This window comes from Juglans regia, chromosome 13 (assembly GCF_001411555.2).
Source record: "Juglans regia cultivar Chandler chromosome 13, Walnut 2.0, whole genome shotgun sequence".
NCBI lineage: Eukaryota > Viridiplantae > Streptophyta > Magnoliopsida > Fagales > Juglandaceae > Juglans > Juglans regia.
Window position 1 is genome coordinate 8,242,030 of NC_049913.1, and position 140,111 is coordinate 8,382,140.

Sequence of the window (140,111 nt, forward strand, 5' to 3'; positions counted from 1 at the left end):
TGTCGTGAATTCAAAATATTATAACTGTGAATTGGTTAATTCTAAATTCTAATCATATAACTTATAAGTTGATATCAAAACATTTTACATCTTTTTCCGTATACCCAAGTGAAATTTCTTTAGATTATTTTTGTGTATCGAGATGATCCAACAAATAATATCTTAATTACAACTTAGAATATTAATGGTTCTATTGGCTAAGGCCTTTTAATTATAAAATAAAATAAAAAACCGAATCACTTCCAATGTTCATCCCGTAATCATCGTCGAAGGTCAGAATTTTGCCCCGCGGTGGTTTCCTTCAAGGCAAAAACCTAAACTTTGTACACCTGTACGTGTTTGTAATTACCGTGAAAACTACCTAATTCATTATTTTGTAGTTTTAGATTTCGTTTGGTTACGTAATTTAGATGAGATGATATATTTTGTTAAAAGTTAAATAAAATATTATTATAATATAAAATTATAATATTATTTTTATTTTAATATTTAAAAAATTGAATTATTTATTATATTTTATGTATTAATTTAAAAAAATTATAATAATTATATAAAATAAAATGAAATTAGATTAGATAGTTTAATTTTGTATAACCAAACCAATTCTTATAGTTCTTACAGGTTAGTTTATATATATATAGAAAAATATTAAGAAAAATTACTGGCATCATCCAGTCCCAACGCACACCCCACACCCTACGTGGGGGACCGGGTTCACTACGCCTCAAACCCATGAGTTGTGGTCACGGGTTGCGACAGAGAGGGGAAGCACATTTCCTCATTTTCCTTCAGTTCCACAACGCCTCAAACCCATCACCGAGAAACCCATTCCCTGCCATCCCTACCTCCCCCCTTCTTCAATTCCATCCAAGGACAATGTCGACCAAAAGCAATGGTGATGGTGCAGGTCGTGTGAAGCTAAGCTTCACATTTGGATGGTTGTGATCACGGTTTATGCAATGGTGCAACATTCACAGTGGAACGTGGGAGACATGACTAAAGGGTGGTGCAAGGTGCAGATGAAAGGTTCATTATGGAGACGGGATGGTTGCTGGAGAGGCTTCGGTTTTAAGTGTTGCCTATGTTGTATGCACGGTGGATTGCGTTTAGTGGCCTGGGCTGGCGCTAGCTTCAGTAGTGGCGGTTTCCAAGACATTTGTTAGTCCTTCAACGTGGTGCAGAGAGCCTTACGCCATTGTAGTGGTTGCCCTTTCGGGTTGCTAAAACAGAGGCTGTTTGACTGCTTGTGTGGTGCTGGTACGTCGTTTCATGGGGAGCGTGTTACGGTGGTTTTGTCGGTTGGTTTCCCAAGGTGTGCTTTGACATCGTGCAGGACGTTGGTGGAAGTTGGTGGTTTATTTGGAGGAGGCGTTGTGGTTCACAGCCGATAAGGCAGTCTGTGCATGTTCTTGGCTGCGGCAAAACAAAGCTCCACCGGAGAAGTGTCGCTGTCCGTTAAATCAGCTTGCAGGAGAGGCGGCGCTGGCCAGATGGATGAGCGTCTTGGGGTGGTGCTGAACAGATGGACGATGAAGCGGGGTGGTGCTGGGCAGAGGGAGGCGGCGAGGTTGAAAAAAATTTACCTACACTAAAAATCACAAAAAATTAAAAAAATAATTTAAATATATAACCGATCAAAATGAAGAGATAAATTCAAGTGACATATTAATATGAGTTGTGCTCAACATCAGTCGGAAGCTGCAGCATACCACACAAGTTAGTTTTTTTTTTCTTTTTTTTTTTCGCTCAATTCATCGAGTGTGTGGCCGCTTCAACAAACAGTAAGCTGTAATATATATTTTCTATTTTCATATATACGGGTGAGTCGAAGAAAGGTGTTGATCTGGACTGGCCTAAAAGAAAAGCGTGTGAAATAAAAATGATTGTATTGAGTGTAGAAAATGTGGTGGCTCCGAACAGTCGTGGAAGAGCGTCTCGACTAGCAATAAATGCATTATGCGGCTAATTCATTGCGTTATTACTTTGTTTTACAGTGCTTCCAACCAAAATTAAGGACTTTTGGTCTTTTTTGGTGCAATAGTCATTGTTATTTGGCAAGGGTTAAGGATTATTAGAACTTACAGCTAAACATAATTTCTATGAAAATTACTACATTTATAAAGAGATTCTTTAAAGATAAACTTATAAATTCTATAATTTTATATGATATATTAGATTTATTTTATAATAAAATTAATTTAATAATTTAATAAATCATATCAAATTACGTCAGTTTGTGAATTTACTTAAGTAAGATCTATTTCTTAATTTTTATTACAATTATGTATCAAACATAATAAGGTTACCTAAAATTGGAAATTTAATTAATAATATTTTAATATCTTTTAAAAAGTTATACTATAATATTAGTTAATTATAAAATAATTGTAGAATATCATTATTTCCGATCTATATCTTCTGGATGAAATTACAGAGTATACAAACTCGTTAAATCTTTTTAAAATAAGTTATAAGTAGATAAATTATTGCCCTAGAGCTGACTATTCTTTAACCGAATCCATCTTACCTCTACCATGAAGTTGGTGTTTTAAAATAATGTTAGATGTAATTGTAGATGTAAAAATTTCAAATAATTTTTTAAAAAATAATAAAAATTATTATTAAAAAAATATTTTTTTTATAAGAATTTGATATTTATTCATTATTTTTAAAAAATTATATGACGCTTACATTACACCACTGCAAATGTCATGTCATCCTCCTTCGTATTATTGGTATGTACTTTGCCATTTGAAAATCCGACTAGGGTTCCGTATATAGAGAGGACAAGGATAACTTTCAAAGCTGCCATGCGTGGTAGGTAGCTTTCTTTTGCGTTGTTATTCTTTAATTTTGATAGATAAATTAAAATAATTAAACTTGTGAAAGACAGTGCATGCTTTGCGTGTATTTGTGACTGAGTTAAATAATATAGAATTCATCTCAATTGAATTTAAAATGTATTTAGATGTTAAAATAAATTTAATATATTTTTATAAAAAATTAAAAAATATTATAAATCTCACGTATAAAAATATTTTAAATTAAAAAATATTACAGATATTATATATAAGAAAGTTTTAAATTGAAATGAATTTAATAATTTTAGAATTAAGTGTTTAAATATTAAATTTAATTTAAAATTAGATTAAATTCAATTGAGCTCAACCAAATTTGAGAACCAAACCCAAGCTAAAACTTGAGAGTACATGTGTCTTGTAGTCTTTAATAAAATTTATGTCGAATCCGATTAATAAGATCTCAATTTTACATTTAAAAAATAGTGAAAAAAAAAGTAAAATTTTCCATCAATCTTTAACAGAATGTAAGTCAAACTCTTTTTTAAAATATTAAACGCAATAATTTATTTTTGTAGTCCAGGGATATTTTTTTACTAGTGAGAATTTAATGGAATGTTTTGTACTTAATTTTCCATTTTCTTGGTGAGAAATGCTTGGAGTCCCATTTTGGGTCCCAAGTATTTCTAACGATGCTTTTTTTTTTTCTAATTAGTGATTAAGTAAATATTTTTTAATAATATTATGATTTTTTTATTAAATACTTAAATATATTAAAAAAATACATAAAAAAAGAAAGTAAAATAGCCTTCTCGAATGGGTAGTGTCGGGAGCCAGTCTCGGTGGCTCTAGCAGTGCTCTTTCTCAATACTCTAGCAATCCAATAGATTATACCAATGAATATAAGTTTAAGAGAAAATATCTACTATATCATAAATCTAATTAGCATAACTTCATGATTATTATTTCTAAATTAAGTATTTTACATTAATGATCTTAATACATTCAACACAAATTAGAAGCTGACTAATTAATAAAAATATTTTTAAAAAGTAATAAATGGAATGAGCGGAGGGAGGCCTACAAAGTCCCAAATTGAGGCTTTTGAATTTGAACCATTATATGTTTTCCATTTTTTTCCAAAAAAAAAACAAAGTGAATGGCTGAGTTGGCGCACTTGAATTGGAAAAAGAATCATTTCCTATCTAATTAATGGGGCCCGCTATCTATCATCCAAGACAATATCTTAAACAAAACTTTTATTGGGAAGGAAGATTTCTATTGGATAATCACCAAAATGTTCTAAGAGATTACGTCTGCCTAAATCCCTAATTTCTTATTACTTGAAAAAGTCACCCACAAAAGTGAAAAATCCTTTTTATGCAAATTAGATAGCAAATGATCTGATCTGACGTGTTACCAAATTTCTATTAATGTCTGTTTGAATATTAAAAAATAATTTTATTTCATCTTATCGTTATAATTTTTTAAAATTTTTATATAAAATATAATAAATAATTAAATATTTTAAAATTTTAAAATAATAATAATATTTTATTCAACTTTTAACTTTTATCTAAAATCATCTCATCTCACAATCCAAAACGGGACTAAGTCACTGAAATTTTGTTTGCTTTTTAATCTTTTAGATGCTATGTGATATCATTTATCTCCACGTATTTGACCTTCTTAAATTATAGAACATTTAGTAAAATAGAGACAAATACATGAAATAGATCTTAAATGCACAACCAAGTTTCTAAGACCACTTCACACGTCTTTATATACTTCACTTTATACTCTACATTTTTGTATGAAAAATATAAAAGATAAAAATGAATGACCCTTTTAAAACATTATACTTGTACGGTTTTAATGAATTTTTTCATTTATTTGGTGCATGATCAGTTTTTTTTTCCCTGTAGCTAATATGTACTAAATAAATGTTAGTTGAAATGATAGTGTTATGTCCATCAGAAGTTGTCACTTTGCCAAGGGACAACTATTCAAAACTCATCCATAACTTAGAAGCATTGCACATATAATTTCAGATCACATCTTTATACAATAGATACCGTGGAAATACATTTTGCACATTCAGTTTTTCGCTTTATACTCTAAACCATCAAAGTTGACATATTATACCTTTAAACAGTTAAGATTTGACAGGTGCAATATGTTAATTTGTGCTTTGATATTTGATAGGCGAGTAGTGGTAGGCTACCGTCCAGCAACGATAGATGGGCGTATTGACCAATACATTAAAAATCACTTTCTTAATCATTAAATAAAATAAAAATTAAAAATAAAATAAAATATATGAGCAGTCAAAGTGAGAAGATAAACTCAAGCGGCATACTAACATTTCTCTTTGTTAAGTGCGATACGCTAGTTTGGGATGTAAAGCGTAAATATTTTGATATTTGAGAGAGTAAAATGTAACTTTATGATGAAATTAATTCAATTATAAATAAAGATTATAACATATATTTTAATCAAAACTCATAAAGTATAAAATATTTAGACAAAGGGTAGAGTCGATGGATCCAAGTAGACATAGGTAGCCCCTCCACATATATAGAATTGAAGACTAAATAAGATTTGGAAATGACAGGAAAATATGGCATCGATTTCGGTCCCCACTGGATCACAAGGAGAATGTGACCCACTACTAACCCCTCAAAGTCACAAACTCCTCATCACACATGCTCTTCCAAACCCCTTTCGATTATGATAACACTTAAAACGTTGGGCAAATTATTAGTAAGAAATTAAGAGAGAGAGAGAGAGAGAGAGAGAGAGAGAAGAATAAAAGGAAAAACAAGGGAATTGTGGCTTTTGGGGGAGGGGGGGGATGTTGATGTTTAATAAGAAAGGGGGAAGCAGCAGCGGCACCCTTATTCAATAATTTGGCCAAAGTCCAAACAAGAAGAAAAGAAAAGTGGCTTTAATGGAAAGGGCCAGCCATGAGCATTAGCCATTAAGTAAAGATTAGAGCAAATGATTCAATGGGATAAGACTTAACAGAGGTTGAGAAGGAAAGCAGAGGTGGAGAAATTTTTACTTAGTGGTAGGGTAGGATGCCCTTATCAACTTGTTCACTCACTCACTCACTCTACACCATCACCATGGTTTCATATCACTAACCACAATTTGGCTCAGTTTATTGCAATTATTTAATCTCTCTCTCTCTCTCTCTCCCCTTTTTCTTCTAAAACCATATTTTTTTTAAAGAAAAAAAAAACCCAAAATTAAAAAAAAAAAAAAAACCCAAAATAGTGGCACTTGAACGTTTCAAAATTCGAATATATATATATTTAAAATAAAAGGTAGCTTAAAATGTGCTTAAATCCATGTTATACACAAAAGAAAATGACCTTATTGGTTTGGGGCTTAAGAAACGTATTAATTATAATATTTAAGGATTTTTGCTTGAATATTTATCATCTCCGAAAGGAGGAAGTAAATCAGTAACCTTTATTTTATGGGGGGTAAAATAAAGAAAATCCCAATTAAATTGAGGATTAAAGATAATGACCCGAATAAATAATAGAAAAAGAAATATTAATATGGGGTTAAGGGTCAATAGCTGAATAGTAATAGGCCTGTAAAAATAAATAAATAAAAACAAAATCCCCTCAAGAACCTTAAAAAGTCCCACACCACACCACGCCTCCGTCTCTCTCTGTGTCTCTCTCTCTCTCTCTCCCTTCTTCCCTCCCTTTCTCTCTTTACTTCCTTAATCCTTCCTCTCTCCCTCCGTAATAGATGATGAACTCACCCCCTCCCTTTAAACGCCGTAACGTACTCCTACCATAAACGGCGTTATTTCCAACAAGGTCGTCTATTTAAGCCACGTGTCTTCAAAAAATCGAATTTTCTTTTTCATTTTTTTTGGGTGGGTTTTTGTGAATCTGCAATGGCTTTGGAGCGGCAATTAATAAGCCTCGCTCAAAATGGCGCTGACGGCGAGGTAGACGGCGTTAGTAACGGCGTTGAGACCAGGCCAGCGTCCGTTGACGGCGACAAAACGCCGAGACTCCCCCGTTGGACGAGGCAGGAGATTTTGGTGCTTATACAGGGAAAACGGGTCGCGGAGACCCGGGCAAGGAGGGGTAGGACTGCCGGATTGCCTTTCGGGTCGGGCCAGGTGGAGCCGAAGTGGGCCTCGGTCTCTTCTTACTGTAAGCGGCATGGGGTGAACCGGGGACCGGTCCAGTGCCGAAAAAGGTGGAGTAACCTGGCCGGAGACTACAAGAAGATCAAAGAATGGGAGTCTCAGGTGAAGGAAGAAACGGAGTCGTTTTGGGTGATGAGGAATGATTTGAGGAGGGAGAGGAAGCTGCCAGGGTTTTTTGACAAAGAGGTTTATGACATATTGGACTCCGGGTCGGGTGTGGTTCCGGAAAATCCGGGTCTAGCTTTGGCTCTTGCTCCTGCTCCGGCCCCAGGCCCTACGGAGGACGTGGATGAGGGAGGCGGCTTGTTTGATAGTCGGCGAAGCGCCGTGGCGGATGAAGGGTTGTTCTCGGATTTCGAGCATGAGGAGGATTCGGGTCAGAGCCCCGAGAAGGTGAAGGAGGTTCCGGTTCCTGCTCCTATGCCAATTTCTGGTAATTTGGAGTTTAATTTTATTGGGGTGGTCTGAAATTCTGAACTTCTATTGGGGTTGCGGAACCAATCTTTTTTTTTTTTTTTCAAAAAACGTAATCTTTCTGTGCCTTTTTTTCCCTGTTGTCAACGGTTCATTTTATTTAGTTTCTAAGTATCTTATTTTTGTTACGTTTTGAGGAAAGTTTGTAAATTGGGATTAGTTCTTGGAAATAATGATGGGGTTCAACAAGTGCTTAATTGTCTTGGAAAAATTTTTGCTGGAATTTTCACGTGTTTTTCATTTCCTTTTTGTTTCACAGAGAAGCAGTACCAACCAGTACTACCAGGCTCTCAAGGTCAAGGTAAACAATAATAATAAAATAATTCTCCAAGTGGTTTTCATAAAATAGATGACAATTTTGACTTTGTGGGGAAAACTGCTGTCCAACTCTAATTCACACACAGTTTGGGCTTCACTTGTTCAGATGTTAGCTTTAAAGTGCACCGACTCAATCATAGGATTATGTTTTCAGCAATATGTCTTATTGACTAATGAACAGATTTTTTTTTTCAATAACATTGATATAGCCTGCTGACAATTTGTCCCTCTCGCTTATAAGGGAATTGATAACATAATGATCAGCTGAGTGAAGTGAAAACTGAAAATTGTGAAATCACGTGGATATTTGGTTCTGATGTGTGAGCCTGATGACAAGGTCGCAGTCTAGAATTTTGTATACTATTTTGTCTCTTTTTTTTGGTTTCCAGTTTATCCTTTTGTCCTGCTTGGCATGATGAACTCGTTAAATACTTGAGCTTTGCACAAACTGTCGTGCTCATATCGAATTTATATCCTGTAATTGAAGGCCTGCTTGAATTAAGTTTTGATTGTGTCTCGAAGTTGCAGCCTTTCAGAAGTAGCTGAAACCCGTAACTCCCCAAGTAGTCCCCATTTATACCGAGTACTATTATCATAGATTCAGTTCATTGAAACAGATACATAGCCCCTTCTTGCTTTCCGATCTTCCTTTGTGCTTGTGACTGAAAATCTGTTAAATTTTGTTGAGATAAATATATTATGTACTCTCAAATTGTCAAAAATTTGCCACTTTGCACCCGAAACCGCTAAGATTGACTCATTATATTCTTGGACTACTAAAAATTGATACTTTGCACCATTCCTTAAGATCTGACTGTCAAAACTGTGTCATCTCACCTATTTTTCATTCATCTTAATAGTTAGAATTAAAAAATGGTGTAAAGTGTCAGTTTTTGTAGCTTTAGAGTGCAATATGTGACTTTTGATAGTTTGGGTTCAAAACCCTTCTTGTTGAGGGTGGAAAGCATATTTTTCCCAAATTAAGTACTAAACAATTTTGTGGATCATATTTAAGGAAATATAATAAAGCAATGTTGCAACATAATTGAGAACCGCTTTGAGGTTCATATATTATGCAGAATTCAGGTATCAAAGAGAAATTCTATTTGCAGTCCCCAAATGGGAACTGCATGTGCAAGCCCTTCATTAAATGGAAAAAAGTATCATTTTGATAAGGATATTATTGTAATTTTGAAAAAATTTAAAGACAAGATTAACTAGGCTTGCAATACAGTCCAAAATGGGGACTGTACATAGCATTGCTCGGTATCAAATGTTTAATGCCATCCATCTGATCTGTCAGTCCTTTCTTTCATGACTTACTGGTTGCCTTCTGGTTTATTAGACCACACGATTGCATTTTTTTTGTCATGTTTGAGACTAAAAATGTCTGTTTTGGCGTTGTTCTTCTTGTTTGTATATTCTAGTGTTACCTATCTGTGACAGCTCCGAATTTGTGATGCTAAGAAAACCTTTCTATGGAAGTAGAGCTATATGTTGTTCAGACACACGTTGTTTGGCTGCAGGAACCACCACAAATGAGAAACAGCCTGCCTCGAATCCTGAGATAGGTTCTACTTCTCAAGAGGGACGGAAGCGGAAAAGGTTTGCAACAGAAGAAGATGAGGAAACAATTAGTCTGCATAATCAGCTGGTTGACATACTGGAGAGGAATGGAAAAATGCTGGCTTCTCAACTTGAAGCTCAGAATGCAAATTTCCAACTGGATCGGGAACAGCGGAAAGGTGATGTTAATAGCTTGGTTGGTGTTCTCAGTAAGCTTGCAGATGCTTTAGCAAGAATTGCAGACAAGTTGTAGCGAAAGGAGAACCTGTAAACGCTGTGTACATAATGATAGTTACTCTCCAACACACCCATAGATAATAGCGGAGGCAGATCGAAGAGACCGATCCTAAGATTTCTAGATGACATTCAAATATATTTTTCTTGATTCTTCTTTTCTTTCTTTATAAATCTTTTCTTATGTGCCACTTTTTGTGGGCTATTACTGCATTACAGATCCTTCCATTCAAAGGCATTGATTAGAGAAAACTTCCGAGTTCACCCACCACATTTCTGCTTCGTTTCTGTAATATAGCTCCAGTTTTATATGGATATAGAGTTTATTGATCTTTCAGTGGTTGTAGAGTTTATCGTGTTACTTCATTTCATCTTTTGTCATCTCCTTGTTATGTGCGTTAATGGTAATTGCTGAGCATGCATGCAATCATGCCTCGCATGTCTGAATCTGGAAATTTCATCACGTTGTATTGACGTTAATTGTTGACACTCAAACGCATGTTATTACGCAAAGGAAAATGCTAGAGCTCCCGCTGAAGGCAGCTCCAGTGTGTTTTATCATGTGTATTTTTTAGTTTTTTTTTAAATATAGATTTTTTTAATATTTTTTAATAATTTTTAAAAATATTAAAAAAATCTATATAAAAAACAATTAAAAAAAACACATGTAAACACATGCTGTAGCATCATCCTTACGCAAAAACAAAAAGGAAAAAGTTCCAATTTAATAGAAAATTTTAGAACAATAAATAAAAAAAGACAGCCATCACAAATGTCTGGTTACCTTATCCCTAGCTTATAACCAACGTATACTATCGATCTAATTATTATAAATTTTTAAATAAAATATAATAAAAATTTAACATTTTCAAATCACAAAATAAAAATTATATTCTAATAATATTTTATTCAACTTTCAACTTACATCTCATCTCGACTCAACTAGACTCGTTATCCAGACCTTCCTTAATTGATCTCAACAGTTTTATTTCCTCTATTATTTTCATATTGGTGACATGGTAGCACCGACATAAAATAATATTTTCATATTGGTAACTCATTGTGCCAAGTATCATTCAGAATCTCATTTATCTCGTATTGCTTGTCCATTAAAAAAAGTAAAATATATTTTAACAAAAAATAATAATTTTTATGATAATTCATATTTTTTTTTATAGGAAATTTGTATGTCCAAAATTTTTATCTAATATTACTCGTGAAGGAAAAGCTCATGGATTAAAATTTTTGTTTCCAAGGTGAACCCATCAAGGGCAACCATAGCGCGCAGCAGAGCTCACATGCAACCTAAGGTGACACATTATAGATACATATGCGACTTTGGGAAGATATGCTAAGAACTAAGTAGATATGGCAATCATATCAGACAACACTGAATGCATAAATGTGGCTCTTGGGTACAACCATTGCTGTCTGAAGCATAAAGATAACTTAATTGCTCAGTTTGTCAAATCCAAACTCCATTACTATATATATAATCTATAGTTTGTGGGTTGAATAGATAATTCATTTGCTTTTTTTTGGGTTGAAATCTGAAATGTGGTGTTTACTCCCACCAAAATGAGAGTATTGCAATCATGAATCACAGTACCTGTTTGATTATAGAGCAGTTACCAAGTTCAAGTGATAAAACAGATTCCAAAAGATACGAGATTTATGAATGAAATCTGACGTGTACCATCATCACTTAAGCCCGTCCGAACTCCGAAACGTTAGATTGACCTCGAGAAAGAATCATGGTCGACATCCGACCGGGATTTTAGGAAACCGACGGCGTCTCTCTATCTGCTGCATTTTTGTTTCTGATTGATCCTCGTCCACATTCCATTGCATAAACTTCATGTCGTCGAGCGGAACCAGATCAAATGCAATTCCTTCAGGTAGCATTTCATAAAAATTAATATTCTCGAAACTTATGACGAGGAAGTGAGAGACCCGAAGACCTTCTCCACTCGGATTCAGAAAGCTGTCCTCTATGGATTCTGAGGAAGTCATTTTAATTTTTTTTTTTTAAACAACGCCATTGACTCGTTGTAATTTTGAGGCTCTACCGTTTGCGTACGATCCTTTAAACGAGCCAAGACGGCACTGCACACCTTGCGGGTATTCTATGGTTTCCTCGGGGTGTTGTGGTATTTTGCATTCTTGGGCCCAGCAAGGCCTTTGTTTAGAATCAGATCGGACCCAAGTGTTTAGGAAACCCACTAATCGGTTCAACATAACTCAATTCTTCTAAAATCAATTATGGATAGAACCGTTACTTTTTAAATTTTCTATAAAATATATATATATATATATCAACTTACTTTATATATTTTAATATAAAAAGTTAAACTCATTTTAATATAAAAATTTAAACTCATCTAAAAGAGATCCACAAAATACTATTATTTATAACTCAACTCAACTTAACATCTAAATAATGATTAGAACCTTATAATTTTTTATTTGCCTCAAAACTTTACTTTAATAAATTAAAATTTTATGAAATTTGCATACAGAACCTCTAATCTTATATTATGATTAATTCATTCCGAATATTTTAAATTTTAAATATAATTCATTGAGAATTGTCAATGATCAAGCTAACTCATTGAGATAAATAATCAGGAGAAGTCATCAATCCTGGAGCCTAAAGTTTAGCTGTTTTTAAATTTGAAATTTGTAACTCATAAGCACAACTCACGGCATCTATTAGGCATAATTCAAGGCATCTGTTATGCATCAGTTTTCCTTTAAATAACATGTACATGATAAACGTTAATGACATTGAAAATATACTTTCAAACACCTTCCTCATTCTAAATTCTACAATTAACTAAGTGAATGAAAAATTATCCCTTATCTATATAGACAAATGATTTATACAATCTTAGAGTGCGTAAATTTTACATACTCTCTTTAAAAAAAATTAAGTAAAAATGATAAGAAATAGAATATACAAAATTTACATACTCTAGAAATGAACTCAATATTATCCTTTGACCTTTGTATTACTCCTCCCAACCCTTCTAATCCTAAGAATTATACCCCCTTAAATTCAACTTTAATAAAAACAAGATTAAAAAAATTAATAAAAAAAACAAACAAACAATCAAAACACCAACCAACAGTTTGACAAACTTGTTTTTTTCTCCTATGATACAGCAATGAATTTTTGCTCATCGAACGAAACATCAACATCAATCAAACTCTCAATTCGCAATCGAATTTTAATTCAAGGGAAGAAAGCCAATCTCTCTCTCTCTATTTTTTTCGAAAATAATTATTTATTCCCTGTAGCCTTTGCCTCGATAGGTAAGTGTACTGTCCGAATAAGCAAGCATCTCACATTGCCGGCATAAGCGGGAAGTATGAGATTAATAAACTAAAAGCAACTTCTTCGCTCCTAAGAGGAAAAGCAAGACAAAATGTTTTGCTTTAGCTCCTCGTTCATATGAGGTGTCTCTGTCTGTCGGTCCTTTATAATTTCTTCCTTTCTTTTTTAACTTTTCCTATTTTCCTCCTCTGTTTTTTTCTTTGTTTCCTTCAGTTCTCATACTGAATAGTTTATTCTAATTTGCTCATCTACTTATTTTTTTGGTCTACACTGAATCTTTGGGTCTTGGTTGTCGGTTAATGCTCCACACGTGTTGTCGTGTTCCTTGTGCATATGCTTGATACATTAAAAAAAACAAATGCTATGAAAATATACAATCTCATTATTCTCGAAAGATTTAAGGATTATTAATAAAATTAGATTCGTCTTCTAAAAAAATATAATCTCTTATGTCAAGTATACGTGTGTAAAAAAAAAAAAAAAGTATACGTGTGTAAAAATTGTAAGAGGAATACTTTAATTACAAAGTGATTATTAAAAAGTAATCTCAGAAGCTGACGTAACTTAATATAATTTATCAAATTATAAAATTATTTTTATTATAAAATAAATCTGACAAATCATATGAAATCACATTAATTTATAAAATTATTTTGATATAATCACTTCATAACTGTATACCTCAAATTGTAATATAGTGGATGAAATTCATTGGTCAGAGAAAAAAAAAAAAAAAGTAAAGTTGCATGCTTAGAGCATTGACAATGGACTAGTCAAATATCAATACAAATCTAAACTTTAGCTAGATATGAGAAAAAGCCTCTACATTGGACTAGCCAATGGTCCAAAGCTTAAGACTTAATGAATAGTAAATCTTAAGTCATCTCCAAATATGACTAGCTACTATTTACAATGAAAATCAATATTTAATTATTTCATAACTTCCCCCTCTCTTTGAATGGTAAAACATACATGGCATGCACATTATTTCTACTGATTAATAGAGTAGACACGTTATTTATACAAAATATAAAGATCTAAGAAATATATAAATTGTATTTGTAAAAAAAAAAATAATAATATAATATTATATTATTATTTTAACTTTATAATGGCTAGTCCAATATGGACTCACCTAGTCAAAAATTGATATTATAGTCAAAAATTAAGATTCTAATTAAATTTTAGACTTGATAATGACTAGACCATTGTCATTGCTCTTTAGTAGTTGGGGGGACTCTTGACAAAAGAGTGGTGCATGATTGAATCCAACATCGTGTGCACAGTGGATACTTGGACCACTGGGCTGATACAGAGCGTCATAAGTATAGTTCAACTTTCATCGAAGCCACTATCCACAATTGCAGCCCTGTGGAACTGGCTGCCGTACCAAAGATTCCAAAAGTATTTCGTGTGCTACAAGGGAGCTCTTGTGTCCCGGTTTGCTGGAGATTTTCGATTTTTTTTATCAACTTATCTTGTACAACTTTTATGATAAATCTAGCTGTATAAAAACTCAAACCGATTTAATTAAAAACTCGATTTCACAAATATTTATATGTGTATACTTAAATTTTACATCGAAATATGTTCTAACCAAAAAAAAAAAAAAAATTAAATTGTTTTAGATTGCGTTTGAATATTAGGGTGATCTAGATACTCTTAGTCGATATGTGAAATAGTAGTAATTTTGTGAGTCTCATTAATATATATTTCAATTTAAATAGATTGAAATATGTGTATGAATGTTTTATTTTTTTTTCCTTCCAAACTGATAAAACTTCCATTATTTAAAAGATTCATAGTACAAGAAGAAACATACAAACTAAAATTTAATTAAAAGCAATAATCTAACTAATATACAAAGAAATTGGGTGGCTCCTTCCCACTGTGGAAATTCAATAGACATTGTGGTATTTTGATTATAGGTATATCTCCAAATATTGAGTTTGAGGATGCCTATTGAGCAATGGAATGCGCACATCGGTTCTGAGTTTGATGAATTTTAACTGCTTTTCAACTTTCAAAGTTACTAAGCAGTGTTCTTGAATCTCTTATCAAACCTTCTATGATCTAGTCTAAATTTTGGCATGAAATTTTCAGGGCTGAAATCACCACACCTGGGAGTCACCTTCAATAACAATGTTATTCTATTCTTTCCCTGCTGCCAAACGAATTCCTATGAAGGCTACTAGTGCCTCTCCATAATTTAAGTTGCAATTTCTTGTAAATTCAGCTACACATCCAACGATTTTTCTTGAATGATCCTTACACAATACAATTGTCGTACTGCCTAACTGTCAAATTGCTACATCAAAAGAAACTAAGACCTAACCTTTGGGAAGGAGATTCCACATGAGACTTTCAATATTGTTTTTCATTTCCCAAACCTTGCTATATTCTTGGTAAAGCCTAAGGACCTTTCCCACAAATTGATTTATAGGAATTGATTGAAATTTATGTGTAATCTGATTTCTATAGAACCAAGACTATCCATTGCTAGAATAGCAAAAAATTGAAAATTTCGGGATTCATGAGAAGGACTATGTAACTTTGTGACTAGTTTCAAAATAGCCAAGATCAAATTAGAGATGTCCTACCCTACAATGGTTTCAATGTCTAAGGGTCACGACAATTGCCTCTAGAGTATTATTGAGTATGGACAAGTCAGAAAGAGATGGGAGATTGTTTCCTTAGAAGAATGACAAATTGGATAAAGGATTTCGTTCTCACTATATGAGATGCACTGTTTTAACGAGCACCGAGTGAGAATAATATTGTTTAGTACCTTACAGGTAAAGAGCTCAAGACAATCTTGAATGTGCAGGGACTACAAATTCTTTCAAGTTTGAGAAGATTGATCATTGTCTTGATTATAGATTTGAAGAGTTAGAGTAGCATAGGCAAGCTTAACAAAGAAATTTCCACTTGAGTGATGGAGCCACTTTACACTATCTCTCGGATTATGAAAATTATAATGGGCAAGGGGGATATTTTCAATTTCTCTAGTCATTTCCTCATAGAAGAGGGCCTGAAGCATAAGAGTATTCTATTTTCTAGACTCTTTGAGTGTTAACTCAGAGACTCTTAGGGTAGAGTCTTTGTAAATAGTTGGAGAAAATGGAATAGGGATGTGTGGAGATAGAAAGGGGATCCAAGAGTCATTCCATAGAAGAGTACTTGCTCCACTGTTAATCTGATGGCATAGGCTAAAGGCAAAGAACTCTCTTTGTTTTGCCAGTCCTTTCCAAACTTTGGAGTCATTCAATTTGATTTGAGCATCTAACTAAAAGTTATTATTCAGATATTTGTTAGAGATAACTATTTCCAAAAGGCCTGTGTCATTGTATGAATGTATAAATTAAATTGAGATAAGGTTAACTTTTTTTATGAATAGATGAAAAAATAGTAAATTCTATTAATGATTGAGTTAAGACGAGTTCAACAATCAAAGACAACTAAAAATCAAATAAAATAACACCTTGACTATTGTGTAGATGATCAAATCCTTTAAAAAACAAATGAAAAACAAATAAAAAGTTAGAAAAATAATAAATATCATTAATGATGGGTTGGGATGGATTAAGCTCACTCTAACAACCAAACATAGCTGTACTTTATCGCGCGTTAATAGTCAGATGAGTGTCTCTTCCACACCCAACTAAATAGATAAATAAAAGATAATTTAATTGCAATTTTGATGGTTTTCTCTTTGGACAGTGCTAGCGGGCGGTACCGTTAGTCTAATTTTTTTTTCAACAATTTTTTAATATTTTTAATCATTAAAAAAATATATATATATACAATTTCATTAATATTCTCTTCCTTAATCATTAAATAACAAATTTAAAAATAAAAAATTAAAATATTTGAGCTAATTTTGAGAGACTCCACTAATATTTTCCTTTTCTCTTAATACAAAGCAGACTTTGTAATGTTATAAAAAAATATCCTATTTTTTAGGTAGTTGTATTATTCATTCTCCTAGTAATCACACCCATGCATCCTGTGTCCACTTATTATCCCTTGAATACAAATTGAAAAATTGCCATTTTTTCCTCCGACAACTAGACGTCAATACCAAAGAGTCGAAGTGGCAATAGTTGTAGAATATACCAATTTTAGCTCAATGATTCCTTACTTTAGAAATAACAACGCATGCCCTAAAAGGCGAAGGCTTGGGTTGCAGAGAAAAAGAAATCACAATTGCAAACAGTCAAAAAGTAAACGACATTGGATTTGGCCATCCGCCATAGCATTAGTCGTCGTCATAAAGTTAAAGTGCCTTCTCTCTTCGTTTATTTCCTTTTCCACTTTTTCATCTAATCCCCAGAGCCCTTTCATTTTCTTCCTGATCATCTACATTGATCTACGTACGTGCCTCCACTCTTTAGTCTTTCCTTTATCTCTTGTCCAAGGAATTTGCTAGCCGGTGTGAAAAGCATGGATACGCTATACATACATGCATACGTGGCTATTGCTTCATGTCCATATTAATTTATTTATGTATGTCGACGTCGAATGCCAGCTTCTACCTCAATAAATATACTTATAAATAGATATGAAGTATTCATGAGAAACTAGAATATGCGTTTTTATGCCTTTTTGGGAACGACCGGAGATTGATGCGTGAATAATCAAAAGATATCCATAATACCGAATGGGTAGTGATAGGCTTACTACCTATCTACTACCCATCTACTATTTGTAGTGTTTTTATTTTTTATTATTTTATTTTAAGTATTTTTTTAACATCCTTAATTATTAAGAAAAAATTAAAAAAATATATAAATTTACTAATTATCACTTCCTTAACTATTAAGTAAAATAAAAAATTATAAAAAAATCAAATATAAAAAAAGTAGTAAATGAATAGTAAGAGAATAGTAATCCTATTATTTTCCATACCGAAAAGAAAAAATGAAAATGAGAGAATGAAAGACTACCAAGGGGAATGAGAGTTCCTCCCTCACCCTTTCCCCCCTCACAGCTTGTAAAAGTGGTGAACAGGTTAATCCATTAGATAAGTAATTTTAAAATCAAAATAATAATATAATATAAAATAATATTTTATATTTTTATTTATTTTTTATATTTTATAAAGACATTTTATATATTAATTAATAATTTAATTTTTACTATCTAAATAAATTATTTAACATGAAGAATAAAAGAATATAAATGAAGAAGAAATGAAGAGAAATAGAATACTTTTTAATAAAATATTATTTTGGTTGGTGAATAGTAACTCACCAAATATGACTTAAGTTTTCTATTTATTATAGCTTATAACTTGACTTGAAATGATTTGGCTAATCCAATGCAGCTGATTTTGGAAAAATTTAGTCAAAATTTAGATTTGGCTAGTCCAATAGAGCACTGGCATTAGACTCATCAAATGAGTCCAATTTTCAAAATTTAATGATTTTAACTTTAAAATCTTGGTATTGGATTCACCATATGCTCAAATGTTAATCTTTTAGTTACAGTACATTTCTCTTCATCTTTAAATTTGAAGACTCACTATTCACACTCTATAATCATTATTTTATTTACTTAAATTATTGTTTCCCAATTTTGAGCCACAATATATTTAAGTTGGAAAATAACAATTTAAGTATCAAATTAAATTATTAATTAATATATAGTTAGTGTAATTCTAAAATATGAAAAAAATAAATTAAAAATCTTATTATTAACAAAATAATATTATATTATTATTTTGATGAATCCAATAGTTAATCCAATGTGAAGTTATGGATAGAGAAGTTTTTGATTTATGAAAAATATGTACTTTTCATCAAATTTTAAAGATGAAAATGGTGAATTCAATGCTAAATGCTTAATAAGAGCACCAGCATTGGTCTTATCAAAAGGGAGTTTTCATCAAATTTTGATGATTTGGGGGTTAAAATACTGGCATTGGATTTGGTATAATATCAAAGCTCAAGCTTTGAGCTACAGTGCCTTCATCTTCATCTCTATATTTGAAGACCCACTATTCATTATTTATTTATATTATTTTATTATAAAATGTATTTCTTACATTTCCTATAATTTGTGTAATGTAATTCTTTCATCTTTTCTTTTGAATGTCTTTTTTACTAACACTATTGCATGGTGAGTGTTGATGCATTTTCTGGCCTTAATAATATAATTGACCCTCTAGTTAGTATCAATAATTTAAATATCAAATTAAATTATGAATGTATATATGGTTAGTGTAATTGTTAAATATGAAAAAAAAATTAAAAATATTGTTATTAAAAAATAATATTATATTATTATTTTGATGAATCTAATGGCTAATCCAATATGGAATTATGGATAAGGAAGTTTTGAATTTATAAAAAACATGTACTTTTCATTAAATTTTAAAAATAAATTTGATGAAACTAATGCTAATGCTCTAAAAGGAAAAATGGTAAAGCTCTTGAAAGGGATACCCATTTCACTAGATTGCTTTCGTTTTCATACGATATATAAATGTGAGTACTTGGGTTAAGTCTGTATATTATTATTTGTTATTCAAATCTATTTATGGTTAAATTATTAGTGCTTTAAATGTTAGTTTATCTCCCACCATTAAAACAAAATTTCACCTTTAGTAGAAAATGTAAACAAATAACGAATATCTAAGTTATCTCTCAATTGGATAATAATTCTATCATGACTTGATAATATAGAGGAGCATACCTACTACCAAAACAAGTTATCGAACTATAAAATTTTTTTATAAAATTTTTTTTATAAAATGATATAATTTCATATAATTTGATAAATAATTTTATAATTTCATGTGATGTATCACACCGAGACATATTAATTTATAAACTTATTCTTACGAAATTGTTTGATTACTAAAATATTTTTCACTATAAATTATCCAATATACATAGATAGAGGGTCCACTGCAACATGAATCCAGTTGACTCTGGGTGGAGGAGAATCCTTTGAGTTGTTGTTGCTGCAACGTTAATGTTTAATACAGCCATAAATTGTATAAATACGGTATAATTAATTTTAAAAAATCTATTTATTATTAAAAATTATTTATTTATTTTTTAAACCATTTCACGGCTTACTCAGAACTATCATTTCTATTTGCGGCAAATGACATGACCAAGACGACACATGAACCATGATTGTACTCAGACCCAGGTGCTCAGGAGCATCCTCAAGGACCTGGGCTGCGTGTGACGCGCATCCACTAGAAAGACTTCAGTTTCCAGGTCCCACCCTCGATTTTTGTTTTCTCTTGCAGTAACATTCATGAAAATTATGGACTTTTTTTTAAAGATATATATCATATTTTTATTTTACTAATTTTGTTTATCACCTTTAAATTATTTATTAATTTTTTAAAAAAATAATTCAAAGATTAATGGGTAGTGCAACCTCAATAAGAATGGAATGATGATGTAATATATATAATTTTCTATTTTTTTAAACGGTAAAGAGGTCATAAAACAAAACCTTAAAAGTGATATAATTTTATTATAATTCTCTTTAATTGTAAAATAATCTGACATATGAGAATTTATAAATTTCTTGGGTAAGCTATATCTAAAACATCTTTAATTAATAAAACTTATAATGTTTTTCTTTATATGTTTTTACTGCAAGATGGTACACTACAGTCTACGGGGCGAGTTTCCTCCTTGTCTAGTGGTGGGGTATGGAAAATGGAGGGAAATTTTAGTTTGGGCCCACTACAGAAGGTGCTTAGTAGGCGTGACAGAAGCATCTCTCGGATTGATTTACAATGTCGTCCACGCGCTGGAGCAGCGTCTTTTCTTATCCGCTATGCTTTTATTATTGCGAATTGGTCGTATTGGAGGATAAATATTGAGATATTTATGAGCAGAAATCGGATCTCACCTAATAGAGGTGAGATGAAACAATATTATTTTATTTAATTATAATTAATAATTTTATTATTATTTATAAATTATCTTAATTTATCTTAATTTATTTTATTATCCGATTTTTAAACATTTAGGTTAATAAAAAAAGTTTAAAATATTTAAATTATCAAAAGAACCCATAAATGATACGCTGTATTATATAATAGATTTCACTTTCTCAAGTGATTATGATTTATTTAGATATAGAAACAGTTTTATTTTATCTAATGTTATTATTATAATTTTTTAAATTTATATATAAAATATAAATAATAATTTATTTTTTTCAAATTTTATAATATTAATAATATTAAAAAATAATATTTTAATTATAATTTATTTAATTTTCAAACATTATTCTAGAAAAAAAGAAAATCTTGATGTCATCTCGTTATCCAAACGTCCTATGTATTAATTGATCTCTATGATTGATATTTTTGCAGGCGCGCCGAATAGCGCGGTGGCAAGACCGGTCTTCCTTGCTTCTCAACATCCTCTCCAACAGGCAACGACTGTTATAGAGACTCCAAAAGAGTGGGTTTCTGTACTAAAATAAGAGTCTTTGTCTCTATTGACATCCGTGCCAAGTAACTGAAACGACACCGTTCCGCATAGATAGCTCCGTTCCCTAGTCCGTCCAAAATCAAGTACATCAGACGACGTCGTTTCTCCGTGGTTCCACCTCAGATTTCTGTTACAGTGACTCCCTCCCGTACACAAAAGCAAGTAAGGTAAGGAGAAAACTTTGAAAAAAAAAATCATAAAAAAGAGAAAAAAGAAAAGTAAAGAAAAGAAAAAGAAAAGTGTTGGGTGCGGGGGTGGAGGATACAGGAAAAGGCTCTCTCTCTCTGCGTTTCACTTTTATCTATGTCTGTGCCCGTCTCTCACACACATGGCTTCGACATTTTCATGTTAATGAGAAATTTCCTACTCGATTTCCCCATTCAAGTCCCAATAAACACTACCTACTAATGTGCAGCTAATCCAAGCTCCATGTTTTTTGCCCTTTCCTAGGGTTTCTTATTCTGGTCATTTTTATCTCCTCTTCTAGGGTTCCAAAACCAACAAACTGGAACGATTTTAAAAAAAGAAGAAAAAAAAAAGGGATTTGGCGCTCCCGAAGCTTCTTTTCTCGTTGGCTTCAGTGGCCGTGAAATTCATGCGAATCGAAACTCATATATGTCTCAGGGCTGCGTTTCGAGCGTTGGAGGTGATTTGTTTTATTTACTATTCTTTTTGTTTGTTTCTGGTTTGGATGGCGAATAAGATGGGAGTAAAATGCGAGATCTCGCTCGGATTCGCGACGCTTCGTGTTGGTTATATGATTTGACAAGCGAAGATCAAACTTTGGATTTCACGGTAAATATATAATTTGCGCCGAGAATAGCAAGAATCGTGGTCTCAAAAATGCATTTCGCAAAGCTCGATGACTCTCCTATGTTTCGCAAGCAGGTCCTTTATCTCTATTCCCCGTCCGTCTCTCGTTGCATGTTCAGCTGAATATATTGAATTCTTTAATTGAGAAGAGACCATCCCAATCTCTGTTTGGTTGCTAGGAAGATTCAGGAAAAAAAAAAAAAAGAAACTTTGGAATCTTCTCTTAATTGAAGGGTAGCCGTATACCTATGGTTTAAGAATTCAAAAGTTTTTTAGGAATGTTTTATCAATTCAACGGATATGACTAATGTGAGAATTATGGCTGAAGGGTTTTTAGTTTCTTGATATTAACTATGGGTAGTTGCCAACTTGTTTAGCAATTTAAGAAAATTTGATTTTCATTTATTCGTTTGTGAAGTCTATAATTATATTTTATAGAAATATTAAATGCTAACGATTTTAGGTTGAATTATATTTTACTTCTTTGAAGCTTCAAATACTATGCAATTTGATTTCGAGTTGGTTAATTTCCTTATACATTTTTGTATACTGGTAACTTGGTCTGAGTATTGTGGCTGACCCCTGTGGCTAATATTAACGTTTAGCTGTGGAGTCGAGTCCACTGTGTCGAGGAAACACTTTTGATTGTGAGAGAACGAAGCAAAAGACATATGACCTTTGTGCCATCTTTCCTGTTTGTATTGCTCCACACTTGAAGCAAATTGTTAATGATTACTGTGGCTCATCTGTGAATTCTTTGTAAACAGATACAAAGCTTGGAGGAAAGTGCTGAATCATTAAGGGAGAGAAGTTTGAAGTTTTACAAAGGATGTCGAAAATACACGTATGTCTACATTTACATATGTGTTTCTATAGTTACTTATCATTTATTTTGGCATGAAATCTGTCCATGTTATCCTATGGACCTTTAGTTTGTGAGGAGTTTCAATTGTCTTTTTTTTCCTCTCAGTGAAGGGCTCGGGGAGGGATATGATGGGGATATTGCTTTTGCAAGTGCACTAGAAAATTTTGGTGGTGGGCATAATGATCCCATTAGTTTGGCTTTTGGAGGTATGTGAATTTGTTCATGCTGGAAGTTATTCTATCTTTCTTTGGTTGCAAAATGGTGATTAACTTTTGTGGGTGCCAATTATCTCTTGTTTCTTTTGATGACGTTTAGAAATTATGCTTGATGACTGGAGTATGCAGGGAATTCATGGCTCTCAAAATGCAGATTGTGGTGTTTACTAATTTTTAATGAATTTCTTTCTGCTTCTACAGGCCCTGTTATGACCAAATTTACTATTGCATTGAGAGAAATTGGGACATACAAAGAAGTTCTTCGGTCCCAGGTAAAAATTCTGAAGGATTTGTTGCTCTATAATAATTGGTTTCCTGTTAGATCAAGTCATCGTTGCTTTGTCTGCCATCGCCAGAGTAAAAGTTGACTGATGTTTCTAAAGAACTAATCCTAGCTCCTTTGTTTCCTACTTGTCTGGCCCACAGGGCATTGACCAAAAAATGCTACCTCATCTCCACCTCTTGTTCTATCTATTTTTGTAGTTTTGACTTTGGGAGAGCTAACTGAACTCCAAAGGGTGTATGACTACAGTCCATACCCATTGGCTTATATTGTCTACTATTTTCTTATGCTCCTCTTTGACTTTCATTAAGTCAGTGGAAAGAGAGGAAAATATTCATGATTTTGCAGCAGCACTTCAACATCAACGGGTCTTGTATCGAACACCTCTAGCTTTCTTTGTTGCATATGATTCTTGCACCCTTTATTGTTATATCATAATATAGGAACTATTTGAGAGGTTTGGTTCAACCATTCTTTCTACTTATTATTTTTGTTGGTCAAATCATGCTTAACTGCAAATGCCAAGTCCAAAAAGCTTCACAGCTATTTCCCCCCACTTCAATCTTATTTGAAGATTGTTTATGTCTAAAATAGAAATAGAAATTCTTTATGTTCCCTCCAAGGTCTAAGGTTCGAATCCTCTTGGGTGCAAACACTCTCTAGGGTTTCTAAAATGTATTTAGGTGTTCTTTTGTATACTCCTCGTGTACACGGGCTATGCCTATTTCATTTGTATCAATGAAACTTACTTTTTACCTATAAAAAAAAAATCTCTAGGGGCCATTGGACTAGGGGATTTTGCCCTTGAATTACTTGAGGTACACTTGCGGGAAAATCCTTGCTGAGGGCCTGTGCACCTCTAGGATTAGTCGGGACGCTGTTCTTGGACCCCCCGTCCCAATAAAAAAAAAAACTAAAATAGAAATAGAAATTCTTTTATTTGATCTATTGCCAATAGATTCCCTTATTCAGTAATTTTTGTTATTCTAGTCAATTAACTTACCAAAAGCAAAACACATTTACAAAAGTTTACACTAAGCAGGCTTAAAAGCGCAAAAACAAACTTTTGCAAGTCTTGAGACTTGACCTTTAAATATAGAAAAAGATAAAGGAGTAAAAGTTTGGTGGTTCTACCAAGTTCAAAATATTTGTGACCACTCTGATATCGGCCTTATATATTAATGAGCTATCTTCTTGTATTTTTTTAATGAGTAAATAGTTATAAGCTATCTAGGAGATTCTCCCTCCCGCCCTCTGTATGTGTGTGTGTGTGTTTTCTCTCCAATAGGTCAGTGAGCAGTTCTTATCTTCCTTTTTCTTTTCTTTTTTCAATCAGTAACAAGTAGTTGGTGACATATCTTCCTTCTCAGGTTGAGCATATGCTGAATGAAAGATTACTGCAGTTTGCCAATATTGATTTGCATGAGGTCAAGGTATTGTGAATCACTCAAATTTACTTATAAAATAAAGATAAATGTTACTGTAACTTTTTTGAGCTATTGATTGGATATGATATATTACTTAAGGTCAAGAATATAAATTTCACGTCAAAATGGAAATTGATATTAATTAGTCAGACCTTTTTAGCTGTTTATTATAAGGACCTCAATCTTATTTCTTTCACCACTTATGGCCTGCCTGTGTAGTAATATTATCACATCTGCATCACTGTTGATTATTTGGACTGCAATTTACCTCCTTTGGGAGGTGGGGGTGGGTATATGATGGTTAATATTTTTCAATTTTCCTTATAATCTTCTATGCTAAAAGGGTGGAGAAGAGTCTCATGAATACTGGCTTGAAACTTTTAAAGTTTGTACTATTCTTTTATTAATAAGTTTGAATGCAAGGGCAGCTGTTTTGTCAGCTTGTGCACTTCATTTGTAGATTCTGACATGCATATATTCAACTTGCCTGTTGAAATGAAATTCTTTGGGTCTTACTTCATTTGAGAAGCCCTAGGTCCATGCAGAGAATGCCTCCTGTTAAGCTGTGACAACCATTTTTTCCATATGGTATTGTTTCTTTATACCCAAAAAAGTGATTTATGCAATGAGTTTCAACTCCCCTTCTAAGCATGTCACTTATCATCTTAAGATGTCCTTCCAAGTGTTAGAGCTGTGTCAAACAGAATGTCTGTAGTAATCTTTAGTATTTGTTGGGGAAAAGTTGGTTCTAAGCGGTCTTCTCTTAGTGCAGGAAGCACGGAAGCGTTTTGACAAGGCCAGTATTGTTTATGACCAGGTGCTTCCCTTGTCTTAATATTTTTTTTGTTCTCGTTGATGCCATATTGAATCTATTGATGCATCCAGGAAAAGCTCCCTAGGTATTATTTGTTTAATAAAATAAGTATATATGTTTATATGGCTTAAGGTTTGCCTAAACATGACTTGTAACTCTAGTGTCAAATTGTCACCCACAAGCCTTGAGTATTGATTTTTCATTATGCTAATACTCAAGTAAAGAATGAGGTTTCTAAGTAGGGGCGGGCAGGGCCCAACCCCGCCCCCCCACTTATATATTTATATATATAAATATAAATATAAATATATATATATTATAATTTGTTAGACTTGTTCACAAGATTGTACATGTATTGCATTGGCGAGGTGTGGGGAAGGGGTGACCCCGCCCCCGCATATGCGGGTATCACCCATATTTCTAAGTTCTGCTTGGGGTTGTGCTTTTTCCTACTTTATATTTGCATCTTGGATTAAAAGTAGAATGTCTAAACTTATTAGGTACTGATGAATATATATGGATCATGCATATTGATAAAGCAACAAATGTCTAAAACTGCAATTTTCTTTCAATAGTTTGACCATAGTTCTGAATTTTGATGTTTTTAGATGAATGATCCATGTAATATTGGTATCTGGAATGACGCTTACTTTGTTATACTGCTCAAAATGCCACAGGCTCGTGAAAAGTTTCTGTCACTGAGGAAAGGCACAAAGAGCGATGTAGCAACTGTTTTAGAGGAGGTACCATGCAATATTAGTTAGTTTATGCACCACTTCTTATCTGAAGAGCTGTCATGGTACTGGAAAGCCTCCGTCTTTAAATTCTAATATGGTTTTGAGAAATTTCAGGAGCTTCATAATGCAAGATCTACATTTGAGCAAGCTCGCTTCAATTTGGTAAGTTAGTTCCTTGGTCTTCTCTGTTCTAACAAAAACTGACTGTTTCTATGACTGCTGAAGCTCAACTACTGATCTTGTGATTGTGATGCCTAGCCTTTTATGATTTTGGTCACTTTGTCCAGGTAACTGCACTTTCAAATGTTGAATCAAAAAAGAGGTTCGAATTTTTGGAAGCAGTCAGTGGGACAATGGATGCACATCTTCGTTACTTTAAACAGGTAGATTATTTGGCTGGAACTTTCTGCCCTTTTCACAAGCTTTTTCATATCTATGCTCATCTTGAATTTGTCACATGTAGGGATATGAGTTGTTGCATCAAATGGAACCGTACATTAATCAGGTTTGTTGCCTACATTTGCAATCTATTGGAAGAAAATATATTAACATATTAACATTTATTATAGTCTATTAAACTAATTGTGAACTGATTATTTTTCCTTCTGAAAGACCTACTTATCAAAAAAACTTTCCATCTGAAATACCTGCTTTGGTGATGAGTCCTTCAATGTTTTGAAGGTTAACGGAAAACAAATCATTGACATATGGGCAGTGCTGTCTTAACAAATTGATATAAGCATCTCTTGGGATTGCCCCATCAAAAATAAAAGAAAAACTTGTGCTGTAGATGGTGGGATTGCTAACGTATCAAGGTCACGTGAATCTGCCTTTAGGAGCAAATTCACAAGAAAATTTGAACGTGGCCAAACCATATAGTGGGGAATTGGGCTGTGGTTGATATGCTGAGAGAATTCATACATTTCACATGTTAAGTGTTGTCTTGGTGTAGTTTATTATTGAAATTCAAGATAATTGTTGTTTTCCATTGAAGTACCTTGGCCTTCCATTGGGGGCATCTTTCAAGGCGAAGCCTATTTGGGATGGGGTTGTGGAGAAGATTGAGAAAAAGGTTGGCAGGTTGGAAGTGGCTTTATTTAACAAAAGAGGGTAGAATCACTCTCATTAAAAATACCCTTTATGATCTTCAAACTTACTATCTTTCTTTATTTCCATTGCTAGTAGAGGTGGGAAAACGGATGGAAAAAAGTGCATTCTTGTGGGGTGATATGGGTGAGGAGATGAAGATTCATCTTGTTGGTTGGAAAAAAGTTTGCTCTCCTATTTCAAATGGAGGTTTGGGGATTCGGAATTTGAGTAGTTTGAACAAGGCTTTGTTGGGAATATGGTTGTGGAGGTATCAAGTGGAAGGGGTGTCGTTGTGGAGGGAGGTTTTAGATCGGAAATATGGGTGTGAGGGGGGGGGGGGAGGTTAGGGGGACCTATGGAGTGAGTCTTTGGAAATTTATTAGAAAGGGATGGGAGAACTTTGTCAAACATACAAATTTTGTTGTTGGTGAGGGTACAAGGGTCCGATTTTGGCTTGATACTTGTTGTGGTGATAGGGCTCTTTGTAGTGTGTTCCCTGCTATGTTTCATATAGCATCTAACCGGCTTGCATCTGTTGCTGATCTGTCAGTAATTTCGAATGGAATGTTGCAGTGGGATGTTGGTTTTACAAGAGCTGTCCAGGATTGGGAACTTGATGAGGTGTCTGATTTTTTCTGCTTCCTTTATTCACTGTGGGTTGGGGGTGATGAGAGGGATAAAATGATATGGAAGCATACGGGCAGCAAAAAGTTCTCGGTTCGGTCTTACTATAAGGTATTGACTGTTCAGCAGTGTGATTTCTTTCCTTGGAAGTGCATTTGGAGGTCTCATGTGCCTTCCAAAGTTGCATTCTTCATTTGGACAGTTTCACTTGGAAATATTTTGACGATTGATAATTTGAGAAAGGGGTTTTGTTATTATGGAATGGTGTTTTATGTGTAAGAAGCATGGGGAATCGGTGGATCATTTACTTTTGCATTGTGAGGTGGCTAAGGCATTATGGGATGGAGTTTTTAGTAGAGTTGGACTGGTTTGGGTGATGCCGAGGACAGTAGTGGACTTGATTGCGTGTTGGATGGGGCTTCACAGTTCTAAACAAGTGGTTGCGGCATGGAAGATGGTTCCTTTGTGTCTCATGTGGTGTATTTAGTGGGAAAGGAACGAGCGATGCTTCGATGATAAGGAGCGCACCTTGGAGGAAATCTGGAAATTCTTTGTATTTACTTTATTACAATGGTTTCCTGCTATAGGTCTTGATGGAGCTTCTGCTCAAGATTTTCTGTTTTCTTTTTCTTCTGCTTTATAGAATGTAACTAGGTGTTTCTTTTGTCTACTTCCTGTGTACATGGGCTTCGTCTATTACATTCGTTCAATAAAATTTCATTTTACTTATCAAAATTGTTGTTTTCCAGGTCTTGACCTATGCACAACAGTCAAGAGAAAGGTCTAACTATGAGCAGGCTGCTCTGTCTGAAAGGATGCAAGATTACAAAAGGCAGGTGGATCGAGAGAGTAGGTGGTCTTCCAATGGTACGAATGGATCTCCCAACGGAGATGGTATACAAGCTATTGGCAGAAGTTCGCACAAAATGATAGAGGCAGTTATGCAGTCTGCTGCAAAGGGAAAGGTCAATATTTTGTAATTTGTCAAGAAACTCTATTTTAAGACTATCTTTGTATTAGAAATTACATTTTCTCATCTTTCTAGTTGTCTGTATTTCTATAATGTTGGTAGAATTCTCAGGTTCAAACCATTCGACAAGGTTATCTCTCAAAGCGTTCCTCAAACTTAAGGGGTGACTGGAAAAGAAGGTTCTTTGTTCTTGATAGTCGAGGAATGTTGTATTACTATCGCAAACAGTGCAGCAAACCATCTGTAAGTATTTTGTTTATGGTATATATAAATCATTCTGTATATGGATTCAAGTCTCTGCCTACCATCAATTCTTACCTTTTATGTTCGTGTTTGGTTATATCTTTTAGGGCTCTAGCAGTCAACTTTCTGGTCAGAGGAATAGTTCTGAGCTTGGTTCTGGACTGCTGAGTCGGTGGCTTTCTTCTCATTATCATGGTGGTGGAGTACATGACGAGAAATCTGTCGCTCATCACACTGTGAACCTGCTTACATCAACTATCAAAGTTGATGCTGACCAGTCAGATCTTAGGTTTTGCTTCAGGATCATTTCACCAACAAAGAACTACACTCTGCAGGTTTGAATTGAGGAGTAGCATGTCCTCTTGGCTTTAGGTTCCTTTGTGTACTTTTTTTCCCTGGTTAAATTAAGATAATTTTAATCAAAGCGGAAAAGGGGCACAACCCAAGTACACGAAGAATACAATCTTTTATGAACTCTAGGATTACAAAAAACCAACTTCTGTCTTGATGATTCTGACAAGAAGATGTACTGTTGAGGGTTAACGTTTGGTAAAAGATCCTCAATAACATTTATTTATGCTTGTCAGTGCAGGCAGAGAGTGCCCTGGATCAAATGGATTGGATTGAAAAGATCACGGGGGTCATAGCTTCATTACTTAGTTCTCAAGCTCCTGAGAGGGTAATTTTTTTCATGATTGTAGCCAATTATATTCATTGTTCTTTGGATGACTGAAGGTTTTACCATATTACAGTGTCTGCCTGCTAGTCCGATGGGAAGCGGTCATCATCGGTCTGCCAGTGAGAGTAGTTCATTTGAAAGTTCTGACTTTGACCACTGCACAGTTGAAGAATATACATCTGAGAGGGGCCTTGCTACTGCACATCATGAGCGCCCAATAAGAAGTATGCAAGCACAACGATCTTGTGTCAAAAGTGAGAAGCCAATCGATGTATTGCGAAAAGTTTGTGGAAATGATAAATGTGCTGATTGTGGTGCCCCTGAACCTGATTGGGCATCATTAAATCTTGGTGTTCTTGTTTGTATCGAATGTTCTGGTGTTCACCGTAATCTTGGGGTACACATATCAAAGGTAAATTGTAATAGTTCTAGTAGTTGTCCGTTTAACATGTTCCTTCTATGAGTCAGTTGCTTCTTGTACAAACAATGTGCTGCTGACCAAAGGTTCTATTACTCTATATTAGTAAAAGGTTTATCTGGATGCTCAATGACGAACATAAACCCATACAAGTATAAAATGAATTAAAAAAATCTATCAGATATCGCTTAGTTATATGACTAAGTTTCCGTGCAAGAGTTACAGAGGTCATCTTTAGAACTTGGCAGTACTGTTCTGTGATTTCAGTGCATAAATTGAATAAAAAGTTGGGGTTCATCCAAAATATTTTTATGCTTGCCCAAAATTAATGGCCTAACTTTTATTGTGTTACTAGAAAGGGTTATAAGTGCTCATATAATTTAGACAACACGGTTCATCAATTAGCAGTTGTCACTGAAAAACAGGTTTAGGATTTTGTTATTTTATTCCTTTGCTATTTCTTTTTCACCCATGTGCATCCCTCCTATCACTGTTATTGTGCTTGTTTTTAGATACTCTGCATTGACAGTCTCAGATTCTTAGGAGTTAGATCTTTTAATTTGAAATTTCTGAAAGATACTAATATTATCATTTTTTATATGTTTACCAAGCCATTTACTCTTTAATTATTTTATGGTAAAAGGGAGAGTCAGAGAATATTGAGTCTCATTTGGTGGGAATTGTTTTGTTTTTGGTATTAATTGGGTGATGCTATTGTTTAATTGAATGGTTGTGATGAGCACCACCCTTTGTTTCCTGTTAGATTAGCTTCTGTTTGGGTGAATATCTTTCTACCAGTTGCTCATATGTGCGCACGTTCTTGTGCTGACTGATATTGCAGGTAAGGTCTCTTACACTGGATGTCAAAGTGTGGGATCCTTCTGTTATAAGTTTGTTTCAGTCTCTGGGAAATACGTTTGCCAACTCGGTCTGGGAGGAACTATTGCAATCAAGAAGTGCGTTCCAGCTTGATCTCGTCCCTGCGGGGTAAGGAATCTCAATAGTCGTTGGAATATGTGTTTGAGCTCTACATAAATATGTTACTTTTATTAGGTGTGGCTAACACTCACTTTTTGTTCTGTTTGTGTAGCCTTTACAAGTCCGATAAATCACAGTTGATTTTTCTCAGTAAACCTAGTCATGCTGATTCTATATCAGTGAAAGAAAAGTTCATCCATGCAAAGGTGTGACAATTTGGTCTTCTGTTCTGGTCTTTTCATTTAAGTCATTCTCTTTCGACTGAAGATAATTGCCCATGGCTCATGTAACTAAGATATGTGCAGTGATTGTTTGCTTTTGCCATGGAAAGTCTGTGTTGTTGGTGACAATTTTTTTCCCTATGATGGAAACATGTGCATGACTGGAATTTAGATATTTTTATCTATGGTAACAATTTTTTTTTTTTTGTTCTTGTTGCATATTTTAGTATATTCGATTTTTTTATTTGACTATTTATGTTTTTATTTAGGGAGCTTTGCGAGAAAATTTGTTAGTTTTAAGAAATCAACTGTTGATCCCTTAAAACTGTTAAGATAAGGAATTAATTAAGAGATGTTAAATGTTATAGAGAATAGTATAATATTATGGTCCTACTTCAGCTTGTTTAGTTGTTTTTGCTAAATGACTGATTTGCTTGAGATGCAAATCATCTGTACAAATTATAGCTGCAGATGGTACCGCATTTCATTTAGTAAATTTGTTAGATGATTCCAAATAATTTGGATTAGGTTCATCTGAGTTCATCAGTACAAAAAATTAGGGACGATGGATGTTGTTTCCTTGTGGAGGGAGGGAGGGAGGGAGAACAGTCCGTGAACAGAGTGAAAGAAACTCACCCGGATAAGTGATAATCCTAAAAACAAGGACCTCAAAACACATGCTGCATGCTGTTCCTCTCCCTGGAAATCTCCCTGCAGACTCCTAGATGCAATGTTGATATTTGAAATTTCTCAGACTGCTGTATAAATGTTTTAAGTGGCAGATGTTTTCTTTTGATCACAGTATGCGGAAAAGCTTTTTGTTCGCAAGCCAAAAGACAATCAATATCCTCATCTAGTGGCACAACAAATCTGGGAGGGTGTGCGTGCTAATGACAAGAAAGCTGTATACCGTCACATTGTTAACTCTGAAGCTGATGTGACTGCTGTATACGATCAAACATCTTGTGTCTCCTCTTTAACCCTTGCCAAAGCAATGCTATTACAGGAGCAGACAAGTCATGAGCATAATGGCTCTAGCAGCTTAGCAGGGGATTCATTGGAGAGGTCCTCCACTAGCTCTACAAATTTGGCAGGTACAAGTGAAGGCCAGAACTTGGAGGATCTAGATGGGTGCACCCTGCTACACTTAGCTTGTGAAACTGCAGACATAGGCATGATAGAACTCCTCCTACAGTATGGTGCAAATATAAATGCAACTGATTCGAGAGGTCAAACGCCACTCCATCGCTGCATTCGCAGATGCAGAACCACATCTGTGAAATTACTTCTTACAAGGTGAAATGATCCTTGCTTTTATCTCTCATTTTTGCGGCTTTTGTTCGTTTTTTCTTTTCTTTTGGGTTGGTGGTTTTAATAATTGGTGTTATATTTGCAGGATTCTTTTAATAGTTTTTTTTTTTTTTTTTTAGAGTTTGCCAATCTCTCTCTATTCGAATTTATGCATAGAAGTTTTCAATTAGTTTCATTTTGTTTTGTTTTATTCCAATTCATTTTATTTATTTTTAACTCATCAATGCTGATAGAATTCTACTGAAGGTTTTCCAATGCATTTACAGGGGAGCTGATCCGCGAGCCATAAATGGTGAAGGTAAAAACCCTTTTGAGATAGCAGTAGAGTCAAACTTTGATGAGAACGAAGTCCTTGCTTTATTAGCAGACTCAAATGGATAAGATTCTCTCGAACAAGAAATTAGTGAAGGCCAAATACATCAAAAAGCTGGGTATTCTAAGAGAAAGATATGATGGTATTGCATTTGGTGTAATTATATCTCATAGAATTACTGAGTTGACTCTCCATTGAAGAATATGCCACCATTGTTTTTTTGAGGATTTAGAGTGGTAGGTTGGCGTGCCTGCCCCATGGGATTTAGTGCAAATCAGTCCCCGGGTTTGTAATTTAAGTTGGCGGCCTTTGGTCGGAGTCGAGAGCACTGGTGGCTTTCAGCCGAGGGCTTTGTAATGTCATGTATTTTTGTTTTATTCAGTTTGTTTGCTCCCTCTTGGGTGAAGCTGTGATGATTTAACTTATAAAAAAAGGAAAGGAAAAAAAAAAAAAAAACAGCTATGAAGATTTAGTTTTAGCTAATTGTGTATTTGTACATTGGTTTCTTTTAGTGAAGCTTTGTTATGGATGTAAGTCTCTTAGGATCCATAAATGTTATTTTATAACACAGTTTCTATATTCACCACCTTTAACTGTTAAATGAGATGAAGCAAAGATTTCAGCAACAGCTACCCCATGTATCTCGTCTCACTTATCAGTTGTATTTTTGCTGCAAAGGGAAGAACCCATACGGGTATCTGCTCCATTGAACCTATGAAGTAACTACTGATGGAGAATATAATTACAAAATTGAAGGGCTAGTTTGGTCATGCAGATGAGATGAAATGTTTTGTTGAAAGTTGAATAAAATATTATTAGAATATTATTTTTATTATTGAGATTTGAAAAAATTGAATTGTTTATTATATTTTATGTGAGTTTAAAAAAATCATAAAATGAAATGAAATAGATGATTTTGTATAAACCAGCCGGTAAATTGTGGTGGTTTGCGTAGAGGATTAGGCGTTTGGAACGTTTACAAAAAGAATGGTAAGAAAAAGAAATGAGAATTGTGGAGTTATATGGATGGAGGGTTTTCATTATAAAAATTGTGGAGTTATTAAAATAATAATATTATTAAATTTTTATATAAAATATTATAAATAATTTAATTTTTTAAAATATTAAAATAATAATTTTATTAAATAATAATTTTTTATTTAAGTTCGTACCTCCCAATTTAGTATCATTTCTCTTACTTAAGGTGTGATTTAGATTTAGATATGAGTTGAAATAGATTGAGATAATTTATGAATAGTAAAAGAAAAATTGAATTATTTATTATATTTTGTGTAAAAATTTAAGAAAGTTAATTTGAAATTTAAAAAAATTAAATTATTTATTATATTTTATGTAAAAATTTTAAAAAAATTATAATGATAAATTGATATGAATTAAGAATATAAACAAATCCTAAATATTACAGTTTGAAGATTTATTTGCATAAAATTTTTTTTATGATTAAAATATTTCGAAAATAAATTAGTGCTTAGAAATTAGTGCATTATGGGGTCTGCAATGGGTGTGGGACCCGACATCATTAATCATTGTAAAAGGTGAAAAAAAATATAGAGAGAGAGAGAGAGGATACGAGAAGAACTGACCGTGGGCCTCGAAAAAGCCCCGCACGTGAACACGTGTTGGGCTTTCACTCGTTCCCATACCCTACAGAATACGACACGACGGGTGTTTGGTCCAGACACGACACGCAGAAAAGATAAAAGGATTGCGTTGCTAAAATTATGAATCATACATTTTATTTAATTTTTTGAATTATGCTATGTATTTTTTTTCTAATCAGAATTATGACATATATATTTTCTCATTTGAGTTTGTTTATATTATGACTTTATATTATTTTCCCCTCATTAAATTACTTTTTACTTTTTAAAAGAAACTTTAGTTCTTTTGAATTATGTCGCATATAATTATTTATTTAAATTTTATAATTCTTTTTTATTAATAAAACGAGTGCAATACTTATATAAAAGTTTATCATATCAACTACAATAAAAATATTCGTACTTTAAATTTTTTTTAAAAATAACAATTACACAAAAAATAATATGTTTTGTTAACATTATATTTCATATGCCTTTAGGACATATTTGTGACAGGTTTTAACAACTTAGATCTTCAAAATTTGGACCTCTAAAAATAGAAAATAATGCAATTAGGAGAGGGAGGCCTTAGAACTAAAGAATTACCGATACAAAGTCAGTAAATTCTCTTAAAAATTTGTAAATAAGTAAAAAAATTTAGGAATCAAAAAGAGTTTTTTGTATATGAGACTTGCTATTTATATCACGAGTATAAAGGAACAGATCGTATCTAGTCCCATGGAGTCTGTACTCTTCATACTATTTATTTTGCCAGAGTTCTTTAATATTGTGTAGCTCTACGACAGTGTCATTAATGTGACGTGTAGCTCAAGTAGTGGTACCATTAATTCGACATGATTCTCTGATTTTCATTAATACCTCTCATGTCAGAGGATCGTTGGTTCTCGGTACTTTTCGTCCATTATGTAGACAAACACTTAAGAGTTTAACACTACTCTATGGGTCTTCAAGTCGGCAAGTCTCATCCTCTACAATACGTTTTCTCATACAGGTAGCATCCAGAAGAGCCTACTCGTGAGCTGAATCAAATAGTCTACTTGTTATGGATTGAGCCTTTACTTTTTATCCCCTTATTCGCTCTTTTCAAGTCCACTTAGAACATCCTCATTGGCTTGGCCAAATGAGGAGGTTGGCTAAAATTTACATAATTGATGTAAAAAACATTCCACATTGAATTGGGTAAATCTAAAATAATTTAGACTTTTGCTACAGTGGTTGGCCAAATATGGAGAACCACAATTGATTCACCAAACATTAAAATACTAATTTCTCACTCCAAACAAATATTAAAATATTAGTTTCTCACTCTAAACAAAAATACTATTTGGTTTGTAATTAATAAATTTAGATAGAATTTTAAATAAGTTTAATCAAATATTTTTTATTATTAGTATTAAATGACTTTTGAAAATATGATTTTTTTAATATTAATTTAATTAGAATATAATTATCATTAACATTTAATTGGTAGAGATACAAAATGTGATAAAAATAAATTAAATAAAAAAATTATTAAATTAATAATATTTTATTATTATATAAAGAGTGAATGGATAATCCAATGTAGGGATTGAGTTTAAATGGAATAGGCAAATGTAAAAAAGTATGATATTGACTAAATTTTGAAGATGAATTTGATCAAACCAATGGGAATTGCTCTTAAATAGAAGGGAAAAAGCTACTTTTACATGTTTACTGCTCAAACTTGTAAGCAATAAGATTGTTTTTAAATAAAAAATTTAAAGATTGTGAATAATATTACCGCAATATAATAATATAAGAGGAAATCGATATGGTATATAGTATTTTTATTATTTTTAGAAAGAAAAAGAAAAAGAAAAATCTTAATTTTTAAATTTTAGAAAAATCTCAAGAAAAGAGAATGGTAAAGCAATTATTCGATGAAATAAAAAAAGAAAAAGCGAGAAACTTTAGTTAATTTCCCACGATTAGTCAGTGGCAATTCTATAAGCCCAAAAGGCCACACCGCATAAATTCTTGTGGCTTCCCAGTAATTGACGATCCTGGTCTTATTCTGTACCGAACCAACGGTCAGGATCCTCACACCTTCATTTCCCCTCTAAGCACACAGCACACAGCTCGAAGTCTATCGCTTTCGCTCCCCCCTCGTGACAGCGACGCCAGCAATGCTTCCTCCAACGTGGCAGTGGACCCTACATGTCGTACGGTGTCTCTCCTTAAGGCGGGAACCCAGTTTTGTCTGCAGAGAAGACTGGTCAGTCATAGACCGCAGAGATAGAGAGAGAGAGAGAGAGAGAGAGAGAGAGAGAGAGGCCAAATTTTCGTTGAGCCTTTTTTATTTAGTTTTTGGTATTCGGGTTTTGAAGGCCAAGGACAATGGAGGTGGTAGGGGTGGTTGCTGAAGATGACAAGTCGCTCTGTTAGGTCTACTTACCCTGTGTCCCTGTGACTTTGAATCTGCCGAGTCTTTGTGCTTTTGCAAATTTCAACAGCAAAAAAGAAGAAAACAAACAAAAAGGATTCCTGTGTGTTGTTTTGTGGTTTGCTAATTAATTTCAACGGGGAAAATAAAGTATTTTTAGCGTCTTCTATCTGGAGAATGGGGCTAAGAAAGCAACCATACCTCTTCGATGGTGAATGTTAATGGTATTCGCGAGGACGAGGAGGGCAATTTTAAGAAGTGCAAACTTGCAGATTCACATATGGGGATATGGGGGCAGATTGGTAAAAGGCCGGTTTTTCTTGTTTGAGAGAGAATAAAAGAAAGCTGGGAATCGATGACGAAATTGTTCTTTGCGTTTTTCTTGTGAAGATTTATCGGTCAAAATTCCTTTTTTCCCTTTCTTTTTAATCTGATATACGCGCCAGTCTCGAGCACTTTGAAGCTACTCTGACGGCGGTTGAAGGAGTCATTTTTCTCAGAGATTTCCATGCCACTAGATTAGAGGAGAGGCCCCATAAGAAATTTTGTGAGCCTTCTGTTATTTTCCCATTTTCATTTTCAGGCTCCTGGGTGGCTCAAAAGCGATTTTAATTAAAAAAAATGGGGCTTTTTATCTGTTACGTACAAGCTTAAGCTCTCTGTCTCTGTCTTGGTTCTGAGATTTGTGGCTTAGCACAAAAAAATGGAGAAAGGAGGAAGATACACCCTCTTATTTTGCTACAAGCAGCTCTTTACTCTTATTTTGCTGCTGGTCTCGTTCTTCTTTCCCTACACCGCTGCGTACTGCCAAGAGAAAACGACTAGGCACATCTCCTCTCAACCTCCACCACCTAAATTCCAAAACGGGCTCAGAAGAATTCTTCTCAGCATTGCATTGGGAGCACTAACAGGTTTGCTCGGTGCCTTTCTCTTCGCTCTCATAGTCCGCAGTTTCGTCCGGTACCTCAACCGGACCCCACTTCTGAAAGGCCCCGTCATATTCTCCCCCAAAATCGCTCCCAAGACGCTCCAAGCTGCTCTCGCCAATGAGAACCATTTATTGGGGTCGAGCCCAAATGGGAAATACTACCGTACCGTGCTCGACAACGGGCTTATCATCGCGGTAAAGACGCTCGAGCCGTTTCAGTCCGGTTCGCCAGAGAAGTCCGTGAAGAGAAAGATACAGCAGGAGCTGGAAACGCTTGCTAGTTTGAGACACCGGAATTTGATGAGCCTAAGGGCTTATGTTCGCGAACCCGGTGGTGGGGTTTCTTTGGTTTACGATTATGTCCCTACTGGTAGTCTTGATGATGTAATGCATAGAGTTAGGGATAATCAGTTGCAGCTTGGGTGGGAGGTGCGTCTTAGGATTGCGGTTGGGGTTGTTAAGGGGCTTCAATATCTTCATTTTGATTGTGATCCTCAGATTCTGCACTATAACTTGAAGCCTACGAATGTGATTTTGGATGCAGAGTTTGAACCCAGGTTGGCGGATTGTGGGTTGGCTAAGCTCATGCCCAGTTTGGATAGAGCAACTTCTGGCTACAGTGCTCCAGAGTGTTTCCGAAATTGCAGGTATTATATGTGAACTTTCAGAATTGCAAAATTTTAAATCCTTGTCTTTGTAGCAGGGTGTTTTGAGCAGCAGTGATTTTTGCGTAGTTAGAAGAAGTTCTCGGTTTTTATGTTAGTCCTTTCTCGTTGTGTTCTCACTGTGACTTCTGGCTATTGACATTACCAACATAGATTGCGACAACCACATTGAAATTTAACTTGTTTTTGTTAAACTTGAAATTGAACACGTAGTGAGCTTTTAATTTCTTGTCTTGCACTTTCAGTTGTTCGTGTAAAAATTCAAAACTATTAAGTGGTATTTTAGGGGCATTCTTGGTTTGTTTGCTCATTCTGAATTGTACCGACTATTTTCTCTTTACATTGGCAATCTTACGTTTGGGGTTGAGGACCTTTAGTTATCCATAATCTTATATTTTGGTTGCAACTGAACGTTACCATGTAGGTTGTTTTGTTTTGTATCAAAATATGCTGTCCGTTGATGGTGCATATATATTTTCTTTCCAAACAGGTATACGGATAAGAGCGATGTTTTCAGTTTCGGGATGGTATTGGGTATCTTGTTAACGGGTAGAAATCCTACAGATCCATTCTTTAGGGAACCTGCTAGTGGGGGGAGTTTGGGGCAGTGGCTTCGACATTTGCAACAAGCGGGGGAGGCACGAGAAGCACTAGATACGAGTATTCTAGGGGAAGAAGGGGAGGAGGATGAGATGCTGATGGCAGTGAAAATAGCTGTTGTATGCCTATCAGACTCTCCTGCAGACAGGCCTTCCAGTGATGAGCTTGTTCACATGCTAACCCAACTGCACAGTTTTTGAAGGAAATGTAAGTAAAAATATTGAATCGTCATCAGTGTTCTGTATATCTTTGGAATATTGGGAATGTTTTTGCTTGAAGGGCTATCGTTTGCAATCCAATTGGGGTAATACTCCAAAGTGATTGTGGTGTTGTGGCTGTGATTGCTGCATTCTATATTTGTTTAAGCTTCTTCTTGCCTCCTTTTTCAAATCTTCATAGTTCTTGGTATCTTAGCATATGGGGGTCTGTACATAACTGATGTTTGATAGCGAGCATGCTGGTATCCAAGAAAATGTTTGAGCCCAGAGGATGACTGTTCGAACAGATAATAATGCAGAGACATTTTGCATTATTACGCTTTTACAGTCTCGATGATTGTGGGGTTTAGTTGGCCGTCTTTATCGGACAATACTTGTTTGGAATCATGGCTCCTTTTTAACTTAAAATTAGCCTGCAATTCCCTTTATATTTTCTACCTTTTGCTTTATTGCACTGCATTAGTGCATTAGGACCAAACTCCTCTTGACTTTAGTAGATATACCTGAAAGTGTTCTTGTGATTTGCGTTACACTTGAATTACTATACTCCATTGGGTTCCAATGGCTATTGGATTCTTGTTGCATCATTTTGTGACCACTTTTGGTTTTTGGGCGTCAGTGTTTTAGCATCTAATCATAATACCAATTTGGTGTGGCATGTATAAATTAATCACTTAAATGAAGATTGAGATGATAAAAATATTAGACTTTTGTCTTTTCTTTTAATTTTTTGAATTTGGCTGTGAGTTTCTGATCCCGAAAGGGCTGGAAGAGGCGATACTGCTGATATAATTTTGTCTTTGGCCAGCCTAAAGCGTGTGACAAAATGTGTTTATCATGCGGTGTACGTGCCTAGGGAGCATGAAAAGACTGAGAAAAAAAGGGGCTTGTGGTGGGTGATGCCGAGTGGACTGAGAATTGAGAGAGAGAGAGAGAGAGAGAGAGGTGTCATGCATGATGCATCTGGCACCATAAAAAGTAGCATGCTCCAAAAGATTTGAGTTAAAAAAAAAAAAAAGGCGTGGGGTGCAGATATTTAACTGTCAGTTATACCCCCTTCCAGCTGTGAATGTGATCGCTCACCTGAAAGTGCCTTCTTGTATTTGGCGTTCACACTTCAGTCTCATATAATAATTTCGAGACCATCCATTATCCAATGCTGTTATCCAATGCTGGCTCTTTTTCTTATACCAAACAGAACTAATATCTTTGTTCAATTTAAGGCTCGATTATTTTCAGAGATGGGATGTGATAATATGAAATGAGTTGAGATTAAAATTAAAAAATTAATTAAAATATTGTTAGAATATATTTTTTAATATTATTTTTATTTTGAGATTTAAAAAAATTGAATTATTTATTTTATTTTGTATGAAAATTTGAAAAAGTTGTAATGATGAGCTGAGATTAGATGTTTTCTGAAAACAAACGAAGCCTTAGATTATTTTATTTATTTATTTACATCTCTTATACTTGTCAAAAGCAAATTTAATGATTTAATTTTAAAGGGGCATTCTATAATGATTTCAAGAAGTTTTAATTGTGATTAATTCTTCTAGAATATGGATTCAAAAGTGGCTTGGGCTTACGGTTGAGCATCGACTTTGTTGTAGTCGGTATCAGGAAATTTAACTCCAACTTTCAGCGTTTAAATCCGAACTCTGATTCTGATTCTAACTTATCCAGAATTCGATCTTCCTCATGATCTGTTAAAACGGATCGGAGTCGTTACGGAATCGCATTTGGACTTTTTTTCCCCAATTTTTTGCTCACATTCTTAAACTTGTGCTAGGCTCCATATTTAACCCAATTTTAAACAAGACTTTATATATTATTAGATCATATATTTTGGGCTTCCAAGTTTGAATTTTACTAAAAACATTAAAAAAACAACTTTTAGATATGCAAAAACAAAAAAATATAACCAAAAAATATTTCATATGCTATGCAAACTTGAAAAAAAAGAAGTTTAAAAGAAAATATGATAAATGATATTTCTAGTCATAAAATATGTAAGTTCTGCATACTTTAAAAAAAGTAATTAAATCTGAGAATTATATGAAAAAAAATAGTGGACTCTGTTTTTTTTAAAGGGAGCACGTGAAACTTGCATTTTTTAAGACTCTATCTAGCATTACCTTTTAAATATATAATAGGCCTTTTTGGTTATCATTGATATACTATCCTTCGTATTAGAGTCTCAAACTCCTAAATCAACTAAAAACAATAAAAGGATTATACAACCATCTAATTGCATGTTATATATTATAGTATTACATCTTATGAACTTTAGGAAAATGCTTGGGCCACCGAGACATTCTCCCCAAGAGTTTCTACCGATGTCTTTTTAATGTTTTTTTTTTAACTTAATGGTTAAGGGAGTATTTTTTTATGAGTTTGTGATTTTTTTTAAATATTTAAAGTGATTTAAAAATGCTTTGGGAAAATAAAAAAAACAAAATAAAAAAGTGCAAAATACACTTATCGGTAGGACTCTCGGGAGAAAGTCTCAGTGGCTCTAACAGAGTCCAGTCCTTAACTTTATACTAGACTATTACATATTACTCACTATTAGGTAGTCAAATATATTTGACTATGTATGATAGTAATGCTATGATGTTTACCTATACTAGACTATTAGTTTATTTATATTATATTATAAGTATATTATTCCATAATAACTAACATATACTAATATAGTATTGAATTTAACTATACAAGTTCTAGACTTTTTTATATGAGTATATATGATCGATATATGAATAATACATATTTTTATAACCTATGTATATTAATATTAGAGTTGGAGGTATAAGTCGGAGTTGAAATTGCTCAGAAAATAGCTCCAACTCCGACTTCGACTAGAAAAACAAAAACAAAAACTCCAGCTCCAAATTCGATGGTGCAGAGTCAGATTTTCGAATTTTTGCAAAACCCTAGTTTGGACCTTTTTAGGATTGTTGCAAATGGTATCAAAGGGGTTTGAACCATGCCACCTATGATGGGAGTTGCCTGACAAAGATGTTGAGATTTTAAGACTATAGGAAGGTAGTATGGGTAATTGTGATTTGAGCCTTAGATTGTTACAAAAAGCCTTATGCCTCATCTCGTCAAGTAGATGGCAAAATCCATATATTTCTAGAGTACCCAAAATTCACAAACTCTGTGTGTTGATCCTAATATCACAGATTCACACATAAAATCTAGACGGCAAGGCGCCTTGCTTCCCGTGACACCCACAAAACCACGTGTAGATCCATACCAAGACTAGAGTCTTCCTAATGTCCTCCAAACAAAACAACTGCGGTGGCATACGACCGATTCGGCAGAGCGAATTTCAGCTACATGACCTTCAGAGGAACACACGTCCAGGTCTCCTGATTGATCAATATTAGTTCGACTACAATGGTCCAAAGACAATTTCACTTGTGAGAGAACCAAAGTATATGCTCTTGATAATACCCAGAATCAGATGCACAAAAAAAAAAAAAAAAATTGTATGAGATATGAGAAACGGTCCATGGCCTAGCTAGTAACAATGTTTCAACGGAAAAGCCAACAAAGAAATTGATTTCAGATGTTATGTGGACCTGATTCCTAAATTTTTACTCCAAGGATACCCAATCAACCTATTAGCAAATTTGAAACACTGAAATTCATGTCATTTCTGGAAGAAAACATTCTAAAGTTTTCAAGTGTTTATCCAGGACTATAACTTAAATTGTGAAAGAAAAGCTCGGAACTGATAGCAACATGGTATAATCGCATACTTCAGTTCATTCAGCAGAGTAATATTAGGATTCTATTTCCATAGACAATCTAGAAACAACATTACTGTTCACTCTCTTCAGTGATCCCCTCCAATGTCAGATGCTGCAGAGCTATGGAGTACTTTGCAGTTCTCATCCTCACAGAGCTGCCAGTTACCGAACTACTGTTGCTTTTCAGAACAAACGATCCCAAGCCATCACCTGCAGCACGAAATCCCAAATACAATCACGTAAATATACAATGAGGTTTAGCAGGAAACACTGAAAAGTGCATAGATAATCAAGGACAATCAGCTTTCACGACCAAAAATGATTGTTATATAAATCAAACCTTTAATTGTGAAAATGGCTGGAATCCATCTTTTATAGATAAAGAGCAACCTTGGAGAGTCTCCATGGTGTGTGTCGGACAAGAGAAGCTTGCAAGGACCCGTCTTACTACCATACAAGAAGCAAGTCTTGTTACCATCTCACATAAAATAAATTTAGGTAAAGCAACTTAACAGAAATGGTCACCTTGTCACTCACTTTGCATGAGCAATTGCATTGTGACATAAAGCTAGAGTCCGAACCATCGCCAAGTCTCTTCCACGAGGATTATTATATTTCTCCTGGCAGCTCCTTCGAGAATTTAAGGACAATGTCAGGGAAGAGGAAATACATAAAATTGAAAATGGAATGTTATGCATTGATATAATATGTTGGAGCAGCAGTGTTGTAGACTACCACTCACTCGAGATTATTTGACCCAGACGTAATCATACTCACACGTCTATACTTAAGGAAACACAGCCCATCAAAGGCTATATTAATTCAGAAACAACAGTTCATCTATGGTAACTAAAATGTAAATCTAATTGAATAAAAAGATACCTTTCCTCGAAGAAGTCTCCAAAATCGTCGATAACAACTGCTGCAGGAATTGTCTCATGCAGGTGGAATGCGGCAAAGTAATTTTTAATTCCTTCATCTTCTTCCACATATCTTCAACAAATATTAGATTCTAGAGAGAATTAAATAACACTATCATGATTTTAATAACATAATCATCATTGTTCTTCGCTGTTTTCAAAAGGTTTTACATACTTCATTTGTATACGCTGAAAGGTGTCCGAGGATGGATCGATTCCCTGGAATTTTAACGGAAGAAAAAGCGAGCGGCGCGTTACCTTAGAGAGAATAATATACGGTACAAAGGGCATTCTTGAAATGTAATAGGAAGGAAATGTGTGTGAGAGCATACCTGAGAGAGATAGGGAGGTTTGCTTTCTAGCTTGCGCCGGTTGCATATGAACACCACTTCATGGCTGCTACCTACCGCGGAGTTGAATGCGAACTGGAATAGCAACGAGGTCTTTCCGCTGCAAATTCACAACTTATCATATGAAGTTCGAAGCCAGAATAATAGAGAGAGAGAGAGAGAGAGAGAGAGAGATGGAGAGAAATTACGTACCAGGAAGGAGGGCCGGAGAGAAGCATAATTGGGTCGTAGTGGCTGTGGTTGAGGAGCTCTACTTGCCTCACCGAGAAGAATCTCTCTACCATTTTCGACTAATTTTGCATAGCGACAGCTGCAAATGCTCAAATACATAATAACGCCATGGCTAGCTATGGTCCATGGATGATCTTTTCTTTGTCCAAATATTCAATGCTCGGGTCTCGACCGAGCATGAAGCTGGTTGCGGTAACATTAATGTTTTAGAAGTGTATCAACATTTTTTTCTTTCCAAGCATGTGGCCCTCGATATACATCACTCTAGATAAAAGGCTGCCTATATTTTGAAAGGAGTAGCGTTAGATATAATTTTAGGTGTATAATTTTTTCTTAAAAGTAATATGTATTATTAAATATATATATTTTTTGTAGATTTTAGATTGATTTATTTTTTTTAAAGGGAGCGTGATTTGCACGATCTAATAGGACTGTATAGAAACTGACGGGACCGATTGTCACTGATTAGAACCAGTTGAATCTGATGAAGAACCAGTCGATTGTCGATAAAAAATAGTAGAAACTAACATCAACGGTTTGGTCCTGACTTGAATCAAGCGGGACTTGAACCAAATTCAAATCACCAAATTGGTCCATATAATATTATATATATTACGTAAAACAATACCGTTTCACTTAAATGAGTTAAATGACATCATTTTACACCTACGGTCTAGACAAAAAATTTAATATGAAACTACATTTTTGGTTTAATACACCAAACGTCATTATTTTGAGTTAGGTTTTAATAACCCCAATCCTCCACTCCCTCTTCTCTATCCCAATTCTCTCTAACTTCTCTCTACTCTCTCACACACTAGTCGGCAACTGTAGTGCCGCACAACCTCTCTTATCCTTCACACCGCCAGTGAGATCAATCTCATCCCGATGTCATCTATGTATCTCGCGTCCAATCTCTCTTTCTCTCTCGGTTAGTCTCTCTCAGTTAGTATGATTTTGATTTTTGAGTCTGCTAAGTTTACTTCCAGCCTTCTACATATGTTTATTATTAAATTCTACAATATAAATCATTGAATATGTAATATATTTTTAAAGTTTTACATATTTGTTGCTTCCGTTACCAACTGGCGATCATGTAATTGTTTTGGTCGTTTTCTGAGTTTGTATTTGTGTTTGCAAAACGGATTTGAAAAACGCCGAACCAATCAGAACCGATTGGAACCGTTTCGGCTGGTTTTCTCTCAATTGGCCGGTCAGTTTGTTCGGTTTTATACAATACCAAACTTTGGTTGGTTCGGTTTCCATTTTGTACTGAAACTAAAATGACAGGTTCGATTGTCAAGTGTCAACCCTACAATCTTGTACTGCAAATTATTTTTTAAAAAAAGTTTAGTTTAGAAATAAATCTTTTTAAAAGGTAAAAATCAGAAATTAATGTGGAATAAAGTCTTTTTCTTACTATTAAAAAACATCTAACGTATTATGTTTGATTACATCAATATATAAATACTGTAAGGAAGATTTAACACTGAAACCTATCGAGGCCATCTTCACCTGGTGGCCACTTTTACGTTTAAGCTAATTTTCTTTGATTGTATATAATGACAGTGATTATATTTAGAGTGAACCTTGATTTGTTGAGTATCATGTAACAATCTTTCATGCCACCCCATGTGACTTGTGACCTACCGACGGTGGCCAGCTTTTAGCTTATGAGTTGTTCTCATAATTCATGATAAGACGTAAGATTTAAATTTTTAAATTTATCTTTTAAATTAAATTACGACCCTTAACAAAGTGTGATATAGAAACATTAGGATAGCTATATTTTTTAACTTATTTGGTGTACATTAATAACTTGAGTTTTGTTACAAATTAACAACTGTTCACATCACACACTCTATATATGACATTAATTTTTTTTTTTTCATAGGGTGTGGAAGTATTTTTCATATAGTGTGGGAGTATTTTTATAAGGTGTGGCGTGGTGAATAGTGATTGATGAGAATAATTTTTCTAAGAGTAATGCTACATATAGTCGTGGAATGTGCAAACGCCGTATAGCCACTTTGAATTTGAAAAAGAGTGAAGTCTACTATTAAAAAATTAATTTCTTTTCATATAGATTCTATATTTATTAATTTTTTTTAAAATGACTGCACGGCACTTACACACTTACGATTGCAAGTATCATTTTTCATTTTTCTTGATCATTCGTAATGATCTGACGGGCCTCATGGGCCTTTCCTTACAAATATCGGCCCACAATATAGGTTTGACCTTTTCTTTCTTTGGGAACACAATCCAATTGTTTGGGCGATGGAAAACACGTATCGCTAGTACCCAAAAAGAAAGGTGTAGCAGGAAATGCGAATATTGGCTTCTTATAATGGACAAACAGAGATCAAAACTAATTGAAAAGTGGAAGATATCCTCGAAACCATCGTCGACAATAAACCAAATAGAAAAAAAAAATGTAACCGAAACTGATATAATCCTTTTGCTCTAAAGTCTAAACAATGTGCGGATAAAGTGAGGATATTTCCAGATCCAGATATTCCTCGTCTGAACGTTGATCATGACGAAACGTCAGCGCTAGAACTAGAAGACGAATCCCCGAAGGACCCATTTTATTTAAAACAAACCATCTTGGAGTGAATGCATGCATAGCATGGGCCACCGCCCCTTTTTTGGTCAATTATATATTAGCCTGAGCCTGAGCCTGAGCCTGAGCCTGACTCAGCTACTCCTCCTCAGATATTGCATATACACTATCCGACTTGGGTTCCATTCCACAATGCTTGCTACCCATACCTTATCCTTATCTAATGTCCTTTTTCTTTTTCATTTTATTTATTTATTTTGGTTTTATATAAAATAAATATTATTTTTTTATAAGCTCGAGTTCTATTAAATATTATTTTGATGAGGTGACATTTGCTTACAACATAAAATGATTTTAATCACAACACTGATCCCGTGATCCGGATCACCTCCGAAAAGTGGGAGAAGCCTAACAGTCATTTTTTTCACTTTTAATTGGCGGGGGATATGCTAAGCAGGTGATTTTATAATAATGATAGACTCTTCTTTGTTATGATTAGACAAATCAAAGCTCCGCCACTGTAATTCTGCCTGTTAGTAACAGGACAAACCCTCTTTACCCGAAATCCTCTCACAACAAAAGTGTGCACTCCTTTTCGTTCAGTCCCATAGGGCAAACGCTGTCACTTGTCATTGTGCTGGCTGATCAAACCTCGACACGTACCCCGTAATATTAACGACGTTAAGGCGGGCCCTGAACGGTCACGTTCATCATCACCGTTTGCCGCTTTACTAGAGGACAAAGCGGTCAGTATGGTGTAGTAACCGGTTGCCCAAGGCAGGACAATAATTCCGTTTCCGTTTCCAAAAGGGGTTAAAAATCGGACGAGCAAAAGTAAAAAGTCTATAAAAAAACATACAGAGAGAGAGAGAGTCACACTGGCTCGAAGAAAACGAAAAGAGCGTGAATAAAGGTGTGGTGCTCTCCGCAGACGTACGATTAGTAATGGCAGCGAGCAGTGATGCATCAGAAATGGTCTCAGAGGAGTCAGAGAAAAAGGAGGCAGACGATGAGAGGCCAAAGACATCGCTAGAAAAGCGGGTTCTTGAATCGAGGAAATGATGTGGTTTTCTCCTGCAGTGTGACACCTACGCTTCTCTAGTTTACCCCTAATATAGTCTTGCTTCTTTTTTCGGCGTTGTTGTAGTTGTTGCTGCTGCCTATCAAGTTTATTTTTGAGTGTTTTGGATGGTGATGATCTTCAATCCGTTGAGGCGGGGAAGAGGTTTGTGTTGAGAATTTCTCTGAGAAATGGCGTCTTCGAGTTTTCCTGTAACTGGTAAAGTCGAATCCGATCCCGAAGGATCTGAATGGCTTTCTTCGTTGAATCATTACTGTGTTTGTTGTATGAACAATCAGGAGTTTTAAACCAGTTTTTCTTTTCCTTCTTTGTTGTGTATGGCTTAGATTCTGAGGAGGATGCACTATACAAGGAGTTGTGGCATGCATGTGCGGGACCTCTGGTCACGGTGCCTCGCCAAGGCGAGCTGGTTTTCTATTTTCCTCAGGGTCACATCGAGCAGGTACTAGATAAATCTCTTCGGACTTTCTTCAATTTCTCTTGCTCTCCTTCCCCATTTTTTATTTGGAGGTGCAATGCGTTTCTTTCTATTCTTTTGTTTGTGTCTGTGCGCGCGCGTGCGCGTGCGTATATGCAAATGAATATGCGCGTGTATAGGTTAAGGCGTCGATGAATCAAGTGGTTGAGCAGCAGATGCCAGCGTATGATCTTCCGGCTAAAATCCTCTGTCGCGTGCTCAACGTTCAACTAAAGGTAGAAACTTGCAGGTTCTGAGGCGCTCTTTTATTTTCGTTTGCTACGGTTCTTCTGATCACGCTATTAATTACTAGTTCCCCTCTCATCTTGTCACCAAGCTCAAATTTAAATTTGTTTGAGGCAGGCTGAACCAGACTCCGATGAAGTGTATGCCCAAGTGACTCTGGTTCCTGAACTCAGAGTATGTGATTACGAAAGTGTATGTGTGTGTATGGAATTAGGAAAGTGAATTTAAAAATTACAAATAACAATGATTGAATGTCATGTTCCTTCTGAACAGCAAGGAGAGAATTCGGCAGAGGAGAAGGGGACTCTGGCTTCCTCCCATCCTCGGCCTCGTGTGTATTCCTTTTGTAAGACCCTCACGGCCTCCGATACGAGCACTCATGGTGGGTTCTCAGTGTTGAGACGCCATGCTGATGAATGCCTGCCTCCACTGGTTAGTAGATTGCTTGGTTTATTTTGAAATTACACCATACTATTGGTACTCATTTGAGCTCTAAGAAGTATGGCGCTTGCCGATTCTTTCGCAGGACATGTCCAAGCAACCTCCAACTCAGGAGTTGGTTACCAAGGATTTGCATGGAAATGAATGGCGTTTTCGTCATATTTTTCGAGGTAGTATTAAGTACCATCAGTCAGATTTGTTTGAATCTTGAAGAAGTAATTGTTTGATTCCTTCGTCCAATACTTGTTTGCTAAAGCGTCCATTATTGTGAAATGACGACTATTAAGTTTATCCACGCATTGTATTCATTAAAAAGGGGAACGCGAATTGTTAAACTAAATGCCAGGTCAACCAAAGAGGCATCTTCTTCAGAGTGGTTGGAGTCTTTTCGTCAGCTCCAAAAAGCTTGTTGCCGGGGATGCTTTTATTTTTCTCAGGTCTAGTATCATCTTCATTTTCAACATGATTCCCATGATTGTAAATCCCGGTTAAATTTGTCATTTGGTTCATTAATGACTACAGATTGTACCGTGTTGTAACCATAGGGTAAATGACATGTTGATTAGTTGATTTAGTGAGAGATCATTCCTTTCTAATCAGTTTCTAGATCCTTTTGCTCTCAGAGGTGAAACCGGGGAACTTCGCGTTGGGGTAAGAAGAGCTATAAGGCATGCAAGTAATATTCCATCTTCTGTCATATCTAGTCAGAGTATGCATATCGGTGTCCTGGCAACAGCATGGCACGCCGTTAAAACGGGTACAATGTTCACTGTCTACTACAAGCCAAGGTGTGTAATCTTTTCTCTTCATTCACTTCTTTGTGGAGCGACTTGATTTCTAATACCACACGCAGAAATGTATTGCAATTGAATCCATAATGTAGCAATGAGATAGTGAGGTCTTTGTTAAAATCCAGATTCTATAAGATAGTTGACATATCTATGCACTTTATTGTTTTGGGTGTACTAATTTTGGTCTATAAAGCTTACTCGTCAAAAGTAAATAAATTTTGGACATATATAAGAGCTAATACATAACCAGGATTTACAACCGAAACAAGAAAGTCATGGACACTTAGTTTGTTAAAATCTTAAAATCTATTGCCACTGCCTAAAGGAACAATGTGTTGAAGAAGAAAGCTTTAAGCTCATCCATTGTCCGCTCGTGATCTTTGAAACTTTTGTCATATCTCTCGCCAAAATATTGGAGCCATTTTCCATACGGCTGCAACATATGGATTGCCTTGAAAATAAATAAATTATGGTCTAAAAAGTGTTATTGTGGAATAGTATTGCATTATTTTTACATTTTACCATTTAAACTGAACCATATTCCCTAAATACCAGATAGAAAGAACAAATTCACTTTCTACTCTGATAACAGGAGTTTATGTGTCTAGAGCGTTGCTGCCAACTTCAGAGTGGCTGAAGTAGTGAATTGAATATTGTTGATTGTGAGAATCATGTCAAAATTATATTATACGTAAAATAATCGTCAGTCTGTATTATGTTAGTGTATGGTTTTTCTGGGAATTCTGGTCTCCCGATATAATATAAAAAATGTATGCATCATCCTTGAATACAGATTTATTACGTACCATGCAAATTGATTGTGTATGGTATCATACAGTAGATTTTATCTTCATTTATATATATACACACTTAGCATACTGCTTTTTTCAATCCATGAATTCTTGTAAATGATATTTTATAGGACCAGCCCTGCTGAGTTTATTGTTCCCTTTGATAAATATATGGACTCTGTCAAGAACAACTGCACTATAGGGTTGAGGTTCAAGATGAGGTTTGAAGGTGAAGAAGCTCCAGAACAAAGGTGTATTTTTTCTTCAACCCTGCTAGTCATTTTCTTTTCAAATAAAACAAAAAAGAATGAGGGAAAATAAGAAGAAAATCTGGTTGATTTGCTGAACTACCTGCCTGTATTGACTAGATTTTCAGGCACTGTGATTGGAGCTGAGGATGCTGATCCTGTAAGGTGGTCTGGATCAAAGTGGAGATGCCTGAAGGTACTAACTTAATAGTGCATAGGTCTGTACAAATACATGGTATTTTACATACAAAACCTTTGTGTTTTTGTGCAGGTTCGATGGGATGAAACTTCTCCGCTTCATCATCCAGAGAGAGTTTCCCCTTGGAATATAGAAGTTGCTCTGTCTCCTACTCTCGATGCCCATACAGTGTGCCGTCCAAAGAGGCCTCGTGGGAACATGGCACCATCATCTACTGATCCATTTTTCCCTACAAGGGAAGGTATTGTACAACTTGCAGATTCATGCTTCACAACTCTTTATTCTTTCCCTTCAGTCATTGTTATACAGTGCTTGTAGTTTGTTTGACACTGTTATTGAGGCCCACCATTTATATTATCAGGTTTGCCTAAAACTACTATAGACCTTTCACCAGAAAAAGGGTTTTTAAATACTCTGCAAGGTCAAGCAAAATCAACCATGGGAGGTATATTTTCTGAGAATAATGATTCAGACACTGCTCAAAACCCCACTTTCTGGACTCAGGCACAGAGTAAGAACCAAACTGATTCTAGTTTTGCTCCAAGAGTGGGACGAGATGACTGTGTTCCTAAATTGATGAATGAACTGAGCAATAGGAATTCAATGTCAGGTTCTTGGACCCCCAACGGATTCAGTTGGCCCTTTACTGATCAAAATGCTGACAATGCCGATTGGATGAAGAAGCATGTTTTAGATCAGGATCAAAGATCTAACTTCCTCGCAGGTTCCCAATCCATGATGCATCCCTCATTTAATATGATGGAATGCAGCATGAAACTTCCTGCAGCAGCAGCTAAGCAGCATCCTGGAAACAATTTGTTACCTCTGTTGCCCCCGACAAGTATCCCAGATTCTCCGTATCCTACATTGATGAAACCACAGACACTGTTTTTGCAAAAAGAAGTGAAATCTAAGGGAGTTGGCAGTTGCAGGCTGTTTGGTATATCCCTCACTAATAGTTATTTGGCCACAGAACCAGCACCGCAACTGGCAAATTTTACGAGTCAAGATGGGCAAATTGCTTCTTCATCAGATCAGTTGCAAGGCTTGGTGTCTGGCCTACTGCCTCAGAAAGCGGAGTGTCCAAAGTCTGCAAGGATAGTTAGAGATGATGAACAGAGGAATCCCCTTCAAGCCTTAAAGACACTTTCTAGGACCATCCAGGCAAGGCCGGATGGCAGTTCAACCAGAAATCGCATTGAGGTTTCCTCTTTCTGGACGGGTTAATGTAAATTCTCACTCGTGTTTCCATCTAGAAATCATTGTTTTTTACTTCAATGAAACAGGTCTACAAGCAGGGGGTTGCTGTTGGGCAGTCTGTGGACCTTACCAAATTTGATGGCTACAGTGAACTGATAGCAGAGTTGGATCGAATGTTTGAGTTTAATGGTGAATTAATTGCTCCCAAGAAGTGGCTGGTGGTTTTTACTGATAACGAGGGTGATATGATGCTTGTTGGAGATGATCCCTGGCGGTAAGCACCCCAACTTCTGCCTTTTTCAGTTTTTCTGTTCTTTTCTCCTCTCTTTTCTTTCAATCCTTGAGAAATTGTTTGCTCTATTCAACGAATGTTTTCTTCCATGTTTACTCCAATCCTGTTTGTCTTTGCACCATGCAGAGAATTCTGTAGCATGGTCCGTGAGATCTTTATCTATACTCGAGAGGAGGTACAGAAGATGCGTCCACAGCCCTTGAATCCAAGAGTCAATGAAATCTCACCAGTTTCTGGTCAAAACATGGGTCCAAATAAGGTGAATGATTGACGCATCTTCAGGAGTCCCGAAAACAGGTCTACAATCAGGGGGCTGCTGTGGGGCAGCCACAAAATGCCTACCCTCATGTTTGGTGGCTGATGCCTGGCAGTAGAACCTGTTTACTGCATGGAATTTTGTTATAACGGCAAATAACTGTAGTATATAGTGTTTTGTGTTTGGTTATTTTCTTTGTTAGTGGATTTGTCAGGAAAGCTTTCCACACTCCCAATCCGCTATGTACAGAGAATTACTCATATACCTCTTTATGTTCAAGTAATAGCATATGCCAGAGCTAGAAACTAGGTAAGAATTAAGATCCTTGTAATGCTCTTTTCTGCAACTCATAAACCTCTTTACGTTCAAGTAAAATAGTATATGCCAGAGCTAGGAAGTAGTTAAGAAGTAAGATCCTTGCAATGCTCTTTTCTGACGTGTCTATGCTATGATTCTGTCGTCTTTTTGATTCAAGACTCAGCTTTCTTCTGTTCCATTTCTTTTGATTTTGACTTTCTTCACATTATATTAGGAGATTCAGGCCAATTACGCAATAAATGAAAAAACTATATTTCGCATCATCGAACAAGGAAAAGATTGTAGGAAAGATTTAGAGCCGGTTTGGATTGAAAGATGCAATTTATCTCACTATTATTTACAAACTAACTCAACTCATCTCTTCTCATCTCATCTGTCAATAGGTTTAATGCATATTTTAAATTTTGAAATAGCTACTTAGACAGATGGAGGATGCACATTGAATCTTATTTATAGCTTAAAGCGTATATTACTTGCCACTGAGACCTATTGGTAGTTTGGAATAAAAAGTAATGGTTTTCGCAGTTTAATAAGATGTGCATAAATGATAAAACTAAAGATTCAAAGTGAAAAATAAATGGGTAAATCTAATTAATTGTTTTAAAACAAGTCCTAAAAAAAAATAATGGGCTCCTAGACTCTAGGACCAATATAACATTGAACTGATAATGGGCTGGGTGGCCCATTAGAATAGCCTGCCGTATTTGGAAGGTGAGTTTCATACGCAGGGCCAGGTTTAGTTAATAGGCTCCATTTTAGTTTTGGGGGTGGGTGCTAGGGACAAGATTTTTGGCAGAACCAAAAAGCACGAGTGTTACCAACCGGAACTCCTCCAGGGTGCTTTTGAGATCTGTTCCACAGTCAATACATGATTTAAGGAAGCACAAAAGGGGACCGAACATTTCCGTTGATATTCAAACACACCCACGAATAGATGGCGATGGCTGATAACAATGTTTGATGGGAAATCCAAAAAATCATTGTGGAGGAGAGTAGACGAGAATAAGCCGACACGGAGTCAATGCTTTCCAAACTGCAATGGCAAAGCTAGCCATTCCCAAATTCAGCATCCAGTATCAGTTCAGATTGATCACCACTCTCAAAAAAGCTGTAGTGAAGGGCCTTCACACATTGTACAGCTTCACTGTCATTTACTATCAATGAAATATTCACCTGCTTGATACCAACCATATTTGTGTTGATATATATATATATACATGTATGTATGTACGTACGTACGTACGGTACGTAATAAGTTAGACAACTGAATGAGAAATGTCTCAGCAGTTAAGAGGAACTACGATGAAGATACCTTGGATGCCCCTTGTGAGATCATCTGGACATTAACTCCATTGACTTGCAGAACATGAAATACCTGCAAAAAATGTACCCGTTTATCTGATATCAAAGATGGAAAGAGAATCTTTGTGCAAATGACTGAATCTGAAAAGTCCCTAGGACTCATAAAGGAATAGAACTCGTAAGAACATCAAATTTTGAAAGGTATATAGCTCTGGATAGTTTCGACTAAATTGCACAAGGGAAAAAACACCTTCTCCAGTATCAACGAGGAACGCTGAGCATTTCCAATAAGAGAGATGATTGATCTGTGCTGCAGGAGATTCACAACTGCAATCTTCTCAAGCTCTTCCGCTACATGGTCAAGTTCCTGGTCAAATAAGACAAAGGAGCAAACCGATTTAATGCTAAATCCAGGCAATCTGATGGGACTCAATTTAGACGAAGAGAGAGTGTGACACACATGCGTGCACAAAACTTTCAACAGCACAGGTATTTGCATTTATCAAGTATGTTGAGAAATAGTTTTCCTTTTTTTTATTAGCACCGGGTGTCCGAAAACAGCATCCCGACTAATCCCAGAAGTGCATAGGCCCTCGGCAAGGAGTTTCCCACAAGTGTACCTTGGGTAATTCAAGGAAAAAATCCCCCAGTCTGATGGCACCCAGAGATTGTTTGTACCCAAGAGGATTTGAACCTTAGACCGGGGGGGGGGGATAACCCAAAGCCCAAGGCATTTACCACTTGAGCCAATCCCAAGGGGTTATGTTGAGAAAGAGTTTGACCACAGTTGTATGCTGCAACATACGAACGATCTTTGCATGACATTGAACTTAAAGAATAAACAAATTTAGAACATGGCTTGCTGAAACAAAAATGTTGATACCACTTTAAAGTTGGTGGTGCATTCATCCTACACCAGTTGCACTTAATTATCTGTGTTGAAAACTTAGTCAGAGTGCTCTATCATAATTGAGTACCACAAAAATACCAATAATTATAGGTACCTTCAAGAAGAACTATCCAAATAAGATATGTTTTTATTAGTTGCTTGATCACGAAGTATTTTTCTGGCCTCTGTCATACTAAGTGCTGTCAATCGGTTCACCAGTAAATATTCCCACAATCACAAATCGCCCAGGAGGTTGCAAGCACCTCATCGATGGGAAAATTAGAGCAACATTACGTAAACTGCAAAGTATGAAAATAAATAACATAAGAATATGTGACCATAGACTTGCCTGCTGGATCAGTTCTCTGCTCCAAAGTTTAGAAGGATCTAATGTCAAAGATATACTAACTTCGCTAGTAGCAACAACGTCCACAGATATGCCCAAATCTTCGAATATTGAGAACACCTACTTTGAGAAATGCATGGAGTGAATAACATTACAACAAGCATTAGCCATGAAAGCAACAGGTGGCAGAACAAAATCAAGTCGAAGAAAATTTCTGACCTTTGCTAGGAAGCCAACTTGACCAAGCATGCGTGTACTGACTATATCCAACATGGTAACGTTCTGCTTCAAAACTATGCTGGTCAGCACTGCCTATAATTCATTTACATGAAGCAAATGGTCAGTATTGTTGAACTACTCCACGCACTAGGATGAAAAAGTTTCACCTGCGACAAACCTTGTCCATATCTCTTGTTTTAGTGATAAGGGTACCGGGAGCTTGAGGGTTGTATGAATTCTTGACTCTAACAGGGATATCACCCTCTCTGGCTGGTCTCATGGATTGTGGATGTAGGACCTGCATACATGGCATAATATGAATATTTCCTGTGTGCCCTTGTCCTCACCAAGAATAAAAGTACAACATCCCAAATCTTTCTCTTAGATTCAACATTTAGGTTTTTTAAAATGGTATCCGAATCCCAATAATCTAATACATATATAACTGCAAATAAAAGCATGACACCGACATTACCAACCACTATGGTTGTCCAATGAACAAACCCAACCCAAAAATCATCTGCAAAGCAATTATTCCCATTCGGTACTTTAGGCACCAAAACCGGGGTTGGCAAAAATACGTTCACGAAATAATGCAATATGTACATGTTCAAAGCATATTTATCCTTGCATCCAGAATACCCCAGAACACATCCTTATGCACTTGTATGTGTATTTGATTGATGTGTTCGGTACATGGACATTGATGTTAATTGAAAAGAGGGGCCCACAAACTAAGCTTCTTTGTCTCTCTCGAGATCCAAACTTCATCCCAATATACAAACTGGGTATTCTAAGCTGTGGATCTCTCTCTAGAACCAAACTTCTGCCCAATATGAATGCTGGACCTTTTTATTTTTTATTTGGGTGGGGGGGAGGATGCATACTGGACTTTCAACCAATTGGTCCAGTCCACCTCAAGTCACAAACAAACAATTTCTAAACAGAAAGAAGCATCAGAAATCTAACCTGAGCACCAAAGTATGCAAGCTCTGCTGCCTCATCAAATGTCAAATGAGGGACAGGTTCTGCACATGGATAAATACTAGGGTCACAGGTCAAGACACCATCAACATCTTTCCACACCTGTTAAAATTGTTAATTAAACCAGCATATAAGTTTGTTAATATCAATCAAAAGAGGATTCACATAAACTCCCAACTAAAAGTGCTACTAATATTAGTTCAAGAGAGAAAGTGAAGTATGAATACATGCATGTTCTGCCCGTGTGAGCAAATGAATCAGGGTCTAATGCTGACCTGAATTTCCTGCAAGCCTAAGGCTTTGCCAATGGTTGTAGCTGTCAAGTCACTACCACCCCTACCCAAGGTGGTGATTGCTCCAGATTTCCAACCCTACAATAAGAGAAAACACATATTATTCTTGCAAAACACTCATAAATTAAGATCTGACTACTAGGCAGCGAAATGAATTCAGCAGCAGTTTAGTAGGACCTTCCCAAGGAAGCCGGTGACAATGGGAATTGCAGGATCATTAACCCAATCACCATGTAATCTCTTGGCAACAGCTGGGTAAGTTGCTTCCAAGATGTCCGCATTCGTGAAATCATCTGTGGTTATAAAACCAAGATCAAATGCATCATACTGCAAAAATCACATAGCAGCTTATAGTTAGTTACGGCTGAAATTAATGGTTGGAAAACAAGAATACACAACTGGTGAAGATTAACACGTACTTGGCGTGCTCTAACACCAATTGTATTTAGATAAGCCGCAAAGATTCTTGTGGACATGCACTCCCCGAATGAAACTAAGTAGTCTTTCGTGCGGAGAGTTAACTCTTTCATCATAGCTATTCCTTTCAGTAGTTGCTCCAGTTGTTCCAAGTGAGCTGTAAAATGTTGCGCCACATTCACGCACCAGGAAAAAAACTTATTAGATAAAAAAATCCTGTCGCACTTTCAGAACAAGTACTTGAATTACATAAACAACAGAGAAAGACTATCTAATAGCTTAAATTAAGAATCCTGACCAGAGACAACAGACCGATCAACTCCAAGTTCATTCACCGTCCTGAATGATCAAAAGCCATACTTAACTGACTTTCATAATAGCTATAGAACGCCGTTTCAAATCTCTAGCAACATTCATAATTAAAAAAAAAAATTGAAGATAGGAAGAAATTAATCATAACCATCAAACCTAAGATGCAGCTCCTTTATAAAGCTCAGTTCCTCGATTTCCGATGTATTAGAGACGCCACAACTGACGGCCTTCTCTCCGGCCTTCATTAGAAACATTCAATTCCATAACTATCTCTCTCAATATAAAGAATAAAAATGAAAAAAAATAAAAATTTGTGTAAATTACCACAAGAAGTTTGTTAGTAGTTTTGCCCATCGCAGAGAGAACAACGACGGGCCGTTCCTCAGAGAAACTGAGAATAAGAGCGGCGATCTCCCTCATCCTCTCGGCCGATGCCAGCGACGATCCACCAAACTTCATCGCACACGTGAAATTCTTCCCATTTCCATCTGAGAATCGCTTCTCTATCTTATCCTCTTTAAGCACAGCCTCCACTCGTCCTCCTCCTTTCTTGTCACCGATTTTCACTAGCTTCTTCGTCGCTCTCCTCCTAGAAAAACTTCCACTTCCCGCACAGAATAATCTAGAACTCGAAGTGATGGAAGTCGAGAACCTGAGCAGGTGCAATGTGAGGGGCACGTTTGACAATAATCTCGAGTTCCTAACGAATCCGCGACCCGGAGTTTCGACACCGTGCGCGTGGAAAGAAGCCGCCATTGTTGCGGAGTGGATTTATCAGTTGTAGTGTCAACGAATTACGAAATCTAGGGTTTCCAAAATTCAGAGAGCACAGTGGATTTAAAAAAAGAAAAAACAAATACAAAGACGAGCTCTGGAGGTATCTGCGTCTGAGCTCAGGGAGAGTGTGGCGAGGAGGGAAAGTGGACCATTTCGACCGTGGCGGCAGGAAGTCGTTCCTTTCTGGGTATATTAGGCATCGTTTGTTTCGATTTGGCTTGGTTTGGAAGGCAAACTCGTCTCATCGTTATAAATTTTTTAAATTTTAATATAAAATATAATAAATAATTTAATTTTTTTAAATTTTAAAATAATAATAATAATAATAAATAATATTCTAACAATATTTTATCATCTCAACTCAACTCAGTTTAACATCTAAATACACTCTTAATTTAAAGTTAAAAAATATCAATAAAATATTAGTAAAATATATTTTTAAAATATTATTTTTACTTTAAAATTCAAAAAAATTAAATTATTTGATTTATTTTATGTTAAAATTTAAAAAAATTATAATAATTAAATGAATTGTAAAACAAACAAGACCTTAGTTGATCATGATCGTGTAATTTAGATGTTGAGTTAAGTTGAGATGATTTGAGTTTTTTATGATTAATAATGAGTTGAGACGATAGAGTAAGTTTTGTGAGACTCACTTAAGATGAGTTTAGATATATTTAGATGTTAATATGAGTTTTTATGTATTTATGAGAATTTGAAAAAGATTGTGGGTCCTGCGTGTAAATAAGTATTGAGCTGAAAAATATTGTGAGTCTCACGTGTAAAGAGGTTTTGAGTTAAGATGAATTTAGTGATTTGAGAGTTGAGTATTTAGATGTTTTACTCATCTTAAAATTAAACTAAACTAAGTTGATCTCAGTTCAGTCCAAATTCCAAACTGGGCTAGGACTTGTTTGAAAATAGATCTCATTCCAAAATTTTTATCTCATTTAATTTCCAAACATAATTCAAATACAAAATTTTCAAATTAATAATTACTACTTTTTCAAATTAATCATTTTCAACATTTCCAAACTTTCAAACAAAAAATAAAAAACAATTCAATTTTTTTAAATCCTTAAACAAAAATAATATTATAAAACTATATTCTAACTTTATAATAATTTTTATTCAACTTTTTATCTCTCATTTTTTAAAACTCAAAAAATACTCAACTCAAACTATCTCATTACTATTCATAAAATTATCATCTCATATCATTCCGCAAACCAACCGATTCGTTTGCATTTTTTCATAAGAAATTGCTTTGCATTTTTTAGTAGAGCAGGGCTACTCTCCGCCTGAGTTGTACCGTTCTAAGTGACCACTAAGTCAAATTGATATTTTTATTTTTTTATCATATTTTTTTTATTTTAAAATAATTTTAAAAAAATATCAAAAAAAATATCAAAATATTAATAATCATTTTCTTAACTATTAAGTACATAAATAAATTAAAAATAAAATACATAAAATGTCAAAATAACGAGACAAGTGGACAAAATAACAATTTTCTTTTTCGTAAGAAGTGATACGTGTAGTTGTACCTAGTATTCTTTTAAAAGATGTAAATAAATATAAAACTAGAAAAAAATAATTTTTTAATAATATTAGTATTCACATAAAAATTTATTTTTTAATAAAATATTACATATTTTTTTAATTATACATAATACTTACGGCACTTTAAAACAGTATATAATGTTACTCTCTTTTTTTTAAAAAAATAATTTTAATTTGCAAAATACTAATCAAATCTCTTACGGAATTATAATACTCAAAGTTCTGATCATAAATTTTCTCCGTGATGCGTTTTGTGATCAATGTCACTGACTTCAATAAAATATTATTATTTCTTATCCAAACTCATCCAAATCAAAAGAAATTTAAATAAATTAAAAAAAAAGGTATTTTCTTAGATAAATATGTAAATTTTAGATGATAATTATGTGTATATCATTCCTTATATAATAAATGCTATTACACATATAATCATACTTAAATTGGTATAATTGTTTGATTGTAAACTAAATATTCACGTCAAAATATAAAATAGATTGGTTATTTGTTACCTGATGTTAATTTACAAGCTAATTTGCTTATGATTTTATTATTTCATATACTAATTTTATCCATATATATAAATATATATAGAAATATTATATATCAATCATTATTCATTTTTACATCTCTCATTTAAAACTTTTTCATAAAATATAAGTATGTATTTTATAGGATGTGGAATTGTGAATAATGGTAGTGGCGGACGAGAAAATTTTTTCACATATCTTATAAAAAATATCTTCACACCATATAAAAAATTTATAAGTGTAAAATGTGAGAGTAAATAATAATCGGTGCATAGTAAATACCTATATATCTACCTATATATATAAAGAGCCTATCTAACGACAAATTCTTGTTTTAACAGCTCCCATGATTTTCCCGTTAAAAGTAATTGTTCTCCGTTAAAAGTCCTTCAGATCGGTCAAGTAGCTTTATTTCCAATTTGATACCCATTGATTGGGTATTTTACGTCATCCTTATTTCCAATTTTATGATACCCATTTATTGATTATTTAAGACCATTTATTGATTGTGAGAATTGAATATATTAAATGGATGCTTTTTCACACAATCATTGAATATATTATACCATTTATCAGTTCTAACGATACAAATGCATATAATTCTGAGATTGAATATTATGCTGCACCTGCCGTTACAAAACCCTAATTAATAATTACATATTAAAAAAATACAAATACAAAATTTAAATAATAACACGTAACATTCTCCTAAAATAACCTTCTCATAAAATACTCTTCCCAGCCGACTGAAGAAATTCCCCATTTATGAGTTTGTATTCATCATTCCCCGTTTCTCCTTGAGTTGTATTCATCTTTGTACTCTTGGAAGCTACGAGAGACTTGCATATACAAATTCTGCTAGATTTGAGGCAATATTTAGTTTCTTTATCAATCTTATGTTTAACTATTTGAATGAAAAAAATCCTATTCTAATTGAAACATCTACAACTGCATATTCACAGTTTATCTTTCTTCTATGGTCTGTTTCTCTCAAATCAGTTGTCTGGAAGCAGTGCAGTGGTGATAAAATTTGAAGGAAACATTGAAAAGGTCAGTCTAACCACCTTTTGTGTATTTATAGTATATCTATAGTCTACGTATATAGTTTGTGTCTAATGTTTATAGTATATCTATAGTCTACAAGCTCAAACACAACCCATATATGTATACAGAATTCTGACTTCATACGATTCAAAATTCTAGAGTAATTTAATTGTAACAAACAATTCAAATATATAACTTCAGGATTTGTATAGAGAAATAGACATAAATTTACAAAAAATTCTAACATCATAAGATTCAAAATTCTAACATCATAGGATAATGGGAAGTTTTGGGATTCTGAACGAAACCAAAATAAATAAACAAAAATGATATGAAATATCACCAATAAGAGGGAATGAAAATCAGAAACGTATTTGCAGATTCTGTTGAAAAAAGTCATCTTAGCAACTGGCAAATACCTTATGATTCATGCTAAACAGAGAGTATATCTCACAACTGCATATATAAAACGACATTGACTCCAATAAATCAAAAAATATATCTATTAGTGAATTTCACTCTCAATCTACATTAAAACCAAAGTACTAATCTGAAACTAAAAAAGAACAAAAAAGTTGACAAACTCACTACCCATCTGATAAAAAGAACAGAAAATAAAACATATATTTTCCCCAACTATTTAACATCCAACCGAAAGGTCAAATTCCTCTAAATAAAAAGGGAAAGGGAGTGCTACCTTTCCCAGATGATTTGTTGGTAATAACAACAAATCAAAAAAGTTGAGAAAGACAATTACTGAATTTGGGCATCAATGGCAATGAAATTCACTTTTCCAACAGTAAATTGGTAGTTTCAAATTCCAAATGCCTTTTTATAGCGTCTAATAACCTGCATGAATGCAATAATAAACACTGATAAACAAAGATGGGCCATATTTTAAAAGTGAAGAGATTACCAGAATGTAGAAACAAATATAGTTCAATGAATAACACATGCATTTGTAAAACAATGCACAACCTAGACAATAAAATGGTTGTAAGACATAAGAGCAACTCCCATTCATACAAGCACTCGATATCAATCCTCATGTAATTATAGAAAAAAGAGCAGCCTACCACCAGAGATAACGTGCTAAAATACCTCTGGCCTTTGACTGTTAATTAGACTTGCATAGCCAATATCATGGTTTCCTGCAATGTAATGAACTTTGATATTTGTATATCTTCTTTGTGCATTCAAACTAAATATATGCTTAAAACGGCTTAAAGACTCCTGCCATCCAATCAACCAAAGAATGTCAAGGGCATTCCACACCAGAAAATTAACAAATGGAAAAGAAAGAACGTAATTTCAAGTTTTCAAATCTCTGTATTTTCAATGAGGTTTGCCAAGTGAGATGTTCGAGTTTTCATCTTCTTTTTTTTTTTTTTCCCAATCAACTTTTGAATAAGAGATTTCTATTCCTTGAGAGCTATCATTATCTATGTAATTTTACCTAAAAAGTGAATATGACTATTAATTAACGAAACTGCTTTTTCTATATTCAATCACCATAATGAAGGTGAAAATGTTTTGAGATCATCTGGGACATGACTTCACAAATATTAATATATGTATTATCGGAGTCTATCAGATATACCTATACTATTATTATACACAAAGAATGAACTAAAACAGGGGAAAAAAGGAAGTTAATAAATAAAAAAAACTCAAAACAAAATAATTGAAAGTTAAAAAAAAAAAGAAAAAAAAACTTCAAACGAAAGGATTCATAAACCTTCCATTCCGAGAAAGGATCAATAACTGTGTTCAAGGCACAAAAACTAAAGAAAAGATCAAAATTCCAGTGTACATCAAAATTCCAGTTGGTGCCAAAAGAGTTTGTTCTTTTGTAATAAATATTTGTTCTTTCCTATTTGAAAATAATTTATATATAGATATTAAGCACTCCTCAAAACCAAATTCTACATTTATTTGTATCTATATACAGTTCATAAATCCATCAATTACTGCTTAGGATTCATAATTTATTTCCTTCTCTATATGATTTGACTCTTCACTAAGTAACTATCATTTATGCAACAACTACACTTATTCCAAAACAAAAATAAAATCAGAATTCATTTCACTAAGTAACTATCATTTCACAACAAATCAAAAATCTTGAGAAAGACAATGGAAAAAAAATAAAATTCTGAACTAAAATAATGGAAAGCTACACAAAGAATGAACTAAAACAGGGGAAAAAAGGAAGTTAATAAATAAAAAAAACTCAAACAAAATAATTAAAGTTAAAAAAAAAAAAAGAAAAAAAAAACTTCAAACAAAAGGATTCATAAACCTACCATTCCGAGAAAGGATCAATAACTGAGTTCAAGGCACAAAAACTAAAGAAAATATCAAAATTCCAGTGTACATCCCTTTATAAACCAAGTGAATTACCCCACCAAGTATAATTCCTTTGACAGAAATATAATGTTTAACAACAAAACAAACAGTTGGATATAGCTTCTCCAGGCCAAATAAAGGTTACAAAGTATTTGATTATACCCCCGAATTGTCAACTAACTAAAAAGAAAGCATATACACTAATTTCAAATTTATAGACATCATAATATATATACATATATATATAATTTTTTTTTATAAGTATATACATATATATATATATATATAAGTGAAGGTAACAAAATAAAATAAAGAAGATAAAAAGTAATACCACCACCTTGATAGCAAAAAGTAACAGACATACAAAAGGGTAAAAAAGAAATGGAAGGATCCTTCACTCTCACATAAGGTATAAGTTTTCTTCCTCACCAGCAGAAACCCATATTATAATATATCAATAAGAAAACTTCACAGACAAGAAAAAGACAAAGGCAAAAAAAGCAAAAAAAAAGCAAGAGAAACATGTGAACGAAAGAACCACCACCACTCGCGCACCCACCATCCAAAATCCGATTGGTTTTCAACCATAAACGCATCCAATTCCTTCTAAAGGGCAAAGGACGCCACGGGAATTGCATTGAAAAGAAAAGGTGAAATTTTTAGGATCCACTGAAAGAAGTTTTCTCAGGAACCAAACATAATCATTCAGAGAGAGAGAGGGAGGGAGAGAGAGTACCAGATGAACGCCCTTGTCGCCAGCCATGTTGGAAAGCTGGCCAGACTATAGCCCGAGGTAACAAGAAACGGAATCGGGAAGGATGAGAAATGGAGAGAGAGAGAGAGAGAGAGAGAGAGAGAGAGAGACAGAGAGAGAGAGGCTCTGTTGAGCTGAAAATGAGTTTCCTTTCTTCCGTAAGATAGAAAGAGAGAGAGAGAGAGAGAAAGAGGGGGGTTGCGGATTGGACGGATAAGCTTGAGTATCCGCGTCTTGTGCTTTTCTATGTGAAATCCAAAGGTGGATGGAGTTGTAAGTTGTGTTTTGTTGGATGGAAAGGACGGCCATGATCTAATTATAGAGTGTGACGCGGATTGTGATAAAATTAAATACATTTTAACTCATTTCAATTCATCATTATAATTTTTTTAAATTTTAATATAAAATATAATAAATAATTAAATATTTTAAAATTTTAAAATTTTAATAATATTAGAAAAAAAATTAATTACTATTCCTAACTGAATTTCTCACCAAAAATTTCTATCGAATTGTATTTTTTTAATTTTTTTATTTACTTAATGATTAAGTAAATGTTTTTGTGTAGTGACCCGAATTGTGATAAAACCTAAATGCATCTGAACTCATTTCAATTCATTATTACAATTTTTTAAAATTTTAATACAAAATATAATAAACAATTACATATTTTAAAATTTTAAAATATTAATAATATTCTAACAATATTAAAAAATAAAATTCTAACAATATTAAAAAATAATTTTCTTACCGAAAATTTCTACCGAATTGTATTTTTTTTTTAAATTTTTCTTCTACTTAATAATTAAGTAAGTGTTTACTGGAAAGATAGCTACTATTATGTTTGGTGAAGTAGCAGAAGAGGTATTTGGTTGTTCAGCAGTTGAGTTGATGGAGAATTCTGGAGAGGTATCTTTTAAAATTTTTATTCAAAAATTGAGTTTGTTTATAATGAGTTAATTAAAAATAAAATTAGGTTTTAATTAATTATGTAAAGCTATTCATTTTTTTTTTGTAGGACCATCAACCATATATTAAAAGCGTTGCAGACAAATTATCAACAAAAATTTGGAAGATTCAAGTCTATGCAGATCCAAAGAAACTGAAGGAGAAAAGACATAAGCATTTTAATGTCCTCTCTATCGAGGCAATGGAAGATGAGAGAAATGCTGGATCATCATCTTAGAATCAAAATTATCTCAAATAACTTTCATAAAACTATGGATGACGTTTATTTACAAGACTATGATATAGTTTCTATTAATGATCTTCATTTATTTGTGATGTTAATTTATACGAAATAAACATTACATCGTTATTTAATTAAATAAAAAAATTATGTCCTTATTAATAAAAAAATAATTTTAAAAAAAATTAAAATATAAACTAAGCAAACGTGCATTGCACGTTACTTTTACCTAGTATCTTAATAAGCGCGAATATCGACGAAAGAAGCAGCTCTTCCTCCACTTTTTTCCAATTTTTGCCCTTACTTTTCTATTTGTTTTCCCTTGCATATCTGGCTTGCTGCATTCGTCCATTTCTATTTTCATTTTTGCCCTCTCTCTTCTATTCGTTTTCCCTTTCTATCTTTGGTTTGTTGCCTTCGTCCAATTTTTTTCCCATTTTTGCCATTACTTTTGTATTTGATTTCCCTTGATATCTTTGAGTTCTATTATCTTCTTCTCTCACTTATACAGTTTTATCCTTCTTTTTCTTTTTTATGGCGACTGTATATTCTGTTTCCGTTTTTATCCCTCTTGCTCTTATTAAGTTCATTAAGTAGGTATTATTCGTTCATTTCTTTTTCTCATTTGTTTGTTTTTTATGATTTTGCCCTTTTCATAATTTTACAATTATGCCCTTAATATTGTTACTGTTTTTTCCAAATTTGGCGCTGTTGTTCTTGTTAAATTACTATTTACTTCAGCTTCTTTTTTCCAATCGTTTGGACCGAATGGTTTTATGCGTAAAATCACGTTTCTTTGACGGAAATACCCCTGTGGTGTGGCGTGTCTATTCTAGAATGTATTTTATCCTTCTTTATTTTTCTACTTCTTCCAGACTTCTCATAAGTTGTAGTCCTTTTATTTTATTTTATTTTATTTTTCATCTCATAAGTGTAAATTCTATTTTCTTTATTTTCTGACATTCGGATAATTTTTTCTTTTCCATTGTCTCGCACCACTTCGACCGTTTGCTGTTTGGTATTGTCAGATTTGCATAAATTTACCATTTTTTTTATTTCATTGTTATCACATGCAAATTTAAAAACTACAAACTATTTATCACATGGTTGATGCGCATGCAAGTTCGAAAACTACATACTATAGACTCAAAGAATAAAATTGTCATCTAAACAGATATGCCAGATATCTTACATATTCCTACTTTCAGGCCCAATGGTTACGTCTAAAAAATAACGATGTAAATTTATAAGAGGATAGACATATGCATTAGGAAAGAATATGATAAGAAAAATTCAAACAGAATAAAATTTTCACTTCTTATGAAATATAATGAAATTCAAATTTCTCTGTTTGTTTTTGTTTTTAAGTGCATCATATATTCTCTCTGCTTCTATCACATGGTTGATGCACATGCAAGTTAAAAAACTACAGACTATAAACCAAAAGAATAAAACTATATATAGACATTGTTAAAAACTATAAAATAAAATTATTGTCTAAATAGATATGCTAAAATATAAACTACAAACTTTTTATCACATGGTTGATCCACGAGGGGATGGCGATGAACATTGTAAAGGCTACGGAAAAGGCGAGAGGTGCATGACGTGGCTGTGGGTGGCTCCACGAGCTCACAGTTGGGCTGGGTTGGCGAGCACATTGTGGTGTTGGTGTCGGACAACTCTTATAGCAAGCTTTAGTGACGGTAGAGAGAGCTGACGGTGAGGGGTGTTACCATGGTCGGGAACAACCATGCTAGCGACAAAAGACAATAGCGGGCTGGGTGGTGGTCGAGTTGTTTCCCTCTGGGTGCTCCGCAATGTGCTCGCATGGTGCACAATATCCATGGTGTGTTACTACGGCGAAGCTTGGTGGCAATAAACGTCGTTTTGATCGAGTACCACCTTCACGGGCGACAAAAAATGTCAGCGAGGCAGGTGGTGGTTGCTGGTCGCTTCAACAACTTACGGTCATTGCGGGAGGTGCAGGTGATGAGTTCACTTTAGCTCTTTTTTTTTTTATCATTGAGTAAAATTGAAGTGTATGCCGCGAAAATGGCGAGAAACTTTGCTTGGCGTGTAACTTGGCATGGAAGGCTCTAGCTATGCGGTTAGTAAGTGGTGAGGAGTGTCCCGTGAGTAGGCAATTGGCGAACAACACTTTGTGTGAGGTCAGTGACTGGCGAGCGGCTCTTCGTGTGGGCAGCAACTGGCGACTAGCGAGCAACACCCTTGTGGCGAGAATACATGTAAGGGGCAACAAGTCATAGAGATGAGAACCGCTGGCGAGGAGCTTAAGTGGAATTATGGCGACAAGTACTGTTCGAAAGGAAACTCACTGTGGCGAGGGAATATATGACTGCCAGCAACTTCGTGGCAAGCAAACGTTCACAGCGACAGAAGATCACGACGAGTTAGATGACAACTCATGTTGACCTCTTCTACTCACGGTCACCGCAGGAGTTCATACAAGATCGTGCTTAGTGGCGAGGAACACTGTGATGCTGAGCGACAAGGGGATGTCGAGGAACACTATGACAACTACGAAAAAGGCGAGAGGTGCATGACGTGGCCGTGGGTGGCTCCATGAGCTCACAGTTGGGTTGGGTTGGGCTGGCGAGCACATTGTGGTGTTGGCGTTGGAAAGCTCCTATAGCGAGCTTCGGTTATGGTGGCGAGAGCCAATGTAGACGAATTTGGTTTATCTTTCTTTTTCTTTATCTTTTTTTCTTTTTTCCATTTTTGCCATTGATTGTTTTATACATTTTCCCGCTCTATCCTTAGTTCTTCTCAGACGTTCTGGATTTTATCTTGATTCTGCCAATTGTATAATAATTTATTTTCCATTTTTATCCTTGCCAATGTAGACGAATTTCGCTTATCCTTTTTTCCCATTTTTGCTTTCGATTTTTTATACATTTTTCCTCTTTGTCCTTACTTATTTTCATACGTTCTGGTTTTTATCATAATTCGGCCAATTGTATAATAACTTATTCTAGATTAGATTCTCTTATATATCATTTGAGAAAATATTATTCAATTTTTTTATATTTATATAAATGCAACTGTAGCTAAAATAAATTGTTGACATTATATATTTGTTGTATGAATATTTTATTTTCTCATCATACTAATTTCTTTTAATAGGTTTGTTCTATTCTAAAGTGTGTTATCTCATTTGGTTCATTTAATATAATCTATATGAAATTATTATTTGGAATTAATTGATTACTTTTTCTATTTTATATATATGTATGTACTCACATATTTGATATGTTATCAAATGTTTTTTAGATTATGCTATGAAATTGATGCTGGATTTAGAACATTCTATAATTTTATGTCGATTGGTAAGACGATACTATTAAAGGTAGAAATACATTTAAACATTATCACTACCATTTATTTTCATTTTTATCTAACTACTTCTATAAATAAATCTTGAAGAGCGTGCAAAATATTCAATAAGAAAAAATTGATATGCTGCTCAATCAGAGGAGAAAAAATAAGAAATCTGTCGAAAAAAAAGAAAGAGATATGCTGAGTTGAAAAAAAATCCAAATAATAAAATTCAAACTCGAATACAATCTCAGCATACTCTCTCTTCTCATTCAAATGACAATGAAGTCATTTGTATAAGAGAGATTGAATTGTTTTTGAATGTTAATTCTTTTGAAACTTCAATGCTTCGTCAAAGAGGTTTATGTTCTAACAACATAATTGCATCTACCTCAATATTGAGCGATTATGTTTATTAAAAAATATTTTCTTCATTTTTACCAATAAATATTAAAAAAAACTTCTTCTACAAGTTAATTATCTATATGAAGAGGGATTCAATTATAAGAAGACGTCATAATTCCATTCGGGTAAATTACAAATTATCAACTTCTTCCATTTCTTCCTACATCTATTTGATATCTCATCCTCAATTATTTTATTATTTTTTTTATAGGAAACAACAAGACAAATTTGCACCCTAATGTGCCTAAAAGAACATAATAACTGTTTTAAAACTTCTTTTCAAAACTTTCAATCACTGTAATATATAGGTACAAAGTATTTATGTGAAGTTATAAATGTGTTTGTGAAATTTTCTATATTATAGTTATGGATATTTTACAGATAACATATGTAATATTTTTTATGATGAGAGTTAAAATCTTAAAATATAAATGGAATTGTCTATTCATAGTTAAATTCGTAAATTTGTATATATTTAAACTCTCATTTTTTTGTTCATTGTGATTGATAGGTAGCCAAGTAAAATCTAATTTATTATCATATATGTAAATTTGTTGAAAACTACCATCTATTACATTTTATAACTATATTTTTTTACTCTGTTATTTTTATTACATGCTTTTACAAGAAATTTCTATTTTTATGATATTTTTTATGTTTTTGCAACTGGACACGTACCCTTACTAGTGTGTGTATATGTATATATATTCTATTTGCAGTTTTCAAATGGAGATTGCATGTGCAAATCTTTCATTAAATAGAAAAAAATATAATTTTGATAAGGATATTATTATAATTTTTAAAAATTTTGAAGATAAAAATGATCAGACTTGCACATGCATTTGAGGATTGTACGTGGCATTGATATATATATATATATATATAGGAAAACTCTTATTGCAAGTGAGTTTGCACACCAAATCGCACAACAATGTTGACATGTAAGGCATCCGTTTAACAAAACGGTACGAATTAAAGGCGAAAATAATTTTTGTGAGATAGAAGACCTTCTTCTCTCAAAAATTTTTTTTTTTATTTTTTTTTCAATAAAAAAAACTATATAAGTGTTAATATGCAGTTTGATATGCAAACTCGCCTGTACCTAGCAAGGCTCATATATATATATACACACATATACATACACACCTTCAAGCGACATATATCGCTGTATCAAGGCGTCTGGTGAGTGGAACATAGATTGTACGTTGCGATAGATTTTTAACGATTGATAATGGAGCAAGAGAAATGATAGTTACAGTCATAAATGTGTAAGCACTACATAATTATTTAAAAAAATAAATAAATATAAAATTCATATTAAAAAAATTAAATTTTTAATAATAAATCTTATTTTTTTTTTAAAATGACTATACAATATTTAGATGTTAACTGCGTGTAACATTGCTCAAGATGCAAATTCCAATAGGTGCCTGAAGAAATTGTTCGGTGGTTCTGTTCTTCCTTTTCTTGATCTCTTAAAACAATAACGAGTGCCCCCTAGGGCGTTTGAAAGCTTCAAAATTTACGAGAAAGTAATGTCTTCAATCAATTGCGCACAGAACTTTTTGTTACCTTCCCAGTCTTCTCCAGTTGTAGGTGTAGCTCATGGCAAAGTTCTAATGACACTAAAATCTTTAAGTTTTGATCAAATCCCTTCATGGGTCTCTCTCAAATGCAGCCCATCTTCGAGGAAAACCCCCCAAATCCAACCAGGCCATGTTGAAAATGTACACTTAGTTTCTTTGTCCAAACATGGGAAGCTCAGAGAAGTTGATGAGTTTCTTAAACACATGGACGAGGCCGGCATTTCAGTTAGTCCCCGCTCTTATAAAACCCTCTTTGAAACATGTGGCAGGTTGCAAGCTTTATCGGATGGGAAAGCGATTCACGACCATTTGCGAAGAACGGTGAAGGAGCCGACTGGGCTTCTTGATAATTATGTTCTTCGGATGTATTGCGACTGTGGAAGTCTTGTGGACGCTCGGAAAGTGTTTGAAGAAATGCTTGAAAGGAATGTGGTCTCGTGTGTTATAATTATGTCTGCTTATGCAGAGGAGGGGATTTTGGACGAAGCTATTCGGTTGTTCTCACATATGCAAGGGTCAGTGACAGAAATTAGATCGAGCCCGTCTATCTATATTACCCTCTTACGGCCCTTGACAAAATTTTCTCTTTTAGAGCTGGGGAAACAGATTCATTCTCATGTGATAAGAAATGGGTTGGGTTCTAATGTTTTGGTTGGCACGGCAATCGCCAACATGTATGCCAAGTGTGGGTGGTTAGAGGGTGCGGAGCTTGTTTTCGATAGGATGCCGGAAAAAAATGCCGTGGCTTGGACTGGGATGATGGTGGGGTACACTCAAGCTGAGAAACTGGAGGATGCTCTGGGATTGTTTGTTAAGATGGTGAACGAAGGTATTCAAATGGATGAGTTTGTGTTCTCCATAATTCTCAAGGTGTGCTGTGGTCTGGAGGACTTGAACGTGGGAAGGCAAATTCATGGGTGTAGCGTTAAACTTGGATTGGATTCTGATGTTTCAGTAGGAACTCCTCTTGTGGACTTCTACATCAAATTTGGGAATTTTACATCTGCTTGCCGAGCATTTGAGAGGATAAGTGAACCTAATGATGTTTCATGGAGTTGTATAATCTCTGGTAATTGCCAAATTGGTGAATTTGAGGAGTCTCTGAAGATTTTTAAAAATCTGAAGAGTAAAGGCGTGGTTTTAAATTCATTCGTATACACTAGCATTTTCCAAGCCTGCGCGGCACTCTCAGATTTAAATTTGGGTGCTCAAGCTCATGCTGATGCAATAAAAAGAGGGTTAGTTAACCTCTATGGAGAGAGTGCTATGATCACCATGTATTCAAGATGTGGGAGATTAGACTATGCCTACAGGGCCTTTGCTTCTCTAGACAGACCTGATACTGTGGCCTGGACTGCTATAATTTGTGGTTATGCATGTCATGGCAATGCCACTGAAGCTTTAAGTTTTTTCAACAAGATGCAGGACTGCGGTGTAAGGCCAAATGCAGTTACATTTATAGGAGTTCTAACTGCATGTAGTCATTCAGGCTTGGTCACAGAGGGAAAGCAATACTTGGATTCGATGAAGGGTGAGTACGGTGTGGTCCCAACTGTCGACCATTATGACTGTGTGGTGGATATATACTCGCGTGCCGGGCTACTGGAGGAGGCACTAGAATTGATAAAGAGTATGCCTTTTGAACCCGATGCAATGAGCTGGAAAAGCTTATTGGGTGGGTGTTGGACTCATCGGAATCCTGAGCTTGGGAAGATTGCAGCGGAAAACCTCCTTCAGCTGGAACCAGATGATACTGCCACATATATTGTCATGTTTAACTTGTATGCTTCATGTGGGAAATGGGAAGAAGCAGCTCATTTTAGAAGGATGATGGCTGAAAGAAACTTGAGAAAGGAAATTGGTTGTAGTTGGGTAACTGTCCAGGGTAGAGTGCACCGGTTTATAGTAGGTGATAGACACCATCCTCTAGCAGAACAAATATACTCAACATTAAGGGAGTTAACTACATCCTATGAAAATGCTGATAATGCCCTTTTAACTGACGAGGATGTCTGGTGTGGATTGCCTGAACGGAAAGAACAACTTCTTGACCATAGCGAGAGACTTGCTATAGCATTTGGGCTAATATCCACACCAAGCAATGCCCCAATCCTGGTTTTCAAGAACCTCCGGGCATGCCAAGACTGCCACGATTTTGCGAAGCAAGTGTCCAGGGTAACAGGACGCGAAATTGTTGTAAGAGATTCCAACAGATTCCATCACTTCAGATTAGGGGAGTGCTCTTGCAATGACTACTGGTGACTTAAGTAAATTGATTCATTTGCTTGAATGCCAATACCCAGCTGTACAAATGAAGGGGTGATGTCATTTGCCAATTATACAATCCAGTCTTCAGACTTGATATATGACTCATTATAATTATGACAAAAATCAAAACACTAATATATTTGTATGATAGCTATTGTGGAAGACTTCCACATGGGTGTGTAAACTTGTAAATTATATATTTTTAAGTAGACTTGTAGATATTTTCTTGAGTGCAACTATATTTTTTTTACACCATTGGAACTGTGACCATAACAAGGACATCAATCTCTTGCTTGAGTTGCCAAATTTGGTGCACCGCAAAATGGTAAAGAGCATACCTTATGCTGACAAGTGTTGCGTTCGTGTGCTAGTCACCTCTGGATGTGGGTGCATGCGTGACTGCGAAAAAGGCTTGGTCACCATTCAGTACGAGTAATGCTTCACTCACCTTCAAAAGCAATCTTGAAATGGAGTAGTAACGCACCTGTGATAGCAGAGGCGATTTATAAAACATGACTATTGAAAGTACGAGTGGGCAGTGGAAGGTGAGGCTGGAGAGCCCGTACTTGTCTGTGTGCACGAGCATGTCCAGATTTTGTGATGATCGCAAAGAGCGTGAGAAAAATAAAAGAGATTCTCTTCCCCTACATTTACTGCTGTTTCGGGATCCGATGGGAATCTTCTTACACTTTTTGTTTTTTTGGTTAAGAGGACGGTATCCAAGTTGGGTAATGATGAGTTTTATTACGTATAAGTAAGTTTACATACTAATTTGCATATTAATATTGTTATCTTCATATTCTAAATTTAAAGTAGTACTGTTTTCAATAGAATCTACTTTCTGACCAATCATATTGAATGAGTGTGCGTATTAGTGCATAAATTTGCTTACAATTAGATTTTTCTGATAATGATACTCTTGCGGTTTAGACTACTATGGCTTTACTACTTATTCTACGTGGACAACTTTTTAATTTTCTCCAAGCTAAACACAACTGTACCTTGAAGTTAATTTTGTTGTGATATGATGTCTATTTTTATCAGAGACAAATTTCAAAAATAAAAAATGATAAACAATGGCGCCCAAAATAAAGGCTTCTTCTTCAACTTTTTTCCTCTCTCTCTCTCTCTCTCTCAAGCTAGATTGATCATTTCCATTGCTTGTCCCATCGTTTCGTATTGCTTACCACACCGTTGAATGGCGTTAGCCACAACCCACGAGTGTAGACCACAGTCTAGCTCAGTGTCGGTGACTCTCTAATCTCCATGTTAACCTACCAACATTGTAGTCCAAGAAACGGAATTTCTTTGAGGCATCCTATCAAAAATAGCACGGGCCGAACCTAAATCTCCACTATTTACATAACCCACAATCAATGCATTTCAGGATATCATATTTCTCAACAGCATCCCATCAAACAATTCTTGGGCATGAGCCCTTAGAAGAGAATTATGACATAACATCTCCTTTTGCACCCAATTCATCAAACATTCGACATGCCTTCTCCAACCCACCACATTTACCATACATATCAATCAAAGCATTTGAGACTAAAACACACACCAAACCTATTTTCACAACATGTCCATGGATTTTAGTTCCACAACAAAGATCATTAAGACATGCACAAGAGTTAAGCAAAAACGGGTATGTAAAGTTGTATGGTCTAATTCCAAAACGAATCATTTGGGCATACAAATTCAGTGATTCAGAACAAAGCGATAGAGTCTTGGAGAAAACTCTAATAGCATGGTTGAAGAGAGAGAGATTTGGGTGAGAGAAAGAAGAGAAGACGAGACAGGAGTATAAAGGAGAGTAGAGAGAGGCATAGAGAGAAACGAGAGTGGAAGCTAAGGAAACGTTTATGTGGAGATCAAAGTGGAAGATGTGGGCATGGATTTGCTTGAGCTGAGAGAGGGATGAGCATGTTTTTAGTAGATAAGCGTGTAGTTGTTTTTCTTAAGTCAAATTCATGCCATGCATGCGTTGGTTATCATATATATGAACTTTGGAAGGTAGATAGGTTCCAAGTTTAACATAGAGATTGGAGAGTTGTCGGTGCCAAGTCGGATTGTGGTTTGGGTTAGTGGGCTGTGGTCGGCGCTGTTCAATGGTGGGGCCAGCAACAAGAAGCAGAAATTATATCATTTGGTATAAAAAAGAGTAGAGCAGATGAGAGAGAGAGTGCATAAAAGAAGAAGAAGAAAGACGCTTCATTTTGAGCGCCAATCCAAATTTGAGAACAAGTTTATGTCTTCTGGCATAAAGCAAATATCACATCATGCAAAAATTTTAGAATAGATGAATTCAAAAAAATTGCATTCAGAGTCGGTAGAAAAAGTGAAAAAGAATTACACAGAGGATAAGTTGTAAAGTGGTGGTAGTGGGTATCATTACTCATCCTAGTTTATTGATAATGTCCACTTGTGAAAAACGTGGTTACAGATTGACAGAATGATTATACTATAGTAGTTTATTTGTCACTTCAGTTCGACATGCATGCATCTTTGGCAATGTTGCTAATCTCATAATGTAGCTAAAAAAACGGAGGCCACTCAGAAAAAATAAAAAACCAAAAAAAAACAGAGTATTAATTAGTCGATTTCTGAACTAGTAGATAAAGGATAGGCAAAAACTTTAATGACATTTTACTAGTTAAAACCAAACAGAGCATCTCTGACATATTATCGAATGATGACTTGGAAACGGTGGGCAAGGAAAGAAAAAGTTTCCAGGATGTGTGGGTCACCCCACCAGCCGGCAGCCACTATACGTCCATATATTTAATACGGAAGAATCATTGCCCAATGCTCACCTGGGAGTAATCTTTTTTTAAGTCCTGAAATCCAATTAAATCAAGGGAGAGATCGATATGAGTGACAGTTTTTATATAATTTTTTTTTTCAAGACAGTTTTGATATGGTCTCTCGTTTGTCTTTTATATTATTTTAAAATTTTAAAAAGTTAAATTATTTATTTTATTTTATATAAAAATTTTTAAAAAAATTATAATAATAAATTGAAAGATTTTTAAAATTTAAAATTTTAATCTTAAAAACAAACCAGATTATAATATGATCTAATTGGGGGCTGGATCATGTACTTAAAAAGCGTGTACCAGATGGAGAGACCAGCTTCCTGTTTTTAAGTGAGTTTAACTGAAAAAGGTCGCAATATAGAGGAATAGCATAAGTTATGTGAATAACGGCAGCAAAATGTACTTTCTCGCGACTTTACTGTTCATGAGGAAGACGAGGTGGATTATAGTTGAGGATTAGTGCAAATAGACAACATTTTATACAATATTTTTCACAATACATATTATAAAATAAATGTATTTTTATAAAATAATATTAATTTTATAAGATATTTTATAAAAATATCCCTCTTTTTAAAATATTATTGTATAAAATATTATATAAAGTATCGTGTGTTTATCATTTTTTCTAGTTGAGATCTTCAAATCCATTGGTATCATGTGTCGTCGTTGATGGACTTGATAAAAGAGAGCGTCTTTGGCATCTTATTGAATAGAACTTTGTAGTGGCTCGGAAACTGTGGGCAAGGATAGAAAAAGTTTCCAGGATATGTGTGGGTCACCCCACCAGCCACTATATGTCCATATATTTTAACACTGGAAGAATCGTGTGTCCAATGATCATCTGGGAGTAATTTTTTCAAGACATGCAATCCAATTTGCCAATCTATAGTGCTCGATAAATAAGTAGAAAAGTAATTGGGATATTTTCGAACGTCATAGTTTATACAAACAAAATATCTACAAAATCAGAATTAAACTATTTATTCGGATTAGAGCATTAGTATAAAGTTAATATATAGAAAATGAAATAAAACAAAGGGTGGCTCTACAGTCACTGAGCTGGGAGCTACCAATTAGGCCTGCAACCTGACCCACCGAAGCCAGTTTTGGGGCCGACCCGACCCGATCAGCAAATATTTAGGATCGGCACTAAACCGATCCGACCAACAAACATGCGGGTCGGGTCAAAAATTTAGAACTGACATTTGACCTCTTTCCTTTTTCCATTCTCCTTGTTCTAACCAACGACATCACACCACCACTAACTTGTTTGTGATGAAACGAAGAAGCCAGACCAACAATATTTACAACGTCAAAAAACGATGGTCAATAATGAAGCTAAGAAGAAACAAAATCTGCAGTATAAAAAATCATTTGTCAATGATGAATTGAAGAAGCTAGAGCGTCAAGAAATACCGGTGGACAGAAGTGGGCTCCTCGTCTGAAATCCATTTCTCGGATGAGAAAAAAGTTCATTACCCAACACTGGAATTCGAAAATCAGCAGTCCCGGGATATATGCTATCCTTCACTGGATGTTGTTCACTCTGCTTCGCCCAGAATAACCATCCCTTCTCCCAAGAATCTGCAGTGCGAGACTTAGAGAACCTCATCATTGAAGAAACTGGGGCCTACGCGTTGGTTAATCAAGTAATCTTCACCATTGTTTACATACGCCATGTTCTGTTGATGATGAAGAAGAGCAAAGCAAACCACCATCTGAGAGAGAGAGAGACTAGGGTTTTTTTTTGAAGAAATGGGGTTAGATATTATCAGGGGATTGGATGCGGGTTACGTTAAAAGAACTGTTGATACTCAAATCAGGCAAAAAAAGTCAAGAATTAAGCAAAAGAGTGTGTAGATGGAGAAGATGGAGAAGTACCGCCGAGTGAGAGTGTGTAGATTTGGATGCAAGGTGGAGCATTAGAGAAGCAACAGAGGTTTAAACTAGTTGCATATCAGATTTGGTTCTCGAGTTGCATATCAAATTTGGAGAAATACGACGACAGCGAACGGATTTGGTTATCAAGTTGCAAATCAGATTTTCGCTGCAGTGGTTCGAGAAGAAAGGAGATGTTTTCGGTGATTAGTTTCGACGGATATTGGGATGTTTAAACCCGTATGAGATTTAGACCCGATGAACCCGTATAAAGTTGGGTGGGCCATGTCGGATATCACAGACAAATCGGATTTAGGGACTTTTATGCACAGCCCTACAGTACCAACAATGTAAAATATTGTATTTTTTTAATACTATAAAATATTTTTAAAAAAAATAAAAAAATTATAATATTACTAAAAAATACTTACTTGATGATTAAGTAAAAAGAAATATTAAAAAAAATAAAAAAAATATATTAAAAAAATTAAAAAATATATATAACAAGACAGGGACCGGAAGCGGTTAGAGTAGCTTTACTCTAGAACAAAAGCTGTTGAAATAGAGCTGGAATTACGATATGTTGGCGCCAAAGAACATGTTTTTGCCCTTCTGGAAATTGTGAGCGATAAAATCTTATCCGCTTCTAAGGCCACTGTCTATTTATGTATCAACTATAAAGCAAGCAAACCCATCTCTGTGGGTGTCTCTCCCCTGTTTGAGTGCCCTTTGGCCTTCCCGTGTACACTCACTCTAACTCGATCTCTTCCATTATTTCCGGGCAAAGTTCTCTTCTGGGTTTCATTTTTTCTTCAAATTCTGGCGAAAACCTACTTGTTCTTGTTCTCTGAAACTAAATTGCGAGTGCGAGTTTGTTGGGTGCAGCCATGGCTTTGTTTTGTTCATTTTTGCAAGGTTGGTTTTGTCGATCTGTGTTTTCTGTTTCAACATGAACTGGTTTGATTTCACTCACGTCATTCATAGATGTCCTAATTTAGGTCTTGTGACTTTCAGTCCTCTTGTGGTGGACTTCGTGACTTTCTGTTCTCTTGTGATAGGCTTTTTGGAACGTTCTTCGTCTTCATCTTCCTCTTTCTCATTTTTTGTCATGCAAATGTTGAATGAAGCGTTTATATTTTTCTCGATTATTGAGGCCAAAATTTGAATTCCTTAAAATCCTTTTAAGTTGGGGGTTAGGAACAACTTCTTTGATGGAGGGACAGCCTAAAGATCACATTTTTAATGGGATTATGTTTGTGGCTGCTGGTTTCCTTTGGAGCTCTCTGTATTTGCAAGGGACACTATGCATACGGAATATTGCCTCTCAAGAGTAAAATCACTCCTTTTTGTTTTGGTTTGTTTTTTTTTTTTTATCAGGCATCCTTTGATGGAGCACAAATCACTTGAATTCGGTATCTCCTACTTTTGCTTTCTTGGATTTTAGTTTTTCAAAGTATGTCTGAGGTCATGGACGTGGGAGAAATTAAATGTTCCTCAGGCTACGGAAAGCCCCCGTGGATATTCAAAGGCAGGCAAGTGTACAACTTTTGGGTTTTCTTTTTTCTTTTTTTAATTAAAATTCCTATTATCTGGTGGATTTTCTTTTCCTATTTTCTCAAACAACAAAATTTGATCTTCTTCATTATTCGATTCCTTCGCAGTGCCTTGTACCAACTCCATCTCGTGAAGGCAGAAACTGCTCGAGCATGCATCCCGAAAGAGTTCAGATTAGTTGAAGCTTTTGGGTACTTATATTAACTACCATTGTTGGTTCTCATGTGGTGGCATAAGAGGATATTAGTGGGATCACTGTAACAAATGATGAGATAAACCAGCTATCCGTTTCATAACCGAATATTACCGCCTACTATTAAAATGGTCGGTGGAGTTCCCACTATTATTCTCCTGTGAAGGATAGGGGTGATTAATTTCAGAGTTTAAGAATTTCATTTTGCATTGAAAAAAATTGAGTTTATTGCAGGTACACTCTTGGTGGCTTCTTTCTTGCCAGCTACGATGACAGTCCAGCCGGAGTCTTTGACGAGGTTGTTTATTATTATTGCTGTCGGAAGTTGTTGAATCAGTTTTTGGTAATTTCATTAAAATTGAGATGATTGATATGAGTGAGATAGTATGGCATTCCTGGGTAACTTTCCAAAGTTTACTACAGGAAAAAGATGTAAAAGAAAAGAATTAATCTTTAACGTGATTCATATAGTCACTAACATATAACGGTACTTTTCATTTTCTTTTTTACCAGCTTGTTGTGATTGCGGGGCTTGCATGGAACCCACCAACATCCTGCGCGTATGTTTCTGCATCAATATCTTACCTCATAATAAGAAGAAATTATTATCAGCTTATGAATTGATTGACTTTCTTCCCTTTTAGCTAGGTGCACCCTTGGCTTGCCCATGTGCTTGCACAGCCAACATCCTAAACACATGCTTGTCCTAAGAATTTGATCACGGGACCTCAACTTAAGTGCCAGTGTTATGTTAATTAACATTAAAACCAAAGGCTTTTCATGCCTTTAATCTGTTAGTGTATCCTGTGGAAATATTTTCCTAATCTGGGACCGGTCAGATGATTCCTGATGAAGCTAGTAAAGTTCACTTGGCTCATACAATTTTAGGTAGTGTCTACCACCGAAGGCGGTTTGTTGAACTTGAGACATTTGTATTGGATTACTCAAGTTTGTAACTTGAATGCGCCATTGATTCTATAAATCATATTATAAAAGGAATGATTGTCTTACTGTATAAAGTCAAGCTTGTCTGCCAATTCTGAATTTAACCATTACTCTGAAAAAGTTTTGAATCAAAATGTTAAATAAAATGTTCATTGTGTGTAAACTTTTCCTTCACGAGTTATTTTGTTGGAAGTGGGCATTCTCAACTTTGTCTTTTGTCAGCAGATGGGCTGCTAAGGTGCTTGTGAACAGCAATGAGGCTTGTGATCATGGAAGAAAGGTGGGGTTTGTAGATTTTTCGGTCCAAATTCAAATCTTAATATGATTAAACTTCACGAGTTTTTGTACAACATTGTTTACTGTTCATGGACACACACACACACATAGATGTTGGCTGGTCCTACAAGTCCGATGATGTAAAAACTTAAATAGGTTATGCTTTCACAACACTTGTTACTGAAGCAAACCAGAAACAAGTTATGGCCCTTTCTGGTGGGAGTTGATTACTTCAATTTTTTCTATCCACATATGGTGTAGGAAACCCATAGCATTCCCCACTTCCCTAGTGTCTACCACAATTTGACGTCAGGATGTTCCACAATAGCATTAGTGTACTTTGAGTCTAAAGCAGTCACATTTCCTCTATTAATTACTAATCAAAATAATTTTGTTTTAATTTCCCTTTTCAGGAAGTTGGGCTTCCAAGTCAGATTGCCAGGTTTTCGAAGGTATGCCCTAAGCTACATACTTTTTTTGTTGCTTTTTGATGCTTAAAAGAGTCAATGTCAAACATTTTTTCCTCGTGTAATATTTTAGAGGTGAAATAACTATATGGTTTTCCTGCTTTTTATGCATACAGTCATTCGTAACATAATGGGCATTTAATTGATGTTCTTTTTAATATGATGTCTGTTCAAAGCAGAGTATCACGGCAATGACAGCGCAACCAAAGAATAAAGACATTGGTATTTTAAACGCGATTGGTATGGGTGCTACTTTCAATAGTCCAAGAGACCATATGAATGTTCAAGTGACCGAATGGGATGATCTTGATACAAAAGATACCTGTAATATCAACCTCACAACTGTTGGTGAGTTGGATAAATTGATTCCATTGAGAACTGCTGGCTACTATGGTAGTTAAGATTTAACCTTTCATTTTATTATATTGTGGTATTAAAAAGCCCTGACTTTTGAGTTCATTTTCATAGTTTATTCATGTTCCAGACAAGATTATCATTTCATAATCCAGATTTTTGTAAAAGCCCCTTCCCCTCTTTAATTCGACTATCCAATTTGAACAATGTGAAAAAAGGGTAGTCTAATTTGAGACCACATCTGCAATTCATAGGATCATATTGCTCCTTAGCTTAATTTCTCAACATTTGAAGTAATGAACGCAAGCTAGGAGTATCATCACCACACTGGAACTCACCTTTGCCACCGGAACTCACCTTTGCCACCGTCCTCACCAATGGACTGCTCTTCATATCTTCAAGTTCCTTTGATACCACCATTTTTCTGATACCACCATCTTAGAGATATTCACGAGTGTAATTAAAGAATTTTAATTTCCATTCTGGTATCACTGCTCTTAAAGTTGTCCTCTGTGAACATGGATAGCTATGCCTCATTAGGAACACTTGTAGTATGGACTTCTTAGTTGGTCCTTCATGATAGCAAGCTTCTGTAGGCTTTTTTGCTCCTTCTAGCTTATATATGCTCAATATTGCTTTGCTTATGTTGAGTTTGTTGGCTTGTTTGACTGGTAACTTTTTCTGGGAAGCACTGTGCCTGTGTTAGCAGAGGCTTAGGTAGGTGGGAAGAAGTCAAACAATCATTATGATTAGGAATTGCTCAATCACTTGTCTATGGAATTGCAACATTCCTTTCTACTATTGCTTCACTGATCTATTACATCACTCCTTTTATTGGCTAGATGCCCTCTCCTGGTCCTATCTCTTCTTCCATCTAACAACATTGTATCCTACCACCAAGTGGAGATGTCACGATCCTCATATATCTCTTAATATTGTTTTCATACTTGTGAATGATTTTGTCATCATTTTTTAGCTTGGTGATGACAGTGCCTGCATTGAATGAAAAGTGGATGGGGCCGGCCGTCAAAATTTCACTTCCAAGTTATAGGTAAGTTTTTCCGAGGCTTTAATTGTAGGGCTCCTTTGTTACAGCTAATATTCCTGTGGTGTGAAATTGCAGTGGCCATACAGAGCATAATCCCAACCTTCTCAAGTACTCTTGCCAGATTGAGTGCAGGTTCTCTCTCTCTCTCTCTCTCCAAGCTACGTTTTGTGCTGTTCAAGCATCACAATGAATTTATACCTCGTTTGGAAGATCCTCGGATCCTCTTACCTAACATGAGACACCCACGAAAATGAACTTATACCTGCTTTTTGGCTGAAAATTTATATTTGTTTTTTTTACTTCAAATGTCAGCATTTTATTGTGATTACTTCCTGACCAATTTCTGATATAGGGTGAGAGCAGTGAAGCCAGCAGTAGTATCAGGCCCAAGTCCTATACTGTATCATGACAGAGTGCATTATTCAGATCAACGTAGATGCAATACCATGGACTCTACAGCTAAGGAGCACATAGATAATGGAAAAAATCTCATCATGTCTGTGATGTTGTCAAAACCCATATTGGCTTTGGAGTTCAATTGTTTAAAAATGCAGGTAGAAGCTCCAACTGTCGTTTCCCCTTCCTCTAGGAGTTCTTAAGAATGCAGAAAGTATATTACTGTGCTGTAATGACATTAAAGAATACATAATTAATGAAGTTCATTTCCCTAAATTGCCTTCAGTTATTATTTCTTAGTTCTATTTGCATAGTTGGAATCTGACAATAACCTCTAGTAATATTGAAGAAGATTCACCTTCTCAACGCGAGAACATGTCAGCATTTAAACTTACTAGTCACAACCACAGGAGAATAATTGAAATATTTAATTAATAATAATATATAACTATTCAAAATATTTTATATATTTTTTTACTATTATTTTTTTCTTTATATTTAATGAATTTGAAGAGGTGTTTGTGAAAGCTCTGATTTCCTTTTACCATAATTGCATCATCAATTTGTACATTATCTAGTTAATGGAGCACAAATTGCATGTTATACAGAAGGATAAGCGAATTCACAGTGCTGATGACCAACTCAACTTTCATTTTGGGGTTGGCTGGGTTAGATGTTGTTTTTCTCCCTTTGTTCCTTAGTTGGTGTCCTTGGATAAAAAATGTCTTGCTAGGATGGAAGGCCGTTTTGGGAGAGTAATGTTTTTGTTTTTTTGGGTGAGTTGATGTCTAAAGTGCCAAGAGTTGAGAAGTTGGGTTGCTATGATCCAGCTGCATTTCAGCAGCTTGGTCTATCGGCTATATGCGGTGCATATTTTGAAATTATTGGAGTCACTGCAAGGCTGAGTAAAGTTAAATGTGGATGACAGCTCTTTTGGGAATTCAGGTCCATGTGGAGGGGTGCTGGCAAATTTCTGATGGGTGTTCCCTATCTCGATTCTCTTCTTGCTACGGGTGGGGTACAAATTCCAAGGCTGAAATTAAAACTGTGCCCGATGGTTTGACTATGACAAACTTGATCTGTGTTGATTTTAAATCGGATTCTTAGCTGGTAGTGGAGAGGTTGCAGAATGCAGAGTAAAGGAAGAGTTTGCCTTGATCTTACTGGAATACTATTATGGATGTTATGAGTGGCTTCTGTCTAAGTTACATATAGATGGAAGTTAATTGCATTGCAAAAGATGGAATCGAGTGGATTTCAAATGTGTATTTTGTTAAAGATAACATTCTTTAGGAGGTGAATGGCTTCTTTAAGAATACGGTGTGAGTGCTGTTGTGAAAAATAATAATTTTTTAATAATAAAGTCTACATTTTTTTTAAATAATTACGTAACGATTGCATAATATATAGTTATAAATATATTTTTCTCTATTTTAAATGCTTTTGGTCTCTCCATTATGAGTGCTGACAAATGAGAATTTTCTTCTGTCGAAAAGAATGGTATTGTTCATCAACATATTGATATGTTAAGTGTTGTCCACATCCCATGCAGGGCCAGCTGTAATGCCTCTTCTTGTTCCTCTTTTAATTAGACATGGAACCGAGTTTTTGGTATTGTCAACATCCTATGTGGTACCCATGCATAAGACAGGTTTTACATGACTGTAACTTTGTACAGCATTGCAAGGGTATGGACATTTTATTAAAACTTAGATTTTAATGCCTTTGTATATAACTGGACTAGATATATTAATTTATGAGAAGTGCTATATATATAAAGAGAATATATAAAAATAAACTCACAAATTGACATAGTTTCATGTGATCTATTAGATCTACTTTATAATAAAAATAACTTTACAATCTGACATACTGTATCAAGTCACGTCATTTTATGAATTTACTTTTATATAATCTTTTTGTGATTAAAATATTTTTCTTAATTTATTGCGACTAGATGACGTAGCTTCATAGGAGTAAAGTATGACAAATTATTACTACTAATAGAAGTTACATTCTCTTGTATTGGTCATAAAATTTTGAATCAATAATTTATTTAAATTGTGATAAAAACATATAGCACTACAAAAGAACCAAAGGAACACTTCATCTTTTCCCTTTCACTCGAGATCTTTACAAAAATTCTTGTACTTTCCACAGCATGGACGAACCCCAAGGACCCCCAACAAACAAAAAACTGCAGTTTCCACTCTCAGATGATTAATCTTTTGCAATCAAACTTTACTTACAAATTTTGATATCCGATAAGAGATCTGATCAGTAGATCAAAATGCTGCCGGAAGAGGCTGGCCGACTAAAAATGACTTGAACAACACAAGTGAACGCTCAGGCTGTGAGAATGGAGCTTCGTGGGACGCCCCTCTGATGGTGGCAAATGAAAGAATATTACCATAAACTTGAGTCCACCCACCAACCTGAAGGTAAAAGACAATGAAAATCTTTTAGATCAACAAACTTCTCAGTAGTAACACCTAGTAATTATTGAGATTTGAGTAGTCTTCAACGGTTAAGGATTCACCTGCTGCCCTTCAAACCAAACTCTGTACGGCACAGTAGTCTTCAGTCCTAATTCCTTTGCCAGTCTATGAACTAAAGTTCGACTTCCAGTCAAAGGGATGACAGAATCTTGGTCTCCACTGTGATGTGAAGATTAATGCGTAGTCGATTACAATAATCTCCAGGATAAAAAGGTTTTTTTCTCTTTTTCTTTTTTCCTTTTACAATGTCGGTAACTTGAAAATATGAAAAGGGAATTAATGGTGAGATGCATTTACCTGTAAACCAAGACCGGGATTCCTGCCTTAATGAATTTTCCGACGATTGAGATCGTTGGAATTTCCAAGTCAAGCAGCTCATAATCGAGGATACTGCAACAAACATGGCAGAAAAGAAGTCGTTAAAGAACTTGATGAAGCAAGCAAAAGACCCCCAGACAGCCAAAAGTTTGTGTAAAACTTCTATACTTCATTTTCCTTTCAGACATGAAGTCTTGCACAGGATAATAATGAAGCGCCTGACCAACTGCTTGAACTGATATTACAGTGCTTATATAAGTAAAACTTAAAGAAAGATCGTCTAATTGATATTCCCCAGCTCTTTTGTTTTGCTATAATATAGTAGACAGTTCTGTTAGAAGAGAATTACTTGCTGCAAACTGCCCATTGACGTACTCCTACAAGACGTGCATGAAGAGCCATCTGCACGTCTCTCCTGTTTAGATAATTCACTATTTCATCTTCCACGCAGACATCTATTGTCTCACCAACTTGCTGTTAGATAAAGAAAACCAGAATGAATGGGTTATTTGTACTTGAACGTAAAAGGCAATTCAAAGATGGAATCCAATATTTTGTGGATGAAAAAGGACAGAAAAATGAAAGAGTTACTCACCTGAGGACTGAGGATTTTGGATTGTGAGAACACAGATGATATACAGACATCAAGGGTAACGTCATACTTGTCCACAAATCTACTGGTTTCTCCACTAACTTGTCTCATCACCCTTGAACAAATAGAAGAAACATTGCCTCTGTAATATTCACTCACATACCGAGAATAGTTACAAACAGAAGTGAATAATTTGTATGTCGAGTCTGATATCAATCCATGAGACCAGAAGTACTCGGCCCTTGAATTGAAGTCTGTGGCGAATTCTAGAACCGGATTACCCAACTGCAATTAGAGGAAAAATTTATTTTAGAAAGAGAAGTTATGGGCAAACTGAAAGTCTCAGAAAGATTGGGAATATACTAACAGCAATGCCTTTCAAATTGAACAACTTCTCCTTGTTGTTGTATTGAAGCATGAGTTCTGCTAGTTGGGGAACATAATGACCTGGATATAGGCAGTAAAAGAGAAGAAGTTAGTCTCTATTCCTCTTTATCTGGGTTGACTGAGAAATTGATACATTCATATTGAACAACGAAAGAATACCAGCATAGCTCTCTCCCGTAATGAACAAATTTCTGTTCCTGTATAGTGGGAATCTATCCAACCATTTTCTCAAGAACACCAGATTGTCCCTTGCTACAAATGACAACGACAAAGATAAATTTTCAGAAATCAAAGGGAACTTCTAAAGGTGAACTTTCGTCAACTCTGAGAAAAACAAAACACAAACAGTAAGCATCGAACATGGCATAATTGTAAAGTGAAAGATTACACAGTGCTTCGCCATGATGATATATTCTAGTAAACCTTTCTGTAGAAACTAACTTTTTTAGCCAATTTCTCTGTGTGGAAAGAAATCAAAAGAGTTTCCGATGGAGAACAAAGGATATCCCAAAAAAAAAAAAAAAAGGGAAGAGAGAGAAAAAAGAAAAAAGTTATCTTGAATCTTCGGCGTATAAACTTTGTTTCTTCTTCGATTATGAAAGCATTCTTGAACAAAAAATGGGTTTATCTTTCTTTTCTTGCAAGACTTCAAAGAAAAAAAGTTGGGAAGAAAAATAGTGTAGACAAGGAAAAGAAGGTTGATTGAAAGTTCCGAAGTAAGTATAGAACAATCGAATTGATAAAACATACCTGTGATCTTGTCGTTTACAGTCTCATCAGAGGAGGAATCAGTTGCATAAGAGAAACCAACTCCAATAGGTGACTCCAAATACAACATATTTGCTTCTGCAAATGAGTGAGCATATATATATGCTAAAGATCAGAATAGCTCTTTACCAAGGAATCCGAACAAAAAGAACTCAAAAGAAATCTCTGATACAAATGAATGGATTTACTTACCTCTATTCCAGCTATATTGGTTCCTGACAAGGACGTCCCCACGAGGCCTAAAAGGTCCATTTTCAGAAAATGCCCCGACTCCTAAAGAAGAACAACCAGGTCCTGAAAAAAGCAAAATCCATGCATTCAAAACCCGAATAAGCTTAATGCCTCTCTTTGTAACAAGGAAAAAAGTTATATTGTAAGTGAGAAAATTGGGACCTCCATTAAGCCAGAGAACAAGAGGCTTGGAAGCTGGATCTACCTCTGCTTCAGCAAAGTAGTAAAACAGAGCTCTCTGTTTTTTATCGTCAACGGTCACATAACCCGAATACTGCTGGAACCCGACTTGGGGTTGACCAGGTAACCGGTCAATTCTATCAAACAGGGAAGGAAAAGATTCCGTTTCTATGAAAAAATATAGCTGAAGCAAAGCTACAGCCATTATTATGGTTTTCCATGGTAGTAGAGAAAGCATGATCCAACCGAGGAGCAAGGCACCTAGAGAGAGTGAGAGAGGGGCAGCTTAAGATTTTGCCCAGTGGGGGGAATTATATAAAGGCAGAAGTTCTTTTATTTATTTATTTTTGGGTAATTAGTCTTATTTGAACTTTTGTTCCTCAGAAGGACTTGGAGCTGAAACCTGAAAGTGATGTAAGAGACTCAGATGACAGTAGGAGCTTGGGCCCCTCCTCTCTCTCTCTCTCTCTCTCTCTCTAGTCCTTCTAAGTGGGTTCTGAAGTTATTCACAGAAGTTAAGAGGCTTTTACTGTTTCTGTTTTTTGTGTTATACCATTGGCATAGATGAGTTGGCCAAAAACTTCTTTGTACTACTTTTAGAAACTTTGATAGGGTCATACAGTGCAACCGTTTCACATAAAGGAGCTTTTGCCAAACAATACCTTCTGTTTTTCCCATATCAAATGAGTAAAAAATGTGACAATGAGTTTAATTATTATATCTCTAAAGAAACAGTCAGAAAACTATTTTTGTTTTGAGGAAAAGTATACCACAATAATGACTTCAGAGGCTAATGTCAGTAAAAAGAAGCAAAGCCTACGTTCTTTTCGGTTTTCCCAAAACAATTTTGGCTTCTTTCACTAAATAATATATCCACAAAAAGTACAAGTGCAAATCTAAATTCAAATCTTTATCCTACTCGGTACTTCAGCTTGCTTGCTTTCTTGAATCCGTCCTGTGCTTAACACAGTGAATGATATCATGGACGTTGCATTCTGTGTGCAAATAATCAAACATCAAATTCCTTGTACATACGTACGCGAGAATCCATCAAAAGCAACAAAGAATACAAGAAGAGAATTAATGTCAGCCTTAAAATTAGCCAAAACCCTGAATTACTGCTGTGAAAAGCATATGATGTAATATGAAAAGCAATCTCGATTCTCTGTAGGGTATATCCGAGTATAGTCGGATTTACTATTTACTTTGTTTGACCTGTCAAATGGGCATTTTTTTTTGTCTCACATCTGAAGATTCTTTTCCTCATGCTCAAGCCAAAACCTTCACGAGTCTGTTTCTCTCTCTCTCTCTCTCTCTATCCGAGTGTGTGTGTGGGGTGTGAAAGGGTCCTATGGGCCATGGAACCTGAGAGGGAAATGGACCGATAGCAGAAGGCATTACCAGAGCAAAGCTTCTTTCTTTATTATCCTCACTTTATTACCTAACATATTTTCTTACTTTTGCAGAAACTTTTTCACACAAATAACAAAATTGGTTGCATAAACTCAGAGATTAGATCTCCTCTTTCTCCCCCATTCACGAAGTCCCAGGCAAGCAGTCTAAATGGTGAAACGCTTATTCATTCTATACGTCATGCAATTGCCCTTCTCCCCAAATTCAAATTCATTATTAAGTTCCTTTGTTGAAGTTTCTGCCATCTTCTTGCAAATAATGTTTTCCATCTATTTCTTGTTTGTCAAGTTTCTTAATTTACCCCCAAAGTTCCTGCTCTGGACTGCACTTTTGAGTCATACAATGATGGACCCAAAAACGTTCTCATAATGCATGAAAATCATAAACTTGCAAGATTTTTGCTAGAAAAAGAAGAGGCTCAATCATGCCAGCATGAATTTACTTTCATTTATTAGTTTCTCCTAAAGGTGACACATTGAATTCATACAACACCATGCTCTTTAGTTTTTTAGTCAAGTAATCAAAGACTGTGGTTCATGGATTGAGGCGCATGCAATTGTGATGTTTTAACATGCATGTCTAGGCCAAAAATAGGAATGAAAAATGAAATGGTATTATTTATATAAAAAGTCAGCTAGCTTTATCCTTGAATACAATAAAAACAATTTAATCTCACAAAAGGGCTCTTTGAGTAAGGGGGAAAAAAGGTTGCAGAAAGATTAAAAAGTGCAACTTTTTTCTTCCATTTCAAAGAGAGTTGAGAAAAGATTTACATGAGCATTGAGTTTCAAGCTTCCTTCCCCGTTCTAGCACACATCCCAACCAGCTCGATCATCACCACTTCTCATTACTTTTATTTGTTTGTTCTGTTAACTCAAAAGCCAACCCAAAATGCTACAAAGATGTACTTTGTTTTTGGTACAATACAAACAGTAAGATAACTGAACACTCTCTGGTAAAAGTTAGAAGGAAAAAGAAAAGGCCGGCATCTACCCAATATATTGGATTGGATATATGGTTCTAGCTTGCACATTTCTTAATAGAATGAGACCTTACCTTACCTTGTTTCCAAGAAAACAAAACATGGATTAACAGACTTAAATGGTCTTATGTAGCAGACTTGAGAGGGGAAAGAGGAAAGCAAAGGGGAAAATCTCCAAGCTGAGATAATGCAGACACAACACACACACACACACACTATCAATTATCTTATTGTAGGTTGGTAACGAATATAATATGGTTGGATGGAAATGTGTTTTTTAGTTTATACAATTGGCCTTGGTTGAATGAATCGGCTGTCTAAAAAGTTAGCTTTGGGAGGAAAAAAAGGAATTAATGGAACCTTAATTAATGGAGCAGGATTTTTATATGTTGATGTCAAAACCAATATCTAATGCGAGAGAGAGATGGTCACAAAGCATGCATTGAGACCCAATAAATAAATAAATAAAATATATGGGAGAACAAGCTTAGACCGCATAACATCAAATAGTAGCATTAAACTACGATTCTTGAAGAAAGAGATTTTTTTTTTTTTTTTTTAAATCATTGAGAAAATTTTTCTGAATCGTATTTCTCGAAAGATATGGAATACTTGAAAAAAAAAATAGTGAGCCCATTAAAAATACATTTGAAAAGAAAATATTTGTGTGATATATTTTTTACTGAGGCAAATGATTTGCTGAATACAAAATTTAAAGAAAAAACCTTTAAAACTTTTGAAACCAAACCTATTGGTTTCATAAAAATTAGAAGAAGTTTTCAATCCAAACAATTATATATATATATATATATTTATTGAGGAATGTTATGTATTAACTACTATTTATTCACACACTTCATATCTATAATTTTTTTATAAAGTATGAGGGTATTTTTTTATAAAATGTGAAAATGAGATGATGAATAGTAGTTGAAGATAAGAACTTTTCATATTTCTTCTCACTCAAGCGACTTGTTCATCTAATCATTATAGAAAACATAGAAATCAAAATAAATTTCACAATTCAAAAAAGAAAAAGAAAATCAAACTCTTAAAAAAAAGGAGGATTGCGAAATGAACGTGTCTGATAGAGAGTTGATGATGGGGTCAACAGGGGAATGATTTCCACTTGAGCATGTCGGAGAACAATTTTCAATCGTGCTTGCCAAGGAAATCTTCCTATGTGATACATTTCTTTTTACCAAGCTACAACCAACTATTTTGTAGAGACAAAAGGCAAAAGCTTAAAAAAAAAAAAAAAAAAAAAACCCACTATGCACAAACCCCAACCAACATTTTCATATTGAATCCGGCCCACTCCCCCACCACCATTGCCTTTGCCTTTCTGGTGTGTTCTTCTTCTCATCTCAACTAACTTCCATACTAACTTTTCACAACTGAGAAGAAGTAGTAAAAAAATTATACATATATATATTTTCAAGAGTCGGTCTTAACAAAGATTTACATAATCCCACATATTTATTATATATATATATATATATATATCATCATCTTAGCGTAATGATTACGAGGAAAGACAGAGAGAAAAAGAAACATCTTAGAGTATGATTATCCCTTTAACATCATGGCATCCTTGTTTCAAGCTTGGTTTGCCTCAGCATGATCTAGAATCATTTATCTAATCTGAATAAAGATATATAAATATATAGTTTGTGTTTTTGGTTTAGTATTTAGCCAAATATTGCATATGGGGCCCACATCCCATGCCACTAAACAGAAAGTGAAAATATGATGGATAGGTAAGCGTATAGGGTCAAAATCAACTTTAGAATTTCTAGTGTCTTTTCTCTACTGAATTTCCCCATGCGTATCTTTTTCTTCACCATCACCAGAAAGAATGGCGTCTACCGAGAAGGACAAAGGGTGAGTATTAAAATTGAAGTGCACATGTCCATCAGGCATACATCAAGAGTTTTTAAACCCTTGGCTAATACTTTATGGTAATTAATTTGGGTTAGGTTATGGGGTCTTGTATATTTTAGTTGATAAGTTGAAAAACAGTGCCTGCAGCGCGTGCTATGTGCCCTAGACTGCGTGAAAGAGACTGCGCAGAGAGATAGATATCGGGAGGGACCTCAAAAGAGAAAAATATATAAAAATATAAAAGGTGTATTCAACGATTCCGAACTTCCAATGTCCAGTCTACAACGTTCCATCAGAGAGGTGACAAAACGAATTTTCAGACTCGTGCTCTTTTTTTTTCTTCTCTTTGCCTCTCTCTCTCTCTCTCATTTCAGGAAGAGAGGCTAATGCACTCAGAGTTACGTATATACCATTATTTTTAAATATTGTTTATACACTTTAAATTATTTTATATTAAAAAAAATATCACAATCAATTACATCAATAAAGTATATAAAAAATATACAAAAATGACTATGCAGAATTTTTTATTCAAGTAAAAGGGAAGTAAATGAGTAAAATTATAATGAAGTCGGGTAAATAGAATTTGATCTAATCAATTCAAACGACACTTGCGACTCCAACCATGGTGATGAATGGAGACATTTATCTGCTTGACAACTAAACAGTAATTTTTATTTATTTTTTCTCTTTTAATTGGGTCCATTATCCTTGATCGTGATCTGGTCCTTGTGTGTTGTTTTTTTATTTTAGAAGGTCAGTAGGCAACCATTAATTTTACTTTTTTGCCGGAACCATGCCTTAGCCTCTTACATACTTACCATGTGCCAATACTCGCGAGAGTAGAGTCACATGACTCGCATGATCAGACATGCCTTATCACTAGCTCCCACCGATACAACTCTTTTCGAAATGCACTTGCATTTCATAGCAAAAGAAACTGAGTACCCACCCGTCAGAACATTCCATTCCAAAAGGTTTTAAACAAAATATAAAAGGAGGCCCACATAAACAGATTGACAACTACAAAACAGGGCCGGCATTCATCCAACGCCAGCTAGCACATGCTTCTCTCTTTCTTTCCATTCCCGACCAAACAGGGAATGATACAATAATAACCAATTCACTTACGACAAAGAAAGTCTCTCCACGCCTTTGCAGAATTTCCTTGCTTTTTCCCCCTTTATTAAGATGATCTTTGCAGGCTTGATTTTCTCTTTCCATCTCGAAGGCCAAACGTATATATCAATTATTATTATTATTATTTTTTTTTTTTTGGGTTTCAAACATATATATCTGAAGTACTCAACCTAGTCTTTGTAATTTGCCCGATTTATAAAAATTACAAGATTTCAGCTCTATCATTCCGAGGGCTACTACAACTTCTATTCCAGATGTAGGTAGTGCTTACATGTTGATCTTCGGTTGGCAGTAGTAACATGTGGCGCCGACGAGGGAAAAAAACAGGAACATTCGCGAACCAGTTCAAGTTGGCATCCCCCACATCACATACAGGTGAAAAAATGCTCCCAAACTAAAAGATCTAACAAAAATGAATCCGAACATAGCAGACTCTTCAATTATATAGCAGCTTTCCGTGCAATCAAAGAGGAAAGATCTTGGTCGATTTCTTTCCGAGATGCTTCCCAAAGTCGTTGCCCAATCCCCAATTTCCTGAGCTCCATAACACCTTGCCCCACTGAAATGGAAAACATCAGACCAGCAATAATTCATGAGCAGCAGAACTTAACACACCCAAAAAAGAACGAATTAGAAATTACCATCAAATGCATCATGTGAAGTTGGTGAATGGCCACTGCGGTTAATCCAAAACTGAAGACGATCTTTTGCAATGTCCTCCTCTATGCCATGTGCTTTGGCTCTTCTCCAAAAATATGTAAGCCATGCCTGTGCAAATTGTATGCAGAAAAAAATATCAGATTCAGTATTTTAAAAACCATCTCATTTGTATCTGTAAAATCTATAAAAGCGAGACAGACAGCTACTAATCATGAAGATTAATATGTGGAAACCATTTAAATCTTTAAATACTAGCTAACTGATCCAAAATACCTTACAAAAGTAGGTGAAGATGATAAAATGAAACGAGAAGGAAAGCCAGTGATAGGAAATAATGATATTGCATTGAAATTTTCTCTAGAGACCCAAATCGATGGCACAATAAATCAGGACAGAACAAAGTCCATTCAAACATCAGTTGACAGAAGGTGTATACGAAGAAAACCCAAAAACTCCAAGTGTTGGCACAAAAAGCTAGGGATATATATTGCAATAGAAATTTCATGTCAATGGAACATGAATGTGATACAAACATAGTTAATCAAGGAAATGAAAGGAAAAAAGCCCAGACCTCCTTGAATAGAACATCCTCAGACTCCTCTGCGCTTAGTTCTGCAACAAAACGTAGAAACCAATATCATGTGCTCATTTTGACAAAAAATTATTAACGCTACCAAAGCAGACTAACAAATTTAAAACCGCTTAATCTAATTAGTATGGATCTATGATTAAAAATTTAAGGACTCTCAGCACATCAGCTTCAAGTGACTGCAAAATTTATTTATAATCAATTTGTAGCATCTTGGTCCTCTAGAAAAGACCAAGTGATAATTATTAAAAAAAAAAATGGCAATAGGAGTCTTTTGATCGTGGGAATTCCCCATCTTCAATTGATGCTGGCCATAGTTGTTTCCTCAAATCCAGTAGATGGTGCAGTTTCTGAAGCAAAACGCAAGGATATCCCTTAATATGACTTACCAAATGCCTCCATAGACTTGGGATCACTTGGTGATTTAATATCTGAAAACATTAGAGGGGAAAGGTAAGTACATAAAAGTGAACAGGTTTTTACTCAAGAAAATATGGTATCTTGACAAGCTATGTTAAGGATATAAATAATTAAATATACATCTTCCCATCAATTTAAGCTTTTGAGACAAGTAGTGATTTCATATGATATCAGAACAGAGGTCCTGAGTTTGAACTCTAACTCTACACTCCACCCTATTAATTAGATATTTCACGTGTTGAGTCCTATTATTTTGGGGTCAACACGTGAGGATGAGTGTTTAAGGATATAAATAATTAAATCTACCTCTTCCCGTCAGTTTAAACTTTTGAGACAAGTAGTGATTTCACAAGCTAATCCAAAAGAGAGAATACTTGTTAGGTGTCATGCAATCATCACATATCTCTGAGATGGAATGGATAAAATCAATAATAAGACTCCCATGTGTTGTACTAAGAAGTCATACTACTAATAAATGACCATCTTCATGCAGTTACCACGGCAGGAAAAAAAATATTGGGATGGTCGAGAAATGACACAGAAGTACATATGTATACACTTATGAGTACCACTAATACACTGATGGGATGAAAGGTTGAAAAAATTAAGAGACAATTTGGCCCGAGATCTAAAAGAAACCATGGCCCCAGATATTGTCAACCAGAACATGAAAATTAAATTTTTAAAAGAAGACAAGCAACCAGGAAATTTTTTGAACATGACACCATACTGGTAGCAATAAATTATAGCCTCAACATTGAACATGTTATCTCGACCATATTGTATTGGCTGAAAGACAAACTGAAAATAACAACAAACCAATATAATACACAATATGTTGGTGTGTTCCAGTCAAAGGCCATCACAAAGGTACTTATCCCATAAAATAAAATAAAAATATCGTGAAGGTGGTTTTGCCCTGGCATGAGATATTCAACAATATGTATATATACCTCCAATATTCTTCTATCTTGCGTTTCACCAAACATATATTAGCAAGTTTTACATGCATCCGAGCATTTTCCATTCTTGGCTCTGGTATGAGAAAATATTATTCATAGCTATTATCGGTGCAGGCTGACCATGACAAAGAAGAATGACTTTGTCACCCAAGATAGGATTTGCTGCATCCCAACCAAAAATTATGGGCTGAGCCCCATAATGAAAACAAAGAACTATGAACTTGCAAGCAAGAAAAGAATTGACAGGAGCTCAAATGTCTATATACCCAATTAGTTTCTCACTGCCCCCTCCACAATATTGCATATACAAAACTGTTGGAGTAACAATTTGGACAGACTGAAGCAAAAGTGAAAAACAGAGATAACATAAGAACTAGTAATGTAAAATGGCCATTACCACAACTAGATAAGTTTAACCTTATTTTTCAAAGGCTTCTTATAGAGAGGCCGGCCATTGGCAGATCTAGAAGGTGAAAATCCACGACCACATCAAAAAATGGAAAACAAAGAATTTTATTGAACAGCAAAATCTACCAATTACAGCGGGAATCAGAAGGAATTAAACAAAGCACATCACCAGTCTATACAAAGTGCACCTGAAATGGATAGTCGAGCAGAATTTGGACGCCGCTGTTGGGCCAGTGAGAGCACAATGGCTTCCTCAACCTTTAAAATGGCAACCATTAAATATCTCAGTTTATATAGCAGCAGGTAACTGAGAAAGAAACAAGGGTAATTTATTAGAAAAAGACCTTTAAGGAAGCAAGCTCTTTCAACCCCATTTCCACAGAAAGCATACTCTCGATATTTCCTTCCCCAGTTAAATCATTGAAGTCCTGAACTTTGCTCCTTTTCTCAGGATCATCGTTACCTGCTAAACAAAATGATACAACTGTAAGAAAATCTCATCGTGGCCAACACAATGAAAACAACAACAGTTATTACCCGCCATGAAAGGGAAAAGATATCAAAGGGCTGATTAGTGATTACTAACCTTTTTCCCAACCCTCCTCTTTGGCCTTTTGTCCTGCAGAAAGGACAATCTCAAATGGAAGAGGTGCTAAGGATGACCAGTGTTCATACTTTGACATTGCAATATCTGCACAGATACCTACAAATCATGAAAGATATTATGTAAGGTAGGGGAGTCAGACATGATAATGAAATCTATAAACATCCACTTTGAAAAAATAAACAAATAAGGAAAAAGAAAAAGAAGAGTGGGAAAGGAAGAGAGAGATAATCAACATGGAACATTATCAGTACTTTTGTCAAAGGTAAAAATGTTGTTCCCAAAACATCCAGATGGCAACATATTAGCTGCACTGGTTTTAAGGATAAACTTCAGAGTTCATGATATTCTAATAGAAGTGGAAGGATAAAAGAAAAAGGAGTTCTATAATCTATAGGGTTCTCAGCTTTATTGCTCTTTCTAAAGTTGTCCACATAAATGTGAGAGATGGAATTAAGTCATAAAAAAAAAAAATTAAGACAAATGGTCTCAACCCATCTCATCTCAACATCCAAACACCATTCAAACACAAACACTTTTTAATTTCAAATTCTCAACTTTTTCATCTAATCATTACAACTTTCCTAAACTTTCAAACAAAACACAAAAAACAATTCCATTTTTTCAAATCCCAAAACAAAAATAATATTAAAAAATTATATTCTAACAATATTTTAACTTTATAATATTTTTATTCAACTTTTTCTCTCTCCTTTCCCAAAACCCCATAAAACATCTTAACTCAAACCATTTCGCTACTATTCACAAACTATTTCATTACTATTTACATAATTCTCATCTCAACTGTGTAACCAAACGAGGCCTAAAAGTAATAAGAGGATCCTTTTCCTCTCGGATGAATAGAGACATAACATATTCTATGGTTACCATATTTTGCAGCTAAGCCCCAATAACGAGCAAGCCAACACCTCTTAAGAACAACTTCTTCCTGAAAATTGGAAACACCAGATAATCAGTTCCAAATGACAACTAAAAGGCTCCTCAAACAGTGCATGTACAAACCATCTCTTTCTGAGTCAGTGTCATTCTTTGTGTCATCAATCGAAGAGATTTTACTTCAGATTCAGCTCCATGAAGCTGTTTCATAGCGGCTTGAGCCTCATCTTTTGCATTCTAGTTTATGCAAGAAATAAAAGATATTTTACTGAGATAAGTAACGGAAGCAGCAGTGAAAAATTCTCAGAAAATTTGCATATAAAAGGCATGCTAGCATCCTTACAACAGCCTCAGCCTGAAGGGAAACAATTTCCTTATCTTCTCCATCCTTGGGATTTTTTGCATCTTTAAGTGCAGCCTGTGAAAGTAAAATGTCTCGTCAGTGGTAGCTTTCCCTCGAGGGGAAAATGATTTTAACCATTCTCTACTCCTGTGAAAGTAAAATGTCTAGTCAGTGGTAGCTAGATTTTTTTTTTTTTTATAAGTAAAACAAGAATTTATTAATATACCAAATGTCGAATACAGAGAAAATGCCCTAATTATGTAGGCACATTAGAAACTAGGAAAACATGAAGGTCCATGCCATTAAAGTCTATAGCAATGGCCCAAGTACAAAGAGTCCTAACGAAAAACAGTTTAAGCTCCTCTAAAGATCTCTCTTTGTCCTCAAATATCCTCTCATTGCACTCTTGCCATAGACACCACATGATACAGATAGGGATCATCTTCCAAACTGCTTTGATCTTTCTCACCCCACGAATCGAAGCCCAGCAAGCCAATACCTCCAAAACTGTTTGCGGCATAACCCACATTAACTCCATTTTTTTAAACACCTCGTCCCAAAGAGTCCTGGCTATCTCACAGTGTAAAAGTAAATGATTTACCGACTCACCCCCGCTTTTACACATACAACACCAGTCTGCAATAATTATCCTCCTCTTTCTTAGATTATCCGTAGTGAGAATCTTACCCAGCGATGCTGCCCACACAAAGAAAGAGGCTTTGGGAGGAGCCTTATGACGCCAAAGCCTTTTCCAGGAAAACTGTATCTCTGGAACTTGTGTGAGAACCTTATAAAAAGAGCGAACAGAAAACACCCCATTCCTTGCAGGATACCATCACAACCCATCTTCCTGCTGGATGTTTGGACGAACAGAATAAAGGAGGCTATAAAAATCAACAAAACTCTCCATCTCCCAATCCTGTGCCGCTCAGTTGAAATTGATATTCCAATGGATGTTTCCACCTGAGACTTCCATAACCTCCGCCACTGTGGCATCTTTGGTACTTGCAATCAAGAAAAGAGATGGAAATATATCTTGTAGAACATTGTTATTACACCAAGCATCCTTCCAAAATCTGATCTTAGAACCTGTCCCTAATTGCAATCTAGTGTGACGATGGAAGCCCACCCATCCTCTTCTAATATGTTTCCATAGCCCCATTCCAGGAGCTCCTCCAACTTCTCTAGTACACCACCCCTTCCCTAAAACACCATATTTGCTCTCGATCACAGTCTTCCATAAGGCTTCTAGTTCCTTAGTATATCGCCACAATCATTTGCCAAGTAATGCCCGGTTAAACAACCTCAAATTTCTGACACCCAAACCTCCATTGGAGATAGGACAACATACCATCTCCCATTTAACTAAGTGGAATTTGAACTCCTCTCCTAAGCCCCCCCACAGAAACTCTCTCTGTAATTTCTCGAGTCGACCCGCCACACTTGCCGGTAAAGGGAATAATGATAAAAAGTAGGTGAGTAAGTTTGAAAGTGTACGTTTGATTAATGTGATCCGGCCCCCTTTAGACAAATACATTCTCTTCCACCCTGCTAGTCTCCTCTCTACTTTTTCAATCACTGTATCCCAAATTGTGCGTGCCCTCGAAGCTATACCCCAGCGGCAATCCCAGATAAGTCATAGGAAGATACGCTATCTTACAACCCAGTATATCAGCCAGCACCCTTATATCCTGAATTTCTCCAATTGGTACCAACTTCAAAACACAGCAGCAGTGCCTTCATAGTCCTCAACTGGCCTTGATCAGCCTCGCACATGATGAGCGTATCATTTGCAAACAGCAAATGAGAAATAGTTGTACTACTCCTACTAGGCGATCCAATCTGGAAATCACTGATGAAACCATTAGTCACTGTGGCTGAAATCATCCTACTTAGTGCCTCCATAACTATGACAAAAAGTAAAGGGGATAACGGATCCCCTTGTCTCAAACCACGAGAGCTTGGGAAGAAACCCTCTGGATTGCCATTAATCAACACCGAGAAACGTACCGTAGATATATACCATCTAATCCAAAACCTCAACCTCTCTCCAAACCCACACCTACCCAGTAAATAGAGAAAAAAATCTCAATTCACATGATCATACGCCTTTTCCATATCTAATTTGCACATAATCCCTGAATTGCCAGCCTTCACTCTACTGTCAAAACATTCATTGGCTATTAAAGCCGCATTAAGGATCTGTCTACCTTTGACAAAAGCATTCTGTGGTTGAGTAACAATCTTCCCCAATACTCCACTTAACTATTGGCAAGCACTTTTGCAATGATCTTATAAATACCAATTACTAAACTAATAGGCCGAAAGTCTGTGATCTCAATGGCCCCAACCTTTTTAGGTATCAATGCAAGAAAAGTAATGTTGAGACTTTTCTCAAATTTACCTATTGTGAAGAACTCTTGAAAAACCCTCAAAAGATCCACCTTAATCACGTCCCAACACTCCTGGAAAAAACCCATAGAGAACCCATCCGGTCCGGGAGCCTTATCTTTTGCCATCTTCCTTATCACTTCAGAAACCTCTTCCTCTTCAAAAGCCCTCTCCAATCTGGTAACATCCCCAGGATCAATAGTATCAAAAGCCAATCCATCTAAAGTAGGCCTCCAACCCACCTGCTCAGTAAGAAACTTTTCAAAGAAAACGACCACGTGCTCTTGAATAACTTCCTCTTCTCTACTCTCGGCACCCTCAATTCTCAGTACTTCAATGTTGTTATTTCTTCTATGTGAGTTTGCCATTCTATGGAAGAACTTCGTACTTCGGTCCCCTTCCTTCAACCAAAGAGCTCTTGATTTTTGACGCCATGAGATTTCTTCCTGTAGGATTATCCTCAAGATCAGCCTCCAATAAAGTTTTCTGAGCTTGTTCCTCCTCATTAAGTGGCCTCCCTTCTTGCAGTCTTTCTAGCTCCTGAATTTCCATCCACTTTGTATTTTTGTTCTCCTTCACATTACCAAAAGATTGTTTATTCCACTCATTTAAATCCTTTTTTAAGGCTTTCAGTTTGTTAGCAAAAATGAAACTGGTTGTACCTTCAAAATGATACGAAGTCCACCATTGTTTAATCCTTTCCACAAAGCCTTCTGAACTCAACCACATGTTTTCGAACGTAAAATACCTTCTACCATTCTAAATACCTCCACAATCCAGCATAATAGGCCAATGATCCGAAGTTATACGTGCCAAACGCTTTTGCCATACATCCGGGAAATGACATTCAAACTCAGGTGAAATTAAAAAGCGGTCCAAGTGGGACCACGTCTGATTATTTGACCATGTGGCTGGACCTCCTGCTAGCGGAAGATCTAACAAATTCAAATCAAAGATACACTCTAAGAACTCCAGGCTTGATGGCCTCAATCTCCTGCTACTAAGACATTCACTCTGGAACTTAACCACATTGAAATCCCCCCCAATACACCAAGGAAGCTCCCACCAACTCTGTACCCCTGCAAGCTCATCCCACAATACACTTCTTTCAACATCTAAGTTAGGCCCATACACACCTGCAAATGCCCATAAGAAATCATCTGACACACTTAAAAGAACAAGCAACCATATATCTCCCTATGTACTCCTCCACTTTCACTACTACCCTTCTATCCCACATTACCACAACTCCTCCCGAAGCCCCTAAAAAGGCCAAATATACCCAGTCTACATAAATATTGCTCCATAAACTCCGAATAGTCCTCCTACTAATCATCTTCAACTTTGTTTCCTGTAAACATACTATGTCCACCTTCCACTCACGGAGTAAACGTCTAATCCAGAGGCGCTTCTCTACCTCGTTTAGACTTCGGACATTCCAAGATACTATCTTGGGCTTCATTGGGAAACATTCAGCCCCTTCCCCTTTGCCTTATTCCTGCTGGAACTAGCTTCTGAGTTCATTGACCACATCAATCTTTTTAATTTCCGACTTTTCTTTGTGTTCCCCCTCTTTTTTTGTTGATGTCCAGCTTCCATAGCAGTTAACAAGGCTATGAACTGCTCCTCATACCCATCACACTCAATTCCCACAACATGTTGAATTTCCTTTGCTTTTATGAATAATCCAATCTGATGCTTGATCTGGAAAATAGTAACTTAATGGGATAGGATTGCCCATTTTATTATTTTGAAACTCAATCCCCACTGAAAACTCCTCCAAACCACAAGCCTCTGGGATGAACAGTTCGTCTTCCACGGAACGCATAAAATCATCCGAGTCATCCTCAACCTCAGCCAACTCGAAACCCTCATCTGGTTTCCCAGATTCTGTGCCGGGACCAGAAACACCCCAAATTCTGTCTCCATAGGAGAAGAAGCTCGACTTTCGAAAGCTAACAGAGCCTGTTGCGCACAGACCTCTGGTGAAACCTCACCGGCGACCCCCACTGCCTCCATCGGCGTCGTCTATGTCCCCGCGGCCTGACCCCTCACCGTCGGTAGGCTTTCCGGCGCAAATCCGAGACTGAACAGCTCGGTAGAGGATGTTGGGCTAGGGCCCGGATTCTCGATCACCCTAGGTTCAGGTCTAGACCTGTTATTACGGGTTCTGGGCTTAGACCCGCCACTATGGGTCATGGGCTGAGGCCCACAGCTGGGCTTTGACCCGCCACTATGGGTCATGGGCTGAGGCCCACAGCTATGGGCCCTGGGCTGCGACCCGTTATCTTGGGCCCTGGGCTTTGACCCGCCACTATGGGCCCTGGGTTGAGACCCACTATTCTGGGCCCTTGGTTGGGACGGCCCAGCCCCATCAGTCTGCTTGTGCCGACGCCAAACCCATCCCTTTTCCTTTTTATTTTTCTGTTGCCAGATTGCTGCTTTGCTCGGCCTGCTTCTCTTTACAAATCCCTTAGTATTAACAGCCACCTCATTTTCCTTAAAAGAACCAACAAAAGCAACAATTACAGCCATATCTCTCTGCAGGGCACGCAATCGTCCCTGCATTTCCAGCAATTTACGTTGCACCTCCCATGTATCCTGACATGCCACAGAGTCCCTGCCCAGAGTATGGCTCAACGTACCACCACGCCAAATACCCTTTCCTCTGTCCGAGACCTTTGCACAAGCCACCTTCTCCTTCTCAGCTTTCGGAAAAGTTGAAGAAAGAGCCTCCTTATACGACCGCGCATGGGGCTTCAGTCCCCCTCTTCCATCACTCAGATGACCTCCTCCATGAACTCCACCGATATTAAAATCCTCTTTCCTTTGCTCTAACAGTGCCTCCCTCATTTTCCTCCAACCCCATCCATTCTCCCCTTCTAGAATACATAAAATATTCCTTCTCCCCCCCTGATTATACTCTGAGATTTCAACATATCTCCCTCACCTATTAGCACATCGTTGAGCAATAATGCTACTAAAACCATCACAAGTTGCTGAATATACCTCCTTTTTCCCCCTGCTTAGGCTCTCCTCTAACACCTTCCCAAGCCAAAGAATCGAAGAATACCCCAGCATCACCGAGTTCTCTGTTTTCCAGCTACGCTCAGTGACTCTCAAACCACCCCCTCCACATTTTGCTAAGATAAAGCACTTTGATTCAATAACTACTTCTATAAACCGACCCATCATAACCACCACCACCTCAGAATAACTCAGTAAAAACAAACATGGTGATACAAAAATAATACAGAAAGCAAAACGAGAAGAAAAGTGTGCATGTGTACGGAGAGAAAAATTCTAGAGAGAGAGTCTTTTTTTCAACAAAAATAAACAATTTAGTGGTGCTAGATTTTTTTCAAGGGACATATACAAGAGCAACCAATACCTAGGCATGATTAACTAGGGAGAGCTAAAACTTTTTACCTAACATACTCAGAATAAGGAAAATTTTAAGTTTCTCTAATTACCTCTATCAAAATAAAGTACATTGCTAGTTTCTCTTATTACCTCTCTTTGACGCAGTGCAGCCTCCTTTCTGCAGATTAATATAGGGTTATCACAATTACATTAAGAAGAGAACACATGAAGATTACTATGATTTTATTACTTATCAAAAAAAAAAAAAAAAGATTACCATGATTTTAATTCACCTGCTCAAGAGTTTAGCTTCCAAAGATACACCTTCTCCAAGAGCAGCAACCTGAAGACTTATAATTAAGCAGTAATGTTACATACTGAATTTGCAGCATATATCATGTCTTCAAATATTTTTTTTTATAGGTATATCATGTCTTCAAATATGAAATGGCAAAAAAAAGTGTTCTAAATTTCAAATCACCTAAACCTCAAATTTTGAAAAAAGAAAAGGTCCAGCTTGCCCTATGATCTTTAGGAGGTAATTTGTATTTCACAAGGCAACTTAGCACGTAGGCAAAATCATCCATCCTATTGTGCATCAAATGGCACAAAGAATAAAGTATCTTCACATTCAACAATGTACATTGATTGAATCCTGTCTACATCGAGGGAGAAGAGGTTTATGGGAAGGGAGAGCTACCTCCTATTGTGTAGTGACTAGTCAATAGGCCTAATGGGCCTCCAACGTAACAAGGAAACTATAAAAGATTGCCAATTTATTTTTCTTTTAAAACTAATAAAAAAAAGTAATTAAAATTACCAAAAATGTAAAGGAATGTCCCGCCTTAAGAATGAGCGACTATCGGCTGGTTCTCCCAAATAGTTAATTGTATTATCAAGTAATGTTAAATCATCAATCCCAAGGGCCAAAACCATGAGCTAGTGGAAAAAATAAATTTAACCATTTAATTTATATTTTAATACTCCCATTCACGCGTTAGCTAGACTCCATAATATGTGGGTCCCACATGTGGAATATTTAATTGAAATGGGGTGAAGCATGAAGTCAATGTTTCAAACTCTAAGGAGAGGTTTGGATTCAAAACCCACCTCAACTCATCTCATCTCATCATTACAACTTTCTCAAATTCTCACACAAAATATAATAAACAATTCAACTTTTTCAAATCCCAAAACAACTTTCCCAAAGTTCCACACCAAATATAATAAATAATTCAACTTTTATTCTACTATTCACAAACCATCTCAACCTATCTCAACTCATCTCTGAATCCAAACATCTCCTAAAGCTCTAGTATGATACAATTTTAAATCAACAATTATCTCAAAAGTTTAAAATGGTGGAAATAAGTAATTTAACTATTTAATTTATATTCTAACAGATAATAATTTATCGTAAAAAAATATAGATATCAATGGTTTTAAGGTTTAACAGCAATGGAGGAGCTATGAAAATGGAAAGAGCTTACTTAGGATATGACTACTTTCTGTCATCAATAGTATTCTTATTTACCGATTAAAAAAAGGGGCAATGGAACATGCTTACAGCTAACATTGTAGGAAAGGGGTGAATGGGTGGAGAATATAATTGGATGAACTGCGTGAGTCAACCCCAAGTCCTGCACATGATGGCAGAGCAAGTAGGCATGCACATGCTATCACCATTCTTAATTGAATTTTAAATGGCCTTTGAAATTCAGTGAGCTTAACATTACATGATATAACATTGTCAACTTCTGATTATGTTACAATACAAAATTTTATCAAGCTCTTCTCCTAAGACCTGTCAAGATTACGCAAAGTATATAAGCCTTTAACCATGTAAGGGGACCCATAAATGAGAAGTTCTTCCAATAAGAAACAAAGTACACCCTGGACACTTATAAAAAAAAAAAGTACATCCTGGACATTATGCCATACAGCATGAAGCCAAAGCAAGTACCTGTTTCTCAAGCTCCTTAACTCTGGCTTCTGATTCTTCACATCTCTCTTCCTCGAGTCTAAGCTGTACATCAAATTTCAGAATATGGTTAACTACTGATAAGTGAATTAGAATGTACAGAAAAAAAAAAAGTACTTTGTCGGGGAAAGATAAGAAGCAACATCGCACCTTCTCAAGAATATTCTCATTCTCTTCTTGTAGCATATCAAGCTGTAAGGTGAGAAGTTAATTTCAAGATAAAAGGCAAACTCTTCATGGATAACAAGACTTTTTTTGTAGGTATCTAAATAAAATACTCACAACACTTATTCAGCTCTATACATCTTTGATAAGCAATTTTTTTTTTATATGGAGTTCCATACATAGGAAGCGCACATGCACAAAAAAAATAAATTCATGCAGTTCACATACTTCGTCACGAAGTGCAGAAGCATCACGTTGATCTCCAGAATCTCTAGATTTAAAATGTTCCATATCTGATGAGAATCTGCAATACAAGCCATAAACCACCTCCGACTTATCACAAATTACATAAAATTTAATGAACTGTTACATAATCTGAAGCATACATTATTTAATTACACACTAGTAGCCCTCATATGCTGAGATTATATCAGCTGCAGAGACCATGCATATGAAGATGCCGGGTGTTGGAGATAATAATATTATCTTGATTTGATTTTCATAATTATCAAATCACTTTGATTTGATATTTTTTTTTATTTGATTTTCATAATGATTAAGATATTTACCTTGTCTCATCTCAATGTAATTTCCCTATAAATAGAAATTTATGCCTTGTATTCAATCACAATTAAGAATAGAAAAATGTAGCCTTCAAATTCTCTCACTCTCTTTTTTTTTTCATTATTTATTTTATATTTTCTATCATGGTATCAGAGCCATTGGCTAACGCCAGGCTTGATCCTATGGACTATTTTTTTTTAAATTCTTCCGCTAGATTTACCTCTCACAAAATTTTCATTACCGTTCAATTATTTTCGTATCAAATCCATGTATTTGGAGTATCTTTATTAGTTGTGAGCTTTCTTATTAGGTTTTGGTCTGTTGTGAACATTGTTTGAAGCCCCATATTCATTTTTGGCCTTCTAGTTTTGGTCCTATAGTTGACCAAGGCCATATGTAGCCCATAGACGACTCAATCTTTCAGCCTATGGTTATCCCTTTATTGGTTTTGGCCCATTATCAACCCATTGTTGGCTACAACTCCAGATTTGATATTCCAACTGACAGTCACTTCATCACCAACGCCATTTTCAACATCTCATCCACAATCAATCAACAGATATGAAGGCTATACTCAAATTTCAAACTCAAGATTTCAAAGTTCTTCACTTTGAGTTTGAGAGGAGATGTTGGAGATAATATCGAATCAAGAATTTGATTTGATATTATCTTGAATTGATTTTCATAATTATCAAATCACTTTGATTTGATATTACCTTGATTTGATTTTCATAATGATTAAAATATTTACCTTATCTTATCTCAGTGTAATTTCCTTATAAATAGGGATCTATGCCTTGCATTCAATCATAATTTAGAATAGAAAAAATGTAGCCTTAAATCTCTCTCCCTCCTTCTCTCATCTCCATCTCCTTTTCTATTGTATTTTATTTTCTATCATTAGGAACTTAAGATTTACATTGTTGGTTTGATAAGGTATGTTGCACATAAATAAAAAGACCTAGGTTCACAAGGAAGATAATGGCTTCCTAAAGTTGTAGGTGCATTTATTACTTATCAAAGAAAAAAAAAGTTCAGGTACATCTACGACACAATTTTTTTTGTGTGTATTTGTTATTGTACTTAGCATTTGATAGAGTCCCATTCTACAATTATACAAACTAAAGACCGAGACGATTAAACAAATATGAATCATCAATACAGCATAACATTTTTAAAAATATTAAGAATAGCATTATTTGCCAGTCCGGATGATCCTATCATCCTTAACATTCTATGTGTATGGAGTTTTAGGCAAGAAAATAATCAAATATTTCCTCTTTTATCTTCTTTTCTTGACTATTTTATAATGATGTAAACATGTCTACACCTTTTTTTGAGTTGCATAATTTCAAGAGGCTCTCCTGGTGGCAGAGAAACCGCACTCCTCAATGGTGCTTTATTTGGTGGTACCGATGGCACCGCTGCACGAGACAACATTGATGGCCCTCCAGCTGACGTCAAGCGAACTGATGGAGTTTCCTCCACAAAGTTCCGAGCCAACTAATTAATAAATATGAGAAAAATCCAATCAGCCTTCTACTGTGCTAAAGCCCAAACCTTCCTCCAAAAACCATTATGTACAAGACGACTAATGAACTCATGGAAAATCTCAGAACCTGCTCTAAATTCAACGTGTGAGCTTCATAAAACACATTTCTTATTTTCTAAAAAAAAGGTAATCATAGTACAGATCTCTAAGTGAAAACCCTCGGATAGTAAACTCAAGCTCAATATGGTACAAAAGATAAATGATTAACTGAAAAAAAAAAAAAAAAACAAAGCATAACGCAGTGTAGTATCAAATCTCAGGTATCCAGCTCAAGTAAGATCAACACTGTAACGCATCAATCTCGAAATTACACAATCTCGTTGCAAATCAACTAGCAGTAAAAACACGGTTAGAAATGGAATCTAGAGCTCGAAATTACCGCAGGTGAAGGAGATCTATTGGTCCTGATAGACGTAACCTCGGGCCTTTTAGTAGCGTTGGTAGGGCTGTTGACGGTCCTCGAGAGAGAGATAGGAGGAGGAGCACTGTAACGGAAGCCTAGGTCGTCCTCGTCTTCGTCGTCGTCCTCGTCGGCGGTGGTCTGGGAGGCCATGACCTGAGCGAGGCGCTGAGCCGCGGCTTTGGCGGCGAAGTTCTGAGTGCGCTTGACGGTGGAGAAGGAGGTAGCGGAGGAGGAACGCGCGTGTGGAGGCCGCGAGGGGGATGACTGGTTAGAGCCGGTGGTACTGGACTCGCTGCTCCATTGCCGGACGTAGACCGGGCTGTCAGTTGGTTTCCGGTCCATAATGAATGCGCGTGAGCTTTGTAAACCGAAAACGAGTGAAAATGCCTATATCCTCTTGTAATTATGTAATCGGCAATGAGACTTGAAGATAGTGTGAGGTACTGTGCCTGCGCGTCTTTGTTGGAAACTTCGCTGTTTGGACTCTCGGAGAGGAAGGGAAAGACAAAGCGCAGATTTTCCCGTAACTACCTACGTGTGATCCTTTCGTCTGTTTTCACATATAAGATATTTTTAATTAAAATTAAAAATTAAATAAAAAAATTATTAAAATATATTTTTTAATATTATTTTTATTTTAAAACTTAAAAAAATTAAATTATTTATTTTATTTTATATAAAAATTTAAAAAAATTATAGATAAAATAAGTTGAAATAAGTTATGAAAACAAACAAGGCTAAAGCATACTAATGAGAAGTGACATTTGTGAGATTTGGCATTGTTTGCATTCAAAATCCATATCATCTCATCATTACAATTTTTTCAAATTTTAAAATATTTTTTCTAAATTTTTATATAAAATATAATAAATATATTTTACTATTCATAAATTATCTCAACTTATCTAAACTCATCTCTGAATTCAAACCACTCAGGTTTCTTTGGAAAAAGTTTTATTTCAAAAAGTTTTATTTCATTTCATTTCATTTCATTTCACTTTATATCATTTTTAAATTTCATTTAAATATAAATACTTTCAAATTAATCATTACAATTTTTTCAAACTAATCATTACAACTTTCAAACAAAAAATAATTCAACATTTTCAAATTACAAAAAAAAAAAATTATATTAAAAAATTATATTCTAATAATTTTTTTACTTAATAATATTTTTTATTCAACTTCTTCTCTCTCATTTCTTAAAACTTCACTACTATTTATAAATTATCTTATTATTATTCATAAAATTATCATCTCATCTCACTCCCCAAATATATACTTTAATACCATCTAGCAATACTTGCAGTACTATCTTACTATTCCTATATCACACATAATTTTTTATCTTTTTATTTTTTTTCTTAGTAAGTATGTGGTGTAGGAATGATAAGTATAAGAACCTAATTAATTTAAAAATAAATAAATAAAAATAAGTGTAGTATGTGATATATGATATAATGGACAACAAAACTCATAAAGATATAATCCACAGCTTACTCCAAACTAAATTCTCTTATTTTAATTAATATTTGATATGTCAAAATAAAAAGAAAAGATAAATAATCGTCTGATTAGAGCATTCACATCTCATTCCCCATAAGATTTCCTAAATTTTAACTAAAATACATCATTCCTTAAATTTTATACCAAATTTTACCTATATTCAAAAAATCTCATGCATCTCATTCCCTATCATATTAAAATAAATTTTTCTCATTTATTATTTATTACTTTTTTTCTCACTTCTATTTTTATTCTTAACTACTACATTTTTTGTATTTTTCCTATTCTTTTCAAAAATCACATTTTTTGTCTTTTCTCTAACGGTAACTTTTTTTTATCTTCCCGGTAACATTTTTTATCTTTTCTTTAACGGTAACATTTTTTCGTCTTATTGTAACGGTAACTTTTTCTTTTTATAAATAGGCATTTTTATTACAATCACATTCTCCTGAACCTAATTCCTATTTCATCTTACAAATTTTCAATTTTCGACTTTATCTTCTATTCATTTCATCAAACGGCTCGTTCGTTCTTCAACAAGTTATTGTTTAACTTATCTTCTGAAGATGAGTTGAAAGTTGTTCTTAATGACTATGACAGATCAACATCCCGATGTGGTCGTAATCGGCAATATCGTAAATATATTCAACATGATCATATTCAAGGGCATGAACAACTATTTCGTGACTATTTTGTAGAACCACCAGTATATCCCTCGTGACATAGTAAATAATACATTTGGTACAGCAAATAAGCATTGACACAATACATAGGATTGAAACAGCAAATAAGCATTGACAGAGCACAATGACATTGAAACATAACATAACATTGAAACAAAACATAACAATAGGTCTACACAAACCAACCCAAAGCATTGACACAACACATGGCATTGAAACGTAACACATCATTGAAACAGACCATAGCAATGAGTCTGCACAAGGACATTGAAACATAATATAGCAATGGATATGCACAGATCAACCCAAAGCATTGACACATCACATACCATTGATACACACACGAAGCATGCAAACAGAACATAGTAATGGGTCTGTACAAACCAACCCGTGAGTGTATAGACCAATCTTGGCATCAATCGAAACATCACATAGCAATCAAACCAAACAAAACACGAATAATCTCAATGAACATAGCAGTAATACTCATTTCCAACAAGAAAAATGCACAAATTGAACCCATCATTGTAACCCGTGAGAAATCTAGAGTTTTTTTTTTATCAAAATCCTAGATCTCAAAATCTAGCCATGGAGGAACTATATAAGGGGTTAAATGAGGTAGAGAACCTTGGTGCAGGAAACCATGAATGAAGGATCTCACGTGGAGGAGAGTTCACCATTGAAGAAGCCGAACAGTCATGACTACATAATGAGCAAAGGGGAACCCAAAAAATGGAGGAAATCGAATGCAAAGGAAGGGATTGAACTTATAGTGATGAGAGGATGGAGATGAAGTTGTTGATGGTGGCCGCGGTGTGAGGGAGGGGCCCAAACCACGAACATAGCCAACAGTCGAAGGAGGGGGACGCGGGAGGGAACCCATAAACCAACCAACGAGAACGGTTTGGGGATGAACAGTCAATCCCCATATTTGGGATCCACTGTAGCATCCCCATCCATTCACCACAAAATGAAGAATGTAATGGAGAGGGATTTGGGGCAAAATCTCCAAATTTTGAGATTTTGGAGATTTAGAGAACAGACTATGACTACTCTTAGTTGGTCAAAGATAAAGTGTACCTATAGTAAATAGAAACATTGACGTTTATTATTATTGGATTAATTTGGCTTAAGGAGTGGGAAAATCAATGAATATATTCGGTTAAATTTTAAACAAATAAGATGAACTTATTTTTCATAATAATTAATCTTATCGATCAAGCTTCAATAAAATATCTTTAGTAAAAATTAATGATAAGTATTAAATTTGTAAAAAGATTTTATAAAAATAAATTAATAAATTGATGTAGTATAATAGATTACGTCATATATATTTTACATTAAATGTAGTTCTACAATTTGATGTTCATATCCAATCATATCAATTTGTAAAACTTGTTTTTATAAAATGTGGAAGGGATATTTCCCTCCTCCCCCCCTAGCCCACTATAGCCCACTAGGTTGGGCCTGGATAAGTCATTGAAGCCCATCCTGGCTTAGACCATACCCTCTCAAGGCCTAAGAATTACCAAAAGAACCCGACCCACAAACTATATTAGTAGAAAGGAGATGCATCATGCGGAAAACAAGTCGGGGGGATAGACAGGACGTGCCGGCCCTAACACTTGCCAGTGACACATGGCATTAAAATATCTACGCCAATAGGTGAACGGAAAATGCGAGCAACCCTCCATTCTCTGACGATGGGAAAGAGAAATGACCGCGCCGATCACCTACCATTGAGACGCCACCCAAGGAGCTACACCGCATTAATGACACTAGCTCAGACGCCACGCCGCATTAAAGGCCATGACTGGGGCAACTGTGGGCATGATGCAGACTTCTGAGACAAGGTATGCGATGTCCCTCGAAACTTCTTATTAAAGTCATGCATCATGTACGATAAGTCTCTGAACCCTCTAATTCTCCTGTCATTCTCCAAGAATAATAAGTATTGACTTTGACATCGGAAGCTCCTCAGACACTCTCGAGCCCACCTTTGTCTCCATGTTTGCAAGTAGAAAGATCCTAACCTAAGTTGCTAGAGCTTAGTTCATGTGTACGAAACACAACATTGACAAACTATTTTTGTAGACTAAAACAATTACCAAAATTCATTAACTCTCAACCAAACAAGCTACCAAGTATGGAAAAAGTAGTTTCATTAGATTTGAAAGAAAAGGAATTCGAAATATAAATTATCCAAGTTGATGAACCGACGAATATAGGAAGCGAAAAATATAAGTGGAAGCCGTAAGGAGAGTCCTTTTAAGAGTTGGACTCATTTGGGGAGTGAGATAAGATGATAATTTTGTGAATAGTAGTAAGATAATTTATAAATAGTAGTGAGATAGTTTGAATTGAGTATTTTTTAGATTTTGGAAAAGAAGATAGAAAAAATTGAATAAAAATATTATAGAGTTAAAATATTGTTAGAATATAGGTTTTTAATATTATTTTTGTTTAGAAATTTGAAAAAGTTGAATTATTTTTTATTTTTTGTTTAAAAGTTTAGGAAAGTTGTAATAATTAATTTAAAAAACTGTAATGATTAGTTTGAAAAAGCTGTAATGATTAGTTTAAAAATTTTGTACTTGAATTATATTTGAGAATGAGACGGGATTAAATGAGAATTTTGAAATGAGATCTATTTCTAAATAAATCCTAAAAGAATTAAGCGAAGTGGTTATACTCACTCAAAACAAAGAATGAAACAAATAAGAATGAAACAAAGTGGTTATACTCACTTGATTTAAGACTTACGACAATCTAAAAAATTAAGAGTAGTGTTATATATGCTTATAATTTTACATATAAAACTAATTTTATTTTTAACATATCAATAACTAATATGTCAGCACGTTGAAAGTGGACTATTATTCAAATCATTTGTTGTTTTCTATTTACCTTCTATTTTTTCTATTAATTTTAAGCTATCAAGAGTAGTGAAAACGATTATGTCTAAGAGCACTGGCAGCGGCTTTGGTAAAATGAAGATTTCTCTAAAATTTGAATGGACTGGGAGTAGAATCGCTGGCATTGGATTCGGTAAAGCTGAAATCTCAAGCTTTGAGCTACAGGAAATTTAGTTTTATCTTCATATTTGAAGATTTACTATTCATGAGTCTATCCCATTATTTTATTACAAAATATAGCAGACTACTAATTTAGATTTGAAAATTAATTTGTGAAATGTGTTTGTTGGGTAATTAGGCTGAGAAAAAAAAATTAGATAGGAAATAATAATTTAAGTATCAAATTAAATTATTAATATATATATGGTTAGTATAATTGTAAAATAAAAAAAAATAAAAAAATAATATTATTATTAAAAAAATAATATAATATTATATTTTGATAAATCCAATAGCTAATTCAATATGAGATTATGGATAGAGAGGTTTTGAATTTATGGAAAATATGTACTTTTCATCAAATTTTAAAGATAATTTTGATGAAGCCAATGCTAATGCTCTAATCCACCACCTTGGAAAGGGAAAAAGGGTTGTCTTCGTCTTCTTAATCTGTATTTTACTCTTGCTATAATCTTAAAGTGAGATAAACCAAATCGAAAATATTTAATAAAAATAATTCTATCTTGGTACAGTTTGAATAGTGAGTTGAGATGAAAATTGAATAAAATATTATTTTTTAATATTATTATTGTTTTGAGATTTTGAAAAAATTGAATTGTTTATTATATTTTATATGAGAATTTTAGAAAGTTATAATGATAAAATAAGATGAAACATTTTTATTATCTAAAAAGTGCCTTAGCATCCCACACACCACCCCTCTTTTAATTTTTTTTTTGTTCATAAAAAGTATATAGTATATGGATGATAAGTAGAATATCTCAATTAGTTTAACAGGAATAAAATAGAATGATGAGCATTTTTTTTTTTTTTTTGGCTCTTGAATGATTTGCCAGAATAGTTCCTAGAAGAATAATCATGGAAACGTAATTTTTACAGAACGTAAATTAGATATTATCAGACCTTTTTAGGCAATGATTATACAACTCTCCTATGTTACCATATAAAATATGCAACCTATTCATGTTATCATAGACAGATTATGTAATAATTGAATAAAAACTCTCTATCAGATTTGAATCTCCTAGACTATTTATTTGAACTCTAGGACCAAGAGTAATTAATATATGTCTCTCCCACTCTATGCCTCTCCCCTAATCCTAAAATTCTGATAAAAAATAAAAGTCTGACTCGGTCCCCGTCATATTTTCTACCTATAATAAGTATATGATATGCTTGCAGAGTCAAGCTTCATTTACGCAAGCGACGCAAGGCAGCCTCCTACAGATAGAGAAGCAAACCGGTATATGGGGGGCGTTTTGGATTCACAGTTCTTGTGGTCCTCACTCCTCTCAGTTTTAGACCAATTTGGTATATTACATTACAGATCTGCTGAACAGCTTCAATCTCCAATTCAAGAAAGAAAATGATACTCTCACCGAAGATGGATATCGACAAAGTGTACGATCAGCATTTGTATGTATTTATTTTTTAGTATTTTTTTTAAAAAAAAAAAAGATACTAACACAAATGGTTTTAAAAAAAATTAAAAATTAAAACATTATGAATACACCATTAGAATTTAGATACCCTTTTATCGGTGGATGTACCACTGTCCATTCAAGAAAGGTTCAAGGGGAGAATCAAGTGAATTATGGAGAGGTCCTTTGCCATAAATCCACAGTGGCGGCTCATCATTTCCATAGCCATAAAACTAATTCGGTCTTCATTGTCGTTTACGGAAACTAATTCATCGTCGTTAACGCAATTAATCTATCTATAACTCTATTATCTTATTTTCGAGATATAGTTAGTTTCTGCTATCTTTTGACAATAAAGAATCTATTTTTTGGTGCTTCTGAAAAATGCTTGCAGATTCCCAAAACTCGGCATTTTATTGTCTTTGGTGGAATGCCTTGAACCATTAAAATATACATAATTAAAATAAAATAACGAAAAAAGGGCTGTCTACGAAAGAAACTAAGAAAAAACAGCTAGATATACGTTTCAATTTGTTCCCTGAGGAATTCTTCACGTCAAGCCCAGTTGTTTCCGTTGGATGCCTAAACTTACCGTTCGAGTCGTGTAGTAAGGAAACAGGGGAACCGCCCAAGTCCGTTAGATTTATCAGAGAATCCATGAACCAGGAATTGCAAATATCAAACTAATCTCTCCGCACTCCACACCAGGACGAGCCAACGAAAATGTCTGTACAAATGGAGGTTAAGATTAATCCCATTTGTCCTCTCCCTACCATTCAGGTCTCTCCCTCTCTCAATGTCTTCTTGTTTCAATATATATTATGAATTTCACACAATTAAGTATTTCAAAGAAGCTCCAGTTGGGTCAGTATCTCTTTCATACCGTTTTTAACCTTTTTATCTTTCGTATTACTTTTTTGAATCTCCCAACCTGAACAATAATCAGCTGTGTTCCCCAGAGGCCGATGCATTGATTCACAGCATTTGTCAAGGCCACAAGCAATCTCGATCCAAAATCTTGCCGCAGTGAGGATTTTAGTCGCAGCTAAACCACATCCATCTTGGTCAACGACCACATAGATACTCTCTTCCCCTAAATTTAGTAACCCACCCAATAAAGAAAAAGTTCGAGACTAGCAAATTTGGCGAGCTTTGAAAGGGAAAATGCAGCCGCCAGCTGTAAGGGATTGGATAGCATGAACTGAAAACTATGCCAACATTCTCATGGCTAGCCTGATCCTACCTAGCATTAGCTCACTATCCATCTCCAGCTATCCCAACTTTTGATTTTATGTTTGTTAGGTTTTAGTTAACCAACGGGGGATATGGAGGATATTGTTTGTGGTTTAATGGCAAAATCTCGTTCATTTGCCCTCCGGTAAAGCAATGCTGATGCTTCCACCCTGTTTTTACAGCAAAAGAAAGGCAAAAGGGGGGAAACAAGCGTAGAAACAGGGGAAGGGAGAAAAGCCAAGTCAGTTCCTAAAACAGACGACTACTTGAAAATAATAATAATAATAATAAATGAGAAAGAAACATAAATTTCCCTGACTCGGATAAAGTAATCTTACCAGCCTGGATATACAACAAATCTTCCAGTAGAAAGAGCCCAATTCACCTGTTCATAACAATAGATAAGCAAGTTTTACTTTAAATGCACATCCAATCTTTTTTTTTCACAACTATATGAACAAGTGTGTAAAATATTTAAAATTGGGTACCGTCATTTTTGTAAAAAAAAAGTTTCTAAGATAATTGGGCACATCATGCATCTGCCCAAGATTTTTATTTTTTTATTGGCACCGGGTGTTTAGGAATAGCGTCCCAACTAATCCCAAGGGTGCACAGACCCTCGTCAAGAAGTTTTCCGCAAGTGCACTTTGGGTAATTCAAGAGAAAAGTCCTCCAGTCAGATAGTCCCTAGAAATTGTTTGCACCTAAGAGGATTCGAATATTAGACCTAGAGGCATACCACCAAGACCAAGGCCTATACCACTCGAGCTAACCTCTAGGAGTTACCAAGATTTTTTATTTTTTTATTTTTTATGTTCAAACAAAGTGATGCAATACCTTATCAGTTCCAAGAGAATTGGCAACTACATGTGTAACCTGTTCATCTATTTGATTGGTGCATACAGCACCAAACTGTTCAGCTGTCTGCCACAATGGGTGTAGGTGAGGATTGGCTTCGCCAACTGGAAAAACCCTGCTAAATACAATACGACAGCCAGACAAAATCTTCCGCTGTTCTGCAGCTAGTATATTTCTTACATCAACTTCATCTAAGGAATGGTGGGAGAAAAAGTTTTGATGTATTCTCTCAATAACCTATTTGAACATAAGACAAATGGTCAGCGGAGTGTAATTAATCATTTGCAGATTCTCTACGCAGGTTAAAAAATAGCCTTACCCCCAAAGAGGATGCCAAAGTTCCCTCTTCTGGTCTCTCATCATGGTCAATCTCAAGCAGAGAAGGACCTAGAAGCCCAAATTGGCGTCTACTACACGGAAAGTACGTATACCTGTAATAAATCCATGCATTATTAGCATTTGGTTAAGAGAATGAGGCTGCCTAAGCAAAGTATAAAATCACTTACAGAAATCACATATTCTTTATTGAATACAGGTAACTAACCTTTCTACAACTATCAAGTTCAGTTTGTTATGTGGCCAAACCCTCACAGAATCATCTATAATTACAACAGCTGATTCCATACCCAGAACCCCTTCCAGATCCTTACTCTTTGGAACCCTCTCGTCACCATCAATAAGATCCCCATCATCCCCCCTAGAGATAACTCGTCCAGCAAACAGAACCCCTTTTGGATCAAGCACTTTTGCCATCTCTGTAGCATACAGCTTGTTCCCCATGGTGTACAGATGCAGCTCAAAAAGCTTGCTAGCCTAAAATACAAACATATATCGCATTGAGTGCTTCACATTGAACTCAAGTGCCCATTGGTTATTTAGGCAACAAAAAAGAAAAGAGATTAATCGATCAAATTTACCTTCTCCAAAAAAGTCCAAATACCAGGTCGTAGTTTGGTCCACATTCCCATGTGCGGAAAGCGGAAGAGGTGCCTCTGCGGTTTTTCACGATCTTGTTCCTCTTTTTTTCTCAATATCTCATCATGAACATGATCTACTTCCCCAAACTGAAAAAGATGAGTCAAATTAAAAAGATATTACAAAACAAGCATTCTCCATGGACCAGCACTAGATAATGAAAAAAAGTTGTAACCTTTGCTGAATTGAGTAGCGTGTGATCCAGATCTAAGACAAGGCAGAGCTTGTGTGCAGCAAACATTTTCTTCTGTTCTTCTATCCTCCTTGCCCTCTCTCTCTGGATGGCAGCTTTTTGCTGGTCATCATATCCTTCGAATAAATGCTCAACATCCCCCCACATGTTTTCTGATCGAGAAGCAATTGCTACACCTACTTCAAGTGCTGTACTTATCAAAGACCGCTGGTCCTCAGAATTTGAAGCTACAACTTTCACATCTACTTTGTCCGACTTAACTTGTACTGTTTCCGAAGACATATTCTGAGAAATTATTGGAGTTGTTGATGCTTGAGAAACAGAAATAATATCAGCAATATTTTTCAGATTCTTTGTGAACTGCCGAGCAATGTCAGGTGGTGCAACTGATTGTGAATGCACTGACTTTGCATCTGCCTCACCCTCTTGCTTTTGGGCATTCAGGTTGTCCTTACTTCCCTGGGTGCTTGATGTAGGAGGCACAATAATTTTGATGTGCTCATGTCCCGAGCTTGGATGCTTGTGAAGTGAATTGCCATGGAGGATACGACGAGGGTCACGGGGTTTCATGCGAATTTTACCTGTGTCTTCCTGCAGGCACTGTCATTGTTAAGCATGCATCAAGCTATACTCAAAAGAAGCAAGCATAGTAATAATTGATTTTTCATTTAAAATGTTTAGCAACTTTATGGTCTAATTTTACTTAATTGTTTGTGAGGTGATGATTCAATAAAAAAACTGTCTTAGTTTTCTAGATAAGTGTCAAAAGCATCTGTTATGTAAATTTATCACTCTTTTTTATGAAGTCGACTACTTTTATATATCACATAACCAACTGAAACGTTTAGAGAAATCAATTTTAAGATCAAGCAAACTAACAAAAAATTATTTCAAACAAGCTAATAAAAGTAAAATTAAAAGAATAATGATAGGGTTACTACTCTATTACTACCCATTTACTACTCAAATTGTATTTGATTTTTTTTTTATTTTTTATTTTACTTAATGGTTAAGGAAGTGAATATTAATAAAATTATATATTTTTTAATTTTTTCTTAATGATTAAGGATGGTAACAAAATACTTAAAAGAAAATGATAAAAAAAATAAAAAAAATTTAAATGTGCTTGAGTAGTAGGTGGGTAGTAACCCTATCACTACCCAAATTAAAATCCCTCTTGAGGTTACCAATCATATTTCCATTTATATGCAACTTATTGCACCTATCAATAAAGATTTCTTAGTTATCAAAAAAAAAGAAATGGGCAAAAAGAAATGAGGAATATAGAAGCCGGATTCAAACAAGAGATAAGCTCTTAAACCAGCACAAAGAACAAACCCAGACTTAAAAAGCACATGCTTAATGCTTAAATCATTTCTGTACTCTGAAAGAGTAGGAAATAGATAAATCAACTGCTCACCATGGGATCTACCAGTGAAGGGTTCTGTAGTGTTCCTGTTGGTTTCTGCAAAAGCCCTGAGGCCTTTGATGGAGCAACATTCACCAAGGGAGCTGCTCCCAGTATAGAGGTTGAGCATGCAGGTAGTGTCGTGATTTTTGCAGGATCAGCAGAGTTTTGCAAGGCATCTACTGCTAATCTCTGTTGTCCCCCCATCTTAAGTATATTTAGCAGCATAGTTGGATTCACAGCAATATCTTTCAATAAAGCAGGCAAAGAAGCTGTGGTGCTGGTACCTGTCACCAACACGTTGTCATTTCTACTAATTGTTTCATTGTTATTGGCACAACTAGAGCTTGAACAACTTACAACCTCAGCCATTTTTCTGGGATCAACTTCTGCTTTCTCCATGAACTGGTTTCTGTTCATTAACTGAGGTCCAACCGTACCGGTGTCGTCCAACCAGCCACCACTACCAGACACATTTTTCACATCCTTAACAACTCCAGAATTTTCCAATCCAATCCTTTGCCTTTTCAATGCATGACCTTCCAAAGTAGGCTCCTCAACAGTTTTTTGCTTTCTTGAGCTAATTGTTCCAACAGGTTCCACTTTGGGTGTGTTGTGCACCAAAGATAAGGGGCGTTGGTTGAGATCTAAAGCACTCAGATCAGAATTGGCTAACCGAAGCCTTGGGTCTCTGCTCTTTGCCAAAGCTTTTGATATGATATTAGAGCCAGAGGATGCAGTTGTAGCATTCTTAGTAGTGATCAGTCCTTGCATGCTGGAACTGTTCGTGGAGGGAGTAACAGGTTGCCCCAGAATGGGTGGATTAACATTTCTTAAATTACCACTACTGGAAGAACTGGAAACCTCCCCACCAGTGTCACCATCCCCATCATCACATTCTTCTGAAGGGGTTGGGCTGGGAAGTCTATCACTTGTAAAGAAGGAATTTCGCCCAAATTTTTGTTGATAATTAGAAAAAGCTTTGAGAGCATCAGTTTCATAAATACGCAATTTAGGTTCTTCAGTGTCGTGCGCCACCTTAGCTGTGGGCAACAATGGGTTAGCCATACCTTCTCCAACAGTCATTACTTTGAGCACAGGGAAGCACGATGGTGCTTCTCGTGTGGGTGATGGGAGACTGTCTGCATCGTGATCCTTGTGAAGGTCTAACAATGGGAGCAAAGCTCCTCTACTCTTAAAGCTAGAAATACCTGGTCTCAAAACTTCAGATAGAATGTTTGGGTTACTATGAACCAAGGATCCAGCAGCCACAGAATCTGAAGATAACTTATTAGAAGAAGTCAATTCAAGAGCATCACTTTTGGCTAAAGCATCAGAATCCTTATTATTAGCCTCATCAATTGCTGTCATTTCATAATGTTTAACACTATCTGTAGAGCTCAATAATGGATCCACAGAATCCACAGAGGGCTTCATGACCTCTATCTGTGAACAAGACACAAAATTTTAGTTTACAACATCAACATCTTCCTACGCTAAAAACAAGCAAGGGCAGAAAATTTCAATAAACCAGGTTAGATATAACCGCACCTCTTTCATCTGCTCAGACGAAAATAAAGGGGGATTAAAGTTCTTGACATAAGAAATTAACCTGTCACCAAAATGAAACAAATGAGATGACTAAATAATTGATGGCATCGAATTTCAAATAAATTAAAGAATAAGCATAGAAAATGATTAAAACCTCAACAAATTGTCTTTATTCTGTTCCTTTTGATCATTATTCATGGAGCAGAAAACCTGAAATTAAACAATTATTGAATCTCTACAATGTTTAAAACCAGCACCTTTGAACTCATCAAGAGTACTTAAAAAACAAAATTATACTCGGTGATGATAACAATGTAGCAAGTTCAAAAACGCAGGGGTGCCTTACAGAATTGACTGCTTGAATCGCAGTGAACGACAATTGAACAAGAGCATCCTTGAGGGGAACATGATTTTCAGAAAACACTTTCTTCAAGCTCTCCAAAGTTTTGTGCATTCGGGAGCAAACTTCTCCAAATGATCTAGAACAAATAAATCAACCATAAATGTCAAACCCAAAAGTAAATCAATTGTCAAAACAACCCAACTGTAAGTGTTAGAAATAAGGCAAGTCACCCAACACACTCAAAACGCAATACCATTAACTTACTTCTCTGCTTCTATCACAGTCACACTCTCCAGAGCTTCCAAAATCGAAGTCACTCGCTTGTCCGAAACAATCTCTGAATTCTCAACATTTACAATCTCATTACACAAAACCGCTTCGTCTTTAACTACGTCAGTCTCGGCCCCCTTATCTACCGGCTCAGAATCCAAATCAATCTCACCCTCCTCCAATTCCCCTTCCTCCTTATCCACATCCACAACCTTCACATCCACGTCGTCCCCATTGTCATTGTCAATCACCATTTCATCAATTCCCTTTGAGTTGGAATTTGGAAGAGCAGAGGATTGCTTCGATTTCTCGTCGGGGTCAACCTCCGCCTCCATCACGAAAATCTCATTCAGAGGTTTATTCTGCACGGCCTGTGCCCACGCTAGATTATACAAGCTCGAAGCATAGCCACGAGAAACCTGGTACTGATACAGATCCTGCACCGTCCAAACCCTAGTCCCGGCTATTGGTTTCGACGAGACAGTATTTGTTGCAGTAATACTCTCCTGCTTTTTGAAATCTTCCTCTGTGATCTCCTCCACCGAAGCTGTATCAGAAATCTCACCTTCTTCCACATCTTCGACCTTAGTCTCATCCTTCCCCATCTCACCTAGGGTTTCTTCAATCCCCTCAGAATTATTCCACTCAAAACAATTCGATCCAGCAACGACCATATATTAAAATCTTATTCAAGATTCTACAAAAACCATCGAATTCAAATCCGATACTTCAGGGATCTGATCTTCACCGGATCTTACAAGTTGCACAAAATTACGTTAGGGTTTTTTGTTCAATATCTCAAAGATCTAATTTAAACAATAAAATTATACTCGAGTTTAAAAGAAAGATTCAAAATTGGTGAGAGATCTTGATGTAAGATGTGATCTGATAAGCTTGAGACGGTGAATCTGAAGACTATTTCCTGCGGCTCGAGAAAATAGAAGATGAAGGTTTTGCATTAACATGCATTAAACGAAAGAGGGATGTAGAGGGGAAGATGAGTGCGAAAAGGGGTAGGATTAGAAGGACGAAGAAAATCTAGGACATGACAGAGTTTGAATCTGGGTCGTACACGTCAGCGATCCGGAAAAAGCAGAATGTATTGGTGAGTGCTAGACCGTAAGAGCATTCCCATCCGATTTTCTAAATTTTTCTCTAAATTTTAGCTAAAAAGGACACTCCTTATAATTTTATCTTAAATTTTACTCATTTTTAAAAAACCTTCTACATCTCAATCCCTATCCTTTCTCTATTCTATTAAAATAATATTCTTCTATTATTTCTTTATTTCTTTTTTCTCTCACTTCCATTTTCAAACTTCACTACTTAATATTTTTTCTTATGTTTTGAACTATTATTATAGTGAATATTTTAAATAAAAATTTAAATTATTTTTTAAGGGTTTAATAATATTTTTAAAATTATTATTTTTATATTTTAGTAATTATTTAAATTATTTTTAAAAATATTATTTAAAAGTATAATAAATATGAGTATAAGAGAAAATGTAGTTGATTGAAAAAAGAATTTCTTTTATTTATTTAAATAAAATATTAATAAAAAATAATTTAGGGGATGAATAGTGGTTCCCACTGTTCATTTCCTAAATCAAAATCTTAAAATAGGGAATGGGATGGGAGGGAGTTTTTGAGTTTTTTCCTAAAATTTTCCCTATAATTTAGAGATAATAGTGTTTTAGGCATCCGGATGGGGATGCTCTAAGCTTTCACACCCCTTTTTCAAATCTTTCTTCAAAATTTAACAAACTCCACTTCTGAGTCTTACGTAGGGAAAAAATAAACTCCACTTTTTTTCTTTTTGTTTTTTTCAAATTCTTAGGTTGTGTTTGAATGTTGAATTGAGATGATAAAATATTGTTAAAATATTATTTTTTAATATTATTATTATTTTAAAATTTAAAAAAATTAAATTATTTATTATATTTTATATTAATATTTAAAAAAATTATAACGATGAGTTGAAATGAATTGTGATTAATTTGAGATCCAAACGAAGCCTTAGACTGTTAAAGAAACGAAAAATGTTAAGGAGGCCGATAATTTGGCCCGAATAATTGCTGCTCTAGATATTTGATAGTTTTAAATTAATTGAATAAAATATTATTTTTTAATAGTATTATTATTTTGAACTTTAAAAAAAAAAATTATTTATTATATTTTAAATAAAAATTTAAAAAATTATAATAATGAGATGAGATGAGACTATCTCTAATCTAAACATGTCGTAATCATCATGCATTTCTATTGTTTCTTTTTAAATATATATATGTATTAAAAAAAAAAAAACAGAAATATATCTTCTGTACATTTCTTTAGTGCAAACCTTCTATTCCTGTAGAGGGATCGAAAAATATAATAATAGTTAATCACAAAAAATAAAAGAATTTAAAAAATTATCGAATCAAAATCTTATCTAATTGAAAAATTCTATTTATACTTATAATTTTATACATATAACTATACATGCCGATGCGTCAGTTATTGAAATTGTAAAGATTTTAAATTTTAAAATTTGAATTAGAAAATAAAAAACAGATAAAAATAAGTAAGATACTCAATATGTATAATATTGTACGTAAAATTATACCAACGTGTACTCTTTTTTAAATTTGTCATGGTCAATCTACTCACAAAATATAACAAAACAAGTCTCATTCTTTTCCAATATTTGAAAATTTTTGAATTTTTTTACTAACCAAGCATTCCCTAAAGCATTGTCTTCCTTAATTTTATCAAGAAGTTTTAAGACGAAAAATTGATGAATGCATAAAGTATGACGTTTTAATAAAAGACTCAAACTATATGACATATATTTTAAAATGATTAGTTAATGATGTAATTAGAATCTCATTAAAATTTTATAAAGAGCGATAATTTTTTATTTATAATCAATGTGAGATCTCATACACCACCTACTATTATCTTTATTATATGGGATAATATTAAAATCTATCCCTTCTTAAATTCTCAACGTTTCTATTGGATCTATCTGTTATAGGTGACACGACTCAAGTATCACATTTCTTGTAAAAAAAAATGATTGGAATTATTATTAGGCTTTTATTTCTATTGTTGAGGTTGATATTTATAGACTTGAACTAGACCTAGGATATAATGATCGGTACCAAGTAAGAAAACGTGTATGCTTAAAGGAGTAAGTATGTGAGGCACCAGGAGAAAATATCGAAAAATTAGAATCTTGGAATATCATATTTAACATAATGATCAGTGATTAAATTAGATGTGGAAATGATGTGATGGATAAGTATTCTAGACTTTTCTTTAGGCAAAGTAAATTTTGAAGACCAAACTTTTTATAAGAGGGGAGAATCATGTCATAACCAAGATTTTTCACAAGCCATCTCGACAACCCAAGCCCTAGTTTCTAAAAGTACTATACGCACCGTTTTGTCAAAAGATTTCCTTCTTCCCTTCATTTTTTTCCTCCCTCCCAATGGTTAGTTTCTCCTCTCCTGCTACATACATCTCCCCGTCCCCGTAATTTTCTCCCCCGTTTCCACCTTTCCCAAGTCCCTGCAGTTGGGTTTTCTCGCCATTTTTCTCTTAACAGATCCCCTTACACTCCCTCTCCCTCTTTTACGAGTTTTCTTTTGGTCGTGTGGTGCTGCGATTCGGTGGGTCTGTAGACTTTTGGTTGTCATTGAGCCTCCATCTCACGAAACAACCTCTCAGGACCTACGTGAACCCCTCTGTCCATCTGCCATACAACGCCGCCACCACCTCATCCCACGAAAAATCCACACAGCCGCGTCTTGGCGTTATTAGCTGTTGCACCACCATCACCACTCACGCACCCAACCGTAAACCACCAGGTACGAAGCCCAGCTGTGCCCAACCACCGTAACCCTCCATCATCAACCTCTCTCCCTCAGCCCTTCTATCACCTAGGTCTAAGCCACTGCATTGTTGTCGCTGCCTTCCTCAGCTATAAAGGCATCGTAGGTCAGCTTCTAGTTTTGGAAACACATAGCTGCAAACCATTGCACCATCATCGCGCCTAAGCCGAGAGCTTCTGTTTTAGGAAGTCGAAACAGAGCAAGTTTTTGTTCGGGTCTCAGTCCTCCACCGTGCATTTGCTGCAGAAACCGTCAACGGAAGGCTTTCATGATCGCCGTGCGCTTCATGGAGACATGCGGACAAACCAAGACCACCGTGGGTACGTATCCCTCCCCTATTTAGCCTCTTCAAGCTGCCCAGCTCCACACAAACTGAAAGCCTCACCCTGTTCGGCCGCTGCCTTGCACCATGGCGGCACCAGCAACTCCTCTCCACTCCCTTACCATGAAGCCCACAAAGTAAATGGTCCGAAAGTCCTTACGTGATCTCTCCTCCACGCTAGTTCTTTCTCGGTAAGCCTCTGCCACCCGCTCTGCTATACACAAACAGCTCCTTGTTTTCAAATAAAATGAAAGTGATTTCTTTGAGCCTCCCGGAAAGCTCATTACGCAAAGTAAACTTTTGAGATGAAATCTCATTTATTTCCCTTTGAGTTATAAGCCAAATTATAATGTGTTTTGAAATTGTATTTTTGTTTGGGTTTGGTTTTACGATGGGCATAAGTTTAAGTGGGCTTCGTCTCATTTTATATTTAACAGAAAATATTTAAAAATTAAAATTATATTAGTTTATATTAAATTTTTCGTTTACAATTGAATTTCAATTGTAAATAGTAAGTATTTAACTTTATTTTGAACGCTTCCAATCTGATCAGGTATGTTTTATTAAACGAAATTATGTTGTTTACTTTAATAGATTTTATTATAATTATGTCAAATGAATATTAAACTGGAAATGTATTTTACATTGGCTTAATATTTTAAGTTGGGTTATGTTAACCCAAAAACTTTATTTTTCTTATAGAAAATAATTAAGGAGTTAAATTATATTATCTAGTATTAAATTTTTATAGTTAGTTTTCAATAGTAAATAATTTAGAGTTTATTATCTTAATTAGAGAAATTAAGTGGATATCGATGAATTTGAAAAGTAATGGTATTTTAAGGTTATAAGAATTTTAGGTTTTGAGAAATTAAAATAGGTTACTTAAGTATTTCAATTTCAATTATGAGATACGTGTTCAATTAAAAATTTATTCAAGTTACATGACTATTTTATAGGTAATGATTAATATTCTCTTAGTACTATTGTGAGGAAATTCATAAAAGTTGAAAAGTCCAGGTAAATAGGATTCTCGTACTAAACTTTGTATAAAAAGAAAATTAAACTAAGATTGATTTTATGTAAAGAAAATATATGCATGTTATGTTTTGAAAAGAAATGTGAAAAAATCTCAATTGTGTGTTATGCATTACTCATGAAATCTGTATAAAAGATAAAGTATTTTTTGACATGACCGGTGTGACATGAGTAATATTTTGACATGCTATTTCTGAAGTGTGCAAAAGAGTAAATATGAAATCTGAAAACTTTGTACATGTTATATAAAGATGCTCTAAATCCGTTTTAATTATGTGAAAATTATATGAATTGAATATGTTCAGTACTCTGTTTAATATGATATGAAATCTGAAAAACCTTTGACGTTATTTTATGATTATGTTATATGGTTGATACCAACATCTCTGATATGAGTGCACCTACTTTGAAAATAAAGTGATTTTTTTGCATGGTCTTTCATGTGTGCATACTCGAGTCTCTGAAAATGAATAAGGGAAAGATTCACATTTTGATACTGTTTGGTTTGGCTACCAGAGATAACACAACCCTACCACGGAGGTTAAATATGGTCTCTGATATGATATGGTGACATTATGTGATATGATACGATAAAATGATGATGTTTAGTCATGTTATGTCAAAGGGTTTTTGAATATGAACATGTGAACTATCGCTTTGATATTCTGATAATGCTTTTTTGAGATATGCATATTGAAACTGAAATATTTTTTTTCTGCATTCTGAATTATCTGAAAATGCTCATATTTATATAATAGTATATATTCTCTGTTTACTGAATTGTTGATAACTCACTTCTTATCTCCACAATATTTTCATATGTTTTGGATATTTCAGCTGTGAATCAAGAATATAAAGTATAGGTAAGGCTATATGAGTATAGTGGAGTAAATGTAAAGATGACACTTTGATTACTGGAGGATTGTACTAAGTGGAATTGTTTTGTTATGTTGACTTGGGTTATTTGGATGTTTTAAGACTTTGTGGTGTCTTAAATTAATTATACTGAAGCAAGCAGTTGATATGAAATAATGAGTATATGTTCTATAGAGAATTTTGGAGTATATATATTATGTGGTTGGATGATGATTTTAGGTGACAGGAGCGAACTTTCTGGATCTCTAGGATTGAGACATTACATAAAGAAATTAGAATTACCTAAAGAAATCAATTTGGAAAATCTATTGAACAAATACAAAATATAACATTAGTTTAAACTTTAAGCCATAATTGCCAAAAACAAAAAAGGAAAAAAATTTCACGATTTGGGTTACATCTTCGTTATTTAGATCAAACTTCTCAAACAAAAAAACATGCAAAAAGAAATTTCACAAATTTGTGTTACATTTCGTTATAGCAGGAAGAGTTACTTTTCACTGTCGATCATGATTTAGTGCCAAATCATTATGGTGGTAGTTAAATTATGAAAAATTATATTTATAAGTCAACTTGAATAATAATTAATAATTAATAAGAAATTTTAAAATTTAAATTTTATAAATTAAATTTTATCATCTAAGTAATGTGGATGATACATACTGACTTAAGAATAAAACAACTATAAGAATTTGAATTTTTCCATACTATCCTTATTATTTAAAAATAAAGGTTTATGCCTGATTTAGATAATAAGAATATTCAATCTCATATCATCCCATCTTATCTCAATATTTAAACAACATAAATACAAATGGTCATTTGGATTGAAAGAGCATTTCAACTCATCTAATATAATTTAATCTTTACAAATTTTCTAAATTTCTATACAAATACAATAAACAATTCAACTTTTCAAAATCTCATAATAAAAGTAATATTAAAAAATAATATTCTAATGATAGTTTATTCAACTTTAATCTCATCTCATCTTAACTCACTATCCAAATCTCCCAAAGTTTCAATTTTAAATTTTCAACTTTTTCATCTAATTATTATTTAATCATTATAACTTTTTTCAAACTTTCAAACAAAATACAAAAAATAATTAAATTTTTTCAAATCTTAAAATAAAAATAATATTTTAACTTTATAATAACTTTATTTTTTTTTTCTCTCATTTTTCAAAATTCTTATAAAACATCTCAACTTAAATAACTTCACTATTATTATAAAAAAAAAAAAAAAATTTATTATTATTCGTAAATGATCTCAACTCATAACCATCCCAACGAGGTCTTAGAAATTAAAAATTATAGGAGAACCTCGCCAGACCCACCAAGAAAAGAAAACACACAAAGTTATGGTTTTCATCACCTATATATATAATAATAATAATAATTCTTCGTCACTTATAATTTCAAGAAGCCAAGCTCTGTTGGTGTCCAAAACTCCAAAGCATCGTGAGACCAAATGGGTTTTTTGCAACTGATTCAGAATCTATAAATAATAATAATAAAAAAAAAGTCCTGAAATTAACCTAGTCAAGCTCAAAACATTACCAGTTCTAGAACTGATGAGAAGGAACAACTCCTCAAAACAAGGAATCAGAAACAATTTAGAGGAAAGCAAACTAGCCCAAATTCCCTTAACAAAACTGTCACATTCCCCAACCAACTAGCTCTTTCTCTAAGCTTCGGGCGTCGTCTGCACAAGCTTCTCTATCAAATCAGCTGCTTCTTGGACCGTTGTTATATTCTGTGAGCTTTCCTCCTCGACATTGATTCCGAACTCTTCCTCCAAACTCATAACTATTTCCACCTGCATTAGCAGTGTTTTTAATCATCATAATCAAGTTGATAGAAATAAACACATCGAGTCAAAACTAAGCACTTAATTGAGGTTATTACCGTATCAAGAGAATCAGCACCCAGGGCAGCAAACTTGGACTCAGGGGTGAGCTCAGTCTCGTCGGACAATGCCAATTGTTTCTTTACTATCTCGCAGACTTTCTGCACTGTCTCGGGCTTGGCCTGCCACGCTCCAAAAATGGGGATTGTCAGGTACTCATGAATTCACTTATCGGATTTGGATCCCTTAAATTCCAAGCCAAAATTCTAAAAGCTTAAACTGAGAGACATACACAAATTGAGCTCTACAACATTTATGTCTATCAAAATTCGAATAAGAACAATAGGTAATCAAAATTCTCGCTTATCAACAGCAAAACAAAGCAAGTAAAAGGAGAAGTGAAATACCGCACAACAAACATTGAAGCGCGAGGTCCTTAAAGTAGGGAAGACATTGTTTGCCCAGCCTACTCTAACCATCTTCAGAGTTGTTAAAGTCCCACCAGCCACCTGCACACGCAGAATTTTAGAAATTCAGAAAGTATTGGATTGTGATTTTCTAGGGTAGAGTTCTTGAACTTCTAACCATTGTTTTAATAGGGTTTGGCTCATATCATGTTCAAAATTCACAGGATACATCTTTTTTTTTTTTTTTAATTAATTAATTAATTTTTTTTTATAAGTAATTCACCGGATACATCTTATTGAAATATTGATGGAAAAATAACTTATTTTTTCACTTAAAGCAATATTGTCTATTCATTTTTCAAACAGAATGTATCCAGTGAATTTTTACAAGATTTAAGCCAAACCCATTTCAATAAAACATGTTAATTTTTTTTAAACCTGCATTTATTACTTTTCTTTATTTTCATTGGCAAAATCTGAATAGTATTTAAAGAACTCTGCCATGGAAACATGGATATTCAGTCCTAAACCCGAACAATATGGCAAATAGGAATGAACAGATTATAAATAAAAGAAATAGTATCCAAAAATTTAAGCTACAGCGCCTTGCAAAAAATAGTCAAACGAGCAAACCTACATACTACACTACCATCCTATGGTACACTTCTATCACCTTTGGATATCTTTTATTTGTTTTAAAGAAAAACTCAAAGGTTGAGATGAAAGTAGAGCGAGAGTATGATATAAAGAATTTTTAGTAGATTATAATTTCTTGTTTCAATGTTTTAAATTGTTCATGTTAACCAACAAATCATTAAATAAACAAACTGATTCAAACCCGAATATAACCGGTCCAATTCGAACGGCTTGCTGAACAGTCTGTAAGGGAAAATAGCCTGCTTTAAGCATGGCGTGTATATTGGTTCAAATTAGAATTACAGAGAGCAAGTTACAGCTGTATGGCTGCTGTACAAGGAAATAAAAGATCCTATGAGTAAATGATACATTTACAGAGAATGCTAAAATCATGGAGGAAATCACGGTGTTGCCAACATGTCTCTCTTCATTCCCCCTTTAAGCTCAAGGCAGGATAGAACAGACATCGAGCTTGCGCCGGCAGGGCAGGAACCTCGGACCGCATAAAGATTTGGTGAAAACGTCTGCCACTTGGTCGTTTCCAAGAATATGAACAAGGGAGATTATACCATGCGCTACTTGTTCACGAACGAAATGAGGATCAATTTCTATGTGTTTGGTTCGATGATGAAACACCGGGTTCTTTGCCATGTTAAGTGCACTGATATTATCACAATGGAGTGTTGGAGCAAGAAGAGTATATCCAAGGTTGTGTATCAGGTTTACAAACCACATGAGCTCAACTGTAGTTGCTGTGCCAAGGCCCGATATTGAATATTCGGCTTCAGTGGTGGACTGTGTGACAGTTGCTTGTTTCTTTGCACGCCATGAAAGTAAGGTATCACCCATATAAATGGCAAAACCGGTTGTAGAGCGGCGATCATCTAGAGAGCCAGCCCAGTCGGCATTACAAAAACCGTGAAGAGCTAAGAGAGTTTTGTGGTGGTGCATACCAAAATTGAGAGTGCCCTTAAGATACCGAAAAATTCTTTTGACAATGATAAGATGAGGCTCCCGTGGACTTTGCATGAATTGACAAACAAAGTGAACTGCATAACCGATGTTAGGATGGGTCATGGTGAGGTATTGCAATGAACCTACCATTTGTCTATACATGGTCGGATCAAGTAAAGGGGCACCATCATCTGCACGGGAGTGGACACGGGCTTGGTGCAGTCCAAGCCAAAACGCTGAAGTATGGACAGCAAGTATCTTGTCTGTGTCAAGGTGAGAGTGTTTTTTTTTTATAAGTAAAAATATTGTATATATCAAAAGGAGAAACCATGTACACTGAATGTATACAAGAAAACACCTTGCCCAAAATGATCCAAGCCCATAAAAAAAAAAATCCAAAATACACCAGACCCAACCCAACCCCTTGTATCTTGTCTGTGTCAAGGTGAGAGTGTTGGCATCTCATGCAACTTGAATACCCAAGAAGTAATGGAGATCTTCAAGATCCTTCATATGCAAAACTGAGTAAACGATCAAGAAACTTTTGAATTTGATCTATAGAGCTGCCAATGAGAATAATGACATCAACGTAGATGAGAAGCATAAGAACCTCATTTCCTTGACGGCGAAAAAATAGAGAGGTGCCATATGGACAGCAATGAAAACCAAGCTGCTGGATGTAAGTACTAAATTTCATGTACTAGGCTCGAGGGGCTTGCTTCAACCCATAAAGAGCTTTGTGCAATTGACAAACGTAATTGGGTCGAGCTGAGTCTTCAAAACCAGGAGGTTGAGTTAAGTTGACATGTTCTTGTAAATCTCCATGCAATAAGGCGTTACTGACATCAAGTTGTTTTAAAATCCATCATTGAGAGAGTGCCAAAGTGAGAATAAGGCGAATAGTACCTGGCTTGACAATTGGGCTGAATGTTTCATCATAGTCAAGACCATGAAGTTGAGTAAAGCTTTTTGTAACAAGACAGGCTTTATAGGCTTATACCGTTCTACGTAGCCATCCGCTCGGGTCTTAATTTTGAAGATCCATTTGCTATTGACAAGGTTCATATTTGATGTCTTTGGGACCAAAGTCAATGTGTGGTTGGCATGAAGCACACGGATTTCATCTTGCATGGCCTGCTGCCATTTGGGATCTTTAAGAGTTTGTTTGTATGATGCAGACTCAGATGGCTTGGCTTGAAGGTCTGCTATAAAACATGTTGGAATGGGGTGCCAAGTAGAGAATAACACTTTTGGCCTATGGGTCACATCCTGTGTTTGTGTGACCATTGGATGAGTCCAAACCGGACCTCTATTGTCTGTGGGCGGTGAGGTAGGTTGCACTGGAGATGGGGCAGCAGGTGATACATGGTCTGGGCTAGGAACATGAGGAGAGAGTTGGGCTTCAAAAGGAGTAGGAGAACTTGGTCTAGTGTCTGGAGAGGACTGTTGTGCAACAAGTTGTAGTGTTTGGGGGTAGGGACCAAACTTTGAAGAGCTATGCAAATCATTTGAAATAGTACTACCCTTGCTAAAAGGTAAAGTGAGCTCGTCAAACAGAACGTGTCTACCTCTTTGCATATCTAAGCACTGATATCCTTTGTGACTATGTGAATATCCAAGAAAAACACAGCGACTTGATTTAAAATCAAGTTTAGAATGCCCAAAAGGTGTGAGATAATGCTAACATGCACACCCAAATACTCGTAAAAAATTGTAAGGAGACAAAGTCTCAAAAACCTTTTCAAACGGAGACTTGTTATGCAAAAAAGGAGTGGGCAACCGGTTGATAAGAAACTGCAGTGTGGAAAGCGGCTGTCCAGAATTTGAGGCATAGAGGAATGCGCCATTAACGTAAGTCCAGTTTCCACAATATGTCGATGGTGTTGCTCCACCATACCATTTTGTTCAGAGGTACCGGGACGAGATAGTCAATGAAGAATCCCTTTGGAAGAGAAGTTATTCATTTAAGTATAATTAATATACTCACCACCGCCATCACTTGGAACAACTTTCACACTAGTCTAAAATTGATTTTCCAAGAATTTGATAAACGTTGGAAATATGGTAGCAACATCAGACTTTCTAGCCATGGGAAATTGCCAAGCATATTTGGTAGACTCATCAATAAGTACAAGATAGTAACGATAGCCATCGTAGGAGGTTACAGAGGCTGGACCCCACAAATCAGTGTGAATTGTATGTAAAAATGAAGAAGTGTAAGTAAAACGACTATCGAAAGGATGTTTAGTAGATTTTCCCAAAACACAACTTTCACAAAAAGTCAATGGTTTTATTCAAATAAGGTAAGCATGGTAGCAAAGTTTTAAGCAATTTAGCGTGTGTGTGAGTTGGTGACCAAGCCTTGCATGCCATATATTGCCAGAAACTTTATTTGCCATCAGTGCAGCAGGAGAAATGGAAGGACTTCTGGAGTTGATTTGGTATAGACCATCGACCACCGATCCCTTAAATATCATCCTATTGTTCTTCAGAAGGGTGAAATAGCGATGTCGGGAAGGGTGGGTTTGGCGTGAAATGGATCAAGAGAGGCAAGCTCATCCATGGGGGGAACAGAGGACGGTGAAGATGAAGTCATAGTTGGTGAAAAATCTCTGTGGCTCTTGATACCATGCAAGGGAAAATAGCCTGCTTTAAGCATGGCGTGTATATTGGTTTAAATAAGAATTACATAGAGCAAGTTACAGCTGTATGGCTGTTGTACAAAGAAATAAAATTTACAAGGAAATAAAAGATCCTATGACTAACGGATACATTTACAAAGAATGCTAAAATCATGGAGAAATCACGGTGTTGCCAACATGTCTCTCTTCACAGTCAGCCAAATGTAACTGCTTTCGATGGTCGCTACTTGTAGAAATTAAAATTTAGTTTTTTTTTTTTTTCCCGTAAAACGGTAAAGATGCAGGTTCTATCTTCAAATAACGCATAATTATTTTTTTACAAAGCGACTACTTTTCCAGGCTTAGTAAACAAGAAATCAATGCCTAATCAGAGGATATATATTCAATTACTCATATTGAGCTTCGTCATCTCACCCTAAAGGCACTAACAGAGGGAGTTTTAGGTATTTAAGGGAACAAAAAAAGGCAAATACCTACCAAAATCCAAAAAAGTCACCACCTATAGTAACAAGAAGCGAACCCGAACTAAGATTTTACTCATAACGAGCTTTTTATAAAAATGAACACCTGAAAAACTAGTTTACCTTACTATTCTGGAAGCATAACTTCAGGGAAGCCCCAACGGTAGCAGAAGAAGTAGCGGAAATGGTGGCCATTAGAGCTCTCCAGCCGACGAAACGTGAGGTTACAGGGACAAGAGGGCAGATAAATAGCGAGAGAGAGAGAGAGGCAGAGAGATGGAAGGGGGACTTATGAACAGGCTGGCAGTGGCAAGAGGTATTATTAATAGGAAATTGATAAAAGGGATATTTGGTGTTTTAATTCGAACTTTTGGGAATGGGTTTTGATGGATTTTGTTCGTAGTCAGCAAGCGTACACCATTGAGTGCACCACATCTAACAGGAGCTCTGGCCCCTTGCCTGACTGGGTCTGTCCACTTGCTGGTTGCTTTAATACCAGTGGCCCGTGGTTAGGACTTGAATTTGTCTTTACCCATTAGTATTCGAATTGGTAAAGAGAAATTCAAATTTTGGATAATATTACATATTTTGTGTTTAAAATGTTTCAGTCAAAATCTATTTTCATATTGGGTTTTGCTACATAATTTTTTACTATACACATCACACATATTTTAATTTTTTTTTTAATTTTATTCTTACTACACAGCTTATTTTACAGTCTCTCATGATCTTTCATTCTCACTATATAATAAATATTGAAGACTATCTTCTAGTGGTGATATCGTTCCTGGAGCTCATGTCGTGAGGTTGAGGAAGCCTCCCAGGAGAAGTCTGGCCCAAAAGTCTCTGAAGTTGTCTGATTCCCTCACTTTTATTTTTTGCCCCATCTTCTTACTTTACGACGTTTACGTCCATTCATCCCTCCTTTATATTACATCACCTTTCCTTTATGTCCACTGCCCTCTTTTCCTCTTAACAGATTTCTCAATCTTTTGTCTTTTCCCTCTCTCTCTTTATTCTTCCCTCTTGATGAGTTCTCGAACCTTGGGTTGGGCCTAAAAAGCACTATGGGCTTGGTATATTTTTCATGCTTATGTAAATCTTGGGTCTTTCTTGGACAAATGGGTGGAAGAAAAAAGACAAAAAATTTCATTTCCTTAGTTTTGCATCCATGCGAGAAAGAGATTTCTAATTCTTTTTATTCTGGTTTCATCTAAGAAGGAGACGCATGAAGGGAAGATACCAGGACGAAACAATGTGTTTTGATCTTTAATGAAACACACTGTTTTATTAAAGAAGAAATAACCTATACTTGAAGAGACGAGAAAATGGTATGTTTTGATTCCTTTGTATGATATGTACTGTTTTATTAATTTGAAGTGGCGGTTAGCCGTCAGTTATACCAGTCGATTACACACTATTTTTATTCTACTATATACAATCGAGGATGCGTAATCATTGGGTAACCGGCTGACATGGCAACTACTACGTCATCATCTATAGGATTTAAAAAATAAAAAAATAAAAAGAAGAAGAAGGAGGAGGAGGAGGAGGAAGAAGAGGGAAGAAAAACCAGAAGATAAATTAAACTGTAGAAAATGCAAAAGAGGAGATATGAGAAGAGACAAACCAATTTAGAAACCATATAACCATCATTTTGACTGGAACTGGAGCATTTCGACTGGAGCGTTTTGTTTGGACTATTTTGACTAGAAAATTCGAGGTAAAACACGGGATACCATCTGTAAACTATAAGATATTTATGATCGGTAACAAATATGACATCTCTAAAATATTTTTTGATTGATAACAAAACAACATCTCATAGATATTATAGCTAGTTTCTAGGTTGGAAAATTTCTAAGATTGAATACGTAAAGGCATTTTCCAACAAGATACACTACAATAAAATTTTTGAGTTTTGTCGTGCATCCAACAACTCTCATTAGGTAGGCATTTTCATGGATAGTGGTTCCTTGGGATATTTAGGGCCTTGGGGCAAATAAGCGCATGCATAGGAAGGCCCAAGTTTGAGACCTCAGGAGCCGAATTAGCTATGCAAGTCCAGAGATTGGATCTTTAGTCACGTGGTGAATAACATAAAGAATAGATAACATCTCAGATGGATCAATAAAACTATCTTACCGATTTATTTGAGAGTTATCCAAGATAAACTCTAGAGTTAGTTGTTATCAACATCTTCATACTTTTTATAAATAATACCTGAAGGTAACACATTGAGATTTATTCATGTACATATACTGTGAACATTTCTCTCTAACTTAGACATCGGAGTACTCCTAAGCATCCAGTGCCATCATTTTATTTGTTGCAAGTTGTCCATGCAGTTGGTGGTATTAAACACGTCCTTAACAATTAGGTATGCTTTCTTTTTATTTTTTCATGCTTCTGCAAATCTTTTGGTCTTTTTTGGACAAGTGGGTGGAAGAAAAAAGACAAGAACTTCAATTTCCTTAATTTTGCATCCATGCAAGAAAGTTCATTCTAATTCTTTTCATTTTGGGTTTCATTTTGAGAAGGAGACGCACGATGAAATGGTGTGTTTTGATCTTTAATAAAACACCATTTTATTAAAGATGAAATAACAGAGACGAGAAAATGATATGTTTTGATTCCTTTATATGATACAATCGTTTTATTAATCTAAGGTGACGGTTACCTCCGGTTACACCAGCCGCCGTTTGCACACAGCATTTTTCAAATAAATATACCAACAAGAGAATTGTAAGAACGTTGAACATTCCTCAAATCCTACGAAAGCATGAACATTCTTCAAGATAACCTATTCCTAAACAAAACACGATAAGGTAAGAGAACCTGAACTACTTGTGGTCGAGGGTGTAATCGTAATACACGGCTTAATTCAAAATTTCAAGCCCCAGCTCATGTTTGATAGTCATTCGTAACCTTGATACCACTTGTTTGCATCTTTTTCCAAGTAAAAAGGCATCAACTGATTAAGATTTGCACGTCTAGAGAATAGTAACAAGCCAATACTCCTTCATCGATCTTGGAAATCGCTTAGATGCCAGCTGATTTGATCTGTCCTGCCCATTGCACAACATCCATTATTAAACACTTCAAACTTCGAGTACAATCCAGTTCTTCCCAGTTCCCACACTGTATTTATGCATTGCAGTCACAAAATCATGGATCCAGCACAAACGACAGGTCCCCGTTTGCCTTACCTTGTAATATTGACTTTTAAGGCAAAGAAACACATGCACCCAAAGAGAAACAGCATGGCATGGAGTGGCTCAAAACTCGGTTCTTATAACCGGTTATTGCTCGCATTATATACTATTTGATTACGAAGAATTTTCAGGTAGCAGT

General features: G+C 35.2%; 13 protein-coding genes across 33 annotated transcripts in view; 6 read left to right on the forward strand and 7 right to left on the reverse strand.

Moving 5' to 3' along the window:
• The first annotated feature begins 6,447 nt into the window (after positions 1-6,447).
• On the forward strand, positions 6,448-9,918 carry LOC108997456 (trihelix transcription factor ASR3-like). Its single transcript, XM_018973762.2, has 3 exons — positions 6,448-7,411; positions 7,712-7,753; positions 9,297-9,918. The coding sequence occupies exons 1-3, from the start codon at positions 6,718-6,720 to the stop codon at positions 9,587-9,589; spliced, it is 1,029 nt and encodes a 342-aa protein (XP_018829307.1). The 5' UTR covers positions 6,448-6,717; the 3' UTR covers positions 9,590-9,918.
• Positions 9,919-21,598: 11,680 nt separating this feature from the next.
• On the forward strand, positions 21,599-33,944 carry LOC108997355 (ADP-ribosylation factor GTPase-activating protein AGD3-like). Of its 2 annotated transcripts, none has more exons than XM_018973567.2 (19): positions 21,599-22,266; positions 22,959-23,035; positions 23,162-23,262; positions 23,473-23,543; positions 24,925-24,987; positions 25,754-25,798; positions 26,473-26,538; positions 26,647-26,694; positions 26,820-26,915; positions 26,996-27,037; positions 28,995-29,210; positions 29,318-29,458; positions 29,566-29,793; positions 30,051-30,137; positions 30,211-30,549; positions 31,397-31,542; positions 31,646-31,739; positions 32,557-33,050; positions 33,332-33,944. In XM_018973567.2, exons 1-19 carry the CDS (start codon positions 22,222-22,224, stop codon positions 33,444-33,446), a joined length of 2,514 nt encoding a protein of 837 aa, XP_018829112.1. In that variant the 5' UTR covers positions 21,599-22,221; the 3' UTR covers positions 33,447-33,944. The 2 variants fall into 2 exon arrangements, with proteins under 2 accessions (XP_018829112.1, XP_018829113.1); XM_018973568.2 differs by having other exon boundaries at positions 21,600-22,266; positions 29,327-29,458.
• Positions 33,945-37,230: 3,286 nt separating this feature from the next.
• On the forward strand, positions 37,231-40,013 carry LOC108997356 (inactive leucine-rich repeat receptor-like protein kinase CORYNE). Of its 2 annotated transcripts, XM_035684010.1 has the most exons (3): positions 37,272-38,666; positions 38,877-38,979; positions 39,488-40,013. In XM_035684010.1, the coding sequence occupies exons 1-3, from the start codon at positions 38,108-38,110 to the stop codon at positions 39,795-39,797; spliced, it is 972 nt and encodes a 323-aa protein (XP_035539903.1). In that variant the 5' UTR covers positions 37,272-38,107; the 3' UTR covers positions 39,798-40,013. The 2 variants fall into 2 exon arrangements, with proteins under 2 accessions (XP_035539902.1, XP_035539903.1); XM_035684009.1 differs by having other exon boundaries at positions 37,231-38,979.
• A 2,866-nt stretch (positions 40,014-42,879) lies between these two features.
• LOC108997358 lies at positions 42,880-45,257 on the reverse strand. Of its 3 annotated transcripts, none has more exons than XM_018973570.2 (8): positions 45,039-45,257; positions 44,829-44,946; positions 44,672-44,715; positions 44,459-44,569; positions 44,114-44,206; positions 43,917-44,023; positions 43,651-43,786; positions 42,880-43,215 (listed from the first exon to the last, which is right to left on the reverse strand). In XM_018973570.2, exons 1-8 carry the CDS (start codon positions 45,128-45,130, stop codon positions 43,083-43,085), a joined length of 834 nt encoding a protein of 277 aa, XP_018829115.2. In that variant the 5' UTR covers positions 45,131-45,257; the 3' UTR covers positions 42,880-43,082. The 3 variants fall into 3 exon arrangements, with proteins under 3 accessions (XP_018829115.2, XP_018829116.2, XP_035539904.1); XM_018973571.2 differs by having other exon boundaries at positions 43,084-43,192; XM_035684011.1 differs by lacking the exon at positions 42,880-43,215 and having other exon boundaries at positions 43,656-43,786; positions 43,917-44,019.
• Positions 45,258-48,493: 3,236 nt separating this feature from the next.
• LOC109015547 (auxin response factor 2A-like) lies at positions 48,494-54,057 on the forward strand. Of its 8 annotated transcripts, none has more exons than XM_035684019.1 (15): positions 48,496-48,922; positions 49,051-49,166; positions 49,322-49,417; positions 49,545-49,601; positions 49,701-49,859; positions 49,954-50,038; positions 50,215-50,305; positions 50,492-50,656; positions 51,582-51,701; positions 51,819-51,894; positions 51,970-52,138; positions 52,259-52,408; positions 52,508-53,100; positions 53,184-53,371; positions 53,516-54,057. In XM_035684019.1, exons 1-15 carry the CDS (start codon positions 48,895-48,897, stop codon positions 53,658-53,660), a joined length of 2,238 nt encoding a protein of 745 aa, XP_035539912.1. In that variant the 5' UTR covers positions 48,496-48,894; the 3' UTR covers positions 53,661-54,057. The 8 variants fall into 8 exon arrangements, with proteins under 8 accessions (XP_035539908.1, XP_035539905.1, XP_035539909.1 ...); XM_035684017.1 differs by having other exon boundaries at positions 48,496-48,868; positions 49,545-49,619; XM_035684018.1 differs by having other exon boundaries at positions 48,496-48,868.
• Positions 54,058-54,530: 473 nt separating this feature from the next.
• On the reverse strand, positions 54,531-59,727 carry LOC109015548 (aspartokinase 1, chloroplastic-like). Of its 3 annotated transcripts, XM_018998018.2 has the most exons (13): positions 59,050-59,727; positions 58,882-58,964; positions 58,712-58,752; positions 58,416-58,570; positions 58,174-58,323; positions 57,979-58,074; positions 57,689-57,805; positions 56,898-57,017; positions 56,720-56,812; positions 56,504-56,620; positions 55,516-55,632; positions 55,276-55,338; positions 54,531-55,136 (listed from the first exon to the last, which is right to left on the reverse strand). In XM_018998018.2, exons 1-13 carry the CDS (start codon positions 59,479-59,481, stop codon positions 55,011-55,013), a joined length of 1,710 nt encoding a protein of 569 aa, XP_018853563.2. In that variant the 5' UTR covers positions 59,482-59,727; the 3' UTR covers positions 54,531-55,010. The 3 variants fall into 3 exon arrangements, 1 of the variants encoding a protein (XP_018853563.2); XR_001999926.2 differs by lacking the exons at positions 54,531-55,136; positions 55,276-55,338 and adding an exon at positions 56,270-56,453 and having other exon boundaries at positions 55,536-55,632; positions 56,564-56,620; positions 59,050-59,714; XR_001999925.2 differs by lacking the exons at positions 54,531-55,136; positions 55,276-55,338; positions 55,516-55,632 and adding exons at positions 55,835-56,198; positions 56,270-56,453 and having other exon boundaries at positions 56,564-56,620; positions 59,050-59,714.
• Positions 59,728-72,116: 12,389 nt separating this feature from the next.
• On the forward strand, positions 72,117-74,750 carry LOC109021124 (pentatricopeptide repeat-containing protein At5g13270, chloroplastic). The gene has a single exon (XM_019003681.2). It carries the CDS (start codon positions 72,211-72,213, stop codon positions 74,521-74,523), a length of 2,313 nt encoding a protein of 770 aa, XP_018859226.1. The 5' UTR covers positions 72,117-72,210; the 3' UTR covers positions 74,524-74,750.
• Positions 74,751-79,821: 5,071 nt separating this feature from the next.
• Positions 79,822-84,759, forward strand: LOC108979901 (protein NEOXANTHIN-DEFICIENT 1-like). Of its 4 annotated transcripts, none has more exons than XM_035684021.1 (11): positions 79,822-80,144; positions 80,607-80,761; positions 80,891-80,974; positions 81,211-81,274; positions 81,490-81,536; positions 82,144-82,201; positions 82,611-82,649; positions 82,841-83,012; positions 84,009-84,069; positions 84,142-84,198; positions 84,419-84,759. In XM_035684021.1, the coding sequence occupies exons 2-11, from the start codon at positions 80,685-80,687 to the stop codon at positions 84,663-84,665; spliced, it is 906 nt and encodes a 301-aa protein (XP_035539914.1). In that variant the 5' UTR covers positions 79,822-80,144; positions 80,607-80,684; the 3' UTR covers positions 84,666-84,759. The 4 variants fall into 4 exon arrangements, with proteins under 4 accessions (XP_035539914.1, XP_035539916.1, XP_035539915.1 ...); XM_035684023.1 differs by having other exon boundaries at positions 79,825-80,144; positions 82,147-82,201; XM_035684022.1 differs by having other exon boundaries at positions 79,826-80,144; positions 82,844-83,012.
• A 1,786-nt stretch (positions 84,760-86,545) lies between these two features.
• On the reverse strand, positions 86,546-89,735 carry LOC109021618 (serine carboxypeptidase-like 45). Its single transcript, XM_019004268.2, has 10 exons — positions 89,419-89,735; positions 89,218-89,319; positions 89,008-89,103; positions 88,417-88,509; positions 88,238-88,317; positions 87,874-88,155; positions 87,628-87,752; positions 87,258-87,350; positions 87,002-87,119; positions 86,546-86,897 (listed from the first exon to the last, which is right to left on the reverse strand). The coding sequence occupies exons 1-10, from the start codon at positions 89,672-89,674 to the stop codon at positions 86,748-86,750; spliced, it is 1,395 nt and encodes a 464-aa protein (XP_018859813.1). The 5' UTR covers positions 89,675-89,735; the 3' UTR covers positions 86,546-86,747.
• A 4,940-nt stretch (positions 89,736-94,675) lies between these two features.
• On the reverse strand, positions 94,676-110,673 carry LOC109002147 (coiled-coil domain-containing protein SCD2-like). 2 transcript variants are annotated; one of them, XM_035684026.1, is made up of 17 exons: positions 110,134-110,673; positions 109,533-109,705; positions 107,867-107,942; positions 107,624-107,665; positions 107,456-107,518; positions 105,786-105,835; positions 105,643-105,670; positions 99,739-99,813; positions 99,522-99,632; positions 99,387-99,447; positions 98,481-98,597; positions 98,239-98,357; positions 98,083-98,152; positions 96,494-96,535; positions 96,087-96,127; positions 95,497-95,623; positions 94,676-95,414 (listed from the first exon to the last, which is right to left on the reverse strand). In XM_035684026.1, the coding sequence occupies exons 1-17, from the start codon at positions 110,497-110,499 to the stop codon at positions 95,296-95,298; spliced, it is 1,680 nt and encodes a 559-aa protein (XP_035539919.1). In that variant the 5' UTR covers positions 110,500-110,673; the 3' UTR covers positions 94,676-95,295. The 2 variants fall into 2 exon arrangements, with proteins under 2 accessions (XP_035539919.1, XP_035539918.1); XM_035684025.1 differs by having other exon boundaries at positions 98,239-98,360.
• A 6,584-nt stretch (positions 110,674-117,257) lies between these two features.
• LOC109001214 (RNA polymerase II C-terminal domain phosphatase-like 3) lies at positions 117,258-124,685 on the reverse strand. 2 transcript variants are annotated; one of them, XM_018978409.2, is made up of 12 exons: positions 123,688-124,685; positions 123,427-123,559; positions 123,235-123,290; positions 123,081-123,141; positions 121,542-122,975; positions 120,104-120,712; positions 119,871-120,017; positions 119,498-119,766; positions 119,273-119,384; positions 118,933-119,190; positions 118,434-118,480; positions 117,258-118,265 (listed from the first exon to the last, which is right to left on the reverse strand). In XM_018978409.2, the coding sequence occupies exons 1-12, from the start codon at positions 124,365-124,367 to the stop codon at positions 118,172-118,174; spliced, it is 3,900 nt and encodes a 1,299-aa protein (XP_018833954.2). In that variant the 5' UTR covers positions 124,368-124,685; the 3' UTR covers positions 117,258-118,171. The 2 variants fall into 2 exon arrangements, with proteins under 2 accessions (XP_018833954.2, XP_018833953.2); XM_018978408.2 differs by having other exon boundaries at positions 120,104-120,721.
• Positions 124,686-131,244: 6,559 nt separating this feature from the next.
• On the reverse strand, positions 131,245-137,213 carry LOC109001213 (acyl carrier protein 1, chloroplastic-like). Of its 2 annotated transcripts, none has more exons than XM_018978407.2 (4): positions 136,881-137,213; positions 132,065-132,166; positions 131,717-131,839; positions 131,245-131,627 (listed from the first exon to the last, which is right to left on the reverse strand). In XM_018978407.2, the coding sequence occupies exons 1-4, from the start codon at positions 136,950-136,952 to the stop codon at positions 131,496-131,498; spliced, it is 429 nt and encodes a 142-aa protein (XP_018833952.1). In that variant the 5' UTR covers positions 136,953-137,213; the 3' UTR covers positions 131,245-131,495. The 2 variants fall into 2 exon arrangements, with proteins under 2 accessions (XP_018833952.1, XP_035539920.1); XM_035684027.1 differs by having other exon boundaries at positions 131,717-131,842; positions 136,881-137,208.
• Positions 137,214-139,367: 2,154 nt separating this feature from the next.
• Positions 139,368-140,111, reverse strand: part of LOC109001212 (poly(A) polymerase I-like) — a 12,311-nt gene continuing 11,567 nt past the window's right edge. For both annotated transcript variants that reach the window (XM_018978405.2, XM_018978406.2), the window contains exon 14: positions 139,368-140,111. This exon is cut by the window's right edge and continues 207 nt beyond it. In XM_018978405.2, the coding sequence (XP_018833950.2) occupies positions 140,100-140,111 (12 nt within the window). In that variant the 3' untranslated portion in view covers positions 139,368-140,099.

What these genes read in the sequence shown, in the direction of transcription:
- LOC108997456 (XM_018973762.2), top strand. Translation starts at nt 6,718, where the DNA reads ATGGCTTTGGAGCGGCAATTAATAAGCCTCGCTCAAAATGGCGCTGAC. An exon ending in TGCTCCTATGCCAATTTCTG is followed by an intron (nt 7,412 to 7,711) that starts GTAATTTGGAGT and finishes TTTGTTTCACAG; the next exon opens with AGAAGCAGTACCAACCAGTA. An exon ending in ACCAGGCTCTCAAGGTCAAG is followed by an intron (nt 7,754 to 9,296) that starts GTAAACAATAAT and finishes GTTTGGCTGCAG; the next exon opens with GAACCACCACAAATGAGAAA.
- LOC108997355 (XM_018973567.2), top strand. Translation starts at nt 22,222, where the DNA reads ATGCATTTCGCAAAGCTCGATGACTCTCCTATGTTTCGCAAGCAG. An exon ending in GTTCTCAAGCTCCTGAGAGG is followed by an intron (nt 30,138 to 30,210) that starts GTAATTTTTTTC and finishes ACCATATTACAG; the next exon opens with TGTCTGCCTGCTAGTCCGAT. An exon ending in GTGAAATTACTTCTTACAAG is followed by an intron (nt 33,051 to 33,331) that starts GTGAAATGATCC and finishes ATGCATTTACAG; the next exon opens with GGGAGCTGATCCGCGAGCCA.
- LOC108997356 (XM_035684009.1), top strand. Translation starts at nt 38,108, where the DNA reads ATGGAGAAAGGAGGAAGATACACCCTCTTATTTTGCTACAAGCAGCTC. An exon ending in GAGTGTTTCCGAAATTGCAG is followed by an intron (nt 38,980 to 39,487) that starts GTATTATATGTG and finishes CTTTCCAAACAG; the next exon opens with GTATACGGATAAGAGCGATG.
- LOC108997358 (XM_018973570.2), bottom strand. Translation starts at nt 45,130, where the DNA reads ATGGTAGAGAGATTCTTCTCGGTGAGGCAAGTAGAGCTCCTCAACCAC. An exon ending in AATGCAATTGCTCATGCAAA is followed by an intron (nt 44,024 to 44,113) that starts GTGAGTGACAAG and finishes CTTGTATGGTAG; the next exon opens with TAAGACGGGTCCTTGCAAGC. An exon ending in ATCACTGAAGAGAGTGAACA is followed by an intron (nt 43,216 to 43,650) that starts GTAATGTTGTTT and finishes GGACCATTGTAG; the next exon opens with TCGAACTAATATTGATCAAT.
- LOC109015547 (XM_035684012.1), top strand. Translation starts at nt 48,832, where the DNA reads ATGGTGATGATCTTCAATCCGTTGAGGCGGGGAAGAG. An exon ending in TCCGTTGAGGCGGGGAAGAG is followed by an intron (nt 48,869 to 49,050) that starts GTTTGTGTTGAG and finishes TGTATGGCTTAG; the next exon opens with ATTCTGAGGAGGATGCACTA. An exon ending in ATGAATGCCTGCCTCCACTG is followed by an intron (nt 49,860 to 49,953) that starts GTTAGTAGATTG and finishes ATTCTTTCGCAG; the next exon opens with GACATGTCCAAGCAACCTCC.
- LOC109015548 (XM_018998018.2), bottom strand. Translation starts at nt 59,481, where the DNA reads ATGGCGGCTTCTTTCCACGCGCACGGTGTCGAAACTCCGGGTCGCGGA. An exon ending in ATAAAGGAGCTGCATCTTAG is followed by an intron (nt 58,753 to 58,881) that starts GTTTGATGGTTA and finishes TTGATCATTCAG; the next exon opens with GACGGTGAATGAACTTGGAG. An exon ending in TTGCATACTTTGGTGCTCAG is followed by an intron (nt 57,018 to 57,688) that starts GTTAGATTTCTG and finishes CCATGTATGCAG; the next exon opens with GTCCTACATCCACAATCCAT.
- LOC109021124 (XM_019003681.2), top strand. Translation starts at nt 72,211, where the DNA reads ATGTCTTCAATCAATTGCGCACAGAACTTTTTGTTACCTTCCCAGTCT.
- LOC108979901 (XM_035684021.1), top strand. Translation starts at nt 80,685, where the DNA reads ATGTCTGAGGTCATGGACGTGGGAGAAATTAAATGTTCCTCAGGCTAC. An exon ending in AGATTAGTTGAAGCTTTTGG is followed by an intron (nt 80,975 to 81,210) that starts GTACTTATATTA and finishes AGTTTATTGCAG; the next exon opens with GTACACTCTTGGTGGCTTCT. An exon ending in TCTTGCCAGATTGAGTGCAG is followed by an intron (nt 84,199 to 84,418) that starts GTTCTCTCTCTC and finishes TTTCTGATATAG; the next exon opens with GGTGAGAGCAGTGAAGCCAG.
- LOC109021618 (XM_019004268.2), bottom strand. Translation starts at nt 89,674, where the DNA reads ATGCTTTCTCTACTACCATGGAAAACCATAATAATGGCTGTAGCTTTG. An exon ending in TGTAAACGACAAGATCACAG is followed by an intron (nt 88,510 to 89,007) that starts GTATGTTTTATC and finishes TGTCATTTGTAG; the next exon opens with CAAGGGACAATCTGGTGTTC. An exon ending in TACGGGAGAGAGCTATGCTG is followed by an intron (nt 88,318 to 88,416) that starts GTATTCTTTCGT and finishes GCCTATATCCAG; the next exon opens with GTCATTATGTTCCCCAACTA.
- LOC109002147 (XM_035684025.1), bottom strand. Translation starts at nt 110,499, where the DNA reads ATGGACCGGAAACCAACTGACAGCCCGGTCTACGTCCGGCAATGGAGC. An exon ending in ATAGATCTCCTTCACCTGCG is followed by an intron (nt 109,706 to 110,133) that starts GTAATTTCGAGC and finishes TTTATTAATTAG; the next exon opens with TTGGCTCGGAACTTTGTGGA. An exon ending in GGGCTTAGCTGCAAAATATG is followed by an intron (nt 98,598 to 99,386) that starts GTAACCATAGAA and finishes CATGATTTGTAG; the next exon opens with GTATCTGTGCAGATATTGCA.
- LOC109001214 (XM_018978408.2), bottom strand. Translation starts at nt 124,367, where the DNA reads ATGGTCGTTGCTGGATCGAATTGTTTTGAGTGGAATAATTCTGAGGGG. An exon ending in CGATTCAAGCAGTCAATTCT is followed by an intron (nt 123,291 to 123,426) that starts GTAAGGCACCCC and finishes GTTTAATTTCAG; the next exon opens with GTTTTCTGCTCCATGAATAA. An exon ending in CTTCACTGGTAGATCCCATG is followed by an intron (nt 120,722 to 121,541) that starts GTGAGCAGTTGA and finishes TAACAATGACAG; the next exon opens with TGCCTGCAGGAAGACACAGG.
- LOC109001213 (XM_035684027.1), bottom strand. Translation starts at nt 136,952, where the DNA reads ATGGCCACCATTTCCGCTACTTCTTCTGCTACCGTTGGGGCTTCCCTG. An exon ending in TATGCTTCCAGAATAGTAAG is followed by an intron (nt 132,167 to 136,880) that starts GTAAACTAGTTT and finishes CTGCGTGTGCAG; the next exon opens with GTGGCTGGTGGGACTTTAAC. An exon ending in GTGCTGATTCTCTTGATACG is followed by an intron (nt 131,628 to 131,716) that starts GTAATAACCTCA and finishes CTGCTAATGCAG; the next exon opens with GTGGAAATAGTTATGAGTTT.